The 118,940-nt window shown below is 46.4% G+C and overlaps 4 protein-coding genes across 5 annotated transcripts in view; all 4 read right to left on the reverse strand.

Annotated features, from left to right (window-relative positions):
* csmd3a (CUB and Sushi multiple domains 3a) overlaps positions 1 to 10,014 on the reverse strand; it is a 143,788-nt gene extending 133,774 nt beyond the window's left edge. The window contains exon 1 of the mRNA XM_035526376.1: positions 9,641 to 10,014. Coding sequence (XP_035382269.1) covers positions 9,641 to 9,818 — 178 coding nt within the window. The 5' untranslated portion in view covers positions 9,819 to 10,014. The remainder of the gene's footprint in view (positions 1 to 9,640) is intronic.
* Positions 10,015 to 33,447: 23,433 nt separating this feature from the next.
* On the reverse strand, positions 33,448 to 65,614 carry eif3ha (eukaryotic translation initiation factor 3, subunit H, a). Its single transcript, XM_035526658.1, has 8 exons — positions 65,512 to 65,614; positions 61,525 to 61,681; positions 43,016 to 43,183; positions 41,171 to 41,270; positions 40,154 to 40,303; positions 37,497 to 37,617; positions 34,690 to 34,822; positions 33,448 to 33,728 (listed from the first exon to the last, which is right to left on the reverse strand). Exons 1-8 carry the CDS (start codon positions 65,599 to 65,601, stop codon positions 33,631 to 33,633), a joined length of 1,017 nt encoding a protein of 338 aa, XP_035382551.1. The 5' UTR covers positions 65,602 to 65,614; the 3' UTR covers positions 33,448 to 33,630.
* A 763-nt stretch (positions 65,615 to 66,377) lies between these two features.
* rad21a (RAD21 cohesin complex component a) lies at positions 66,378 to 72,687 on the reverse strand. Of its 2 annotated transcripts, XM_035526588.1 has the most exons (15): positions 72,525 to 72,687; positions 71,950 to 72,013; positions 71,442 to 71,624; positions 71,166 to 71,295; positions 70,906 to 71,005; positions 70,689 to 70,795; positions 70,311 to 70,508; positions 70,019 to 70,144; positions 69,617 to 69,748; positions 69,105 to 69,328; positions 68,603 to 68,756; positions 68,153 to 68,298; positions 67,633 to 67,812; positions 67,289 to 67,372; positions 66,849 to 67,040 (listed from the first exon to the last, which is right to left on the reverse strand). In XM_035526588.1, exons 3-15 carry the CDS (start codon positions 71,583 to 71,585, stop codon positions 66,849 to 66,851), a joined length of 1,917 nt encoding a protein of 638 aa, XP_035382481.1. In that variant the 5' UTR covers positions 71,586 to 71,624; positions 71,950 to 72,013; positions 72,525 to 72,687. The 2 variants fall into 2 exon arrangements, with proteins under 2 accessions (XP_026868089.2, XP_035382481.1); XM_027012288.2 differs by lacking the exon at positions 71,950 to 72,013 and having other exon boundaries at positions 66,378 to 67,040.
* A 4,425-nt stretch (positions 72,688 to 77,112) lies between these two features.
* ext1a (exostosin glycosyltransferase 1a) lies at positions 77,113 to 111,928 on the reverse strand. Its single transcript, XM_027012284.2, has 11 exons — positions 109,749 to 111,928; positions 87,005 to 87,098; positions 86,467 to 86,574; positions 84,943 to 85,062; positions 83,470 to 83,602; positions 82,310 to 82,428; positions 81,899 to 81,994; positions 81,256 to 81,345; positions 80,976 to 81,136; positions 80,582 to 80,753; positions 77,113 to 80,088 (listed from the first exon to the last, which is right to left on the reverse strand). The coding sequence occupies exons 1-11, from the start codon at positions 110,693 to 110,695 to the stop codon at positions 79,903 to 79,905; spliced, it is 2,226 nt and encodes a 741-aa protein (XP_026868085.2). The 5' UTR covers positions 110,696 to 111,928; the 3' UTR covers positions 77,113 to 79,902.
* Positions 111,929 to 118,940: the final 7,012 nt, after the last annotated feature.

The following is a 118,940-nucleotide window of genomic DNA, read 5'->3' on the forward strand; positions in this document are numbered from 1 at the left end:
AGAGGGGCGTGGCACTGACCGACTCCAGATGCTCCGGGAATTGGACGCCCAAGAGGGCCCGTCCTCGGGTTTTCCTAGTATGGTGTTGAGACATGCGAGACATTGTGCTGACGTTATGTTGGATCCCCTCATAAAAATGAAGAAAGAGTATGTCTTAAAGTAATAGTAGCTAGATTAACTTTTTTAAAAGCGAATGTCATGGGACGCCTCTGTGTCAAAAATAACTGCACTTGATTGCACAGTGCATCATCTCCACATAATTACTGTATAATGCAAAATAACTGGAATTATTTCTACTGAGCATCTGCAGTTCTTGACAACAACATTGCCACTCCTAGAGGAACTTTGGCAGATTAGCAAACTTCAGACGGAGCCGCAATCTTTGTGGCGTCCGGAGCACCCCACATAAATGCGTTTTGGCTGGTCTGAGAGCCCGGCGCTGTTCAAGACGGCTGATCATACCACGTAGGTCCTCAGCTCGTTCCGTCCGGAGAGGAAATCCAGCACTGATTTCCCTGGAGCTGGCAGGAGAGTAAACCAGCGGGACTCCCAACACAAGCAAGCCTTGATCATATGGAGCAGGAAGCCCTTTGAAGTCGGACAAAGAAGGTCAAGCTATGAGCTTAGCGCTACTAAGGGAGGCTGAACAACAGGCGCAGCGCAGGTGCAAGCCCTTGTTTACTTTCCGTCTCAAGCCGAAGGGTCTGCTTCCATTCGGACGCATTACACTGAACTTCAAGACGCTCTTCAGTGCCTGCTAGAGAACCAGGGCATCTAGAAGGAACGGCTCAAAGGTTTTTTATGTTGTCTAAACCTATTTTAGACAACTCAAACCTCAAAAGGTTGCTTTGTGTTGAGCTTATCATTCAGAATGTATATATGATTCACATCTCATGAACTATTATTAATATTATTATTATTATTATTATCATTATTATTACAGTGCCAAATGCAAAGTAAGATTCTATTATATAACTCAAATATATCAAATGCATCATGCAAGTTTATTTGGAGATATATGCCTAACCAAAGTGGAAAGTCATATTTAAGTAAAGGCAACTACTGCCTTTGGCAAAAATAGTGATGACAGGATTTTGTTTTAACTTGTCAAACCTGAGTGTAATGGTTTTAAAAAGGCACAGTCTTGCAGGTTACCCAGCAAACACTGACAGTCTATTAACAATGACATTTATGAAAAGTCAAAAACACAATAGTTCTTAGTCAGGACAGGAGATAAGAGAGTGTGTTTTAATCATGAGAAGTCCCTGAGCCCTTTCTAGGAACATTAAAGCGCACACCTTAATGGAGCTAATCAAACATTATCACTACCAATTAACAGCATTCACTCCTGCTAGAGTACACTGTGATATTAATGTTGGATCTGGTTAATACTTTTTAAAAAGCCTTTATGATCATCGAAGGTCTGGCGTTAACCTTGTGAGATAAGCCACATACAAGAGCAGGAAGGTGTCAGTCCAGGAAGGTGAATGTTAGAGAAAAGCAGGGTTACATCTGAGGTGTGTCTTCTATGGCAATGCTGGCAGGCCGAGTCTTTACGAAACGGCCGTTGTCGAGTCACGAGCCACATCTGGGGATTATTTGAGATCGGTTCAGATATTGAAACTGCAGTAGTCAGTGAGATTATTTTCATTTATGCCAAATGAGAGTTTTAGCCTTTTAATGTGTGTGTAGTTAACGTGCTGTAAAACGTTTTCTCAAAGGTACCATTCTAACTGATGCATGTGCACTCGCGGAAGCAGTGGCTGGCTTAGGCTCCACTTAGGCGCCAGGGGCCGTTTGAAACTTTCCGAGCCGAGCCAATGGATAAACCCTCTGTAGCTGAGTATTCAATCAGACGCCTCACATAATGTTGATGGAGTCAGAAAACACTGATACATGGTAATACATACAGAATAAGCTATTTATAAAACCTATATAATATATTAGCAACACAAGAGCCTGCATGCTTTTACAGTGCATTCATCTTCCTCTCAGTGCTTGCATGCAGCAGTGCAGTGGATGGATCCCCATGCTGTAGCTCACTGCTTCAGGCTCCGAGCAACACACTCTTATTATTATTATTGTGATTCTCCCAGGCAGCATACCTCAACTTACATTTTTCATTCAGATCCATGTTTGCACAGTACAGTTAATATTTATTTTAGTGATTCAATTATGAAGGAATAACGAGTCGAGCTACTGTGTTCATCCCATCCCATCACTTACATTTAAATCCCCGTTCTGAATAATGCCACCCTGCCAAGCTAATTAGGCATTTTGTAATTAAAACTGTGCAATTATTCTTTAGTAAAGGAGAAAAAATAACTCAGAGACTGAAATTATAGTAGTTAGTCTAGTAGTTGAGATGTTTTGGTGCATCTCAAACGCAGAATCCAAAATGCAAAGAGAAAATAAATATACTGATTACCCCACCAATTTCATCAGCTGGGCTAATCATAAATATTAACCAAATGTTACTTGGGTGCAACCTTTCAAGCTAATTACCTCTGATGAGATTGGAGGGGTTTATGACAGACTGCCCTGTGAATAACACTTTCAACTACTTCACATGACTAATTGATCCACTAAGTGACTCTCACCCCGTTCCACACAGAGTCTGAGAACGATTCGGCGCAGCCCTCGAGAGTCCTGGCGCGCTCCTCGCTCTAATGACAAAACGCTTTGCTGAGGGGCCATTTTAGTTCCTCAGCAGTGAGCCCAAATGTCGCGAACACAGAAGGCCTTCCTTTAGAAGCTGTGCCTGCGCCGAGCAGGGTGCTTTGACGGGGAGGTCAACAGGAGACTCCAAAAGACAGAAAGAGGAGAGGCATATCCTGACATCCCTCGTCATACTTTCTCGGGCAGGGTCTCAAAACGGCCACGTCACTTACCCCGCATTGTGGTTAAAATAACGTATTTAGTACGGGGCCATGGCCTTTTCCTTTTAAATAAAGTGTAAAGTTTACTCTGAAAGGTCACCCGCACCATCACGCGGATTTTATTGCGCGCATGGGCTGCTGCTGAGCTGGTGCCATTGGGCGTGTAATCAACCTCCAGAGCTGCACGTAACACGACGCTCGTTAGCATCACAAAGGAACCGCCTGCCATTTATACAGGTGTGTGTGTGGCAGGCTCACGGTCCCGCCAAGGCTCAGGATGGACACGGACTCCTGCAGGTCGGGAGCAACGCACTCGAACCCTGCAGTTAGACGTGTAAATGTGAAGCCACGTATAGATGTATAGCACCAGCGCTTAGCTTCCTTCTGCTAGCAAGAGCCATTGTGTGTTGATGTGCTCCTCGCTGGCACATGAGGAGAGAGCTTACTGCAACATCTCTGATCTGTCTAAAACTAGACATTACCTTGGCCACAATCTAATTCAGTTGTAATTTGTACTTCCAATACATTTTGGTGCATTTTTCTGTTCTACATGCCATCCAGATTACAGACTCATCATGCTGTTTGAATCTATAATTGGACTGGGCCACCATTCTGGGCTCAGGCTAACAAATATTGGCTACTAAAATGTTGTTTTTGCCAATATCGGTGCTACAGCCAAATACTGCAAGCCCTGCCACTGCGTGTAGTTGAGTTCTCCTGTAACCCAGTGCCAGACAGGATTGAAGTAAAGGGCCTGATCCCAGCTCTGCCCTGCACAAGGAGAACAGTCTCCTGTCTCACTGGACATCAGAACTGGTGCACTGCAGCAGAGAATGGCACACGAGCACAAAGGGCCGGCCGGAGCCGAGCTCCAGGAAACACATAACATCTGCACTGCAAGCAGAGCGATTTCCCACCCTTCATTAACTCTCAATGAGTCACTGATTAGGAAGGCAGAGTAACAGAAAGTGATACCGTGTCCCTGTGATGTAACCTGTTCTTCATAGCGCGTGGCTGTCTGTCCATACAATGGAAGCATTTTATTTAGGGAAGGAGGAAGGAAGAAAAAGAGATTTACATTTACATGTACATTTACATTTTTGGCATTTAGCAGATGCTCTTCTCCACAGTGACTTACAAAAGTGCTGTTATCTACTCACAGAATGCATCCTAGCCAGTACAGTAGGTTAGAGTTCAAGATATTCAAGACTTCAAGAAACTAGTGCTTATTGTAGGGTATTGTTTATTGCACTTATGATGTTGACTAACAAACTCTAGTACTTATTGTTCATTGCACTTATCGCTGTGTGAAAGCTTATGTATTTTGTAGTTCTAGGCATCAGCACTGATCCCTGTATTTCTACAGTATTCTAGATCATTGGTATGTTGGACTCTAACCTACTGCACTGTACTAGGATATTCTATGAGTAAATGACAAAGCACTTTTGTAAGTCCCTCTGGATAAGAGCATCTGCTAAATGCTGTAAATGTAAATATAAATGTACTTGTAAGATATCATTGAACTAGAATACTGTTGAAATACAGGGATTGACACTGATGCCTAGAAGTGCAAAATAATTCTAAGCTCAGTCAAAGATAAGTGCCATAAACAATACCCTACAATAAGTACTAGAGTTTCAGTTACTCAACATAAATGTAGAATCAGTGATCATTTAAATATTCCACAAGTAGATGGGTCTTCAGTCTGTGTTTGAAGACTGTAAGGGACTCTGCTGTCCAGACAGCCAGAGGAGGCTCATTCCATCATCTGGGAACCAGAACAGAGAATAGTCTCCATGCTTGTCTTCCAAGAGACTTTGACATACTTGAGGTAGGGATCAGGCTTTGACCATCGACATCATGTATGGAGGGGCTGGTCCATTTTTGGCTTTGTAGGCGAAAATCAAGGTTTTAAATCTGATGTGTGCAGCTACTAGGAGCCAATGAAGGGAGCGCAGCAGCGGAATAAAGCGTGAACTTTGGAAGATTGAAGACCAGTCAAGCTGCTGCATTCTGGACATGTTGCAGAGGTCTGATGGCTCTTAAAGGAAGACAAGTAGCGAGTTATAGTATTCTAGCTTTGAAATGAAGAGACAGACAAATAGAGAGAGAGAGAGAGAGAGAGAGAGAGAGAGAGTGATAGAGTGAAAGAAAGAAAAGAGGAACAAAAGAGGAAGACTTCATAAACCTAAACTTCAGTGCCACTACTCATTTAATACAATTAGGGAATTGGGGGAAAGACAAGACTAATCATTATTGCTTAGCTGTGTCACTGGGAGCTGGGAAATCAGCGTTTCCCCACCGAGGTAATGAAAGCATCCACATTATTTATCCAGAGATGAGCCTTGGCTGATACAGCAGCTGAAGCGATGCAAAAAAACCAGGCCATCATTAAAAAACAACGCTCTGACCTCTGCGCCAGTAACATAGGGATGCCAATCGATGGAATTAAATTTGATGAAAGGTTATTTCACTGGCCTCTGCCTAGATTTTCAGGGAAGTGCACTTATTATTAAAAATGCATCAGGAGAGTCTTGAAGGCAGCCTGTGCATTCCTTGTTTGGCCAAGGACAATACCCCAGGATTTGAAATTACTTCAAAGTCACTGCCTCCACGCCTGTGGCCCACACTTCATCCCTGGGATGCACTTCAAAGAAAATGTTTTTATGCATTGATTGACTTTTTTAAATGTATAATAAAAGATGGCAGTGAGCAGAGCTGTCCTCTGTACATCACACTAATATGAGGAGCATAAAGTTTACAAAAATTGCTTTAGCATGAAAAGGAAATGCATTCAGTCATAATGACAAATATACATCAAAACACCATTAAAATCAAATCATTCCGTTTGCCTTTCAGAGAACCCATTTAAAAATGTGTCATCTTCCATCCAAATAAGTGCTGAATCACTACAAGATTATTTCCCCCAATATTAGGCAGAACACACAATCGAATATTTGTATTTTGTAAAATGAAGGCATGTTATCTAGCTTCTAACACAGTCTGATGTGATGCTACCCCAATAAAATGAACCACTTCTTCATAAACTAAGGTTCACCTTTAAGAAATTAGATAACCCTATTTGGGAGACATCTGTTAAGTATCACCTCATCACAGATCCTGTGCAAATTCTGCAAAAGGCCACAGTCAAGTGAAACCATATATTATCTGCCAGACACAATTTGTGCAAGACTACTGAAGGGAGAACTAGAAATCAGTAGCACCTCCTACATTTAATATGATGGAAAATTACTGAGAGGACTTCAAAATTAAAATAAAACTGTTTATAATAATTTTACTATGAGGGCTATAATTTGTGAGTCATTAGTTGAGGATCTTATCGTTGAACATAGATATTCATACATGGAATAACACAAATAAAAATGTGTTTACTCATTTTACTACTGTATGGACCATTTTGTAAAACACAGTTATTAAACAATAATCTGTACAAATTCAATATCATTTTTCTGTACAACTTCAATAAAATGTTATATTTATTTTTCTGGAAGGTTTGAAAATTACATATTTAAAGTACAAAATTCTATTAAGCAAGTCAAGCAATATTATAGCCCACAAGAAATCCATCATACTAACCAAAAAAACCAACCGTTTTCAATCCCTGACATTATGCCTGACTACTTAGTTACTTGCTCACTGTAAATACACTAAAGCTGAATCGCATCAGTGCTGAATTGGTCTAGCTACCTCCCAGACACTGTCTGATTAAGTTCTCCATTACTTCTGACATCCCTGCTGTTCATCAAGGACATTCTGCTATGAACCAGAGATCACGGCAACAAACAGACGAAGACCCTACCGCCGCATCCTGCAGCTCCCATCCACTCAGGAGAAGCTGTTCCGCCAGCGACCCCCGTACCAGCCAGGTGCTCTTGGTCTTGGCACGGCTGGATGAATCCCACTGCCCTCCTGGCTGTCCCACGGGCATGCGTGCCAGTGCCCACCTGCTTGGCGGCTTCCCCAAACCTCTCTCTCATGCGAATCCTCTGCTGATCCCACCACACACAGCAAAGGCTGTGCAGATAGCTCTAATCCCAGGGCCCCGCTTCTCGCTTCTCACGCAAACAGCATTCCAACCAAGTTGTCGCGGTTCAGATGAGCCCGAACAGGGAGCCCAGCGGCCCTCTGAGAGATAAGCGTGCTCAGGAAGAAAGATCTTTCTCTCGCCGGGTCCAGGTCCTTGTGCGGTGGGAGCTGATTATTTCTGGCGTAAACAGCACATACTTTGTCTTTCTTCCAGGACAATACATGCTGGGACCCAATACAGGGCTGCATCTAATACTGTCACAAAAGCACAGGACTTCTGAAAATCCAATTTAAAAACAGCTAGATGGGATGTAGAGATAGATGCGGCTTAATAACTCTCATTCCATGTGTGAAGCTGCTGCAATGATTATCAGCTTGATTTTACACAAGAAAAGCTCACTGCACCTGTTGTTTATTTTCAGCAGACTGAAGCCCCACATTGAACGTACCCTGTCTTTAAAGTGGATGCCTCAGTGTACAATTAAATTATACCAGCAGATATGGGTCTCTGTATCTGTTTATTTTTATAATATGATAAAATGGACTGTTAACTTGTTGTGAGCGTTGGTTTTCGTTATTTTGATTACACACTTCCGAACATGTCAAAGACAACCCACGCACTAGAGGATATTAATTATGATTCACACATATCAGTAGAAGTTCAAAAATGGATTTCTGAGCCAGAACTGGGCTCTTTTTCAAAGTGGACTTGTGAGCGTGAAACTGTATGTCCATACTGAAGTATTCCAAATATGTACACGTGAATGCTTTAGACACATGATGCACGGTTATCTACTGTCTACCTCAGTCTACCTCACGATCTTGTCTCCATGACTAAGAGCAAGGTCATATCATTTTGATGAATGTGCAGCGCCCACATTCTGAAAGCCAAAGAACATATGGAAAGTAGATGAATAGGCTTCTTCTCCCACTAAAAGAACGTCAGCATAAGCTCAGGAGAAAACCAGCTCCAGATCTTAGGAGGTTCTTCAAACATTACCAATGGGCAAGTGTCACTCCTGAGATTCTCTTTGATACAGCATAAATGGTGGACTAATGTTGGTGATGAAAGCGAGCAGTGTACATTATTCATAAACATTTATTTAGATTTCCTCAAATTTATGTTAAAATTATACTTTAAATGAATCTAGAGAGAAAACTGTCACGTGCAGCACTTGAAGGTAGCGTATCAGCTTCTAAGGGGTTAAATCAGACATGTAAACCAGCGGCGGTGTCCGCTTGTCACTTCACCTGAGTTCCTCATTGGAAACAGAGGCACGTTTATAGACGCTGAGCACAGTTCTGATGTTCTGGCAATGAGTGGCAAAATATGCAGATATGTCGATTATGTTACGATGCACTGCAAGGTTAAAGAGTGCATTACGCTAACGGGGTAATACACAAGGTCAATGTGTGTGTGTGTGTGTGTGTGTGTGTGTGTGTGTGTGTGTGTGTGTGTGTGTGTATGTATATATATATATATATATATATATATATATATATATATATATATAAAATTATGATATATTATCTATATATAAAAAAACAATGAATACAGAATGGGAAACATTTAAATGGTGTCATAAGCCTGAAAAGAAAGTACTGGGGAGAAACGTTAAAGAAGACAGGTGGACTACCGAATGCAAGTGTGAAGAAGACATCGCTGTGACAGCGCAAAAGGGCCCTGTGGACGGAGAGCGAGTGAAATCTCTGCGTCCATTAGTTCAAAAGCCCATATCCATTTATTTGCTCTTTTCCTTAAGATGAGATGCTGTCCGTGTTTGAAGCGCTGATGTGCACCGCACTGTCATATGAAGCGTCTGCGCCTGCGCGCGCAACAATTAGTTCTTCAAGCTGTGTGCTTTTAAAAGGGAAAAAACGCGTAATTTTTTAAAAATATGCAGGGAAAAGTGCTGCCGTCCTGACCGTCATTTAAAATGATCGACAATTGCCGATCCGAAACCGGCAAGTCTCGTTCTTTTTTCCGTTAAAAGACCGTTTCTTGCTTCTAACATGGCAGATTAATTGCGTATTTTGGAAATGAAGTCTACCAGCACCCTTGTGTGATAGACAGTAATCTAAAGTAATCAGTAATATATTGTAATGCAAACTTTAGAAAATGGACAGTACGCTTAACTTACACTTAGCAAACCTTTTTGTACAACCCTTTACAACAGTAGACAAAACGCACCAAACACATTACACAATTTAATCCACATGGAACTATTTGGCTTCTCAAAGGGAATATGGTTATTAACACAGTAAATCACTATCGAGGTCGCTGAAACATCGCGCAGCAGCTTATATCCTGAACACAAAGTGTTAATGCAGTAGTGCCCGAGCAATACCCCCAAATCAATGGTACCGAAGACAAACCAACGCTGTTTGTGTTTATTCCTTATAACAGGGTACCTAGTGACAGAAAGCACCCTAATAAATGACGCGTTGGCTCGCCAGGACCAAAGATCATCTTAATTTAGAGCTGTTAAGACATAAATGTGACCCTAGTTGATTTAAATTCTTGGCTATATCCCTCCAAACGCATGTTTATTAAGCACCCTCACTCAAAGACTGCATTGAGTGCCGAATCTTCCCTGCGAATTGGGCTCCTCAACTCCTCAGCGAAACCTTGCGTCCTCTGCAGCGCGTCCACGCACGAGCAGCACCGCACCTCCTTACGAAACGAGCGGAATCAGGAGACCTCGTCCACTTACCATGCACGCACGTGAACGCCAAGGAAAAGATTAGATTCCAAGCGAGAAATCCCGCTTTAATCCTCATTGTTTTAGCGTTATGGGAATTCGTCCGACCACATTTGATACATCCTCTGTTGGAAACGACTAAAAATCCGTTCCATACGGCGGCATATCCGTCACTAGAAACTGTTTTCATATTCTCAAGTGTCCTAAAGAAATGAATATTCCTCGCGCAAAGGGGCAGCGCGCGGCTGGGCGGCTAGCGAGCGGTCACTTCTCGGTATGAGGAACGTTACAGGGATTTTTAGGATAGTCCAGCAACCTTGACGAGGACTCAACCATCTCGCCGACAGGGGCACAAAGTAGACTCTGTACTCTTCTGGAGCCTCTTTACGCCGTTCGTCACTTTCTTCCCACTCGGTAGGCAAACCACCTGACAGCAATGACTGCCGTTTTAATGAATGTTTAACCAAATGCTCGGAAACAACAGCGAAGGGGTTTGATTTCCACCCATTAAAAAGGTTCCACTCATCCGAGCATGAACACAAGTTCCCGCAGCGCGCAACATATTTTCGTCCGTGAATCCGCCAAAAAAAACCCACGAGCTTCGAGCGTGCAGTGCGTGATATGTGCAACAACCATGCAACTTTTCATCGCTGCATTTTGAAGTATATTCTAGAAAGTCCACTTAAGATGGAAATCCAGTCCCACATTAAAAATGTACCAAGAACTGTGCGGTTTTAGAGGCAGTCTTCTGCCATCTATGGGTTATACTGCTCCCAGTTCAGCGCCCCCCCCCCCCCCCCCTCTCTCTCTCTCTCTCTCACACACACACACACACACACACACACACACACGCACACACGCAGACACGCGCGCGCGCGCGCAAACACACAGTTGCGCGTCACACGGTGACAGAATTCGGGAGGCGGATAAACCCAAATGGAAGTTGTGACGTGTAGATAGTCAATGTTCCGCGGAACATCAGAGAAATGGAGGAAAATCGTGTCATAACATACAGATTTTTAAAAAATAGTAAACATAAAAACTAGAGCGCGAACACAGCCAGAGTGCACGGAGGGCAATTAGGAGCTGTCCATGGTGCTGAATAAATCAAGCCGGAGACGCAAGCTACTGTTGTAGGTTTTTTAGATTGCAACGCGAGGGAATGGTAGGACATTGAGGCTAAACTGGAAGCTGGTGGAGCACTCAAGCATTCACTTCTCGCATTAGGCTAAGAAATTAATTACTGAATTAATACATGCATGTTCTAGTTTCCTGGTTTGTCATTTTAGGCTTGTTATTTCACTTGTTTCAGAGATCAGCATGTTAAGTTACCTGGAGTGTCACTAACATCATCAGCATGCAAACACCCACACCAAAACTGAGGAGAGAACTTTTATACACTGAAAACCAACTCACTGCTTTGACCCGCATGCCTTGTGGAGACTCTGTACAGCGCTGGGTTTCTAACCTATTGATCACTGTGATTCATCAGGGATCGTCACAGGTTAGTGGAACAAATAAGACCATCGGTAAGTGAAAAAAAAAATGCACCCAGTATGCAATATGCAAAATGGCCATCATGTTTGAAAACCTACGGAAGTCGCTCAAAACATGTACAGCTCAAAACATTTACAACATTTAGCAGACGCTTTTATCCAGAGGGACTTACAAAAATGCTGTGTCATTTACTCATAGAATACATCCAAGCTAGTACAGTAAATTAGAGTCCAAGACACCATTGAACTAGAATACTGTTGAAATACAGGGATCAATGCTGAGGGCTAGAAGTACAAAATACATAAGCAAACAAACCACCATAAACAAACAAACAAGAGAAAACACAAAATGCCATAATGTATGATTATAGCTTTTCGTTCATTTCATTAATCTGAGAAAAGCCTTCCTGAATACTCAAATTCTATCCATGGTCTGACCATGAGGTAATCAAAGGACGCAGCTCAAAGCGTTTCAGTAAGAGCCTCGCTGAGATTTCCCTCCCAGCACCAGTGTATTTCCCTTTCCATACACTTCCACTTCCATCACGGTACGACATGCAACTCTCCTTCATGTTGGTCTGTGCATGCCACTCATCCAAGCTGCCCTACCAGGGGCGCCATCACTTTGCCTTTTTGGCTAACTCTGCCTTCTTACTTGCCACCTGGAGAGCTGGGCTTGAGGAAGACAGTGTCCATGACTGAAGTTCATCAGCAGAGCCCGTTTGGCGGCCTTGGCGGCCACCCACATTCTGCCAGGTTAATAACCGACACTTTTGACTCCCCTGAGCCAACCATGGAGGTGCGAGTGCTGCATTTCATGCGTCCGGAAGCACTGATCCTCCTGCTCCCTGCTGCTCCAAGCCGCTCACAGCAGTCAATTTGCATCTCACTGCATCCCGTGCGTTTTCTTTAACAGTGATTATTAGTCAGCGATCAAACCTTTCAGAAGAAAACAGGTGCACACAACACCGAGAAGATTGTTTATGGTTGTATTTAGCCTCCTGCTAAGAAAACCCACTATTTATGGAGATTAGTAACAGGTAGGCTATACGAAACTTCACTTTCGCTACTAAACTTAATAGAACAAGTTAGCATGGCAGGCCTTCTGGTGATTGGCTGGCCCTGTTCCGGTTAATGTCCCGGATTCTGTGCATACTAGCTCAGCCCCAGGTCTCGTACTCTGGGTCTCACGTCACAGGGTGGTTCCAACATTTTTAAATCTCCACTTTGCTGATATGCAGGGCCTGTATGTGACAGCAATGCAGAGGAAAGGCACAGTGCTCTCCACGTTAATTCACCTAATAAATCACTCCAGCTTGGCTCACTGGAGGCTCAGCTGAAGGGACTGGCCTGATTGAGCACATGTTGACTTTACTGTGTCCATGCTGAAATTATTTATGGGAGACCAGGGGGTGGGGGGTGGGGTGGGGTTGATAGGACAGGTCCAATTAGCTTGGATAACTAGTCAAAACCACTGTGCTAAAAAGATTTTAGTTTAAGTGAAATTTTAACAGCTGTAAAGGTTATTGTGGATGTTATATGTGAACTTGAGACACTAGAGATTATATACAAAACAGGGAGATGCAAGAAGTTTGTCAAGAATGAAAAAACAACTTACTGAAAAAAAAAAGATTCTTTTACTTACAGAGAATATTTTTTTTCACCTCAGCCAAGTGACTGTCCATCTGCTTTCCTCATCCATCATCACTGGCTTCTTCCTCAAGAAGAACAACAGACCTTGCACACTCTCTGCTGTAGTATTCAATTAACAAACAGTACCAACAGTAGCCAAGTGGCTGTCTTTCCAAACATTGTATTTGGCACGTTGATTTTTATTACTCTTGAGAGAATGTCTTGGGCTGTTAAATATTTCCCACGGATTTTACAGCTAGCTTTTCACGGAGCTGGTTCAGGCAAAGTGATTAAGGACTGGAAACGGATGGAATCTTTATGATATTGTTGTCATAAGCATTTTTATTTCTCGCCAGCAAGCCAGACTCCTCTTAGTTCCTGTTAGCTCACTGACCCACCAGGCCTGGTTTCTTTCTCCCTTAGAACAGTGTAATGGCCGTGAACAGCATAACCCACAAGGCAAAGTTACAAGACTTTGCGTCATGGGTTAAAGCCAGAGCAAGTGATGTTATAATGTTCATTATAAGACATGGGTATAAAAACAGACATTAGGCAAAATTGCTTCGGTTCATCTAAATTGCATGTGATTGCGAGACATTTCAGCGTGAGGCCATATTGATTGTGGGGCTGATTGAATCCCCCCACTGAAAATGCTCTCGCCCACGTAGGGCTGTTCAAACACGGCTAGGCGGGTGGTGGAATCTTTTGGCTTTAATTAGCAAGTCTGAAACAAAGGTCTGATTTGTATGCAAGCACCACAAATATATTCCTTGGAGAGCGCAAGACAAACATACCTTCAGGAGCTTTGGCAAGGCAGTGCTTCTCTGCACAGACTGTCCTCTTTACATTCCATCAGTTTGTTCTAAAAGGTTCTCCTCACCTTCCAGTGCAAACCAAACTCGGAGCTCTTTGAACTAACCTGGACAGATCTCAAAGCAGCTGCGTCTTTGACAGGCGGCCAGCCTCCATGACAGGCTTCCATAATTACGGACCTCATTTAAAATCCTTTATTTCGAAACTGACCCAAACAGAGAGTAGTAGACTGTTAGAATTCCTCAAGCATTCCCCCTGCCCACACCACACACACGACACACACACACACACACACACCACAGTAGATTTCTGTCTCATTTAAAATGATTGTTCAAGTTGGTTTTTTTTTCCCCTGTAAAAAATTGTCTGCAAGTTCAGAGCAGAAAAATTACCCATATTAAATTACCACCTATAGTGTTCAACTGGTCTCTGGAGCACACAGTATGGCAACTCTACTCTCCAAAGTATATTGCATTTCATTTAAGACTGGTAATTTTTACTGGAGAAAATGAATTATTATGGAGTTTTGTGAAATCCCGTAGAATTAAAAAGTTTTAGTAGTTTTTTTAAAGCTCTCAGTGGTCTAATAACTCAGGGCAGGTTCGATTCCAAATCATGATTAAAACCATTAGTGCAGACTTACTGAATTTTCCAGAAGTGAAACATAAACGTGCAGATGGATCCTTTTGTTTCTCTGCAGTGTAAAAGGAATTCTCTCCTCCAGCTGTTCATTAAAGATCCTTATTTACTAGCTTTAAAAACAATTTAAGACATACCTCAGTAAACAGGCAATTTATTCGATTTTTCTAAGAATATTCAGTTGTTCTAGGAGTCGATATTGTCCGTTTTGTCTCCTTGCCTTTTTCCTGTTACTGGTTTCACTGATTTAATGAAAGCATGTTTGTATTTCTCTGTCTTATAAAGTCTTAGTCTATGGTTGCGTTTCAGAATAACACTTAACTGATACTATACTGGAAATTTAAAAAGCGATATATAAACTTAGAGTTTATCTTTACTTTTGGTAATAGTTGTATGCAACTGCATTCTTCTTTCATTGCCTAAAAGAAACCTTGCAATTGGCCATCTTTCATGCGTTCAGATGTGCAGACCAGAGACAGCTATTGTGCTGTGGGCAAACATTCCACAATGGTAGCAGCAGCAACAACAAACAACATCATCATCAGCCTCCAACCAAGGCACCAGAACCGTAGAGTGAAAACCCCCAGCAGGGGTGTTAGCAGGATCTCAGACTGCTCAGGCCCCTGTTCCAGAGCGTGGGGCGTCAGGCATCGTCTCTGCAGGGCCGCTGTGTTACTTCCCTGACTGAGCAGATGAAAGGGCTGGTAATTAGCTGTTGAACTGGAGCACGTACATTAAATCGGGGTAGACCCAGGACCCAGGTCTGCCAACTCTGCAGGACAGGGCTGATGGCCATAAGCCACAGTAGAGCGTGAAGTCCAGCCAAACCATCTCCCATCTCCACTGACTTAAGACAGGAGCAATGCATCATAGGATGAAGCCACATGCAAGTCTTAAAGCAGCATAATCCAGTTAGACGCTCGGAAAGCCTGTTTTCATTTTTTCTACACACTGCCATGGGGACGTCCCAATGGGATGTGGGGACTCCAATATGCACAGTCATTCTGGCTACATAAAGCATTAAGTCCTCTTTGAAGGCTACATGTACCGAGAAAGTTCAAATATAAAACTCAAGTGTAATTAACCCTCAGGCAATTATCCTATTACCAGTGTTTATAGGCACAATCACTGCAGTTTACAGTGACCAGTCATATGCTTGTCTATAATTTAACACAATTGTCTTTTCATTTTCAAATCAGCTTTGCCACAAACTACCCATTACTGCAGCACTAGAAGGGATACACTCATCAGGCGGATGTGCGAGTAAATTTATTGTTCTCTCCTAATGGGAGTCATTGACCAACCATTGTCACCGTAGCTCTTGCTGTTGGCCCTGTAGAGGAAGTCTTGACCCTAAGCTGTTCCTTATCGCATTCATTAAAATGTCAAGAAAATAAAAGGAACGATTCCGACTGTGACTGCAGTGTTGTATATATCCGTTTACTGGGACGTTCCTTCTTCAGCAGAGCTCGATATCAGGAGATTCTCCCAAGATCTTCATTTTTACCTTTCATTTTTACATTTAGCTATGCACACGCTGCCACAAAGCACAATCCAATCAATATTTCCAAAGTTTGCAAAGAGGCCGTTAACTATTGTGTGAAAAAAATATATAGATTTTGATAAACACACACACATCCAGGGTGAAAATAGTGTTTTGCAAAAAAGAAAACTTGTTTATGCAAAAGAAAACGTTGACCAAAAGACGGTATGAACCTCAGCCGGGATTTTGTTAGATGGTGCATATGTGTTCTGTGAACACTGGAATACTCAGACAAGACGCGGAGCATCCAGGGACGCTTCCGTTTACCTGTAGTTCAAGAAGAGAGTCCCAACACACACACAGATAACAATGACTCATCCAGACAAGTGCATGGGCCAGTGACCCCCCGAGCAGCTATCTGAGGAAAGTGGTGTGATGTTATGAAGACAAAGGGCACACCCTGCATCTGACCTTCTGCTGACACTAATTATGAGCCCAGCTTAAGTTGAGCGCATAGGTGTGCTCACCTGCTCTGATCACTCTTCCTGCAAGACAGTGCCAGCTGATAATGAGACTCGGAGGGCAACACAAGCTACACAATGGCTGATCCTAGGTCGTGTTTACCAGCAAGATATCCGGCTTTTAACCTATAGAAAACAAGTCACTGTCAAGTCACGGAAGACAAACAAGCTTGCGAAAAGCCTAAAGACACTGCCGACTGTAATTATATATCGGATAACATGTCAGATAGCTTGTACCAAACCATTAGTTTCACATAGTTTCCCAGTCCACTCACTTCACACTAGAGAGCACAACATCACAAGCTCTTCACAGGGGTCAACTGGCAGGCACCTCCTTTCATCAGTGCTTCACTGAAATAAGCCCACGACACCAGAAGGCTCAACAGCAAGGCCAAGAGTCCCGGCCCTGGCCCCTCCAAGCTAACATTTAAACCACATACAAAACCTCTTTAGATGTAAACCCACACTGTCCTCCCTGGTGACTAGCGCTTGTTCCCAGCCCAACTGACATGGTTAATGCGTGTTCAGTGCCACCGGTTCCGTGTGGGCTTTACGGACTACGCCAACAACAAACACTGAGTTCATGTCCCTGTGTTTACCCACGACACTGCTCCCATGCAGCCAGTCACTCCCTAACCCCTAAGAGCCACATTGGCCTCCCCAGCAACGAAGGTGCCGCTGGCACCGTTAATGTGTGCCCAGTGCCTCCAGTTCCATGTGGATTTTACCCACCATGCCACACAGCAGATTCATACTAGCCTCACTGGTGACTAAGGCCATACACAGGAACTATGCTTGATGCCGCCAGTATCATCTATGTGATTCTAGACATGAGAATGGGCCTGAAACTCAGAACACTTCAGCCATTCCACCATTATACCACGATTTTCTCAAGATTGTGCTCCTTTCGCCCATAACCAGACAGACCTTTTCAGCTGTTCCACATCATTCCTTCACAGCTACCCTCCACTTCCAGCCTCGAAAACTAAATTCCACAAGCAAGGATGTGGCAGACTGAGCTACAAATCCCCCAGCACCTATCTGTCCTGGGCTTATGCACGCCTGACGCCCACGTTTTCTCACCTCCGCTTCATCATCTGCGTCCGCACCTGGAATTGTTAACTCTGAAAATAAACGGATAGTTTATTTTATGGGGTACACCACATCCGGCCTCAGCACAGTAAAAGCAATGCACTGTGGGATCTGTAGTTTTCTTTTTACGCACATCCACTGCCAATTTCCAATCACATGCTTCAACTTCTCTACCCATATTTATAGCCTGTGCTCGCTCTCCAATACACTGGCCCTCTCGCACAAACCTGACTGCTGTAGTTGTATCAGTTCTATGCACTTCTTATTGAATAAACATGTTAATGAGATAAGCCCCCGATTATGTCTTCATGTACTTGTGACATACTAACCATATGAAATGTGCTTCAGCGTCCCAACTACTCCAAATGTACAACTTGCATCTTCACCTACCCATTCTCCGAGGTATTTACAGAGTTGGAAGGATGTCATAAGTCTCTCGATGCACAAATCTAACTTGACTCGCATCCTTTGCTCACAAAAGGTCACATGACCCAAGCTCTGCTCTTTCCACCAGTCACCTGACTGTTCTCCCTGCCTTTGTGACTGGCACAGTTTCAACACTGCATCTTAACACCCTAACAGCAAGAAAAAATAGAATTAGACTATCCACAAACAATCCTTGTGAATGAATTCTTCACCAATGTGAGTTAAACTCATATGGGCTCTAAGACGGGGCGGGCAGTCTTATCCACAAAGGACCATCTTGGCAGCAAGTTTTTGTTCCAACCAAGTAACAGTCAATATAGCTAATCAACAGTTTGAAGACTGAGAGTTTAAACAAGTGGAGTGAGGTGTGCTCCTCCTCAGTCAGGATGAAGGTTCTCACTTTGAGCCCTCCAGTTTAAATCAGTCCTGCTTTCCAATCTGTTTTCTAATCACTGGCGGTTAATTTAACTGTTTGTAAAAGTTGTAACAACACTTGTGAGAAAATCAGCAGTAAAATCAGCAGTACCCAGGCTTTGAGGACCAGGACTGAAGATTTCTTACTGGAAGTGCTGACTCAGCATCGAGGAAGCAGTGATGTATCATTTGTGAGTGTGTTGGGTCCCAAAGGTAGGACAGTTATTTGACTCTCAACTGTGTGCATCCTAGGATGTGTTTACTGTGAGGGTCCAATTCCATTGCTGCTAGCTGTGTTTATGTGCCATGGGGCACTGGGGTGGTAGCAGAGTGCACCAGGACAAGTATTTATTAAATGAAAATCAAAAATGTTGTTAATTAGAGGACAAAGTAGGACTTCGGTGAACAATTTATGCTAGAGGCATGCAAAAATTATAAGTCATAGTATAACTAACACTGGCTGATTGTGAAAACACTGGCAAGTCTCTGTTTTAGAGCTACATGTTGAGAGCTGAGTCACTGATTGGAACAGGCATTCACATCACTGCACTGTCCTGTGTGTGCATTTTTAGAAGCAAGGCTTGGAGTGACGTGTTAACCAGGACATAGGGTATGGGGTCCCTCAAGCCTTGGGCCACTGCTGGCCCCCATCACGCCAGTCGCCGTGCCTATCTCAGACAAGTGGGACCCATGACCTCGAATGCTCCTCAGTAATTGCAGGCTTGACCCCTGTGACTTATTCAATATCAGCCCCTACTGAGACTTATCAACTCCATAACAGTCAGAACCACTTGGTATTCTTCTGCAGAGCCATGTAAATAGACCTGCACACATAGACACAAACAAATTCATGCGCACACACTTTTGCACAAATACAGACACCGACACAAACTCCCCCCAAAATGAACCTAGCCATGTGCATGCCCACACACACAGAGGCCAGGAGGCCATACTGGAGAGCATTCACCTACTTAGCTTGTCAGTTCAGACATCTTAAAGGACCCTCTATAATGCATGCTTAAAGCAGGATAATTAAGGGGCAGTTGCCACGTTCCCCAGAGCTGTCAGCATTAACAGTCCATCAGTAACCTTGGCTGCTCTAATTTACCTGCGTACAGCTGCAAAAAAATAAAAATAATAAAAACGCCATTGCCCTGGAGGGCGGCCCTTCTCCCCACCACGGTGGCTGCTCCGCGGAGCTTAGCATGCAGCCGAAACAGTTGCATGCGCGGCACGTCCTGCATTTTCAGCCCGGGAGCGGAGGCTCACAGGCACAGTGAGGATGTAGGGACGCACAGAAGAAAGCCACCCTCAGCTGGAAATCTTGGAATATTGCAATGAGGAGCTCAGAGATCACTAGACATTGAATTAAATCTGTGGCAGAATATTAATGACTGGATTCCTGGGGCTACGCTGGAGTCCGTGTTGGCTGAAATGAATCACAGTCTGCCGTGCTGGGTTTAATTGAGGAGGCACTGGTTCACCGGTTGAGGGAAGAACGGCTCTTGTGCAGTACGATGCCCCAGTCTACATGTTCTGGTACTGGAAGGGTTCAGAAACCCTCCCAGCTTCAGAAGCCGCTACTGTGTATCCTCGGGATAGCAGATGTTGGGTCACCCCACAACAAAGGGAAGAGGGGAAGAAAAAGAAGAAAAGCTCGAGATGCTGTAGGAACTTGAAAGTGAGCAGGTCCCCTCGTTAGCCCCCATCAGACAGCGCGCGCCAGAGACCACAGGAATCCGACAGCCATGTCTGGAATTTTAGCCATGGCAGGATCACATTAGCCCCCTCCACGGAGAGCACTCTCATACACGATCACGCAGTCAGCTCACGGATTATGCCATGGCAGAGATGACCTCCACCTCCCCCTCCGTCGCACCGTCCACCCAACCTCCCTTTTTCGCTCCTCAGGCTGAGGAGGCCTCATCGCGAAAGCCAGCTCCCTGTCTTGTTTCTTACGGGATGAGCCCCGGCCCCTGCACGGATGCAGCCGAGCCTGATGCCCTGCGGAAAACGCGGACGACGCGTGGGTCGCCAGGGCCGCACGGAACAGCTCACAGGGGACTATAACAGGGGCAATGCAGGATAAATGCATAAGTTAGGCATTTAAAAATCAAGGGATATACATATTGGAGGACTAGTGTGTTGTTCAGCACTCCACGCCTACCCATGTAACTGTTTTTATAGTGCTTGGCCTATGCATTATTGACAACATACAGTCCTGAGCCTGTATATAAACCCAATGCTTACCCCAACAACCATAAGGAAATCTTTCTCTTTTCTCTAAAGGATTTGTCCTCATGGCGACAAAACAGGAACATTTGATCACTACAAAAGAGTGTACACACGTTTATGGCATTTAGCTGATGCTTTTATCCAAAGTGACTTACAGTTATGACTGAGTACAACTTGAGGGTTAAGGGCTTTGTTCAGGGGCCAAACAGCGGTGGGATTTGAACCAGCAACCTTCCAATTACAAGTCAAGTACCTTAACCACTGAGCTACCACAGTTTTGCTCTTCCAGTCCATATCAATAAACTATATCCTAAAAATTGCCATGTTTTTATTCAGATTTTACTGTATGGATGCAGCCTGTTCAATACGCGTTGGTAAAGGGGCCATAGCACAAAACACTGTGAAGAAATACACTGTGTGCTGTTGGCTAGAATTCAAAATTCAAACAAAGGCCTTGACAGAATATAGATCTTGGAAGAAAAAGACGACCAATCTCACAATCAATTTGCACTCAATCTTTAACACCTCAGACAAAGTGACTCCATCCTCTGTGCTCTGAATGAGCTGAAATGAAAGGTTCAGTTTGTTTGGGGCTAGACATGGAACATTCTGTATTCTGACATCCTAAGTTAACACACATACACCCACACTTCTCAATGAAAAGAGTCTTTCCAAAATCCAAATCTCTACGGAGGTCGAAGGCTTTGTTTGAACAGGCACACAAATCTGATTTCCTTTCGTCACCTTTAACATTTGGCTATAAGCTAGCCGAGCCTCTGAGAACCTGTTTTTATCTTCGATTTTGCTGGACGTCCACCAAGCAAATGGCAACACTGAACCAGACATTTCGAATTTTGACTTCATACATGGACTGGGGCGTTTCCTTTACTGACCAAATGTCTACAAATTGAATCATACCAGGTCATAAAAGAGCAAATCCAATTTGAGCATCCATGCTATGAAGTCTGAACCCCCTTCTCCTTAGAGCTCACCGAGTTCTACTATTTGGAGTAATGACAGTGCAACACAGGAGAAACCCACTGCGGGATGTGCCCTGCACAGACTCAGCTTCTGATACGCAATTTTCGGCATATTCCCCTTTAATTGCTGGCTGTTGGACGAAAGCTCCATGGAGGCGTGTGGCCAAATCATCCTCGAAGAGCATTCTCGAAGAGTCCTGCACGACTCCCCCTGTATTACTGGCTAGTGTCAGCTGTCTAGGGGTCCTACAGGGCTCTCCGACACTGCATGCGGGACTCGAATGATTGCAGGCATATCTCAGGTATAAGGGAGATTGGTTCTTCTGCTATTCACCCCATCTGTAATGCATTTCGAGCATGCAATTTGTCTGGCTTCACTTAATATTCCTTCTGTGCTTTGCCCCTCACCAGCTGGGAAGTCTGGAGGTTTTTTTTATTGTTTTTTTTTTTAACACAACTGGCAGAGATCAGCTGAGAGTGACCCCCACCGTGGTGTTGCCTTCAGTCCACTGCAGTGTGTTCATTGTCAGTTTACTTGCACTAGTTCTGAGCCATTGGTCTGATAATCCCTATTAGCGACCTAATTATTTCCGCCGCTATTGTCTCTGCTGCTAAAAGGGGAGGCTGAGAAACAAAGCCTTGGGTGTAGATACGTTTAACTCAAGATATTGTGGTTTATCAGTGCCCCTCACATGTTCACGCTTGAGCAAGCTCTCCCAGGATTTGATCCAGGCCACTGGCACCGAGACGCGCCATCTCCTGAACGCGTGTGCCGACGGCCTGGTGTTTGTCATTCACTGCTCGATGCAGTTTGCGTAAGCTCCGAAGATTCTGAGGAAAACAGCTGGACTGCAGCCAAAAGGAGCCAGAGTTCCAGAGTCATGCCGTCTGCTCCATGCTTGAAGGGCCCATATGGTTCGGTTATTTCTGATAACCTCTTTTTGCACAAAAGTGGCACCACAGAAATGTTGATGCAATCCAAGGTTAGGATACTATGTTATAATTGTGAACATACACACACAAACACACACAGAGCGAGAGAGAGACTACACTATGCTGTAGAAGCTAAGAAATTCTCTTGCTCTGAATTGTTTTAAAAAGCTGATACCACCATGAATCTCTAACGCTAGCAGCATTCAGGAATGGCAGACAGCATCATCAGATGCAACATGATCAGACAGCAACATCAGACACAGCAACATCAGACACATCAGACACAACATGATCAGACAGCATCATCAGACACAACATCATCAGACACAGCAACATCAGACACAACATCAGACAGCAACATCAGACAAAGCAACATGAGACAGCATCATCAGACACATGGTGGAGTTCACTTCCTTCACATGGCAATGGTGACATATAACGAAAGCTGCTAAATGTGTGTAAACGATAAATCATCTGTATGATTTAGGCCTGGAAATGACGATAAAAGAGTGGACAAGAACACTTTTATGAATACAGGGAGAAATGATACAAGGAGCACGCGAGACAGAATGCTCAAGGACAGCACGAGCCTCCAGCTAATTAGGCGCGAGGCAGTACAATAGCGCTGCACCCTGCGGCTTTACTGTAAGCGTTGCTTTCACGTTCACACATAATGCAGCCTTAGGGTTCATGCGTGAAGCGTGTTAAAGGAGCCTCGGTCACCCATAACGGTTAAATACGGTTAGATGGACCAGACGACATCTTTTTGTCTTGTATGTGCTAATAAAATGCAATGGATTCAATACGGAAAATATCAAACTCCTCACTCCAATTAAGACCTATGAAAGCATTTTAATCGCCTGTACTCCGAGACCCTGGACCAGGTTGCCATAGCGCCAGAGACACGGACATATCGGCCTCTAAGTGTGTTATTAGCGCCTTTAGCCAAGAAGGACTCATAAAAATGAACTCCTCGATAAGCCGCAATGCGTTGCCATGGGATTCGCCGCAGTCTTTAAGTATTTGTCTTGCTTGCACTTTCAAGGGCCTTACTTGAGCCTGTTTATCGCTAATAAGTCCCTCAATCTCCACGAACGCATCCGAGGACACTTGGTGAAAGAGCGCGCAAACCGTGACTAAACTCGTCAAACACGAGAACAGAAGCTCTCCATGGTAACCCATCTTAGCTACTACGACTAAAACGGCTTGTGAACTCAAAGACACCCATCAATGTAGGGAATTGTCTCCTCATAATGACGGTGTTAACGCAGACAGCAGGTAAACCAGGGTCCGCTCTGGCGCAAGAGCCTGTTTACACAGGACACTCAGTGCTGACCCTGCTGGGCATGCCCAGAGCTGTAGACAGGCGCGAGCGGAACGCTGTCGCCAGAACACCATGCACGCTTTAATGCGGCAAGGAACGCGCTTTCGCACGCTTTTCAGCGTCGCAATCCATTTCCGCTCGCTGCTGTGAACTGCTCACCTCGTTTCAGAGCAGCGGAATATCGTCGAAGCGCTACCCGCCAAGCACGAGCATACCCGGTTAATATGATTTTGGGGAAGGCAGCGACACTGAAATGCGGCGTCAACCGCTGGGGGAATGGCCACGTGCGTGCGCGCGTTTGTTTGTCTGCGGAGCCTCCGTTGCTCTGCCTGGATCTGATGCAGCACTTTGTCAATAGCGCAGTTCAAGAGAAACACTTGTTCTGCTTGTGCTTGCGCTGTAGCGTTTCGGTCTCGTGTGTACACATGTTTATGATTTATCCGCCAGATGAAATTCAGAGGAGCGACTCTAGGCTAAACAAACATGTTTGTACTAGACCTGGGCTGTGGAAGCATTTCCCCCCAAAAAGCACCCTCTAAGTAACCTAACGTGCAAATTATAAACAAATCCAGCAAAAATGTACCTAAACCATCTATGATTGCATAACGCAGAAATAGCAACACTTGACTATAGCGCACTGAGACAAACGACCATTTTACCGCGTACACACCATTTCATCTACAATTATTTATGGTACTGAGGTCCTTTATAATTATGTGACTTGCATTTGCACTTTTGGATTAACTGTCCGTTCTTCCACACTGTAACCCTAAAAGAATACATATGCAAGCAGCTACAGATTCATTTCAATGGTAACGTTGGTCGACAGTAAGGGATTATGAATAAAAATAAAGCGGCCATTCTGAACAATACAATGCGAGCTAAACCAGTGTCTTAATTTTCAAATCCATACAGAGCACGCTCACCCATCCGATATGATCTCATATTTCTCACGTGCTTCTTATAAGCGCTTAACTGCGCAAGACCTCCCCGTTTTACCACTCATTTAATTAGCTCAGTGATTCACGCAGTTTATCATTTTTAATCAAGCCCAATCTAAATGGATCGCGCACGGGATCTGTTTTACAGTGACTAATACCACAAAAAGGCTGCATTCCTCGGGAGACGGTAATTTCATACAGATAGACTGAGTGATAAATCGGTCCGATCTTCATGATGCGTGTATTAAAAGAGCAGGGAGGAAATATTGCTTCCGGTTGCTTTCCAATAGCTTTGAAGGAACCGCGCCACGATCTCAGCGGTGCCGAACGAGCGCTGGTGAGGTGGAACTCGCCAGTCTGGCCGCGAGATGCGCGGTGCTTGGGAATTTATCTGGGCGTCACATCTCGCTGCCATCGTCTTCCTAAACACGTGTGTGCGTCATGGAAAGGCCCCGAGGCAGGATGAAAGCGTCCTATCGCGCACACGCACGCACGCACGCAGACGCAAATCAAAGAGGAGCGCTTGGTTCGGCATACGAAGTAACGTCACTAGAAGAAAGGATGCTTCTGAGACGTGTTATGTTGGGCAAAATTAATTTAAACGGAAAATGAAGTACTCTTTAAATCACAAGCATCAGCTGGCAAAGGAGTAGATAGTTTCGACACAGGGGATACAGGGGATTAGGAGATTGTAATGCCATCAATGTTGCCAGTCTGTAACTGCTGCTCAAAAAACCAGACCCGTCATTCCGACAAGACCAAAAATGCGGCTCCGCACCATGTGGTCGCGCGGAAAATGGCCATAATAATGACAATAATTACAGCCATCTGCATTCCCGCTTTGGCCACCCAACTGCCGCGCAGATTATGCCTAGAGGCCAGCAGGTACCCAGAACCCCAGGCAGATGCTCAGTGTCGTGTCTGGGGAGCCATGAATGGATTGGCAAAACACCCTCTACATACACTTCTTGGACATTTTATTAATCTTGCTAGGTTGGACCCCTTTTTGCCTTTAGAATTGCCTTAATTAATCATGTCATGGATTCAACGGGGTGCTGGAAACATTCCTCAGAGATTCTGGTCCATATCGACACGATAGCGCGACACGGTTGCTGCAGATCTATTGGCTGCACATCCATGATGCGAATCTCCCGTTCCACCGCAACCCAGAGGCGCTCAAATGGATGGAGATCTGGTGACTGCTGAGGCCATTTGAGTACAGTGACCTCGTTGTCACATTCAAGAAACCAGTGTGAGATTTAAACTTTGACATGCGTGTTATCCTGCTGGACGTAGCCGTCAGAAAACAGGCACGCTGTGGTCATAAAGGGAAGGACGTGGTCAGCAATAATACTCAGGTAGGCTGTGATGTTTAAATGATGCTCAGTTGTTAAGGGACCCAAAGTGTGCCAAGAAAAAAAAACCCACACCACCTCCTCCACCTCCACCACCACCTCAAACCTTCAAGGTTTGACGTTATGTGCATTCACAGATACTCTTCTGTACACCTCAGTTGTAAGGAGTGGTTATTTGAGTTATTGTTGCCTTTCTACCACCTGGCTATTCTCATCCGACCTCTGGCATCAACAAGGCATTTTCACCCAGAGAACAGCCACTCCCTGGATATTTTCTTTTTTTTCTCCTGACCATTCTCTGTAAACCCTAGAGATGATTGTGCATGAAAGTTCCAGCAGATCAGCAGTTTCTGAAATACTCAGACTGGCTCGTCTAGCACCAACAACCAGGCCACAATCAAAGTCACTTAAATCAACTTCCTTCCCATTTTGATGTACGGCTTGACCTTCAGCAGGTCATCTAGACCATGTCTGCATGCCTGATTAGATCATGTCTGATTAGATATTTGTGTTAACAAGCAGTTGAACAGGTGTACCTAATATAGTGGCTTGTGAGTGTACTGTCAAAGTACTTCACCCACACGTGCTGCAGGGTGTGGACATTGTGCTTGGGGGGAGGGAGTCTACCCAGTGCTTTTATAGTTACGTAGTAAAAATATTACACATGCGAGTACAAATTGAAAAGCAAAAGATCTGTATAGTTCATTTTTCTTTTCAACTTAAGCAAAACCGATAGAAACATGGAAAGGCATTCTAAAGGCAGTGTTTCCCATCCTGGAACATCCCATCCCTGCCCAGTTACTGCCGGCTTGTAAGCACTGCTCTGATGTAACTCACAAATATGGACTATGGCTGTAGACGTGAACCAGGAGAGTTACAGTAGAAATCCAGATCAGAGAAGGGCCTAGTCCACCACACACAGGTCTGACATAAGCATGTTCACACCCATGCTGACTCCAGTGTCACTTCATAAATCAAACACTCCAAGACTACATTAAATTGGTGCTGCATTTCTTTTTATCATTTGATCATTCTTATCATTTTGCCTCCTCACTTGGGGCGATTGGGCAGGCCAAGTAGTGAAGCTATTTCCGTTGCTTAATGAGAAAATCCGAAACATTGCGCAAGGCACGAGTTCCCTCTCTTCAGTCCAAAATAGAAATTCATCCCCACAAAGTATTCTCACCGATCCAGGACCGACCACACCTCCTCTCCTAGGATAATCCAAGTTCATTTAGAGGAGGTTGTCTTTGTCCCAGATACACAATCTCAATTCTTCCGAGGATGAGATTCTTTTAAGACGAATTCCACCACTCAAAAGGAAACTGGATCGTTCATCAGCGAGACCTGCTAATCGTCGCGCTGCTATAAATGTGTGGGAGCAGGTAGACCAGCATGCACACAGGTGGCGGTGATGCAGGGCCAAGGTGGAAATGTCTACCGTCGCCGTGAGGTAATCGCGCCGTGCGTTATGGAGGTCTGACGGACCATCGCCGAGAGCGGCCTGCTGCTGCCAAAACTCAAAGCCGTTCACAATCTCACTTCCTTCGAACTCATGTCTCCGTCGATGTTGACCTTGAGGTGTACAAGATTTCTTACTGTAGATTTCTGATAGTAGGTCCCTACTTGGTTTACTTGCCTTGGTTTCTCTAGTATCAAGTGTTTTTTAACTACAATATTCACAATATTTTAACTACAGCATGCACAGTAGATTACATTGCATTTAATACACAATGTAACAAGTAGGACTTACATAAGAATATTAAGTGATTAAAACAAGGGTACAAAACGTTTTAGGATTGATCCAGTATTGGCAAATCTCTAAAACATTATTTGCATGTTTATGGTTATTGATCCAGAGATCCAAAGGCATGAAATAGGATTAAAGCAAAATGTCTGAAACGTTCAGAATAATGCACTGAAATCAAATCTGTCCCTGTTATCATTTTTGCTGTTTTATTGCTATAGCAACCAAAACATATTTCAGATAGAATTGTGTTGAATGTGGCAAAAACAACATGCAAAATAATGCCTTTGAACTTTGAGTCATGCTTAGTCATTATTAATATTCTTCAAACTGTAAACAGCTAGAAAATCACCCAGTAAGCCATGGAGGGATTAAGATGGGAAAAAGAGTATCTTTCTTTTCTCCCACATGAAAGCAGAAAATTAGCTGGGATCACACTATACCAGGAGCAGGGCACCACTCGCTCCTACTAACGCTGCTTTTCATGGAGGCATCAAATGAAACACCTCTGCAGACCTGACACCATCACACACACACACAGTGTGTTTAAGGAAGAATTAAAGACTACATATATAAATCAGATCACACAATTCTTAGATTTTCCTCAGACCAGATAATTTTTGCATAGACTGTGCTGGTAAGAGACCGATATCTGTATTCAGTGGGAACCAGACTCCACCCTAAAAGGCCCACATGGCTGACCTAAATGTGAGGACGAGCAGTAATAAACCACACTTTTTTGTGAGATGGTCCATCAATGTAATGGGTGAGCTAAATGAATAAAATAGCAGTGCGCGCTCTCATTGCAAAGGCTATTTGCTGCGGAGGTCGGCCGGCGGCTCGTGGATGCTGGGGCCTGGCGTGAGAATGCGAAAAGGGCAGGAGGCAGAGCTGTTGCAGTTTTAGCTGCTAGCCCACCCCGGCAGCGCAGCTGGGGGGGGGGGCGCAGAGGTCAGAGCAGCCAGCCACGGCGGGACTGGGATACAGACAGGAATCTGCGACTGCAGGGGAATGGGATTCCAGTCCAACAGTTTTCACAAAGAGTCACCTTGGCCACAGATGCGATGTGTCTGACCTATAGTGCCAATATAAATACAGGCTAAATCTGACCAGGAAAGATGTTTGCTTTTGTTTGTTTTTACACTATTTAGAAAACAGCAGTCCGAAACGGATTTGGAACACTTCCACACTGTAATGTGAATCTAAAGAGACATACTTTAGGACTCTCACGATGCAGAATTATTTGGGTGGGGGACATCAAATGCATCACAAACTGTTAAATTGGCTCATTTAAGCTTCAATTTACACTTAAGTTTTTATTTTCCTTTCGCTTCATGGTCTGCCAAACATTAGCACTATGTATGCATGTTCAAAATACAAGGCTATTTGATGTCCAAAGGAAGTTACTAAACCAGGCAGCATCTAAGTGGTCTTTATTGAGACCCCCTTGCGCTGCACCAAGGCAGACAGTTACCTGCACAGATGGGCTTTGGCAATGAGCTCATGCTGGCCCAGGTAGCCTTGGCTCTGGTGCTGAGCATCGCTTCAGCGTTCTCATTGGGTTGTTTCAGAATTTTCTAGAAAAGAACCTAATTACTGCTCACTTTGTATTGCCGAGACTGCGAGAGGAGGTACACACAGATTAATGTCAGATGATAAGTAGCATATTTAACACATAATTTAAGTCCTGCATGAACAAACACCCACACATAATGAACACTTTGGTACACATACTCATAGCTGCATTTAATAGGCTGTCATTTATATCTAATTATAAGTTTTAAAAAACATTTTTTTTGGCTTTAGTGTTGTGATGAAGTTGGGTCCACCTTAATTGGTCTCTTGCATGAGTGACCTGACTTTAACCAAAGAATAGATGGTTAAAATCAGGCCCACCACTGGCTGGAAATATTTCCCTGTCAGCTTCACACTGGTGGTAACATTAAAATGTGTAAAACCTCCAAACCAACACTACCAAGCCACGGCCACGTCAGCGTGTCTGTTGTGTGGGGAATGGTCCACCAGCCAAATACTATCCAGTCATCAGTGATCCTACGCGCAGGAACTGACCAGTGATGGGTGACGCATGGGCTCCTGCCACACACACGCACTGAACATTGCCCTGATGTCAGAATGGGTTGTTCATAATAGAGGTTATTTGAATCTGGCAAATTTGTGCACTGTTTATACGAGTTCAACGATGTTGCCAAAAATTGTCTGGATTACCTACTGTTTAAATTTCAAGGTAAAGATGCCTACATGGTTTTGCTGTAGAGTAGCTCAACTGTCTGCAGTGAGTGTAACATTTTATTTGAAATATAAATAGGTACAATATTTTGTACCACTTTTGAATTAAAATTTTTTCCATGTCTAGACACTGTCACATGCCTGGCATAGCAATGTACCGTAGGGTACAAACCACCCTACGCGCCAACTCCGACATTCAAACTCGACACACAGTACACAACACATGGCAAAGCAGTGCTCGCAGAAACAAGTCTCCTTAAATCACAACAGAAGCGAACATTCAGTCCTTTAGCAAATTAGACTTGGCTTGAGGTTTCCTGGTACACTCTGAACTAGGTATTACAATTCTGTCTAGATTTTGGAAGCAAGATAAAAACCTATTACATATGATTCCTTAAATCGGTGTACTTGATACAGTTTAGTTGGACCATTGGTTTGTAGATATACTTTGTGGTGGGTGATATTTTAGAGGGAATGGTAGCAGACATTTTCCTTACTGGCTGTTTGCCATGTCTACAGCAATGAGCAAGGTCATATCGGTGGGTAATGTGTGTTATTTGTCTAAGTAATAAGGTATCTCAAACTATTAAAGGACAGCTTTATCCAACAGTGCTTAGTATCCAAATACTTTAGTATCAGTTTCTGTTTAAAGTTAAAGACAAAGGCAAAAGCTCACCACTGAACTGTAAATTTGCTTTATTAGATGGTTAAAAGCACATACACCACACATCCATGAGCACACTCTAGCTGTAGTGGAACACTTGACAAAAATGCTAATATGACTGGAAGCAAGCAGCTAGCGCCATGCAAATCATCTGCTAAGGTAGCCTTCATTCAGCACAAAGCGTATGCTTTTTTCGGGCGGTGGGGGGGTGGTTGAGTATTTTCTAACACAGAGCTCGAGAGGTCTTAGTGAAGGCCACAGGGGGAACAAGTAATTTCTATTCTGAAAATTGAGTGAGAATTTATTCTCTCATCCCTGAGGTAAGCAATGTGAAAACTCTGACACTTTCATAGAATTTACTGGCCCCTCAGCCTTGAAAGTCTCAACTGCCAAGGTTAAACGCCACAGGATGCATTTGTCTAAGTCACCTGCATGCACAGGAACTCAGCCTGGGTCAACCACTGACATTCTGTCAGAGAGCGAGCAGGGCCTAACCTGTTTAGGCTGATTCTTCTTAACCCATGTAGGCCTGCTGTCTGACAGGGTCACCATGGTTACTTCATTTCTGATTGCTGCCTGACGGTGTGTCACCGTGGTTACTTTGTTTCCACTTGCTGCTTGACAGCGTGTCAGCAAGGTTACCGCGTCCCTGTATGCCGTCTAACGGCACGTCAGCGGTTGACCCAGGGCAGCGTCTGTACTGTCACAGACAGCCGGGTCCCGGTTTCACTTACATTATACCACTGGGCAATTTAACAGCACCAGTTGCTTTGAACACAGCGTGTTCCTGCTGTCGCGGTGGGTACATTGTCTGACCGCCCTGATGGGACAGCCTTTCTCCAAGTTATTTCTGGTGGTACTTGGCTTACGGTGCAGCACGGAATGCAAAATGGAGCCCGGGCTCCGACCAATCAAGCATCGGGGCATCTCGGCCGTCCGCTGGCGGCAGGCTCCGTTCCCGGTGCGTGAAACGTGAAGTATATCATAATTATCCGCTACCTCTTAGACCAGTCTACTGCAGAGGACTTTCGTGATGGAGAGCACCCCAGCACAGCACGAGAGAGCGATGCGTTCACATAGACGTGCATAAAGTCTCAAGCAGCCATCGTGACGGGCCACAAACACCTGTTCCAAACCGTCATAAATCGGGATGCAGTGATGACAGGTGATTGCGATAGACCCCAGGGACTGATTTATGCAGCATTGCTGGAAACAGGCCGCGGTTTTGACGGCTGGCTGTGTACTAAATGAGAACAAAGCCTTACATTCTGAACTGCAAGAAGACATAGAATTCCGAGGCTTTTACCTGTATATGTAGACGCCGCACCCTTACTGACTATATGCTTATCTCCAACCTTCGAAGAATCTCAGAAATCCTCTTTTCATCGTATCCACCACCTTACCTAAATCAATATTTTCTTCTGGTTTTAATGATTTAAAAGATAAGGCTACTTTTTATTCATTTATATCCATTTATTTATTGGGGGGCTTCGTATGGCACAGGAACAGTACTTCACCTCTTCTGCACTGCATTCAACAACTACTGTTGCCATGGTAATTTTAGCTAAGGAGTAAAAAAAAATTTTTTAAAAAGCCCTAAGCATTATGACTTAACAGCAAGATAACTGGTTTCATTTTATTAAGCCAGAGGATTTTCCATCACAGTTGACAACCTGATCTCCGATTTTAATCGGCGTAGCATATTTCAGTCGTGTGCAGTAACACAGACATTTTCTTGCCACAGAAACACAAACAGAGAGGACAAATTCAGAAAAAAAGACAAAAAAAAAACCAAAACAAAAAAACATCCTTTGCAAATGAGACTCACCACGACTTCGATGGCTAAATTAAATGTACAGAGTTCTCCCCAGGCTTAAGCCAACATGCCTACAGCTAGGAAGGAGTGAGACTCCAGAAGCATCCAGCCACAACAGCAATGGTACCTTAGACCCAAACTCTGACGAAGGCTTAGATGGGCCAGAAAAACACACATACAATTTTATTAAAATGTGACCGCTTCAGTTTTGCCACAAGGCAGGTGTTCACGCATCTGGTCTGTCCTGAGCTTCGCACCGAACCATAACACAAAAGTCCAGCCGACGCTCTACCGAAGTTCCCTTCTGTATGAAGTATCAGTAGACACAACACAGATCGGCAGTCGCCCAGGAGCAGGGGGCCATTACATGAACGCCACGTTTCGGCATCAAGTTGACCTCCAACCCCCCACCCCCCCCGCTTGCCCTTGCAAATCAGAGCTGACATAATTAGTTCTCCTTCCATTAGGGGGAGGACTGATGGGGTGAGTCACCATTTCACACCCAAGATGAAATTGTACATGAGGGCTCAGGTCCAGAAACGCTGGCAGCACGCTATACGGCAGCGTGAGTGATTAGGAGGACGCTGCCCCGCTGAAGACAATGGCCATAATTGTTTGTGATTAAAACTGATTGGACAGGTTCATTAAGAGGCGCTGATAAGGGTACTGTTCCTCTGTCACAGTGTGGGGGTGGGTCAGGCCTGTGAGGAGCTGCAGGCTTGTTAATGCGACTTTGGAGACTCTGGGACTCTGGTTATGGTTTAAAAAAACAACTTCCAGTCAGACGCTGATTCTTAAGTAGCAGGTTATGATGATTTAACAGGATGCACAGTTTAAACACTGCAAGTTTTGCGTAGCAGTTAAACGCATCAACAGAATGTTCCGTTGCTCGTTCCATGCGCTCGCTCATGTTTCAACCACATACACGAGAAAAAGATGCTGGAGGAAGATCAGAAAGATGAAACCGCACACCCGTTGCTTGGAGCTCCGAGGCCCACAGCAGATACACCTGAGCAGATGGAGATGCATCTCCAAATACAAAACAGTCCAGACACCAGGCAGCAATGAGACGCACACATTTTTATTACCGATGCACCAATTACAAACACCACATATGCAGACCTCCTTTGAGATCAATGTAAATGTGTTTTAATTTGCACTTGGGATATTAAAAAGCATCAGGTTTGGCAGTGTACACTCGTCGGGGTGGTTAAATTGAGATCGCTCTCTTCTGTGAACGCTCCTCAGCTGCTGGGGTGCTGTAGAGCCTGAGCCATGAAAAGCTTGCCAAGATTCTGAGAGGTGAATTCCTTCACGTTCTGACAGTAGTTGTTGATTTGTCCTTGTTAAGGCAAAGAAAACATGCATACATATGTAAATCGCAGGGTCGTTAAGTCAGTTCAGCAGCATCACTTTTGGAACATGTACAATTCCATGCATAACTGGAGGAAATTCAATCAAGACTATTGGAAATTTCCCAAGGAAAAGAACTGCACAAGGGGCCACACCAGGACTTAGTCAGCTGCCATCACAGCAGGAATCCCACAATGCTTACAGAGGCGCAAGCAGCACCTAAAGGAGGCCGTGAACTTTGAGACATGACCTCGGAATATTCATATAAGCTGCTGGCGATAAACATCCAACTCAACTAGATGTTTTCTTTAACGTGGAAGTCTACAGAGATATTTACAGCATACAAATCAGCCTTACGTGTGTGTGTGTGTGTGTAATATATATATATATATATTTGCAACCTTATGTAAGTGGTACATGTATCGCATTTTAATTTTCACTGTCTAAATATGCATTAGTCCACAGACAGATATTTTGGAGATTTTGCAACATGGGTCACAATGTCACATCTCCAGTTAACCCAAGGAGGCTTGTCAGGAGTCCCCTGATAAATGTATGCAGGCTAAAGTGCTCGGAAACAAAGGGAGAGAAGGTGAAGCTGACAAACTGGAGCCATACTACTGGAGGGGCGAGAAAGTGGGAACAGACAGAGGAATTCAGACGCCTAAAAACACCAGGTACCAAACTAGACTTTTGAGTATAAAACATGTAATGTACAAATTTCAACCAAATTCCAAGTCCATCACCTTATGTTGCGTATTGAATTTACTTAGACAGGATAAACAATTACATAACAAGCTACAAGTCCCTCTCCGGTAGTTTGTGGCAAGAAACTTGCCCCCTTTCCCGTTACCCTCCCGGAATCGTGGAGATGGGACAATCAATTTGACTACGGGTGAATAAAAGGAATTTAAGGAGAGCTGATTGGCTGAGATTGCTTCCTTGGGTACCTGCGATGAGGAGCGTGTCCATGCGCGGAGGCGGCGGCGGCGGCTTGAACATCTTGCTGATGTCTTCCTCGGGCAACGGTGGCTCGCCACGGCTCTGCCGCTGGGCGTTCTCCTGCTGCCGCCTCTGCAGATACTACAGAGAGCAAAAACCCGGGGGGTGGTGGAAGAAAAAGATGGGGGGAGAGAGAGAGAGAGAGAGTGTTAGAAGGAAAGAGGTGAAGATGGGAGGATGGGGGGGGGGGGTTTGGAGAAATCAATTAATTGTGAAAGACACCAGCAACATGGGAAGCCTTCTCAGCTGCGCTGTCTGCTCCAACAACTGTGATCACTGTGTGGGAGGGCGGAACAAAGAGAAGGAGCCGGAACAAACAAAACAAAGGGAAAGACAATGGGAAGAGAACTGGAACTGGAATACACACACACCGCACCTCCACTGATCTCGACGCGATGTGGGCTTAACACCAGCCAATAAAAGGCTTCTGCCTGCCCCACAGGGATAAAGTCTGTGGACCGGAATACAAAAAAAAAACCCCACCCAGGAACATTGTACACGTACATTTGAAGATCAATACGTTCAGTGATATTGGTTACTTTTTAAAGTTGTCAGGTATTGCCCACAAGGCTGCTACAGCATGTTCTGCCTCGCCTGCCTTCCAGGCTGTTTAATCATTACCTCCCCTTGCCAAGGCTCATGTTGCCTTGAATGTCATTAATCAGAGATGCTCAAAACTGAAAATGGCCGAGCGCTGTTCAGCCACGTCTTCTTCGGCCAAGTTTAGCAAGCAAGGCCGTGAGTGTGTTGGAATAAACGCCCACCAGGAAAGAAAAGGATATTTCATTCCCGGCTCCCGTTAAAGTGACTTACACCACTGCAGAGAAAATCGGTCATTTCCGTAAAAAACTGGGGGGTGGAGGTGGGGATGGGGGGTGTTATGATTTAAGACAGACGCAGCGTTGGTGTGGTTTGATCTTAAACGATGATCGATGTGGCATGTATCGCACGCCGGGTGGAGATAAGGGGTTGGTGTTAGGGAGGCGCCATGCATGAGGGCAAACGGGGGGTGAGGTGGGGGTGTGATTGATGTCAGACATAATTACACAGGACTTGACCGGGTTTGATGCAAGGGCCTTTGTGGTGAGATGGATGCAACCCACGTTTGTGGGTCCGTTTAAGCCCCGCCCCCCTGGACAAAACCACTTTGGCTACCACAGCTAATCGCTCAAAAAAAGGGTCGTTTCCTTGACGGCGTACTCTGGGAAATCAGGAGGACATTTCGCGGAGATGTGCTAGTGTGTCACGTGCCGCAATTAAGCAGCACGCAAACACTGCAATGTGGGGTTTCTTTGGCATGAGGCTTGTACGAATTCCCTACCCATATCCAGCTGCTCACAATAGAAGAACTGTAGCTACCGGGGCCCTTCAGCTATCCTTATACAAAGAGCGTCTTTTATACGGGTTTTATTTTGGCAGCACTGAATGATATAGGAGAGGTATGCAGTGAAGGTGAGGTTTTCTGATGTCTTAGAATTCCAGTGCCAGACGTATCGTGCTCTCTGTAGAATAGAACAAAAAAAAGTGTCATTCCATTGACATTTCAGCTGCTAAGCCAACTTTTCCAACCATATTCATGGTACGACATCTTTAACCTCCAGCCACTGAAAACCTGGCTTCTCTGAAATAGGATGCATCTGAGATTGCATTTCCTTTAAAAAGAAGAGAGATACCTGATCAAACAGGTGACTTGGCAGGAATGTGTTTCAGATCTTATTTCACCACTGCCACCAAGCCCCATGTGTCTACGCACTACTGATCTTTCCAAAGCGTCAGCACGGCGAAGCCTGTGGAAATGTCAAGGGCTTTTCTGGCTGCAATGTCAACACAAGGAGAAAACGTCGATTTTGAAGGAGAGAAATAAAACGCACCAAATTAACATGCCCTCATGAAACCCATGTGACCATCCACTGGTTGGCTTGATGTGGACTGATTAAGGCATGAATAATTCACTTTAAACGGACTACAAGAATAACGGCGTGAAGTGCAGAAAACCTGAACTTTTCTTGAACTGTATGACAGCGTTGAGTTAGCATGCTCACTATATGAGGTTTACCAAAGCAGGTCTGTTTGCTCCTTGCATTGTGTTTTACTCCTCAAGTGCAAGATCAGTTTAAAATCACCACGTAAACACTTTCTGTTAAAAGGACAGTGTTGGGAGAGAACTCCGAAGCATGTGCATGTGTCGCAGTTTTCTTCTGCAAAATTATTGTTGGGTTGAATCGCTTAAACGGCTTTCCTAAGGCAAGTTGGTGCACTCACCTTTGGGTAAATAAAGCTTGACACCTTACCCTGCACTTGGACAGTAGGAAAAATGACACGGCAGTTTGCTGAGAATGTACTGTGAATGTTATTGGGGCAGAGCATGACAATGTGAGGACAGGCAAATCGATAGTGTCATGGAGAGATACCGAGAGAAAGGGGGAGAATGGAGAGAGCGAGAGAGAGATTGTTCTTTGATTCCTGAGCTTCTCTGAACAAGGTTTAGCAAAAATGACACAGCAATTTTCAGGCAAAGCATTGTGCTGAAGTCATTCAGGGAGACAGATATCCTAGACGGAGAGAGACAGACAGACAAATCCCTGTACTTCTCCAGCAAAGCCCCTCCCCCCATTTTTGCTTTGTTAAACGATCCCCCACTTCCGCCCCCCCCCGTAGTCTCTCTTCCCCAGTTACCTGCCAAGCGATCACAAAGTGCAGCAGACAAAAAAGTGAAGCATGAAGTTCGCTGGCGTGAGCAAGGACGGGCAAATACCTGGTGCTTCTGCTGCTGCTGCTTGCTGAGGTTGCGGCAGTAGCTGTTGTACTTGACGATTTCTTGGCTCATTTCATCCACGCGGTCCATCAGCAGCTGCAGACTCTTCTCCAGATGGTTACTACGGTTGCAGATGGACACCCAGCTTAGTCAAAGCGAGCGAGCCTAAGAAACACAGTCCACTGAACAGCCGAGCACGTTCTCCCCACAGCAGCGTCCTCTTCAATTAAAAAAAAATAAAAATCCCACCAGACAAAATTAAGATTTATCTGATGTGAACTAGGGTCTTCTCTGTGGACCCAAGGGTCGGGGAAGAGCTCCAGTCGCGGTCTCAGGAGAGCGAGGACACCTCCCACACCTCCAGCCAAACCTCACCCGTCACACATTTCCCTCCACTGTGATCTAAAACTTTTACGAATAATTTACTAAGTAGGAGAAAGTAGCTTGCTGTTTAATTAACCATTTTTGAGATCACTGTATAATTACAGCCATCTTCAGCTGCTGACCACCCACGGTTCACTGAACTCTCCCTGGTAAACGCTTTCGAGCTCGGTGGTTGTGGACTGGCGTATATGCTCCCTGGGCCTCTTGGTATTTGCTTAGAGAGGAAAAGGGCATCACTGTGCACATTAAGAGAGAAATTACGCCCTGAATGCATTAGCATTCTCTGGCTGACATGAGGGAGGCTGTAAAAATCTACAAGTGTGACTATTAGACACACCAGGTCTTACAACGCTTTGAATTGCAGGTAGATTAGATAGGTTTATTGATTGAGAGATAGATAGAGTGTGTGTGTGTGAGATGTGTAAGTGCGCGAGTGTGTAAGAGAGGCACAGAGAGACCATAATTAGCTTAGCAATTTGTCCATTCTAGAAATGTGCAACTAGCTTGACAGCCCATGTGAGATAAACTGACTGTAGTTATATGCATAATTCAGACTCTTGTAAGTACATTTGTGTGTGCAGCTACAAACGTTGCTACTGTATCTGGTACAGTTGAGGTTCAAAAATGGAGGACATTGCTTTTCTTGTTACGCTGTTACGATTTATGTGCTTGCTTTAGGTCCTAGAGACCAGAACATGGATTTATAAAACTGGGTTGTGCTGCCTCTCTAGCGCTGCCCCAAATTGTGCGTGGACATGCATTATAAGAGATCATGGTTTTGTCAGGCTTTGGAGAGTGCATTGCTGAGATATACAACACCAGAGATGCTCCTTAAAGATCTATTCTTGGATCACACACATTCGGTCAGCAAACGCAGCCCCTAACCGTTGCCTGTGAGAACCGACTCTTTCATAACTGGCCTATGCTATCCGCTCGCTAATACCTTGGGAAATAAAGATCAACATTTAACAAACGTGGCAGGTCCAGAAGTGACTTTTTTAACAAGGTGCCATTTATCTATTAACATTAGCTGGGAAAAGTGTTTTCATCACTAGCGGTACAGGTCTCTAACCGCTGACCTTTGACCACTGCTTTGCCATCTCATTTACCACTCTGACAAAGTCATGAAATATTAGACTTTTTGCCGTTGCAGAGTAAGCGGTGTCTAATTAGATAGTTAATGAAACTAAAAAGGAAAGGAGAAGAAACCAAAACTAACATGCATGACAGCTAAACTAATTCAGCTTGCTTGGTATTTAGAAGCAAGCAATTAAAGACCGAAGGGGTAAAATGTTAGCGTACCTAGCCAATTAGCTATCTTATTGAAGTTTATTGTGTGTACTCTCAGTGTCTGTGAGCTCATGGTCAATAGTAGCTTGTACTTTGCTGTTACTGAAGACTGGTGAGCAGTGCTTTAAGAGACTGAGAATGGTGTGGCAGGCTTATACTGTGCAACTGCTCTGTCACGACTGGCTCTATATAAGTGAGCAGGAAAACTGAGCGACTTGTCTTCAGCACGTGTGCGCATTGGCGTGGTTTCTCCTCATTTCGCCCGGCTCCTGACCTTCTCACAGACTGTCTATCCAGTACCATCATCTGGAAAACGGAACGAGGATTAAAACGGGAAGACTCCATACTGGCACCGGCCCACGGACAGAGTCTCTTAAATAAACTGGGCAGTCCGATTCGCTTGTCAGGCTAAAAAGTAAGGAACTCTCTGCTCATACTTTACTCCAAGCTGCAGTTCCCATTACGTCTGACCGTGACAGTACCACTGGCATTCTTCCCCCTGACAAACACCTCAGCTCTCGTTACACTGGGGACTCTCACTATGACTGTGACTCATTCTGCTGGGGGCTGTACAAACAGGATAAAACAGGTACTAAATAACAACAACACTCATTTATCACTATTATTCAGTTGTAGTCCAGCTGGCTGCTCTGGGATTCCTGTTTGCCACCCCTGCTCGTGAATGTATGGTGGATTCTGCTGGACAGACTGAGTAGCTACGCGTGCTGCGCTCTGACCTGCTGGACAGACTGAGTAGCTACGCGTGCTGCGCTCTGACCTGCTGGACAGACTGAGTAGCTACGCGTGCTGCGCTCTGACCTGCTGGACAGACTGAGTAGCTACGCGTGCTGCGCTCTGACCTGCTGGACAGACTGAGTAGCTACGCGTGCTGCGCTCTGACCTGCTGGACAGACTGAGTAGCTACGCAAGCTGCGCTCTGACCTGCTGGACAGACTGAGTAGCTACGCGTGCTGCGCTCTGACCTGCTGGACAGACTGAGTAGCTCATGTTTGTCAGCCATAGTGCTCTTCTCCTCCAGCTCCCACATCAGCACGTTCATCAGATGGGAGTTCTTGATGACGATGGGCACCTCCTCGAACATGTGCTCATAGCCGATGTTCGCCTTCTTCAGCCTGTGAACGGGAAGAGACGCGAGAGTGTTTACCACTGGCCTACAATAAAGGTAAACACTCGCCAAATTACTCATTACACTCCGAAAATCAATAACCCTCTTCAGTTCTGAGACCTGCACGCACACGGAGTAGATGTAGGCCACCGAACGCAATGCGCAGATTCCAAATATGTTCAGTACAGGGCACCCAGACCCATAAAGACCAAGGTCATCAAAGTCCAGTGAAGTAGCTTTAATATTTCCGCGAGGATCCTTTTTTTTTTACCTGCAGCCTATTGTGTCAGTGCTTCAGCCATGCAACAGGAACAGCCGCTGTTGCTACGTGCCTGGATTTGCTCCGCCGTGTCCCCACCGTTCCTTTGCTGCAAGCTCATCCCATTACACTTGTGTCTCCTCGCAATTTAAAAGCAATTACCGGAAGGGCGAAGCTGGAAACTTTGTGCGGGGGTTAGTTTGGCCGGGACAGATGACTAACCCCACCGAGTCTACATCAGCACCATTCTGAGGTTTTTTTTTTTTTTGCTGTTGTTTTTTTACTCGCTCGCTGACGACCTGTGCGGCGGCGGCAGGGGGGGGGGGGGGGGGGGGGGGGGGGGGGGGAGTGGCTAGCTACGTGCCTTTTTATCCATCTCGCCAACAAAGTAAGCAGAACAGGACAGACTGAATGCCCCTGACAGGGGCAGATTTGGTCCTGCCTTCATGTTCCCTTTTGGGAGTGTGACTGTCAGTTACGGTTTCATGCATTGCCGTGTGGTTTAGGGAACACATATCCTGAGATGATCCCTTCAAACCTGTGTTCAGTCGTGCGTGTTTGTGTGTGAGAGAGTGAGAGCGTGCACGTACACAGGAGTGCGGGCGAGTTGCTTACCCCTCTGGGGAGAAGTCTTTCTCTTTACAAATCTCCATCAGTTTAGGTGTTAGCCTGTATGCCTTGAGGCACAGTGAGCCTTGCGCCGTCTTGAGGGGATCTACAAAAGAGAGACGTTATAGAGTGGCACTGTTGTCGTCTCCGCACACAGCCAGCCATTACGGCTCTCCGTCTCCTCAACTCCCACCCAAGGCAGCAAAGCATTATAAATATCGATGAATCTTCCTGAAGACCGTGCAGTAAATCAGCACAACGGTAAAGCCATCTTTTACAATTAGTATTAAAATCCTTTCTGCTTGCAGACATGCATCCCAATACTCACTCTGATCACTCCTGTTTTTGGACACAACAAAAAGTGCTTCCCAATAACAGGAACTAGAAGCAAAACTGAACGACGTGACATTCTGCACTGCCACGGTGACCAGCTGTCTAGGGAGTTCAAACGCCTGGATGACTAAGTGAATGTTATGAAAAGGTCTTAAATGTATCGCGTTTTGTTTGTGGACAGCAAGGAAATACGCTAACATGACAGAAAGGTCAAAAAAAGGAAACCACCGCAGAAACCACTGCCGTCTCGAACGTCCGCGCTCCTTCACGGAGGCGTTTAATTCATTTTTTGACAAACCAATCTCAAGCACGGGACCAGAAAGGTCACACGGCACGGGCCTCCTCTCGTCTCCTGAGAAGGCAGAGGCCACAGGGGCTGGCGGCGGTTTTAGTAATCGAGTTGTAACTGAATTAATGCGGTCAGCAGGAAGGCCTTAAACACTTCCGATGTCTTTATGGACCTGGGACTTCACAGCTGCTTCTTCGACGCCGCCTGGATTGGCCCTGCCTGTTCCCTTAAGCCACCCTCCCGACACGGGTCGGCAGCCAAAGGGAACAAAAACAAACAAACAAACAAAAAAAACGTATGCTGTGTTCCGAGAGGGGTGATGGATCGACACGCTATGAGCAGCTCGATGGAAGATGATGCAAAGAAAAGATGAAGTCAACCCTAACGAGTCGTTAGAAATCGGCCGACCACGATCATGGCCCGTTTTGCACGACCCCGTTTTATTTGGTCGCTTACACACACAATGGCATTCCCCAGTTTGTTTAACCAGGGAAACTAATAAAACAGGCCCAAAAAACCCACACTGCAACACCAGGCCAACCCCATGCATATGCAAGAGGACCTTGTGGTCTTTTCTCAAGTTCCTTGCTTGTGATTATGGGGCACGTCGGTGCCGGGTTTTTCGGAGGTTTTCTTCCAGGGCTCTTTAATATGGCAGCGTGCATTATTAATGCTTCATAAAAGAGGCTGCGATTATGGATGCGGAGGTGTAGCCGGGAGCCCGCAGCATGCTGCTCGGGTCGCCCCTCTGGAGGACCACGGGAGCAGCTGTGCCTGACCGCCAAAACGCCACATTCCTGCCTCTCGTTATACAACTGCCCTACTGAAAGGGCTAAATTAATTGTGCTGGAAATACAACATTTTTCCATACATCAAAAAACGTATCACAATTACATCAGTGCTATAACATTAATGGGATAATGTGGCCATCAAGAAACCAAAGCCAACAGCACCATTTAGCATTTCTGGCCAAGCTCTATTCTCTTTTACATAGCTACCATGCTACTCCACCAGATTTCAGTCATTTACCAAAATGGCTTGTGTAAAGACATCACTGAAGGCATACTGGGATCACTAATTATGGTCGGATTCCAGGTGAGGTAACTACCACTCCTGAGACGTTGCACGGGAATTTAGTCTGCAGGTGTTGCTGTGTGCACCTCTGCCTATAAATCCTGGGAGGCAGTACGCTTGCTCAGCAATGAGAGAGAGAGAGAGAAGCACCTTACCATAAATGAGCACCACGGACTCTTCGATGGCGTGCTGGTAGCTGAACTGGGAGTCCAGCAGAGCTCTGCTCACGAAAGAGCCGTAATACGTGGACTGGTACCAGCCAACGTGCAGGTGGTCAATGTTGACATGACGGAGGCTCCTCATCATCTCCATCTGGTACTGAACTGGAGAGGGGGGAGGGGGGGGGGAATGGGGTTAATTCATGTCCAATTACAGTTCTAGGAAAAACAGAGCTAGACATCTCCCGGACAATTTCTTGGTTTGGGGGGGGGGGGGGGGGGGTTAGGCTACATGTGAGAGCAGGAACCTGGCCTTCCTGACCCTAAACTAGTATCCACATGCCTCTAAATAACGAATGTTTCTCTCCCAAAAATCATAATCCAGATCATCAATCAACACGAAATATCATAAATGACGGTGAAACGGAGATCGAGTCAACGCCATCTCCTCACATTTTGGGAATTAACAGGAAACACCATCCTAAACTGCATATGTGGAATAATACGAGACTGTTATTACCAGTGTTCAGATCCAAGGTGAACAGAGACAGAGAGAGAGAGCGCACTGAGAACTAGCAAACGAGCAAGTGAACGAGAGAGACAGCAGGAGCGCATCAGAAAGAAACACGGAGCATGAGAGCGAAAGAAAGCGAGGGTGTATTTGTCATCGCTGCCAAACAAAAGGGTGAAGAGGACAGAGGCGTGAACTTTAACGACGCTTCACACACGAGGCGCGCATCATCTCGCTTCCCTGGTCGAGACGAGGGGCGCATGCTGAGGAAACGCCACGTTGGCAGAAAAGAAGGATAAATAACTGCATATGCCTCAAAACACACACACACACACACACACACACACAGCAGCTTTCTGTCAGGAGCGGCAGCAGACCGCTGTGGACGAGGCACTGTGGGAGAGGGGGCAGCATAAAGGGCAGCTGCCCCCCGTTGATTTTTTTGGAAGCGAATAGCTGGAATTTATAATGAGCAGCTTAACAGGCCGTGCTTGGATCTCTCCCAGAGGCCACGGAGGAGGAAGGATGGAAGGAGCGGAGCGGGAGGAGGACAGGGAGAGACGGAACATTCGTCACGCTCCTCTTCCACAGACGCCGACAGGCTGATGGGCTGTCAGGCGCCTGAGAAGGAGCCCGAGAGGATTCCATTTCCGCTGGATGAGAACTGGAACAGAGAGGGCCAGCGAGGGGAGGAAGAGACACAGGGACGACACGTCCTCCCGAAGACATGAGGAGAGGACGCAGGAGAGGACCAGAGTGGCGTCGGTCTTGCTCGCTGGGCGCATTAAACACGGCAAAACGGAAGCATAGGGACGACAAAGTCCAAAAAGATGAGCACTACGCACAAAAACGCGCTGGCCGGCGGGCTGTGCCTGGTGCCGACCGTGTCCGGGTCCGACTAGAAAACACTCCGAGGGCTTAAATGAGGTGGTAGAGCCGTGCCAGTCCCAGCGCGTCACCACATAGACAACAAAACCCCTGCAAAAATGGAAGACAGGCTGATGGGAGAGCGCGGGGCAGACCAGGCGCTGAAATTGGTCTGGGCTCGACGACGAGCCTGCCATGCGAGTATGCCAGGCATCCCCGCGGAGACGGAAATGTTTGACACACAGAGACGTGTGGCGCCTGCCGCGGCCACGGGGGAGCTCTCGCTGCACACACACACAGGAAACCAATGCCCATAAAGGCAAGAGCAATACCTGTGTCTCTGCACTGGGCTCACAATGCTGCATATCCATTGTGATAAGGGTGTGTAATAACACTCTTACAGTTTCTCACACTATGTTTAGGTGCTCTAGTCACCAGCTGAAGCTCTCCAGTAGGCAATAATATTCCAGTGAGAAAAGAACCACTTATAATCATAAAAAACAACTTCGCTGAGACATTTCTTTTCCCAGTTCGTGTCCCATTTTTTCATCTCTGTTCAATGACTGGTGGCTGGTCTTCACATCGTAACAATATAACGTTAATAATAGCAAATAAGAGTCCATCCACGTGGACGAAGCGGCGTGATTTTTTAATCAATATTGTTCGCTTTGGTGCAAAGAGAATTCACCCATCACCACATCTTAATGCTCCGACTCTGAATAGGAATGAGGCAGTGAGATGCAATTTACCATGGAACCCTTGGTTTTGTGCGAGCGGAGGGTGCGTGGGAGCGATATTTCAGATGCGCGATAGAAACAGGGTGAGTGATTTAAACTGCCAGGCCCCTGCTAGCACTGGAAGCCCTTAGCTTTCACCAAGAAAGCTATACTGACCAAGTAAACAAACCTAATGGTGTGGGGGAAAAAATTCCGATCTCCATGGTTGCATTAATTCCAAACGTCACGGAAGCACATTTGGTGACGTTCTTCCAGTTCTGGAATTTTCCCTGCTGGCGAGGCGCTCCCGAACCGAGCCAGCCGAGAACACACTGGCACACAGCATTAAAAAGTTACGTTAAAGGTGCTATTCATAAAATACAGTGGTGACTCTGCAAACCGATTTGCTAATTAGAAGAAAAACAGCTTAACAGCGGTTCTCCAAGCTTTGCGACTCATCCCGTGAAGCCGGTATAAACACAATGAGCTTTTAACAGAATAGTACATCAGGAAAGGCCAATGAAGCGTTTACATAATGTCAAGCTCCTAGTGCCTCATGCCAGCTTTCAGAGGTGATCGGTGCCTTGTGCATTTTGGGGTGAAGCACTACTTCTAGTCGATACGGGCCCAGGCCACAAATCAATCGGAGGCTAAACCGAGCTCAACAAGGGTCCCATGGAGACGCCCTCCACTGAGGTCCACCTTCTTTTGTGCATCGCGGAAGCCATGAAAAAGAAACAAGTCTGCTTCCTCTGACCATTTAACAAAGTCACTGCAAACTGCGCAAGCACACGGAACCCTGCGATACCCCTATAAGGGATGGGCGGTCTGACGATTTTATATTGTGATCAAAGTGAGTGACATTTGATGTATTCCTTGTAAAACTTGGCCAGTAATAATGTGGTTCCATGCTACGTTCCCAAACCAACAGAATAACTGTCTACCAGATGGAAGTGCTGATTGGCCAAAATTATACCACGCGTCTCTACGAAGGCGAATATCCTTCATGCCCGTCATATTTGAGAAACAATCCAGAAACGGTTATCGCTGACCGACATGTTACAGCAGTCTGAAAAACACGATAAAAACAGCATGCAATGGAGGGGTGACTGAGGTGGTCACATTCTCTCGAGCTGAGGATACAGTGTCATTCAGAGCTGTGAGCAACATGGGATTTACAGGCCATGAGATGCACGGCGTGAGCTGCGAAGTCACAGATATGTTTTTGAACACCACCATACCCCATTTGTACAGGGAATGCGGACAGAGGAGTGCGGCACTAATACAGAACGTCGAATTTCTTGCAACGAGTGACTTATGATCCAGTCGTACATCTGAGCCAAACCGGAATGGGAACATCCGTTTTATTGACACTGCAATCTAAAGAGTACGTGTCTTCAAACAAACTACTCACACACTGGGGAGTTAACTGGCCATGACCTGAAGGAAGCAATAGAGGACTAGGGTGTCGGTGAAGGCCACACAGCCTGCATGGAGAACAGACCGAGGTGCAAATATGCTGAAGGCCTTGCAACTCGGCAACTGGACTCACCCGCCATGACTTGGGCACAGGCTGCATCTAGCTGTAGATAAAGAACACAAACTAGCCTTAAGCTACATAGGGGGAAAAAATACTACTAAAAGTAGTAATAATATATGAATAGCAATTAGTAATAACAGCAGTAATAAGAGTAACTAATAATACACATTCCTAGGCAAAAAATCTGGACTCAAGCCAAACTTAAGGTTAAATGGTCCCAGCAACAAATCTTTGAAAAAACCCCAAATGTTACCATTTGCTCATTACTGCAGTGAACAGCTGGAGTCAAAAGGTGGAAACAAAGAAATTCACTTCTATAGTCTTCTAGTACACAAAGAAACAATGGGAAAAAAATCATTAATTAAAAAACTAATACCAAGTTACAAAAAAAGTACATGAGAACATGAGGGCCCACTGGCTGAAGTAGATCACCTGCGTTGGCTTTATGTTTATAAGACAAAATAATTGGTTTGTTTTTATATTAATGTATTTATATTTTTCTAATTATAAATCCAGTAACTCTCACTAAAAAGTCTAAGGGGGTGTGACTGCTTCCACCAGCGAAGCTGCATCAGCCCCAGGACACGCACTGGGTCCAGCCATGATAACTGTGCCTCACTATGGGGACCAGAGTCAATGACTGAAAGTGCTTCAACAGACATTATGCAGGTCTCGATGGGAAAGCAAGACATCTTGTGCCAACACGATACAAGGTATTGATGTTCTGGAGTCGGCGAAGGCCGCCCTCAGTCCACTGACAGATTTCACAAATATACTTGTTGGGTGGTGACTGTACGAGTGCTCTGTGTTTAATGCTGGTGTTTCATCTCCCTAAAATGAATATCTTTAGGTGTGGATGCTGAGGCCTCCGAGCGAAAGACGGTAAAACTGACCCGTCATCCTGGTACGTCGGTGAAAAATACAGCGACCCGACAACAGGGGACATGCTGGACATGACGTCCCTGCCTGACCCAAGGTTTAACCAGCACTATGGTGTTGAAGGGGAGACAAAGAAAGGAGAATGTCTCGAGCTGTCTGAGATGGGAGGGCTTCTGTCAGCACCCACAGCAATAGCACAACCAGCACAGAACCTGTGGGGCCAAAAAATAAATAAAAAATTCTCTCCACTCCTGAAAGAGTGAACTGAGGCAGAACAAATATCATACCCCCTCGTTACCTGAACTTGACAGGAAGTTGGATCGCTTGGAATAGAATCATTCCATGGGTTGGATGCCTGGCAAAAAAAAAAAAAAAAAAGTTCCTTTGTCTCCCAGCAACCGGTGCACCATTATAGAGTACTCAGCACTGGTGGCAATATTGTCACATGCCAAAGGGCTACTTTGAAACCCCATAAAGTGGGTCAATTGTGTTATTTATTGACTGCTGGCTGCATGTGTGTTTCAGATTTAAAATTAGGGATACTCCAATCAATCAGCTGCCAGTCAGTCATTATTAGCTGCTATTCATGCTAGATTGATTGGAGCCCTCTACAAAGGCCGGTCAGAAGAGCAGATTACATGCTGCAAAATGCGAGACATATTCCTCCGTCTGTGGCAAATGGCTTCCCTGCTCCAGCACCAGTCTACAAGGTGTCCAAAAAAAAAGACCAATTCACTATATGTAGGGTGTGGCTGGGATTAAATAGTATTAATATTTATTTAATAGCCATCAGACATTTGAGAATGAGTCACGTCAAAGAATAAGGCGTGTATGAAAAGCAAGCCAAGGCAAAGTCAGTAAAGCGAGTTAACACTTTAGCGATGTGGTCTTCCGTCACTCGGCTGTCAGGGAGACGTTTAAGTGGCAGGAATCCCACAGCAGTGAAGGGAAGTCGTCACAGGAAACAGCAGCCAAGATGACGGAATTCACTGCCCTTGAGCCACAGCTCCTGTCTGTAGCGGAAAACTAAAGGACGGCATATTGCCTACTTGGATCCACGCCGTCTTATTTCCGGGGGCATAAATGTTTCATATACGTATGCCTGCTACAGTTATACCAAACAGTGTAGTTTTACAACTAGTTCAAGTACATGTGTCCCATGTCCCTGTTTAGCGGCACTTTATTGATCAAATCTTCAAAACATAGGGTTCCAATACTGGGAAAGCCCGAGAGGAAAGGTAAACAAACAGTCCTTAGGGATGACGCCAAGAACATGGAAAAGGCCACGAAGGCTATGGATTGTGCCCAGCCGACCGTATCTGGCTCCCTCCAGCTGCAGGGAGGCTGATTAAGATGGCTGCCAAACATTGCTTATTAAACCACAGCCACAGCCTACAAAAATGGCGGCAGCACGATGTAGCTGCGAGGAGGAACATATACGCTAGTGTCTTCTCCAACTATCTGCTTACGCTGCCAACAGCCTCCGCCATTCCCAGGTACTGGGAGAAATCAATCAAAAAAAATGTGCTCACATCACTCGAAGAGCTGACGCAACAGACGAGCTCATCAATGGCATGGGCTGCTGATGGACGGTATAAGATCAGACCTTGTGACGGGAACAGTTCAGAGGACGGTACCACAAGCTGGTTCCTTGCATGCGGAATTACTGGACGAAGTTGTGGGACACGGGAGTGGCGACACCTGCAACCAAACTGCGTCGCGCAGGACTTTCTCCCTGTCAGAGCAACTCGTCATACAGAGAGGACGGTCGCTTGCTTCCTGGCAGAGCAATAAAAGTGGCTCCCCCGCACTCTCAGGAGCGGTACAAGTCTGCCTCAGCACACCACGCACAAGTGCAGATAGCGAGCGACTTTTCAGCACAGTGGCAACTGTTGTAGATGAGGAGAGGAACAGACTTCCAAAAACGCAGAGATGTCTAGATTTATTAAGAAAAACTTGCCGTCAATGCTTAAGAAGTAGGCTGAGCCAAAGAATGGCAGCCACGGCCGATGGTAAAAATGGGTCAATGTTGAGGAATGCGTTATTCTTTACAATTTAGCTATAGCCCTACTTTGTTGCCATTTTACATGATCTAAATTAGTAGTAGGCTGAAATTTAGAAATGCCCTGCATTTTCTTACATCCACTGGAATTAATTATTGCCTTATATAGACTATAATACTTTCTTATACTTTGAAACATGGTCCATAGTGTTGAGCACATTCATCTTTTATACCATAGAAAAGCAAAAATATTTGACAAACTTTAGCTTTTTAGGATTGGCTATTATATGGGTTTCAGTTTTTCATAATCTATATGACCTAAACAAGAGAGTGGGACGTGTTACATGTTTCTATATACACTGCCTGGCCAAAAAAGGTCACCACCTGGATTTAACTAAGCAAATAGGTAAGAGCATCCCATTGGATAATTACTGCATGGGTGATTATGTTTCATCTGACAACAAGTTATTTAACCATAACTGATGCCGTGAGTAGCTTCTCATTTGTTAAACAATCATGCCGAAAGATATCCTGTGGTCGTGGAAAAGATGTTCATGTGTTTCAGAAGGGTTAAATTGGCAGGCATCAAGCAAAGAAAACAAATCTAAGGAAATTGTTGAAACTACTAAAATCGGGTTAAGAACTGTCCAACGCATTATTAAAAAGTGGAAGGACAGTGGGGAAGCCATCTTCGAGGAAGGAAAGTGGTCAAAAAAAAATCTTGAATGATCATGATCGGCGATCACGTAAACGTGTGGTGAAATCAAATCATAGAAAAACAACAGTAGAACTCAGGGATATGTTTAATAGTGAAAGTAAGCGTATTTCCACACGCACAATGCGAAGGGAACTCAAGGGACTGGGACTAAACAGCTGCGTAGCCTTAAGAAAACCACTCGTCAGTGAGGCTAACCGGCAAAAACGGCTTCAATTTGCTAGAGAACATAAAGATTCAAGTCTGGAGCAATGGAAGAAGGTCATGTGGTTTGATGAGTCCAGATGTACCCCTGTTCTAGACTGATGGGCACACCAGGGTAAGAAGAGAGGTGGCAGAAGGGATGCACGCATCATGCCTAGTACCTACTGTACTAGCCTGTGGGGGCAGTGCTATGATATGGGGTTGCTGCAATTGGTCAGGTCTAGGTTCAGCAACGTTATGTGCCCAAAGAATGAGGTCAGCTGACTACCTGAATATACCCAACCATCAGGTTATTCCATCAATGGATTTTTTCTTCCCTGATGGCACGGGCATATTCCAAGATGACAATGCCAGGATTCATCTGGCTCAAATTGTGAAAGAGTGGTTCAGGGTGAAAGAGTGGTTCATTTTCACACATAGATTGGCCACCACAGAGTCCAGACTTAAATCCCATTGAGAATCTTTGGGATGTGCTGGAGAAGACGTTACGCAGTAGTCCAAATCTCCCATCATCAATACAAGATCTTGGGGAAAAACTAATGCAACTCTGGACAGAAATAAATGTTGTGACATTGCAGAAGCTTGTGGAAACGATGCCACAGCGAATGTGTGCCGTAATCAAAGCTAAAGGCAGTCCAACGAAAGAGTGAGACCTTTTTTTGGCCAGGCAGTGTATAATTTTAGGACTTATGTAATACAGTGAACATTTGTAGACTTAAGTAGAATAAAATATGTATTTGTAGTTCAGACTATAGAGTACTGTAAAGCATAAGTGCACAAGGAATTAATTTTACCGTACTGTTCAGAAATCACCTATCTTTTTCAAAACTGTATCCGATTACATAACCATTTTGCAATTATTCAACTGTATGCGAGTGCCATAAACAAACTTGCACTCTATAACTTCAACATTTATTTACCCGGTTTAGATAGAGTTGGTTAACATCATTGGCTGATATTAGCGAGTGGCTTTCATTTTAAAACAGGGTCCTTAGGAAGTAGAAATCAGGACGAGGACACAAAACAGCACCACACTGGTGTACGGCCTCAAAAATCCTGACTGGAGCATCCTCAGGGGAGGATTTGGCATTTCTGAGGCCCCAAGCAAAGTTGTGTCTGACATTCTTATTTTTTTTACTGCAAAATATAACAACATTTACCTACCTTGTAGAAGCTTCACCCATCTTACAGCAGTCACAACTGAACAGTTTTTCTTCTTTGGGCATCGCTAGGTGACAAGTGTTTCGCGTTCAAGAGCCCTGATTAGCTAGGTAGCATGTTATGGCATCTTTGGTGTTTAACAATAAAAGAAGGAATTTTTTTCCCCCATTTTTTCAGCCAACCACTTGGAGCCAACAGGGGGCCCCCTGGTCTCTGGGGCCCTATGCGTTTGTGTGGTGTGCATATTGGTAAAAACTACCACTGAGCATGCAAAAAAGTTCAACTCCGGTTATAAGGACCAATTTGTAACATCTTTAATGCAGAACTGCATTTTAAATGGTTCAAATAAATCCATAAGCTGGTTCAAGTCTAAATACATGAAACAGTACGTTTCATAATTGTAATGAAAATTTGCATAACTTTTCATGATGGATGGCTGGAAGAAGCATGTGCTTGCCTTCACCTCCCTGGTTTGATGGCATCGTGTGATGGGAGAGAATTAGTGAGCTAGTGGGTGGAATAGAAGAGGACCAACACTGTGAATAAACCTGCAGGGGGAGGAATCGTGTGATATGATCAATAACGTAAGGTAAGATAATGAGGTAAGATTGCCCAACTCATAATCCCCACCATAGGCCAATTTATCCATTTGATATTCCCGCAACGAGGGGGTTTGTACCAAACGAGCACACAAATCAGAGACTGCAGGCTCTTGCGTTCCAGCAACACTGAAGCTCAGGAATTTCCATTGAGCCGGCGCAATTTAAAGGCTTTTGCGAGCAACATGCAGCTGGGGCAGAAACCCAAGCCACCCCACATTACTTGCACTACGGAATGGTGCCCTGGGTAGAACATTCAGCTCATGATATACTGGACTCCACAGTCATGCCCCGAGCACAAAAAAAAAAAAAGAGTGGGAGGCAGGAAAGTCATTAAAACCTGGACGAGCGGTGACATTTGATTGGTCACTGAACACGCGTCAGAGTGCTTTTATTTTACTGAAACACTGCATCAGGGCTGCCCAGGAACTCTGCATGGAAGGACACAGGTAACAAGGGCTTGTGACAAATGATTCAGAGCAACCCCCCCCCCCCCCCCAACAATGTTACGCAATTTCTTGCCGCAAAGCCAAGCGTACGCTTGCGCTGGGCCGGGCGGGTAGGCTCCAGAGACGGGAGAGTGGATACTGGCACCCGGAGCTGCGTGCCATTACATGCTTGAGTTGTGAGGTCATTTGTGAAGGCTGTTTGACACATGATGGTAATCTTACATGGATTTGGGAGGGTGATGGATAGACAGTCATCGGCTGGCGTCATGATTCAGACGCACATCCCATTTCATCACACAACGACTTCCACACACAGATTAGCAGTCTCTCTCACACACACACACACACACACACAAACTGTGTGCAGTGCGAAATGTCAAATGTAAATGGCCATGGTTTTTCACCAGTAAAACACTGGTGTTAAGATTTACTGCTAAATGTCCAAGGTATATTCTTTGGTTTCTATTACTTGGCAACCCACTGCCATCACTCTCACTCACAGAGAGAGAGAGAGAGAGAGAGAGAGAGAGAGAAAAAATCATCCTTCCTGTTGTGAATATTCTAGTATAGCACCACGGGATGTAGCCCGACAAACGCTGATATTCTTGTCCATGGGCATAATGACAGACAGCGCCTCAAACCAAAGCTACTCAGCCACGCAGACCCGCCTGAGCCACAGCTCCAAATTACACATATTTCACGGCACCCAAAACACAATCAATATTAAACAACACCATCAAAGGCATGACACCCTGATTAGGCTCTGGTATAATTGTATTCATTCAGGTGGATCCGAAGTCAAATCTCTGTGGGAGGGGGGAATAACATCTCAAGCTTGACTTCCAGCAGAGCGTGCCAGGCAGAGAGGCGACCGCCATGCCAAAAGACAATGCCACGGTGTCGGACAATCCTGGTTATGAGAACCGAAATTACATTAACCATGCGCCCATCCCCACAGCCTCCAGAAACACAATCCTCTAATTTCAGCCAGACTGCGTGGCTTGCATGATTTCATCACTCCATGGGGCAGAAGCTCTCGTTCTACCGAATGATTGGTGGCAAAAATCATCTCCACTGACCGCTGCAGGTGTCTTAAAATCAGGCCTCCGTTCCCCACAGAACATAGCAGCTTCAGTTTGGCCATCCATTACGTTGCCTCCATCAGATCGATGGCTTTGCCTCCTTCAGACCCCCTGTCCTTCGCAGCCAGGCAACAGAAGCCATGCTTTCCCACCACAGGTAAGGTCCAATTAACCAGAAGCATGAAGATGCGCCAACACATTTTTTTATTTTATTTTTTTAACAATCAAGGCTGAAACGACCTCATTACCTCCAAGTCAGGGACTTCCAGTCCTGCCCCCAAAAGAACACTGAGGACAGACTCGATGGCTTTAATAAGCAACGATGATGAGGTAAAACCTGGAGCTGAGTGCACAAGATATGCAGGGTTTTACAGCGCCACAGGGCGAGCTGACACCAGGGTTAAACCGAACGCTGGAGGCTTTCAGCAGAACACAGAAGAGCTGCTCAATAGATTTTATTTGTTAATCGTTATTGCAATATTAGCAACTGCAGCACTGATATTGCCCAAGCCAACGAGGCCTCCGAGACACTCGTCTGGCTCTCGCCCGCCCCGACTCTACCATGCCACGCGAAACCCGCACCTCTGGACTAGGCCGGAAGGCTGAAATGTTGCCCGCTATGGTGAAAAGAAACTGAAAAGGCACTGGCAGTAGGTTACTCCTTACAGTGGACTTCATGTCTGTGTTGAAGTGAAAAGAGGCCATCGCTGCTTATGTAAACGATTCATTTGCATTTCCAGGAAACGTTGTATGAGTAATTCAGTGTAGACCATCAATAAATCTGCATCGCTGCATGAGGCAAGACTGCATTTACCCTGATAAACATCAACACGTGAAAACACTGAGCAGGGATCACAATAACAATCAGAACAAGACTAGGATTGATCATTAAATCCAATTCACGTTTCTTTGCCTGTGGCGTGCGTGGAATAATTCGCCTTAGTATGCCTGCTCCATTCACAACAGTACGCTGAACGAGATGAAGCACAGACATTCGCCACACCAAGGCGGAGGATACATAAAGTAGTCCACGTTTTACTCCATTTCAGTTGATTTCTATACACGGTCCATTAAGCCTGCCGAGCACTGCAAAAACATCCAGCGCATTCATTCCGGCGTACAGTTTTGGAAAAGCACGATAGAAGTAGTTCAATAGACCCATAGGAATTCTATGGCTAGTGGCATTCTAAAAAGAAGAAGCGCTCAGGCAGGACACCCGATCCAAGTGGCTTCCTTTGGGACAGGAAACCGTGTGGAGGCCCACCACCGGTAGACCTGAGAGCTTTTCCATATCGCCAGCTACTATTACAGAAACTATGCCGTGATACACAGTGGAACTGCCGGAAGGCAAATTTCAGCAACATCGATATCTGGAGTTTGATACGAAATTATAAACGATGGTCCTTTGCTGGGACGCGCTAGTTTGTAGTACATTCTGGTTTGCTGCATCTGCACTTGTGGGAGAGGTCGCCTTGATGACAGCCTGATAAACAAGGGTGGATCCTTGTTTAGGGTGGGGGGGCCTCGCAAAGAACGCGGTCGCTGAGAGCGGTGGCGGTGCGAGATATCCCCAAGCCGAGGGCTTCCCAGATGGGTCCGATCTGGGCCCGTTTGTGGTTTGGATGAAATCCGGGGACATTTGTTTGTTTTACAGGCAGCGCTGAGAATCGCGGCCCACCAGGGGAGGCGGGCTGATTACTGCCTGTTCCTGTTCCTGTCTCTCTCCGGACCACCAATGCTTTTGTTTACGGAGCTGAGGGGACATTATGGCTCAGCAGTGTTACCGTGGTCTTCCAACGTACTGCTAAAATTATGCCATCACTCTCAATATTTATTCTATAAAGAAATGCACTTAAAATGTACTGGAAGCTACATGGTCATACGACGTTGTAGCGGTTTAAATAGAAAACGCTATATTTTCAGGTCAGTCTGCACATCGTTCTGGTGATGTTAGCATATGATAGATAGAGAGATAGATAGAGAGAAGACATTAGTCATGCTGCTTCAGGAAATACAGAAAAAACAAAAGTTGAATGGAAGTTCTGTCCATCTCTGGGAGAACTCTCACACGGAACTTCCTGACCTGCAGACCATCTACTACAAGCGGTGCCAGACCAAGGCCAGGAGAATTGTGAAGGACCCCACCCATCCCAACAATAGACTCTTCTCTCTGTTGAGGTCAGGGAGGCGCTTTCGCTCCCTGAAGACCAAGAGAGAGAGGCTGAAGAGGAGCTTCTTCCCACAGGCCATTCGAGCCCTGAATCAGGGAAACTGATCAACTGTGGGGACCACCACCACCATGCAACATAACTGTATATCTGTACATCTGTATATATATATTTATATTCAATTACCTTGTTACACAACAACTGTAGATATGTTATTATACAAAATGGATCTGTACATTCTGGAGATTGTGTACATGTATACCCAACCATATACATTGTACATTGTGTATATAATCATAATATACATATATTGTACATACATTGTTAATATATTTTGTACATACATAGAATATATATTTAGCTTGCATATATATATATATTTCACATATAGAGAAAATCTATATTTCTCTATGCACCCCTGTTTTCTTTCCTCAGTTTGGACAGAGCACTCCCCACCATTTCACTGCGAATTATACTGTGTATGACTATGTATGTGACGAATAAACCAAACTTGAACTTGAGAAAGCCTGTATTACCACAGCCGACATAGCTCAGTAAATAACCTGAAAAGCAAGCCTCGTTAATCGCCTTCTCTAGAGAGAGAGAGAACAATCCCATAAACCACTGTCAGCAAGGGCTGTGCCATTAATGGAAGATCAATTGTTGTCACAACTTTGGCCACAATTAACACAAGGCATCAATTAACGCATGCAGCCATGTGCATTGCAGCATTCCGTGTACGGATAGATCATACCGGTGGTAACTACGCTAATCTGATCATCGTAATTAATAATTACCGCCACAGTATGCCGCACAATAAGAGCGTGCATTTTTCGTTAATTGCGCGAGCCTGCCTGCTGCAGGAGGGGTGTGAGGCTCCCTCATTGTGGATTCAGTAGTCTAGACATCAGTGTGAAAGCGGCACGCAGAATAAGACTAGGAAGGAGGTATGGGTAATCGCTCAAAAAGAGAGAGCGAGAGAGAGAGAGCGAGCAAGAGAGTGCGTGCGAAAGAGAGGACAGAATGAGACTCCCTCTAAAGAGAAGGAAATCTCACATGAACAGCAGAAGCAGTGCTGGAGCAACATAGACTCTGAGAGAGGAGGAGCAAGAGAGAAATTAAGGGTGAGCTAGCATGCTACACTGCATGAGCTATGTATTGACCATACGGGGCTGATTTTGTGGGTTGCTGACCCATTAGTGCTCATGATATTCTGCCTTACATGCCACAGTGTTGCGCGCCCCCTTCCCGGATTCCCATTCCATCTCTGCATCCACCCACCTCACAGTGGCAACGAAGGGTGTCAGGGACACAGGCTTCTCTTAACTAAGATTAATTGCAGCTAATATGCAGTGTGCCTGCTGGAACAAGGCGAACCACAGATCCCATTATGTAGCTGCTGCTAGCTGGGGGGCTCGGAGCCTTGGGGGGTGGGTCTGAGTGAGCCCGTTCGGCCGCTTGATGGCCGTATGAGAAGTGAGTGCCGGATAGGCTGTTCCCGCCACACATACATCAGTCAAGAGGAGGTGTGTGTGTGTGTGTGTGTGTGCGCGCGCGCGCGTCAACAGCAGTCCATCAGCTTTTTCCCCAGTTTTCTTTCCTCTCATGGCTGGTGAGGAAGGAAACAGACAGTAGAGAGGCAGGAGAGAGAGAGAAGAATTGTTCTCCCTGCCAACGCTGCCCCCAGCGCGCATCTGCAAATGGTGGATGATTCCATATTTCACACTCATTCGGGAGAGCGCACCCCTGGTGAATCTCTAATGACATGTAGGATTTTGAGTGCGGTGGCAGGAAAATTCAATAGGATTTATGGTGGCACAACACCAGAATGACAAAGACGTCACATGCGTGCGTGCGCGCCGCTGTCCGAGGCGAGGGGCTTCTGGGGGCAGGGTTACGTGGATGCCTGTGCCAAGGGCCTCCGGTGGCTACGCCTTCGCTCATCACCCGGTGCTGCGACCGTGAAGCCCCTCCTTCCGTTTTCATCCACTGCCTCGCCCTTCGACGGGTCCCGCTCACAACAACAGTCGGCGCTCAAACGCAGGTACGTCAAAGGATGACGGAGGCGGCGTGCGTGAGCCCGGCCCGGCTCAACAGCTCAGTCTCCCAGGACGAGGCATGAAGATCAAACAAGCTCCTTCTTTGCAGCGCGACCGTTTTCAGCATCGTCTCCTGTACTTCTAGCTGCTTCTAGGCAACATCACAACAGCTGCTGTCCTCCTGTCTGTTTATCCCCCCAAAACAGCTGATTTCTCAAGAAAAGCTGTAGGCTTTAATGAACGACTCACAATCAATTTGGAGAAACAGGAATGACTTTGCTAGGTGACAGAAGCCAAGGCTGTTCAGAAAGAAATCTCCTGCTTCATCGAAAAACAGAGCTCATAAAAAGGCCCGACAGATGCCAGATGAAAGGTACTGACGCGTTTGAGGCTACGCCTGGAGTTTTCAAGTACTCACGTTTACTCCAGTTTACTTCCAAGTACTCCGTGTTCAAACATAGTATTCGTGTCTTGATTTGGGAAGCCATTCTTCCGCTCCTAGAACAGACTTGGAGAGTGCACCGCTGCGCATTCCGAACGGAGAGGGCTTAAGCCCTTTAATTTTCACAGTTGTTTGTACATGAACACGCGAGCCGGCACGTAAGCCATTTCCATCTCTCCATAACGGCGAGCTGTTTGTTGGTTCTTTTTGAAGAGAAAAGCTACTGTACTTTCCAGGTGTGTCTAATTGCGGGGGAGCGGTTAGACAAAGTGGCAATCTGCCATCTCCTCACCAACAAACTCTCCCCCTTTAATACCATGGCTTCCAGAGAGACCCTATTTTCACCGTGCTCCAGTATACCCGAGTGGGCTAATCACAAAACTTAATTACCCCAGATCTACAGTGAGTACATCTGTCCCACATCTTCAAATGCATCAGTGATGAAGGCGTTCTGAATGCCTCGCTGTTCAACGCTGGCCTAGCTCAGGAGAAATGACTGGAAAAAGGGTAGCCTATGAGGGCCAACGCACCGGCACCTCTGCGGGGCACGGACCAACGGGCGGCACGCGAGGCCATGCGCATTTCACCAATGCTGGAAACACGGAGAAAGAAGCAATGGGGTTTGGTAGCGTTACAATCGCCGCACCACACCAAGCAAAAGTCCCGCGGTTTTCACTCGGCTGCCAATTTCCAGATTTTCTGCCTTGACCTTTCAGACCATCAGCTAAGACCTTCTGAAACCTGGGGTTACGTACTCATCCACAACTGGTGGCCGAGTCAGGACTCCTCCCAGAGTGTCCAGGGACCCCTTTCTCGGGCCTCCATGCTTCATTCCCGTAAGGAGCACTAGTAGCTGCAGTTGGTAGGCTTTTGTCTCATCACCCAGGACCTTTTGATTAATCACAGCATCAGCAGCGAGGAGAAGGATACAAGGCAATCTGCTAAAACCTTGGATAGGACGTATTCCGTGGAGGCATCGAGGGCCATTAATAAATCAAGGTTGTTAAATGCGAGAGACTGGCTAAGAGCCAGGGCCCAGGTGCAAGCCTGAGGCTGGATCCCTGCTCCCGTCAATCTGGCTTTACGAACTCCTTGCTGAGGGGTGTGGGAGGAGCCTGGCAGCCTGTGGGAGGAGCCTGGTGGCATGTGGGAGGATCCCAGCGGTGTGTGGGTCCTGACACTGTTCCCAGGTCACCGCTTACTCTCAATTACACATCTCTTGAATCCCAGCGACACTCTGGGTAATATCGACAACCCGCTACCCTCTAATGTCAGCTCTGTACTGGGCAATTAAAATGAGAAAGCCTTCAGCCCTGACTTGCATCTTAACCACACCTGGGAACGAGAGCATAAAGGAAGTTGGATTCACTGCGGATGGGGGAACAAGGGAGACACGGGAGAAGAGGGGGTGGGGGGTCTGCACCGTCACCCTAATCTCAGAGCACACTGCACACGGTTGGAAGCCTCCGTTCTCATAGGCTACGCCTAAGCAATAAGCTGCACTCACCAGGGAGACTCGCTCACATACCATTTTGCTCACCTGACACGCGATGACCCACGACCCACAACCCCAATCACTGAGCTAAGCTGCAGGCGCTCCCAGGAATCCTGATTCGGGGCGGGGGTCCACGACCGGGCTAACACGTTCACAGAAGCTCCGCGGCAGATTGCCCATTTAGCACGTCCATTGCGAGCTCTAGGACTGGGATGAGCTCCTCTGTAATAAATCCCAGATCAGGCTATAACGCCCCGCGCCTCCCGTCCTCCTGCTCAGCTCACCAACCCGCCTGCCTGGCCTCCATGTTGAGGCGCGGAGGGCGGAAACGAAGGCGCAACACTGCCACCTACTGAGAGCGGGAGAGAAAAACATCCGGCGGCAGGAGGACGGGAAAGGAAGAAACAGCAGGCGAGGGAGGCAACTCCCTTACGCCAGGCAGCACGGCACGCAGCACGGCGCAATACGGAGATCCCCACGTACCTTCGCACCTGCCAAGACGTATAGGAAGTGAAGAATGACAGCCGATCCGTGCGAGCTTCCTGGGAACGACGGGCCGTCTGTCACACTAGACAACTGGCTCAGCAGAAAGAAGTCAGCGAGACTGAGTTTAAGAATGACGGAGCTCAGAAAAAAAGTACACAGCCACACCGCAGCCTGGTAGGACTTCACAAAAAAAAAAAGCGGCACGACTTCAGAGAGAGCGTCAGATCTCGGCTTACAGTCAGCAGGGGAAGCGCGCAGAGCTGGAACACAACGGGACGCGGTTCTGCCAGTGGATGCACGCGCACGCCAGACGGCAGTTTTTAGGACGCTGGATATTGCTCCGTCGAACAGGCTGATGAATGGCGATGTCCTGTTAACAGAATCGCTTAATGAGCCCAAAGGGCACGCCGAGTCTTTAGGCACAGAGAACAGGAACGCTTACACTTTCCAATTGGAAAAATAGATTTTGAAGTACACGTCTGCATTCAGGCAGATATGGCCATGCACAGCAGCCAACGAGTGTATAAATTGCTCCACTGGTTTAAACAACAAAACAGGCCATTACTCCCAGATTTATCCCAGGAATGCTGCGAGCAAACACCCATCCCTGGACCCCCCGTCCCTGGCTTGGCCTCTCGCACGGGCCACACGCTTCGCTCTGCTGCTCGTTAGCGGGGCCGTCCTGCTTTGGGCCACCCGAGCGCTAACGAGAAGCCTGGATCAGTGAGGTCGCCCACTGCTGTCCGAAGGCCGAGGCCGGAGGGCCACTGCGGGCCACACGCCAGCCCGACAGAAGGCCGGGAGCTGATCACAGCAGCCACCGAAGAGGACCGGCGCCTCATGCTAATAATCCGCCCCGCTCGCCGCGGACGAGAGCCCGTCTGGGTTTGCTTGAACGGAAACCGCACCGCGTGCCGGGTCTGTTTCTATCCTGCACAATGATTCCAGCGATAATGGTTTCGTACGAGGCGTGCATATCCATGCTGGGAAAGCTTTGCTTGAAAACAAGACCCTGAGCTCTGGGAGACTTACCTGCTTCAACAAAAAGGTTAAAGGAGCAATTAACGTTGACATTTCGAGCTTTAACGAGGTGGCCCCGGCGCGAGCGCCGTGAGGACAGCATCGGGCCGGCAGCGGGGCTCCGCCCTTACCTTCGTCAAAGTCGGCGTCGTCCTCCGTGTGCTGGGGGAAGGGGAAGCAGTTGGTGATCTCCAGCCGGTCGTCCACCACCAGACCGAGCAGGACACCCTGCACCACCTCACTGCCCTGGCCCTCCTCCTGGTAGTGCTTGATGATCTTCAGCACCACCTGCGCACAAACACACACACACGTGAGAAGAGGGTATCGGCAGGTGTGCAGGTGCGCATGTGTTGGGCAACATCCCAGAAGCATTTAAAAAGAAAGGGTGTAGGATCAGAGAGGCAACACACTGAGAAAGTCAGCAAACGAGAATGCAAACGCTCAAGACAACGGTCTCGCCCGTTTTGTACACCGACTAACGGCCAAGATCCCACTGAAGCAGCGGTTCCGACGCGTGCTCCAACCTCGCAGGGTGGCACTTCGCTCTGTGCTTGGAGCTACATTTTATGTCTTCAGACACAGAGTAGCGTGGCTTCAGCTACGTTTTTATACGTCTCTCCTGACCCGAGCGGGGACGATATACGGAGAGAAATAAACCGCAAAGCAACTCGAGGTTTTTCGGATGACGAGACCAAAACAACAGAAGACATACGCTTTGAAGCCGAAACGCTACTCTTTTGCTGATACAGGGCTATATGGGGTCAATAAACTTTCTTAAAAGTTAGGCTTGCTGTTAAAAAGGCATCTTATTCACAGCATGACGCAGGTGACATGCTGATTAACCATGCTGATACGGGTTTAATATGCAGCACAGCCCTGGCGAATGCTACAAGCACACGCTGCCACGCACTTCAGCGTTCCCCAAGCCTGCGCTTAAGAGCGTTAGAGCTGTGATGAATGTGGATATTGGTGCCTCGCATTCCCACGGACACTCAATTCACAGCCTTCGGAAGGCCGGACGCTAATGGTTCCCCACAGTGGGGGCAACGGGGCCATTCCGTTGCACCAGGTGCACAAACAACCAAGCAAACAGTGATTAAAGACAAACAGGCCTGGCGCTGACGGGCAGATCACAGCGTGGCACGCAGCTGGAGCACAGCATCACCCAGTGTGAGAAGCCATTTCAATATGCCACTTTAAGCGCTTGATTTAGGGCCCGGAGCACGCGAGCTGAGGGGGTGGGGGGTGGGGGTGGGGGTGGACAGCCTCCCTGCCAGAACGGCCGCGCTTTCATGAAGGACAGTAGGTCACGACCGCGAGGTACAACAAAAAGCAGCACGGCCCAAGCCCCCGGGAGGAAAGGTCGCCTTCAACGCCCGCCGATTTCCCCCCACAACCCAGCCACGAACCTTAAGGTCAGAGGAGGGACGAGACAGAAGCCCAGTGCGCGTGGCCCACGGTCCCGCCGGGCTTATCGGCCCAGCAGAAGAACCACGCCGCGGGGACGCGGTAAGGGAACTCTGTCTGCCGGATCCTTTCAACCTCAGGTCAAGCGCCTGCTGTCCAGAATTAAATGGACGGCACAGCAGGGTCATGTGGGAGCGAATATCGCGCCTCAGGGCACCGCTGAGCACCACGGTCACCGTGGCCAACCAAAGTACCGGTCTGGGACCAGGTTACAAAACGTGCGCAAATGAAAGGAAGCTGAATTAAAGGAAATTAAAAGAGGAACCAATTTCCTATGGACGAGAAGCGACCGGTCATTTGCAAGCTGGCCTTTTTCTGCGCTCAGGACCGGTCTTCTGTGCTGGGTTGTGCCATTCCATTGTGCTGTTCAATTTTTTCAGTGCCTGTTTTCTGATCTTTTTCCCCCTTTCTTCCTGTGCCCCTTGTCTGGTCTTGTTTCAAATATTCGGGCGACTTGACAGACTGTCTTGTCCTCTTCTGCATACAATTTGTCTGTGTCAACAGCACACAGGACACACTTTCCATTTTCTCTCAATTTAGAAATAGCCAACTCCAAGCAGTTGCCATAGCCACTTGGTCCGCATATCAGACATTCGGCAGTAGCACCTGTATCTCTGTTACGACCGACTTTCAGAGTGTATATGGTTGTGGTGCATCTGGTCGGATGCTCACGCCACAATCAAAGAGGAGACAGGGACTCCCAGTTTTTTACTCATCTCTGCAACCACTAGGTTCGCTAGAATGAGGATGCCCGCTTTGTATCCACCTTGCTGAATTCCATCCATCTTGGCAACGTATCCAGCCGGAAAACGATGCCAGCTGGTCCTTTTCCCCCCCTAAACGATGCACATACACTGTCAGCAATTCACGCGATCAACATCTACCCATCGCAAGACAGACCTGGACACCGAGTTATACAATTTTACATGCACTATATAAGCTTCACAAGACTTGGGATAAAAATCCACAGGGGGGGTCGGGTTTCAAGGTCACACATGCACTCCATAATCACACCTCCAACCAAACGAGGGCGTGAACTATGTCTGACTTCTGCCTCGATCTCCTGCCATCTAGCTGGAGAACAGCAACGGGACACTTATTGATGGCACACTGGTGCCCGGGGCTCTGCTCCACCACGACCACTGCCAGTCTTGCCCGGACTCAGTTAATGAACCGAGGAAACACCGGCGGGTCCGTCGCAGAGGTGAGTGGCCCTCAATTTGTCCTCCACGACGCTTCATCGGTTGCTGGCACGAAGCGATTGGGCGTCAATACATTCGGGGACCCACGCTGTGTCAACAGCTAGGAGTGATGCAATGTGGAGAAACTGCTGCACCCCAAATAGAGACAGGGAAGTTATTTATTTACCTCATTCTCCAGATTCCCATTCAGTCCACGCTGCTAGTCTCCTTATATAGGCCACACAAAGTAAAGTAACGTTACGTGCCAAGTCGCCTAAGATACAAAATCCTGACACACAAAAAGGCCAGAATTCGATTATAAATAAAAGAATCTATGTTCTTCATGACACTATTCACCTTTTTAATAACAGATCCTCCTTAATGTAGCACAACATTTTAGATTTGGGATGCGGAACACGGAAAGTTGAAAGACGTTCTTAAGCATCGTGGATGTTTTAAAATGTACCCACCAACGGCTATTTGCATTAAGGCCAGAGTACTCCTGTACTCTGATGCAATTCTGCCCCCTCATGGCAAGTAGAGAACTGTAGGGAAGGCTTTTTAGAGGTGTCCTTTTACTGATACGTTTAATAAGCCAAGAATCCAGAGTTAAAGTCTCTAATTTGAGAACAAAACTTAATAGCATAAGGGTTACAACTAAAATTTCAGAAAGACATCTGGGCTAACTGCTAGAATCATAAGCCGACTGCAACAAGAAACATCCGCCAGGATTTTTACTAGTATACGAAAACGAGCTAGACTATTACAACATAACACACTACTAAAATAGACTTTTAGTGCACATTTCATCACACCAGTATTCTTTAACTGAGACTCTGAAGGACTCCAGCACTCGGTAGTTTAGTGCAGGGTGTCCAGTTCCAGTTTCACCCTTTTCCTGCTCAGAGACAGCAGAATCAACTCTTTAATGATGTGATTACAGCGTTTAATGGGTGTTTCTGAGCAGGGGATCCGGCGTGCTGGGTATGTTACGCCTCGGGTCCCGGTGTTACCCCGCCATACAACCCCCGTTTATACCAGCTACAAAGCGGCCAATAAACACAAAAGCGCTCGTGTTGGTTTGGTGATCCGACGGTCTCCGCGTTAATGAAACGATCAGTACTGATTTCTAGGAAGCGCATTTACACAGCAGCTAATGGACACAACCGACTCTGCCGTTACTCGAACCCGGCATGCGCCGACTACCAGTCCGCGTCCTTTACTCGCCGGAACACCGGTTATACTGGTTTATATTTACGCCGGTTATACTGGGTTTCAGACTTTCCCGTCACGGTGAAACCCGTAGCCAGCTAAGAAGAGCGAGCTCGTTAAACTAATATAAGCTAAGCTAAGATAAGCTAGGCTAAGCTAACGTTAGCCTGTACGCCTAGCGCCTGCGATGAGCTAAATAAAACGGTACCGTACGCTCTCCTGAGAAAACGGTGAGGGTGTCTGTCCGTCAGCACTCACCAGTCCATCTATCTGGATCCGTTTGACCTGGGAATCGAGCGAGCAAGGCGCCGGAGCCACGGGCTCCTTACGTGCGGCCATAGTTGCCATGAGGACAGGACATGTGTTTCCGGGATAAAGATACTACTTCCGGTAGTAATCAGCGGGCGTTTTTCAAAACATTGTAGACAAACGTGCTTTATTAAACGAGCGTGAGTTGTTAACATGTGGGCATGTCTACCTCCTTTGCCTTAATATAGAAGATGCAGTAGTACAAAATGGAAATACTTCCAACTGTTAAGCACGAATTAATTATTTAGAAACGTATGCATTTACCCCAAGAGATCACTGGGTATCTTGTCAAGGTATCTTGATTGTGAACTACAAAAAACCCAGGATTTAATTTTTTAAAAGTTAATACTTACAAGTTTAATTTGACATTTAGGATTCATTATCTTAAAAATCTGTTTGAGCCAACGCCATTTCATATGAAAGGAGTCACGCAGCGTAAGGGTTTCCCCTTTCTCGCTAGCTTTGAACATGCACTAATCTTTTGTACTTTACAGCAAAACATTCTGTGCATGAAACTCCTGGAGGGTTATTTTTGGTGTTTATTAAAAACAGCTTTTAATCATTAAAAAGAAAAATCCATCTTGACCACCATTAAGTGTGAGCTCACTCACTAAGGCAATGCATATCAGGTTAAAAGGGTAGAAAGGCAAGAACATGTTTCTAGTTCAAACTATTGTATAGCAAAGAGCTGGAGATGTGGGGCACTAAAAGCATGAAAAAATCTAAAGACTCAGGGGAGGGGAAAAAAAAAAAAAAAAGCATTAGCCTTGCTAAATGGGAGTCCACATTTAAGCACAAGTGCATAGAATTCCCAATATAGTTTAGTTTGAATAAACCTTTAATAACCACAGAGCAATCCTTAGACATGTCATTAAAAGGGATACAAAATGTTGAGCTTCTGCATTATTCAACACTTACACCAAAACTTCCAAAAATAAACCTGTCTCTCAAACATGACATTATCAAAAATGTAAAAATGTATACACCTATTCTACTAGTATTTGAGCTGTAAAACCTAAATCAGGTAAAAACCAAAGTGTTAAAACAGTTTCTGAAATATAGAAGACAGGCTGCAAAGTTTCATTGGTTTTGAAATAATGGGAATACAAGAGACCAACATGTAAGCCCCCTGCTATGTGGAGTTAAAACCTCGTCATGATCAATTCTTCTTACAATTGGTCCAAAAAACAAGCCAGATACACAATAACAATAAAAAAAAAAAAAAAAACTGACCAACATTAAAAAGTGTTAAATACAGCTACTACACAGATCAGAGTAACATGCACCTATACAATATGGAAGCGTGGCCCTGGCGTGGCGACGATGTCACTGTAGGGCTCGACCTGAGACAGGTCAACAGCTTGCTGTTTCTTCAGGACCAGGAAACTGTAGAACTTGGCAGCAGCCTGCTTCCTGTTGTTGTTCTTGCAAAGCTCCAGCAGGCTGATGGACTGGACTCCGGTCTTGGCCATCACACGCTGCAATGCAACACACACGCAAACAAACTCAGGCTCCAACCGTTTCCTTAAAAGTGGCTGTCCAAAACCGCAACAGTGTCAATGTAAAAGAGGAGGTATGGGGTCAGTTGGCAATTGCTCGTCCTTATTCCTTTTTGATGTTAATCAAATGACCATTCTTGGCTAGAGGGCTCACAAACATCTTGATTGTATAAAATGAAACGCATTTTGCCATCCCTGTGAAGTGGTGAGGTGAATCAGAAGCATACCTGAAGTCCATGCAGCATCTGCTGGGTTCTCTTGTTCCATCTCCTCTCCTCCTGGTCCTGGTCTCCGCCTTGGCCCTCAATCTCCTATGCATTTTATTAAACAATTACAAATGGTCACTAATTATGCTCTTAAAAACAGTGACGATGAATGAGGTGGCAAGAGAAATGGCATTTTTCTACTGCCTCGACACCATTACACCTACTGGAATATTTCCATTCAATGTGGCTTTTGAATCTGAACGTGGCTTCTTGTCTTGGTCCCAAAAAATATTATGCAAAAAAATCTAGTAATTTTGTTTTGTTCGGACTGTTTTTTTTTTGGTGCGAGGACCAAAGACCCGTACCTCCTCCTCCTCACTGTCCTCCTTATCCTTGCTTTTCTCCCCCAGCAGGTCAAGCTCTGGCGCAAGCCTGGAGAGGCTGGCGCTCTCCTCGGGGGGCAGCTCCACCTGGGGCACGTCCAGCTGTTGGGTCAGCCCCGTCTGCTCCACCGGCGGCAGGCTCTGATCCAGCATGGCCATTGACTGCAGAACCATCGCAGAAACATAAAAAAAAAAAAAAAAAAAAAAAACACCACGCAAAACACTAAGTAAATCAACAGTCTACATAATTGGGGCATTTCTAGAAAACAAAGAAACTAGCAAATAAATGAACAGACATTGCCAACACTGCACATGATGGCAGTAGCAGAGGTCTGAAAACTTTAAACTCTTTTTCATCTGACAGGCTGGTTGGAGCAGGAAAGGCACTGGTCTGAGGAGTGCCTGCAGGAATCAAGCTCACTGCTCACGACGGCGGCAGAAAAACACACTTTGTACAAAGACGACGGGTATGAGGAAAGGCAATCGCTGTGAACCCACTCACCGGCAAGGTGGGCTCGGGCTCCTGAGACTTGCGCTTGACGGGACGCTGCCTGGGGGGCGGAGGCATCAGGGTCTCGTCCAGAGTGGTCCGGCTGCCCTCGATAGAGGAGGCCTGCAGTACACTGGGCTCCTCCAGGATGGTCTGATCTGCAGGGCACCAACCACCACACATTTACCCGTTACACTTACAGCTGAGCTGCAATGTCTGAATTCTATTCACCAGCATACTGACAACAGCATTCTCTCAAGAACACCCAGAAAAACACCCCAACAGGCACGCAAGTGTATACTTCAAGTTTAAATGACTAAACACACATTCTTGGCTGGAACACAAGAATGCATTTTCAGACATCCATTGTGTTGACACCAACACTCCACTTGGAATGCTCGACCAGGACACTGCAACATCTCCCACTGACCACTGCAGGGCGACCCAGTGCAGGCCACTCACCGATGACGTCTCCGCGCAGGCACGGCTGCTCCTCACGGGGCACCTCGGGGTTCTCCAGCTCCCGGAGAAACTCCTCCAGGCTGTCGGCCTCGCCACCATGCCTCCTCTTCCTCAGCTCGTCCGGCACCAATGGCGTCAGGCAGCGCGTGAACATCTGCTCCCAACACACAATTAGTCGAGCCATAATTAAGCGTTCATAATTTAGGCTTCCGTGACACACAAACCTTAGCTTTCAACTTAATCTTCAGTATGTTATTCTGCCAGTGGGAATTCTCTGGTGTGAAATTTGATGGAGCACAACATACGGTCCACTCAACCCAGCAGGTTTTTTGGTTTTTTTTTAATACACACACTCAAACTAATATTTGTCAGATTCAGAGCCCAGGAGATGCCCATGGATGCTACTGGCTGTTTCGCGTGATGACTAATCATCTTCCACTGTAAACAAGTGCACCCTGCGCTGAGACCAGGCCGTGCAGAAAGGCCCCGACAGCAGCTGTACCTTAAGCAGGCGGCCGTTCCAGAGCGGCTGGGCTGGCAGGGAGAAGAGCTTCTCCACACCTCCCGTCTCCTTCCACATCATCAGCTTCTTGGTGGGCGGAGCCAGGTCCAGTGTGGTGACGATGTCCGAGTAGTCACTGAGCTGCGCACGGATGGTCTTGCTGTCGAGCTCCTTCAGGCTGTCCACAATCAATTTCCTCTTCCTCTTGGCCTTGGTCTCTTTCACTGAGAACATCATCAAAACCACAATTGCTCACCACTTTTCAATATGGCTCAGACTCAGTTTTTTCAAACCAATGCAGCTTGTTTTCTCTTCTTTAATAGCACTAAATGGTCAACATCTTTAACAAGACTATACATGGAGGAGCTGTGGCCATCTACTGTGGTCAGATGTTCAGTTTACAGCTTATGCCACTTTTTCAGTCAATATTATCTGAAACATTTCCTGTACTTCCTACTCAAACCCAGGTGGGACTTTTCCTCCCAAACCAGTTATGTGGTCTGTATTGTTACCAGTGATGTCGATGGGCTCCAGAGCAAAGGCCTCCTCTACGTTAGGCACCAGAGTAGTCTGCTCTGTCTGATCCGTGGTGTTAGGAAGAGGGTCTACCGGACCCAAGTCAGGGCTGTCCGGTGCTCCAGCGGCTGAAGAGCCAATGTCACAGCACAGCAAGAGATGGAAACGGACGATTAAAAATGGGGGTCAAAACAAGCAGACAAAAGGGCAGCAATCTGCACTCTACAGCAAAACTCAACAAGTTACCAACATAAATATATTTCAAATCAAAAAACACATACAAAGCAGAAGGAAGATTCAAATGAACTAACACCTATAACTATTCACTAAAAAACACATAGCAGCAAGATAATGACAGTTATAATAGCGTTAATGGTGCTGTAAACAAAGAAGCTTACGGGAGAGGTTATCAAAATCGTCATCATCGTCGTCTCCGTGTTCTGGGGGCATCATGACACTGTCCGTGATGGCTGGAGGATCATCAAATATTCCGCCACCACCATCACTGCTCAAGAGCTTATCCACTACAAGTAAACAAAATCACTGTGATTAAAATCTCTCTGATCCTATATACGGTCATTAAATTTCTAATGAAGCACAACCTAAACCCAGCTAAGCATATGCATCCAACTACTCAGTCAGAAACCACCCCCCCCCCAATCAGTCTATAAGCACCGACCCCATCCCTACCGAGTATTCCACCATCACTGTTCTCCAGGTTGTTCTCTCCAAAGTCATCATAGTCAAGATTGGTCGACTTGTCAGGAAGGTGGGCGGGGCCAGGCTCTGCCTCCAACAGAAGGTTCGAGGCAGAGGATCCGTGGATGATGTCCACCTCAAAAGCACTCTCCTCCCTCATAATACCTCGATCGTCCATGCCAAAGTCACCTGCAAACAACATACAAACTGCAGGTTACCAGTGTCCAACTAACACCCATCCACCTTTTCGACAATCCTATTTACATTTTAGTATAACTACAGCATAACGTCTAGCAACAATAAAGCAAGCAAGCTATAACATTTTTTTAAATGACCTTTGCATGTGATGCATTTAGAGCTTGAGTTTACCAAAGTCATTGTCAGCCATGATGCTGAGACTGCCCACTTCCTCTCTCATGGTGATCTCCTCCACACGGCTCTGGTTCAGCGTGAACTGCTGGGCTACATCTATGTCACTGGAACAGATCAAACTTGCATCACTTCACCTCTAAAAAACACTAACAGACAGCAAGTTATTCAGCGTAATAACCACAGCAAAAACCCATTGGGGAGAACCCGCACATACTCAAGATCAGGAAGGGGCTGATCAAAATCATGAAATTCTTCTGGCAAAGTGATGGCGTTGTAGGCAGCCTCGCGATTGTCTTCGGGCAGATCGACAACACCTGTGGCAGACAGGCAATTTTAGGACAAACGCAATGTCTCATTGGCACAGACGTCCAAACATCACATTTTAAATGATCGGTTAACCTAGACTACAACACGGTCAGACCATGCAAAATGATACAGGTCAACCACCAAAGCAACAACCACACTGGACCTTACCTGGTCGGAAAGCCATTTTGATCTTAATGAAAGCCTCGTTACAGTCAGCAAGCAGGTACTTGGCTTTCCTATGGTAGATCCTCACTACACCCAGGAGAAGATGTCCAGATGTACGTAGAGCCATTTTCACCTGGAAAAGAGGGGAAAAAATACAGTAAAATTAAAAAGCTGCACTTTATAGTTATATACTGGTAACAGGCCAAGCAGGAAGCTTCATCACACAGTTACAGCTCAGTGAACCGCTGAAAAAAGTCCTCGTTAGGCTGAAGAACACACCTTGGGGGAAATGATGCTCTCCACACTGCTCTCCAGGTTGCATTCAAAGACGTGAGCTTTGGTCAACTTCTTGTCCCAGTGGGCCGCCAGCCATATCTTGGCTAACGGCCCACGCTTGCTGAGGACAAAGTGGGCGTAAAACATTGGCCCTGTGATCGGTCAAGGCGTAGGGGTCAGCGACACCTGTCGGAAGAGACATACGTGAGGCCAAATGCCCATAGCAAATTACGGCTCGCACGGAAAACGTATTAGCTAAAGCAGTTACCTAGTTGCCTCTCAATCATAGCTAGCTAACGTTATCTACCGTTTCAACGTCTGGTCTCCAAAAAAAGCAAGACTAGCTCGCTAACTTGCTGCTAATAAACAATTTACTGGAGACAATATGCAGAGCTCACAACATCCACCATTACCGGTAACAATACTATCATAGCGTACTCGCTAACGATAAACAGTTGTTTGTATTGCTGAACAGCAACACCAAGAGACAGGAGACGCCTTAAATACTAACCTAGTTAGGAGAGGTTAGCTAGCGTTAGCTAGCTACAGGTCTTTCGCCAGAGATTGCTAGCGGACTATAAAAATAAAAAACAAGTGTCAAGGAGGACCACGTTTAGCCGTCAACCGTCAATTTGTTGTCTATAAATGATCTAAAATCTTAGCCAGATAGCTAATTGTGTTCCTCAACGCTGCTTTCCACGGCAAGTTGCTAAATTGGCTAACTAGTCGGGTGCATAGCCGATAGGCAATGGTTAGCAAAATTAGCAACCTAGTTATGTCCCAAAATAACTAAATCGTTACATTGCACGGTTTTTCAAACATGGCCAAGCAATTCGGAACCACATATAAATATGTAACCTATCTGTTCTCAAGCACAATGCGAAGCTATTTTGGACTAATAACAAGATAGCATAATCTAATCTTAAATTAACACTACCTAGCGGCTAAAAAACTCGCTAACTAGCTGATCTGGATAATGAAGTTATCCAACTGTTAGCTAACTAGCAAGCGGCTGTAATTATTTTTATAGTATTTTCCAACTGAGAGCCATTATTCGATTACTAATGCAAAACGAATTAAACTCACCATTCAACAGTAATTTTTTCGTATGGATACGGGGCGGTGTAAGTTCTTCCTTCACTGCTGAAGAGAAGTTACAAGCTGTTTCCCTCCTCAGTCGTCCCTCTCATTGAATCTAACAAAGATGGCGCCAGCTTTCTTCCTCCCGCTTGCGACGCTTTAAAATCAGCGGGATGTTTACAGTCAAAAATCGGGCGTGGGAGGAGCCTAGCCGCTGAGTGACAGGACGCCGCCGCCGTGGGAGGAACTTAGCCGTTGAATGACAGGACGCCGCCGCCGTGGGAGGGGCTTGGCCGTTGAGTGACAGGACGCCGCCGCCGAACGCCCTTGGCTTGTAAGGTCGCTGTTGAAAGAGGGCAGTATTGTTTTACAAATCAATCCCACCCTGGTTACACTATGCCTGTGTCTCTTATAGTAACACGCAGCGGAAAACGTTAGCGAGGGTTTCATATCGTGTTAAGTGCACGAGATCAGTATTTCTATAGTTGGTGTAGGTTAATTTAGTTTGCTAAGGTTATTCTGTTTGTTGCATTTCAGTTGGAGTCTGCTGATTTAGTACTAAAGGCTGAGACGTGGTGTCTTTTTTTATATTTCTTGGAAATCTCAAGTGCCTCGTTTCCTGCTATAGTTAAGCGCCACTGAATAGATTTCCCATCCATTTTGTGGAAAGTAGCTAAAGGTCAGGCCATGTCATTAATTCATCCTTACACTGGAAACGGTCCCCTAACAAATCTTTGCAAATCTGTGTTTTCAATATTTCATGAAATCCAACGAAGATATTAAACAGATGTTTTTCGTGCATTTCCTGAATCATTCCAGACAGTCAGTATCATGCTTGTTTGTACCTGCTGGAATGGGTTATTTTCAAATCAATACTGGCTGTTTCTTTGTATGTCAAGTAGTTTTGCAATAGCAGCATATTTGATCTCACCCCGTGCAGTACTATGGCAAGAGATGTTCTGAATATTTCATATCATACTTACAGAAACCTTGCAGAGCAGTTATAGTAATACACTTTGTAGAAAGTAATGGAATCAAATAATAGAAAATGTCAAATGTGTCACATGAAACTCTGATTTGTTTATCGCTATTAGCTTACCTTGGAGATGACTGTTTCTATCTTTGGAGTTTATATATTTCCTGGACACCACATGAATGAAATCAAATATCTATAGAGCTCAGTTTGCAGTATAGATAATTCAAACAAACATCAAGGTTCACTGAGACAGGATTTACTCTGGCTAGTCGGATGTTTTTTTGCAGTCGGTGGTGATCGTTGACATTTTGACTCACTGTTCCACAGGGAAACTAGGCTACACAGAATCACTGAATCCAGGCCTTTCAAATGAATCTCATTACTGTAAATATCTACAACCACAGGGTTACTCAGTTCATGACAGGGTTTCTGCACACTATAATAGATCTATTTACATTTATGGCATTTAGCTGACGCTTTTATCCCAAGCAACTTACGATCATGGTTGAATACAACGTTTTTTTGAGCATTTGAGAGTTAAGGGTCTTGCTCAGGGACCCAGCAGTGGTAACTTGGCAGTGGTGAGCTTGAACTGGCAACCTTCCGATGAGCTTGAACTGGCAACCTTCCGATTACAAGTCAAATACACTTAATGACACTTAGGTGTAGCCAGCAACTACCATTTTATTTCACACATCTTGGGAATGTAGTCAAGTCGCATGGTTTGTTTTGCTCAGTTGTGGTGTGCACTTAAATGTAATATGCTTATTATTAATCCTGTCATGTACTACCGTGCAAACTGAGATTGGAGAAGAAGTAAGCATTGCCACAGGTATGCCCAGTTTAATTATTTAGAGATGGTTAAGGTACTTGACTAGTAATCATAAGGTTGCCAGTTCAAGCTCCACCACTGCCACCTTGCCACTGGGCAAGGCCCTTCAACCTTAATTGGTCAAATTGTATTCAGTCATAACTGTAAGTTGCTTTGTGATGGAAGATGAAGTTCATTGATCTTCTGTCTTTGAGGCTTTTGAGTTTCGTTTTCAACTGCTTTTGTCAAAGTGTTTGACAGTAGCACAGCTGTGTGACTGGTCAGAATTGTTACTGCATTCAGTGTACTGGAAGTGTACTGTATTTAGAACGGGGCTGTGTCAACATTTACTTTACTGTACAAGACTACTGATCCAGCAGTTATATGTTTACATGTTTAATGTTAATCTTTACTTGTTTAAATACCCCCCCCCCCCCCCCCCCCCCCCCCCAATAAAAGAGTGTGAAACATAACATGTTCGATGAGGAAGCATTTGATAGATAAAATATTTTTGTACCGGTTGTAGTGCTCACTCTGAATAAACTCATACAATCCCGTATATGCATTAGCCTGTTCCATCTATTAAAAGTGCCACTTAAATTAACACAGTATAAATTTGTCCAGAGGAAAAAGTGAGACTCGGAGCAGCAGCAAAACTGCACACGAGCCCAAATGGCCTGTGTGTATTGAACGAGTCCTGATCGCAGACTTAACCTCTGGCCTTCCATCTCCGACCGTTCCCCAGTGTCGGGCGCACAGCAGTCCGATTAACCAACTCTGCTCCCTCCCACTCCAAGCAAAGAAGGCAGCATCCCTGTTCTTCAGAGCCCTCCGGGTACGTGGGCCAGTAATTGTTCTGGCTTCATGGGAGTTCCACAGCAGTTTGTGCAAATGCAAATTAAATATGTAGTCGGATTAGATCGGACCGCCGCAAATGCGAATACCAAACCGGAAAGTCGCAGAGCGGATTTTTCACTGACCACAGTCGACAGCTGCAACGGCTGTCTGGGCTAGACATGATTTGTGTTTGTTGCTAAATAATAAGACGGTGCTAGAAGCAGTTAATATACATCAGAGCTGGATTTTTGCAAAGTTGTTTTGTAATGATATCGGAGGCGCAGAGCATGGGGCTGGAGAAAAATATTACATCATAATCATACCCTGCGTGTCAACCTAGACGTAAATCTGATTTAGTCCTGAGATATTCTATTGCGTATATCACAGTACACAAAGCATTCCGGTTGGACTGTAATATTATCTGAGCCTAGTAAGGTTTACCATGTTCGATAACACGTGCTACTGCTGTCGGGAGCTGCAATCAGCACAGAACTATTTTGTGTGTTTGTGGTTTTTGCGACATACATAGACGGGAGTGCTTCAGTAAGAGTTGTTATATCATCTGTATAGATGGACAGATTTGGAGTTTGAACCTCTGATCCCTCCTCCCCTCACTGACAGTGATGCTAGTATTCACCCAAACTCCTCTCGAGTATCCATATTGCGACAACTTCGCCCCCCAAGCCCAAAGTCTGATGCCGTGTAGAAATAATTTTGGAGAGATGAACACGTTATTGCCACTTGAGTCAATCAGTCAATTAAAATGAGCTAAAGGAGGAACTGGGATCATTCGCATAACGTTTCTTTGCAGCATAGTGCCAAATGCCGTATCGGTGTTTACCTTTCGTAACCCAGTGTGGGACCTTTTATCGCTGCCTGCCGTAGTTCCTGGATTTCACAGCATACCAAACTAACTCACTCCAGGCTGACAAAGCTTTCACTCTCGTACAGTTGCTCCCCTGCATTTTAGCAGTTCATACTAATAAAATAATTCATAGAGTTCTAACTACATTAGCATTTCTAGGCCAAGTATTCCTTCATTACACTTGACTATTTGTAGCACATTGCCTGGTTTGTGTTTCGGGGATTTATTAAAGGTATTATAGTGCTACTCTTGTTTTTGACTAGGTTGTCCATAATGCCAGGTAGGCAGTTGCTACATCTATAGGCATCTAAATAAAGGCAAGGCATTATGTGAGAACAAATGTGGCTAAATTGGGCTAAAGACATTTAAATAACGTCTCCATGGACTTGATGTTTTATGGCTTCTGTAGAAAAACGTGTAGGCAATTTACAGTTAGCAAGACCCGCGAAATAAGCACCAGGTATTTTTATTCAAGGAGAAATGACTCACTCAGCTAATGCACTTAATCGCCGGATATGTAATAACGGCTGCTGAGGTGTCATGTCTCGCTGAGCCGCTCCCTTGTAAGATGCATTAGCATTTTTCCTTTAAGTGAATAAGTGAATAGAAACAGCGCGCGCTCTCCGATGCCCGGTTATTTATGCACGCTTAAACCCATCGCGAGGACTTGCGCTGGGGAATCGGGTCAAGGCAAGCACGCGGGGGTCACGCTTTGGCTTGGCCCGCTGCCACGAGGCGAAAATCGGCCACGCCGTCCGAGCGCCAGCGTTGGGGAAAGGAAAAGGTTCTGCACAGCGGCTGCGTCCCGGCTGTCGATGCGTCATCATTCAGCCACGGCCAAGATGGCGCAGACGGGTCACAGTAGACCACACATCACAGCTCACACATGGCAGACACAGGCCTGCATTATGCATTATTATTAGCTACTAGAAGAGTGCTCCTAGGCTCGCTGTACTGCAGACAGCCTAGAAGGCACACCCCCACCCCCACCCCTACCCCTACCCCTAGGCTCAATTCCAAATAACATAAGGACATGCATGTAAAAAAAAAAAAAAGTCATCAGATATCATTTATTTTTTTAAATAAAATCTCTTACAAAACTAAGTTACGCATTATTGTTCATAATTCTGTAAAATAAGGTCTTTATTTAAACTGGTGTCCGCACTGGACAGAAGAGTAGCGATACAATTAATCCACGTCTGATAAATACACAGAGAAGTATGGGCACGGAAGTGTTTACAGAATGAAACATCACTGAGGCAGTTTTCCTACAAGACCGGTAGGAATGTCAGAACTTTATCTGTAATAATAATAATAATAATAACAACAAAATAATAATAATAATAATAATCCAGTGTTAGACAAAATAAACTAAACGTTGGTTGTGTATTACTGGATAAGGAGTGCGTCTTACCAACACACTGCAGGAATGGGTGCTTGTTTTCCAATAAATGCAAATGAATAACAATTGTTTAAAGAAAGGCACATTTTTGTAATCAAGAGATTTTTTTAAAAAAAGAAGAAAAAAAAGATAGAAATACACATCAGGAGACAGTATGATAGGTTTTGAGAATCCGTGAGCTCAGTAATATTTAATCTTAAGAAAGAGAATAAAATGATTAATGACAGTGTTTTACTGTGGGAGAGGGGCTATGTGTAAAAAAATTCCATTAAACGATCTGTACTCTGTGCTTTGAACAATACCAAGATCAGATTGTAGCTTTTTTGCACCAGTTAATTTTCCTTGATTACAATGACAGATGTAAGCACTTAACTGGGTTTTCTGGCAGTAACTCCAGGCAAATCATGTATAGAAGGAGAAATGGCACCATATGGACATCAGAGGAAAGAAAAATGCTATTGCTAATGACACATTACCATGAAAAGAATTCAGAGCCAGTTTACAAAAAGTGCCTCGATTTGGACTCCGTTCCTGGTTATAACAACATGCCCACTGATTGGGAACAGCAGCTACAAGGGGACCTGCCTGCCAGTCAACTGTTAATAAGAAGCATTTGACTTGCTCTTTGTCTTCAGATCTGTTTGGGACTGACTGATGTGAACGTTAAGGACACATTTTGGTTGTGATCTTAGCTTCTACTCCCTTTATTTTCAGTTCAACAGAAGCGAGATTTCGTACAGAGATTTTTTTTTAGGAGTGAATGGTCTGGTAAGTGTGTGTATAGTGGTATTTTTGGCTTTAGGTTTAAGCTTTTATAAACAGTCACTTGCATACAATATCGCACCCATTCCTTAAAAAAACAAAACACACACACACACACACACACACACACACACACACACAACTGCTGAATTTTAGAGGACATTGTCAATATATATGATCAGTAGAGATACAAACAGCATTACACATGCCACTGCTGAACTAGATTTCATTTACAACAAACAAAAAACAAAACAAAAAAACAGGGCATGCCATAGAAACAATTATTTCCATGGGATTTACAAAACTTTAAAAACAAAATTAAATTCTCTCTCATTGATTTCTATTTCTATACACTTTGCACTCCACCATATTAGTTTTTTTGTCATTTGAGAGTGTAAAACAAGACTAGTGTTTAAAAACGTACTAAATCAATATGTGCAACGGTTTCAGTATTTTGATATGTTGAATAATCGTAGGACAAGGTCTTTTTTTTTTTTTTTAATTATTACTATATATATTTAAACATCAAAGAGTAATGTGTGTGGTAGTGTTTTAGTTTTTAAGGCCAAAAATATAGCCAGCGAATGTGATGAAGTCTAGAGATGTGTGAGCAGGAGGTGGTCAGCTCTGGAGTTCTCCTCACAGCATTCACACGCTTTACAGAATTAGGACCACGGCCTGTGAAACAAAACAGTTTGCTGAAATATACCAAAGGTTCAAGATGACAAGAGACAATGTGAGAAAAAAAAAAAGTTAGACAAACACACAAAAATATATATAAAAAAAAAAAAAAGAAAAAAAAAGAAAGATATACATCTCAAAAGCAAAAGACCTTTGGACAAATCGAGGAGAAACTATTTCTTATTGTTTACATTACCAGAACCCAAGCAGCATGACCCAAAGTGATTTTTCATTCACACAAACCCCCTCTGGAGTCCCAGATGACTGTTTTGTAAGGTCAGGCACTGTGAGATTGTATTCCTGTAGGAGAGGCTCACCCGTGCAGCCCCTCGGCAGGACACGGCAGTCCTGCGGCTTCGGGAAGGGAGCGCTGCTTGCCAGCGGAACTCCATGCGTGGAGGGCGGGTGACCCCCCCGTGGAGAACCGCACCCCAGGCATCTCCGGGTTGGATAGGGGGGCAAGACTCCAGTCTCTGAACTTCACCTTCCTCCACTGCACCAGGAGACTCGTTACCTGTTCTTCTCTTCTCACAAGAGACCCGTCTACCTGGTGCATGCTTGGCTCCCTGTCATGGTCACTGTTGCCATCGGCAAAGCATTACTGAAGGGGGTCAGTGGTGAAAGACTGGATAGGTTGCCCCACTGCACAAGCTATCATGACCCTGTTGTGCCAAATTTGTCCAACTGCCAAAAAAAAAACCAAAAAAAAAAAAAAAAAAAACCTACTCCCTGCAGTAGTGTAAAACTAACTCCTGTATACGTCCCCGCGCTTCGTTTAGGGCTAGGGACGTCCGGAACTTTTTAAAGCAGACGAATAACATTTCACTCCTCAGAAGAATCTCAATGCGTTATGCACCTTTTTTTTTTTGACAGTCAGGACTTCATTAAGCACAATGCACCCACCCACATTCTGAGCAGCTCTCCAGCCCAGCTACTTGCACCCTCCATGCTCGCCATGCACAGGCAGGGTGTGACGTCCCCTGTTCACCGTGACCCCACCGGGGCGCTCGACTGTCCCGTTTGCCCCAGTGAAGAGGAGGCTCATGTTTGTTAGAGTCGTTCGATGTCTCTGTATTTCTTGCGCAATATAGACACCTGGTCCTTGAACAGAACTGGGTCCAGTCTCATTTGGGAGTGGACCAAGGGCATGGTGCCAAACCAGCTGGCAAATTTGTTCATGCACGTCTGCCGCTGGGCGAAGTGGTCGGGATCAGCCCAGCGAGAGGCCCGCGACGTCTGCCGGGAAGAGGACGAGAACAGTCAAGAACATCATCATCGCAAAGCAAGCGTGTTTCCATACAAAAAGTGGCATCAAATTTCCCCATTTTAAAATTTTTGTTCCATATGATCGCGTAAATATTTTGTTTATGTAAAAGTAACAGATGGAAGACAGCTGAGACATCTCCAGATGTTAGTTACGCACATTTGGAAAGAGAACAAATAAGCCGAACTTCACATCACGTGTTGCGATGTGAGAAAGCAAACTTCAATCCAGGTGAGTTTTTCCATTTAGACTATGGTAATGAAATTTACAACTTATGAACAATTCAGTGATTCAGCTCAGAATGCATGCCTTGAGTATACGTGAACCTTTTAAATAACAAAATTTGAAGTTTACTTAAATTTTTTTTTATATACAATTAGATCCCAGTTATAGGAGGCTGTTTTACAAGACATGTACACACTTAGACCTGAACACCCTTACTGGAGCCCAAGTTAACTGTACTACCTGTCCCATCATGGTTTCCTTGTACTGTTTCTTCTGAGTGACCTTGATGGGAGGCAACTTGGTGACAGCAGACACTAGGAAGTTCATGAGGATGTCTTCACAGTTGGAAAGCTGGTCAACCATGCTCTTCAAACTGGCTGGCAGGTAATTGGTGTACAAGTAGTTGTAATATCTAATAGGAAGAAATTGTGTTTGTTTGTTTTAAATGCACACAGGTTTGAGTTACACATCAGGGACATAAAATAAGTATGGTCAAACAAGTTCATGGGTCTCATTTATAACAACAGGAAACCACAGAGGTTTTTAGGAGGACTGTATTTGAGGATTTCAAATGTAATGGACACAGAGTCCGATTGTATCCTAAAATGACCCCAGTGCTACTCAAATTTCCCACCTATGGTAGAAAGCAGCTCCAGTCAGCACCATTGAATAGTCATTGGTCCACTTGGATGTGTAGCCCCATCGCTCCTTGTTGATGTCCCAAAAGTGACTCCGTGCTGGATAGCCCACGATTCTTTCAGGGAAACTTTGCCAAACTATGAAAGCGAAATCCACCTGCAAGATAAAAATATGGGTGCTTGGCCGATCCAATCTGACCCTGAACTCGAGGAATGCAGACGAGTAAAGTCTCGATCCTCCCCCACTAGGCTGTCAGAAGAACGTGCTGCTCTCACCTCGGTGGTCGAGAGCACCGTGTCCTCGTCCAGGCTCAGCACGGCGTCCGTGACGATGCTGCCGTAGGGCAGGAAGCGGCTGCTCATCACCTGCACACACGACCACAAGCCCTTAGCACACATCCTCAGGCATGTTCACCTGCATCCTGTTTCTGTGCCACTTCACTGCTGTATGCTGGTGTGACCTTCTGAACATTCTATAGCTTAGCAGAAACAGAAAATCTGCATTTCCGATTTTGGGCTTCAGGGAAATGCAGCTGTGTTAATATGAGGTAATTACAGAGGAGGTGAGATCAGGTTCAGGCAAAATTACAAAAACTACTCTACCCCACTATTCAATATTTGTATTAAGGATAAGCTAAAGTGCACATCATTCTCTGTGATGAAAAAATGAATTATTTTGCCTCTATCTGATAAAAGGCTCTAAGAGAGTCAATACAATGTCCCAGAGCGTCACAATTGCTAAAAAGAGACCATTTGGTGTTAAGGTTTTTTTTTTGGTTATCCAAGTAGTTTGAATCTGTGTAAAATGTTTGTTTTAAAAGAACTACACATTTAAATGGCCAAGCCCATTATGATCATTCCAGCAACAAACTGGTATTAAGTAAAGAGGTGGAGGGGCTTCTTGGGACCTACATCTTACCTTGTTCTCCCCCTCGATCACTATGACTGATTGGGATGTAGCAGGCCAACGGTGCTTCACAGGAAGTGGCCTGTCACAGTTCCACAGGACCACAATCTAACAAACATACAGACAGAAGTGAGGACAGGTCTGAGCCAAGGGTCCAACACAAAAACCTCACGCAGCCATGACCGGAGGAGTATCACTTTAGCCATGTAATGATAATGGAGACAATCGTGGGATATGTGATGCCCATAACAGTAGGTTTAACTCCAACAGCACTGTTAAACCAGATGGAGCAGATTCCCCACCCATACACCCTATCCATACCTGTGCGCGGATGGAGCAGATTCCCCACCCATACACCCTACACCCTGTCCATACCTGCGCACAGATATAGCAGATCCACACCCACACACACCCTGTCCATACCTGTGCACAGTGCTGGGATTTGGCCACAGCTGCTAGCAGCTTCAGGATAGGCTGAGACTGGGAGACCAGGGGTGTTACGGCATGGATGACTGCAGTGAACTTGGGAAGCGTTCTGATACCTGTGGAACAGCATGATAAGCTTTCAAAAACTCTTTTTATTCCTCTCAAAGGCACAAAGGTCAAATTCGCCAAATTACATCTAGTTCCTTACACTGTTAGGCAGACAAAAGACGTGGTAATGCTTATTGAGCATCTCAATCCACATACAAAAGAAGAAATTCAGATCTTTCAAAACAAGATTTATGGATAATTCTTTCTGCAAAGAAAGTTATTTCAGTTTAGACTGACTCATCTGCCCTCTCTCATTAAAGGACAGGCCAAAAAATAAAAATAAAACAGCTCTCAGACAGATCCCCGTCACCATGGAGATAGGGGATTTCCCTTCATACATGCCAGTATCGTCTATGTAAGACCTACGTGATCTGAGAGCACTGTGGTTAATTAATGACCAGGCGAATGGTGTCCCTTTCCAGTAGTTACACAATCCTGTGATCATGCCGCACTCTTTAAAATAATCTTCACCGACTTGGAACGAGTTTAATTGGTTTTATGTGGCGGACTAATTTAGAGAGATCCTCAGTGACAATCATTGCACACACGGCACCGTTACGAGTTCGCTGTTCGGGACCGCAGCGTGTGTGCAGTGCTTTACCCGAATCATAACGGTGTTACGCGTTTGGTTCTGGCCCAAGTTACGTGCGTCTAGCTTTATTTCATCTGTCTTGCATCACTTGCTCTGTACCTGTCAGTGCTGGTTTGTTTTAGCAAGAAATACTAATACTGCTACCATTAAGTTTAATTTATATAGCGCCTCTCTCACACAGAGTGCAAATAAATCTATGATTAATTCATGTCACATGTAGATATTACAGGCCACGTTTATTAGCTATTGTTCTAGATGGCTTGATTTTTGTTTGCCTCTCGCTATACATATGCGTAACGCTGTAAGAATACACATGATAACACAGATGCGTAGAGATACTTCACCCAAGAACGTCAATACGGCTAACAGGAGACTCATGCTGGCAAGCGGCTGTTAGCGTCTGCGCGGCAGCGACTGTTCCCCGTGTGTGTGTGTACGCAGAGAGGCCGCCACTCACCGAGCGGGCCGAAGTAGAAGGGGAAGTGACCCAGGTAAGAGGAGTAATGCGGCAGGGTGAAGAGGCCCCCGGGCAGCCTGTTCCACATCAGACTGCTGCGGGCCAACTGCTGCAGCACCCGGTCATGGATTATCTGCAGGAGGAGGCGACACGGTCAGGCTCACCCAGTACTTCAGCCATTAACGCCAAGACTTGCATTTCCATTCATGCTAATGTTTGCATCTGCTGGAATGAAAACTATTAACTAGAGGCTAAAGTTCTCGTGTCTGTCCATTTTTCCATGCATAGGTTTGGGTCCTAGCCATTCTTTATTTTTAGTTTTTAACAGTATTTTGCAGATATTTATGCAACCTTTTCCCATGCACGTTACTTTTACCTTGTGAATATATGGCTAATTTCACCTCATGATCGATATACATTTGTGTGTTTTCTCCCAGTTCTGTACCCATTTTTTAGTGGTAGCCAATTCACACTTATCAGGTAAACGTTCCCCCATCACACGATAGCAACAGCTGTCGCGATCTTCCTCCGAGGCACATGCAGCCAAACGCCTCATCTTTTCGAGCTCATGCAATATCGGGCCTTCATAAGCGCGAGCTCCCAGACTGCCAGTCATGGGCGTGTTGCTGTAATTGACGGGGGAGAGGAAGGATCCTTCCATGCCTGAACGCACGACCAGTGCGCCTGTGGCATAGGCGGGGATCGAACTCGCAATATCCAGATGATGGTACAAACGCTTTTCTCTAGGGCCCCTTGGGAGCTTTATCGACGTGCGTCCTAATTTGAGAAGGCAAGCTAGGCACTGACAAAAACAGACAACTGGAGCAAAGAAGGCACTTCCTGAGAGCTGGAGAGCGTGTGCCCGTGGCAAAAATCGTAGTAAAATAAGAGGCGCTGTTGTCAGGCACCGACACCCAGCAAAAAGCAAGAATGCAGCACGGTGCATCTACGAGCACGTCCACCAAGCCTGCTTGCAACAGCATCTCTCGGGTTTCCAAAGCCTACGTTTGTGTTTAAGAAGTCAAATTGATCACGATGCGTGTGCACTGCGTCTCCTCGGACACCTGTTCCTGCTCTCTGCTCTAGGTCCTCGTGACAGGACCAGGAGCTGGTGTCCCCTTACCCACCTGCAGTGATCCAGAAGGTACCCGCACAACATCGGCGAAAGTTTCTCCTCCAGAGAAAGTTTTAGGGAACCAGAGCCGTGGAAAAGGCCTATTCCTGAAGGAGTAGCCAGTCTACGCGATTGTCCAGCCGGACGAGGCTGACCTATTCCAGAGGACGCGATGGCGCTCTCTGGTCTGGGAACCGAGACTGCAGGGGAATGAATGAGGGCCCGCGGTCTGGGCTACACTGCAGCAGAGACGGGTGTGGAGCCATTACCGGGCAAGGACCACGAAAGTTCAACGAGAGCACGTCTTAAACGTGCCGAATGAGGTCAGTCGACGGGGGAGGGGTGGGGGTTTACAGTACCTCCAGCGTGGTGAGCACGATCTTCTCCACCGAGGAGAAGTACGCCTCCCACAGGAACTGCGTCTGCTGGCGGAGGGACAGGATCTTGTCCTGGTGGATGGTGTGGACAGTGGACGGGATCTGGAGCAGGCAGGGCAGAGATCAGCCGTTAGACGAAAATTGCATTTGATTTTAGCCAACAAACATGCGGACAGAAAGGAGAATGGGCTTGATGCAAGACTCCGAAACACTCACCCAAGTATTAGCAGAAGAGTACCGTTCTAGCCATGTAATTTTAATGATGAACTTTGTCAGAGATGATTGTTGGAATTTATTTAAATCAACACCCAATATGCCATGAACTACAATACGTAATAAAATCATACCTGTAAATAAGCAGAAATATGCTCACTACCCACCCCACTAGAAATATTTATTAGAATCTGACTCTGCATGTGCACTTAGAGATGATAACTAGCGCAGGGCAACAGATGGGTTGTTACGCTGGCTGTCCTCCAAGTCTTCAGTCTAGATTTTTGGATGACAGGCCACGCTTTAAAAATAAATAAATAAATAAAAAAGGGCAATGACATTCACACGTGTAAATACTCCAACCGGATGCACTTACACCAGCGTAACACTCCCTTCGATGCCAATGACACTGCTGTGCTAAGTCACCTGCCAACCAAGCAATAGCGGGCCAGCAGTGGTCCTGTGATCACCCCTCCTTCACTGGTCGGTTTGTGAAGTGTGGCCGGTGGCCTAACGAAGTGTGTGTGGAGTTCAGTAACACACACGGCCCACATCCCTGCTGAGTAGAACTTCCCTGTTGTTGCTCGGGGTGAGCGGTATGAGCTTAACAGCAAACACTTTCAAAAGGTTTGATCCTGGCTGGAAAAGATCTGTCACCAGCCAATTTACTCCTCAGTACCACATCTGACAGTGCAGGGCCAGGTGAGAGAGCGCAAGAACAGCCAGGGGACCGTTAAACGCAGGAAGTGGCGAGTGTGCTCGGACAGACTGCCCCTGTTCGAGCCTCGCGATGACCTCTGGCCTTGAGACGCAAGCAGGACACTTTGGTTCTCTTTCAGCATTTCGCTTCCACCACTTACGCATATTCCCTTTCCGCAGCCTGCGCTTGCGGTGTGCAGTGCCACCAATGGGCTGACTGCGCAGGTTTATGTAAAAGCCAATCAGAATTGACACTGCAATTACAAGAGAATTCTTTTAGCTAACAAGTAGAGAATTCAATAAAAGTGACCGAGTATTTTTGGAACCTGGTCCAATTCCTTATTAAATTGTGTTTCCTGGATCTTCTGGCACACAGTGATATGTGGTGATTGTTAACTGTCTGAGACGGAGCTCTAAGTTCTGGTCCAACACGCATAAAACAGGTGCTTGAAGGTCTCTACCTAAAGCTGCCAGTGGTCTAAAGGTGAGCCACTAAGGTGCGAGTCAGTATGCAACAGCAGTCAGGTCCTGGTTTGGGCCTAGTGTGCGAGTGTGTGTGTGTGTGCGCGCGCGAGTGTGCGCGAGTGTGTGTACCTGCAGGAGAAGCCTCTCGTCCCCAATGACTGCAGCAGCGCTCCAGTCGATGACCTCAGAGAAGGGGAGCTCCCAGCCATTGCTGAGCACGACGGGAATGCAGGCAGCCTGCAAGTGCACAAGGCAGCGCGTCACAGCCCTGTCTCAGGTTCAACGCGTGCACTCATCTTAAAGCTTCACGTACAAGCATAGGAATATTACTATGTGTCCCCAGGTAAACGTTTCAGCCCGCGTTAGGAAGCTGGCATGCACTGTGGAAGAGTTCCCCCACGTGGGCTGCCTGCCAGTCTTGGAGTGTGCATGTGTTCTCTGGGAGGTTGGGAGTGGGAGTGTGTGTGTGTGTGTGTGTGTGCGCGTGCGCACACACGACATAGACCTGGAAGCGGGACCAGAATGCTGCAGTGAGGAGATTTTTGCTAATTAACACAACCCGAAGCTCACAACTAAACCCCAGGGATTTAACAGCAATGGAATCTGAGCCCGTGGGGATGTGTGCAGAGGCACCGAACTGAAGGCCCTCAGCCGGGCATGGACACACCTGCAGAGCCTCCAGGAAGCGGAAGGAGCCCAGTCGCCGTCCTCTGGGCACCAGACAAAAAGTGGAGTTGTGTAGCATTTCTTTATAGTCATACCTAGAGAGAGAGAGAGCGAGAGAGAGAGCGAGAGCGAGAGAGCGAGAGAGAGCGAGAGCGAGAGCAAAACAGACACACACACACACACACGGTAAGTAAGTGAACATACACCGCCACACACGGGATATGGGTGCTCCTTGGAAGTGTCCCAGCAGACCCAGCCTGAGCTCGATGACCGTACGGACTCCCGGCCAATCACACGGCAGCTCCAGCTCCTTCACTCCTCACTACACTAAGCTGCAATGAACAGCTTTTGGCTCTTGTAAACCACAACATGCATAATATGTGCGGTCCTTTGCGGTGATTCCCTATGCTCCGATTAGCCACAGAATACAGTGCAGTGCAGCTGTGAATAGACACTACAACAGGAGACGATATTACGCCAGACCTATAAGAGCTAATAAGTGGGGGGGGGGGGGTAGGGGGTAGCTGCACATCTAATTCAAGCTCACAAATTGCTTCAGTGAGTCACGTTTGACAGTGTGAACATTGCAGTATTGAATGCTAGACCTGGAGACGAGATGCAGCTGCCCCCAGAGACCTGGGGCCTGGGAGACGAGATGCAGCTGCCCCCAGAGACCTGGGGCCTGGGAGACGAGATGCAGCTGCCCCCAGAGACCTGGGGCCTGGGAGACGAGATGCAGCTGCCCCCAGAGACCTCACTACAGCTTCAGATTAATAGCATAGCTCCATATGGGTCCAGTGGAGGCTAGTTAAGGACAAAAGGCATTTTATGGTCCAACATACAAAATAAAAAACAAAACAAAACAAAACAAAACAAAACAAAACAGCACAGAATGCAGAAACAAGAGCAAACAAGATTGCAAGAGGCGAGGCATGGTGCCTTTAAAAGCCTTTGCACCCAAGCACAGGCAGTGAAGCTGCAAAGAGCTTTTCAAAATGCCAGCACACACTCCAATGCCATGACCCCAGCGACCCTGGCTCGTTCCTCTCCCTTAGGCAAGGGAGGCGGGTAAGAAAAAAGTGAGCGTGGGGTAAAGTTTCCGTCAGCGCATGGATTAAGAGGCTGTTTGAAATTCCTAATTTAACATTCCTTCCCTCTTCCAATGCTGGGACCTGTCTGCTGGATGTTCCCAGTACCACCCACAACTCCCCACTGCTGCCATCTCCCCCTCTCTCGAGTAAGTAAATGAGGGGAGCATTCCCCACATGATCCGAAGGACTTTCCTCATCCTCCCTTTGAGGTCAAGAGGTCAGGGATCGATGAAATAACTGCAGGGTCTGCCAGAAGCACTGAAGAGCTGTCCCTCTGTTCCTGCTTCAGGCTAGCAGATCTCACGCTGATTCAGAGTCAAAGTCACAGCTTCATAGCGCCCCTGCCCCCAAAACGCTCACGTCGACGCTCGCACACGCAAGCACTCGCACTGCAGCCAGTCTTCGGTTTTAGATGAAGAGTCTTTTTCTGTGCCTCTCAAACTACCTTCTGTCGCCAAGGTCAAATTCCACTTCCCCACAACATCTCCAAGAAAAGCTAACGCATCACAACTTGGCGCCTACTGCAGCCTCTAATAAAACCCCAGAACCGGGCACAAACTCTCCTGCGCCCCAAAACCGGGCATACGCTCAATGGCTACGGCACGTTGCCTGCGGGGCTCCGTCGGGATTTGACGGTCTGGGAACGTCCTCGGGACCATCTCAGCAGTGGGCACGTGGGGGGCAGAATGGAGGCAGAAGGGAGGAGTAACGGAGCACCCAAGCAACCCGAGAAAGGGCAAAAACAAGCAGAGAAGAGATCGCAAAAAAAAGCCCAAAGTCACTTTGTTTATACTTGGCATGGTTGCCATAGCAACAGTCAGGCGTTGGCAGTGCATCATGAATCAGATTATGGGAAATGATGGCTTGGCCACTGCTAGACTCACTGCTCTCTCACGCACAGGCAACCTGTTTGTAATGACTGCGTAATTAGAACAAAATGAAACCCACACTTATCTTCTCAACAGCACTAAGACACGTACACACTCCTGTGTAAGGGGTGTACACAGTAAGCCCATAAATCTCTCTCCCAAACAGAACAGGGATCTGCCAATCATCTCATCTTTTATGACAGTTCCAAACACAAATGGTGAATATGACACGGCCTCCTGCACCATTTCCCATCCCTGCTTAAGAAAAGCACCAACGTCTACGCTGGCCCAGGCTGCTTTGGCAGCCTACACGGCATTCTGAGAGATCTGGAAGGAAAGGCCACAAGCCAACAGCGCTAAAGCAACACAGCCTTGATTCCAGCTGGAGCCTGGGCACACAGGTAGCTGGCTTCCACCGCAAATGCACCCGTCACGGCACAGCACCTGGAAGCACGCTGCAACGCCATCAGGACTGGACTGACTTCGGAGAAGAAAAAAAAAAACATTTAAAAAAAAGGAACACGCCCTCCCATGATGCACCCCTGCCCATTAGCCCCTCTGGTTATATGGATGAGAACTCACCGCAGTGTCTGGCTCTTTAAGAAACTCAAAAAATGAAGTCTCACAAGCACATGCAAACCCATGCACACAACAAAGGAGAGAACTCCAGTGCAGTGGACACGCGGGTATGGACTGATGCGACCTAGTAAATGGCCGCACTTCCATAGATACCTTATTGATTATTCCAGGCACTGTACAGGTGTTGGGTGCACTCTGTTTTGCCACTTGCAGAGTTCAGAGAAAAAAAAAAAAAAAAAAAAAAAAAAAAAAAAAACCATTTCAGGACCACATGTTCACGATGTAGATGTTTGGCTATCCAATCCGAGTCCTGGCAGCAGTCACAATTACACTATCAAAGAAAGAGAAAAAACAAAACAAAAACACACCCAGAAAGAACTTTGCAAATATCCTGAGTCTTCCTGATTAGTCCAGGGCTCAGAGAGTGGAACTGTGTCAACTAAATATATTGTTAAAAATGGACCTTAAACACAGTACATCTTGAGAAAACAATCCAGTAAGTTGACGGAAACGAGGACGTGGGATCCATTAGTCTGGAGGTCTCCTGGCCCAGCTGTCTCCAGAACCACGTTTGTGGGTCATAAGCAGTTCAAGGGTGAAATCTGGCAATTAATCATCTACTGTGTTAAGCCATCATTAATCAGGATGTCCAGGCACAAGTTAAGTTCATCCGGAACAGAAATTGGATCTCTCCGCTGTGCGACGCTCAGGCCCCAAAACGGAGAAAATCCGTTCCGGGCCAAAAATCAATATTTGACCATTCAGCTGTGAACAGCACAGCTGAATTTCCTAATGCAAAGAGCTGTGTGTGAACCTCATTTCCATAAATAAGTTTCAATCCAGGAGATTCATAAATTCACTAACTGCATTGAAGATGATACAGCCAGAGTGTTTATAGCAGAGACAGTTCTGTTAAGTCACAAATGATTTATTACTACTCATTCTGGAGACTGCCATTTTAACGCTATTTGACACGATAGTGGTATTCTCACTGAACCACTTGAGCATATACTTTTGTCATAATTAACTGCTCATCTCTCACCAACATTGGCTGCAGGGTTCCCCAAGGATTCATATTAGGACTAGCTCTGTTCTAATTATATGCATCCTCTAGGCATTACTTTCAAAAAACATCACTTAATTGTTATGTGGATGATATGCAGCTTTACCTTCCCTGTCAAATGATTTGTGTGCATTGAGGTGCCTCACTGAATGACGTGGGAATACCAAGCCTTGGATGGCAAACTCAAGTAATACCAACATCGTTATTTTTGGTGACGGCAAAGCTAGTCTGAAAACTACCATTAACAGAGAATGTCAAACCATTTTTTTTTTTACCAAAACAAATACAAAACATCTCTGTTAAGAGCAATTTTTACCAACTAAGAAAAACAGTTAAAATCAAACCATTTCTCTGCAAGAAGTAATCCATGCTTTTAGAACGTCTTGGTTAGACTACCGTAATTAATAATCAAATGGGTGTATGGGTCCAATTACAGTTGGTACAAAATGCTGCATTTAATTTCCTCACTGGCACCAGATTAAAGTAGTGGTGATGTGGTGCATTTTATGTCCCTTCATTGTCTTTTACAGGGTGCAGGTTGAAGTCCTTCTGCTTTTACAGCCTACAGTGGATGAGCTCCATCTCATCCTCCTCGGTCCTCAGTCACTGCCGACGGTTCCTTCCCTTCTGCCCCTTCCATCAGAGTCTCAAACTTTCTTACGTAGTTTACGAACAACGTGGGCTCGTTTGCGCCATGTCTCGTGCTTTTCCTGAGGTCATTTGACTCCTGACCTTCCAAACCGCGTGCGGCACTTTGGTTGGCCTCTGCCACTTCCGATGAATAAAGTTTCACTTGCTTGACGTACAACTTCAAAACCTGTCGCTTGATCTGGTCTGCAGAAGGCCGACAATTTGAGAGAAACCGCAAATGGAAGTGGCTAAAGCTTGATTAAAAAGAAATGCAGATGTGCTGAAAGAATTGTGGTTCAGAGGTGAAACCCTCTGAAAGCGATAGGCGAACACCTGAACCAGGATAAGTGCTAAAAACGTTTAACAATTGCTCAAAAAAATGTAAACCTCCTGGGTTATAAACAGCGCTCTGCTGCCTTCACAAATGCCGATGTTTACAGAAGAGCTGCCATTTGGAACCCACTTCTAACCGAGACCCTACATTATAGAACACAGATTCTTGCTTTGAGCACAAAGCACAGACCTTGCAGTGGAGAGCAGCAAGATCATTGGCTGAGCAGATGCACAACACAGACGACGGCTTCTTTTCACAAGCTGGAAGCAGCTCCGCTGAATTTTTGCATTGTAACAACGTCCTAAGAGCTGAAGACAAAAACCAAGAGCCCACTTCTTACTGACGTCTCCATATTCGCTGCGTTTTGTCTGCTTTCTGAGAGTTTCTGAGAACGTGCGCTGCCTTTTCTTCCTCGCGCTTTCAGACGGAACGCACCGGAGTGTCGCGTCAGTGCAAGCGCCCTGCGAGGGTGAGGGAAGCACCCTGGCGAGAGCAGCAGGCCACGAGCGCTCCCATCTTAATTAGAAGCTCCGGCAGTGAGCCGAGCGTGGGAGAGAAGGAAGTGAGGACTCGATGACCCCTGCAGCTGGAGGATGAGTGTGTGCCCCGGGGGGGGGGGGGGGTTGTGGTTGAGAGGGCCAGGTCACCGGGACTGCCTAATGAGCTCAGTAGACCCGGCGGACCATCGAGCTTCGGTAATGGGCCACGGCTGTGCAGGGGCGGTTAGGGAACGCGGCATGGAGGGATTGATTATGCACCTGGAACGTCGGCCATTTCAGGACCATGTGGGCAAGCGTGGCCAAGCATTTCAATAAAGGTTTTGGCCTTCAGAATGTGTTTGAGAGAGAGAGAGAGAGAGAGAGAGAGAGAGAGGACAGTAGAAGACATGAGTTTCGAACAATGTCATGACCCATGCTGCCTCACACCATCTGGTTGCCTCAGACTCCCCAGCACAGTGGAAGGCTGACGCTTGCATGATCTCGTAGGTTGGAAGAGACCAGTGTGAGCTCAGGCATCACCAGCCTGTGCGCACGTGCCGCTTTCCCTGCTGCTTGTTCCGAGCTTTTTTGGGTCTCCGTTTTCCAGCAAAAACCAAAGAAAACCTTCATCGGAACAAATCACTGATGTCTGCAGGCTTGACATTTTATAGCCCACATCCAGGAACAACATGGAGAACGACGTGCGTTTGAGAGCTGAACAAGAAAAGCCGACCTGGTCCACACTGAATTCCGGAACCCTAGGAGACATGGCGTTTGCATATACGAGAGGCACGTCAGAATATTGCACTCATACGCCTTGCGGCATTCCCAAAAAAAACCCCTCTCTGGCTTTGTGCCTCTTTCTGTTTAAACAGCCTCATTCCACTTCAGCGTGCCGGGGGTGGGGGTGTTTCACAAAAATTTGCTCTTTCACATAGAGGGGCTAAGGTCTCTCCACAGGACGCACCTTTAGGGCAATCCTGCTACAAGTCACACCGTTTCCCCAAGGGTAACGGGAACAAAGAAGAGAATGCTAGAATGCTGCGGAGCCTTTTCCGACCAACAGACGAGCAGTCACCAATCAGACGGCCCCGCGTGCAAGCCAACAAGCATTTCTGAAGCTCCCCCAGGCCTGTTCCTGAGGCTGACACGGTCACAGTAGTATGTGATCTATACCAAGACTCAAGTGATCCTAAAAAGAACCCACTTTGAGTTCAACCGCAACATTCACTCAAACAAAGCGATAGGGTGTGTTATACCACAGCCTGCTCTTTGAGATGTCCTCACACTGAGCCTGACTGTGTGTGTGTGTGTGTTGCCAGTCGCTGGCAGACAGCTCCACGTTGCTAAGAACGTGAGACCGAGCCAAAGGAATGTCTGCCTCAAAGGGAGACACTGAAAGTGCGTGTCATCGGTGAGGCCGTGAGCCGGCAGCCACGCTCTCCCCCAGAGACACTACAGGGACAGCTTTACCTCTGAGGCCCCTACAGCCTGGAAACTGTAAAATCTGCTATTCAATTGAGTGGTTCAATGATTGTGTGCGCACGTGCGTGCGTGTTGTAGTAAAGTACACAGTTTCCAGGGAAACAGAACATTTCGCACATCTGGAAGGAAAGAAGGACCTCTGTCCAAAAGTTCTGTTTACAATTTATATTTTGAATACACCCCCTGCCATTCTATGTATACATCTATACACACACACACACACACACACTTTTTTAAAACTAATTTCCAACTGTCCACATCCAACGAAGCATTACAGTAGCTTCTAAAAACTAAATAAATGTAAGCACTAAAGAAGAGACGGCCTGGACGTGACAACCCAATGTTGGATCTCTGGAATTTTTATCAACCTGTTGAAAAGGTATTCATGTATACAGCGCTATTAAACTGCTCCAACAAAAGCCCACTGAAACAGCCCCACAAACCCCTACACTGCTGAAGGAGATGAAACCCTTTAATCTATCCTTGTCGTCATGCCACATGCCCAAACAATGGGGCAAAAGGAATTTCAGCAGGACGCCATCCCCCAACAGAGCTCTTTAGGATGCGTGGGCAGTCTGGCTCTAGAGTCCGACATTCCACACTTCTTGTTTAGCCGACAACCAGTCCTCTGGAAGCTCGGGTCATCATAATAGGAAAAAAAACACTGTTATCCAGCCTTCTTTTCCTGTTTAGTGTCCTGGCCATCATCATCCTCATCATCCAGTCACACCATTAATGGGTAAGGAGGGGTCATTTTTCCTGTGGAATATCTGACAACTGAATGCGGGAGGGTGATTGAGTGAAAACACGGGAAATGGAGGCAGTCTGGGATGTGACTACTTTTCAACTGCAAACTAAAAGGTTGGGGGGGGGGGGAAGAGAAACATGTACATTGCGTTTTTGAACGGACTCGCGCTGCAAAAACAACTTCTGCAAAATTCAAAGACAGTACACGAATATTCTTAAGCCAAGCAGTGGGTCATTCACACCAGCTGTCGAATGCCATTTTTACCTACACGCGCGCGCACACACAACCACACGTATCTGTTAAAACAAGAACCAGGGTGCCAAGTTGTGTGCTTAATTAGTTATTGCTCCAACAAATTAAAAGGAGCCATCAAAGAGCTCCAATGAAGAGGAATGGTCCCAGGTTCCTGACACGCTGAAGAGTTCAAAAGGAAGATTCATGAAACATTGAGAGGATCTCAGTACGGAGGCTCCCCCTGCCTCGCATTTGACCCTGGGTTCATTTATCTAATTGCTGAACAAAGGAGTCCCAGTTATCTCTCTTTCAGCACCCCCCATTCATCACTCATTCCTTTCTTTCATTTGTCTCCTTCTCTGCGGCAGTTTCAAGCCTGAAGATGGCAAAAATGTAACGCGTCCCCTCATGCATGTGCGAAGGGAAATACAGGAGGTCGGTTTGAAGGCAGGCATGAAATGAGGTGACGTGTCGTGTACACAGGGATCGCTTGCTAAAACCTCTGCGCACGTAAACAGGCAGAGAGAGAAAGATATCTATATCTATATATATATATCCTCTCATTATATCTATCTATCTATCTATCTATATATATAAAATGTGTGTGTGCGTGCGTGCGTGCGTATGAAGGTCACATTGTCGGGACCTCCTTAGTCAAACCTATGATCGCTACTCTGGCAAAACCTCAGTCCTTCTCCCCAAGTCAAAAGAAAAGCTTTATGACATCAATAGATGGGACAGGGAAGTCCTGTCCGTAAAAGAGGACGAATGGCTTGGAGAAGCCTAATCCAGAGTGCCTTGGCTGGGAGAAATCTCAGTAACTCTAGCTGTGCTTCCTGAAAGAGATACAGTACTCTGGACAGATAATTACATACTAGGAATTCGTCTGTTGCCGGGCCAGGACGGTTACAGGGAATGAGCCAATGTCAGCCGGGGAGACGTGGGAAAGGTGGGAGAGACGCGTTTCCATGGGCTTCTCCCACGGAACCGTGTGCCCCATGACGCAGTTCCTAATGCAAATTGTCTCATTTTTAAATGCATATTCAAATGATCAAGAATTTCCTACATGGGGAAATAAACATGCAATGCAGCCATCGCATGCTTCAAACAAATATTTCAGCCAAAACGTTCCTAAACGTTATTAAAGTTGCAAGTGGGACGGTGGGAGTTCCATGTGGAATTCCAGTTCTGAGTGGGATAGAAACCCGAGCCCAAGATGGGTGGAACTCCATACCCGGCAAATCTGGCATGTTCCTCTGCTCTTATGCAAGCCCTAAGGAATGCTGGGTCCAGACGGGGGGTGGGGGGGGGAAACAAACAAACAAACAAACAAACAAAAAAAAAAAAAAAAAAAAGTCTTCAGTGGACAAAAGCTGATTTGGTCAGAATTGTTTTGAGCACGCTCAGGCTACAGTGGTGGTTTTAGTCTCCAAACGCGTCCCTCGTAATAACTCATGACAAAGAAAACACGGATGACCGCACCACCACACAAGCTCGGACATGTGAATATCGATCAGTTCCCTCAGGTTGTTGTCTCTCTGGAACTCAGAGAGAGAGAGAGAGAGAGAGAGAGAGAGAAACCTGAGGATGGAGAAAGACCCCCTGAACAAAGGAACAGCTGGGCACCCAAGACCAGGTGTGCTGGGCCCAAAGAGCAGAGCAGCAGTCCAGGCTGGATCTGCCCGTCAACAACACAGTCAAACGAACCTGAACTAAAATACAGGAACTCCTTACTGTTCTGCAAGGACGCAAGCATGCAGGGTTACACCTGAGCGCTCGCGCGCGTGGCCGTGTAACTCCGCCCGGCCCCTGTTCGAGACAAAAGGTGCACTACATTAAGAAAGTAAAGTCCGAGGAATGCGGTCTGCAATCGCCCGGGGTCAGGGCGAGGGCGTCAACGAGGAAGGACAGGAACAATAAACTTCATACTGAGTGAGAAATGACCGTGCTGGCCAGCCAAGATAAACGCCCCAGGTACTCGAGACCCGGGGGGGGGGGGGAAATCTTCGTCCAGACATGTGAATTCCAGCAGAGAGGAGGGGGTGTTGCAGGCCAGCTCAAATGGAAAACCCAGGGGCCAAAGCCAGAGTTCCAGTGAAAAGGAGGTGGAGTTCTCCTGGGACTGGAAAATAAAGATCCGGCAAGACTTTAAATTGCTTTCGATTCCGTCCACGCCCCTAAATGCAATGCGAAATCCGAGACATCCAATTTCCAATTCTGCCCGTGCGGCGCCACATGTACAAAAAACCACCAGGGCCCCGGAGTCGAAATCAGCCGACGCAAGCCCGTGGAGCGAGCCTGGTTAACGCGTTCCCAGGCCAGCACCACGGGGCAGGTAATTAGGCGAGCAGCGGGGAAGGATGAAAGAACAGCTTCCCCGTCAAGCTCCTGGGTTACAAGATCACGTGTGTGTTCGGGGGGGGGGGTGTCAAAAGTTTGGCAGAGGCGGCGAGAGGAGAGCTGCATTTTTCGCCAGGCGCAGCCGGTTGGGCGGGAAAGGAAGCCTCGGGGTGCCTACAGCCTGCCGCCAGCTTGAGAGCACCCCACTCTGCTTACTCAGTTGCGTAAATTAGCATACCTTCACCCCAGTGCCTTTAAAATGTGCGGAACACTGAAGACCAAGGAGCAGGACGAGAAGGAAAGGAATATAAAGATTGAGCTGGAAATGACTCGGGGAACAGTGAGGGTTCCTCCCTGTTGTGACGCTATTAGAAACCAGACAGTCTACCACGTGACGGAGAGCAAGACAATCTATAAACAAAACCTGGAAGCATTATGATGACAAACTGCCCAATTATGGAACCTGAAGAGTGAAAAACAGCAGGATCTTATGTCTCATGTACTCTAATGTGCTCTTTTCGTTTGGAAAGATGCCGCCATGACCAAGACGCGGTACATGACAGAAGACAGAAGCACCGTGCTCTGGAACGGAGCTGATCACCAGCAAACGCATGGTCAAAGGTCAACACAAGTCCTTTCAAGAAGAACAAACACAAAACCACACATCCTTCCACAGATGAGCTGAGAACCTTTCCAGACCATCACGAATGCCAGAGACTTCATGACTGAAAAGCACAAGGGAAACCTGCACCCCCACACAGACGATACGGCAAGTCCCCTCATGCCGCAGTGACCTCGCAGCCGGCGTGAAGTGGGCCGCGGGCTGCTTTTAACTTAACCAGCCCACCCACGAGCCCCGCCGAGTGCAGGTAACCCGAACTGTGGACGTGGCAGCTCTGTGCTGAAGCAGTGGGAACACGAGAAGGCAGGAATGGGGCCCGTCTCCGGGTCTCGGCTTATGGAGCGGAGGATCCTAGTCGGAGGGGGTCAGCGCGAGAGCTAGAGAGATGGAGCGCCTGTCCGCTCTTCTGAAAGGTTTCGCCTTGCCACGAGTCAGGCCTGATGGAGCGCGAGGCACTGATGGAGAGGTTTAACACACTCCACCAACTCCAAAGCAGCTGAAGCAGATACAAGTGGGACCGCATGTAGGTTTGGTGCAGACATGTAGCTTCTCAAAGAGGAAATGTTTCTTAAAAATTACAAAAAAAATGACCAATAGAAAGTATAGAAACATTAGTATAATACTGCCCAGTAGATTAGGTTGGTGTCTTAATTTAAAAAATCTGAAACAGGCAGTGATTGTAGCAGTTACTGGCTATTTTGAGAGTCTTGAATAAACCCACTGTAGATGGAACCCCCCCAAAATGTTCCAATACCACACAACTATAAAGCCTTTAAAAACTACAAACCAGAAAGTGCAGTGACCATGAATATAGAGCAATTTATTAGAACTGGCAGAAATGGTGACATTCCAGCCTCGAGACCGCTTTACTGCTTGGCTTGTCCCTGGTGCAAATGCAAAACACAGAGGAAGGAAGTTATTTGCCCGTTATAAAAGTCACTCCTGCCTGAAATGAGCATATGGGGTTCCAACGTTGAATACATACATACGGCCCAAAATGCACGTCAGGAACAAACCACCGCACAAATGAACGCCGATTAGGTACGTGGGGATTCGTGTCTTTTTTGTAGGAAACTAGACTGAAGAATTAAAACGTATTAGTGTTTTATAATGGCATTCTAGAGCCTAATCAAGCAGCCTGACTGCTGCAGCCAGTAATCCCTGGGAGGCCGGTTCAGTGAGGCAGGGAGCATCCGGACTACGGGCCAGGATTTCCCAGCAGTTTTAGCTCTGCCTGACCCACCTGCCTGAGGCTTTTCGGGTCAGTTTTGCTGCACCGGTGATCCGACTGCGAACGCCCTGCCGTAAAACAAGGGAAAAAGAACAAGGAGGAGGATGGTGACCTGCTGCCGTGCGTTGACCGGTCCTGGGTGCGAGGAGGGCTCGCGGCATTCCGTGTGAAAAACGTCATCTGCTCTGCCCAGCCGACGGCTACAAATCCTTCGGTCTGGCATCCAGGCGCTGGAGGAGCTGGCTGATGGAATGAGGAGCGTGCACGTGTGCTGGCTTGTGTGCTGCTGGGAACTCTGGGACGAGGAGCTGCAGACATTCCATTAGGCATTAGGACAGGGGTTTTGGCAGGCGCTTCAAACTGCAGAAGTTACATAACACCGCAACATTAATGCATAATGCAATGTTCTAAGCAAAGGTCCATGCTTCAATTTTGTGCAACTGTATTTTATACAGACGCAACGCGCAAGAATTTAAATGTGTGGCCTGCAGATATTAACGGAAACGGCAGGGATTACGGCCCTGAGGATTTATAGTCGTATCTTATGACTGCAAATACGCGCGTGTGTTTATCTGTCGGCCATGTTCGGGGTTCTCCAGAGTCCTGACCTGTGCAGCTCTAGGTGACTAATAGTTTCCGAAGGATGGGGGAAGCACCTACTACGTGTTCCCAGAGATCCCCTCTCGAAAACAACCGTTCTCCATGATGAATGGCCAAAAGGAAGCCATATGCCACGCGCACAATTCCCAGGAAGCCAAAGCCGATTCCCCGGATGCTCCCACCGGCTGTGTGTAGGCACCGAGCGCACCCTTTGCCATCAGGAGTGTCAAACTCCAGCCTTTGGCGTTCGCCTCGCTTTCTTCAATCTATTTCAGGTTACCAGGCCAATTAGGGACCCCTTAGGTAGCTGAGACAGAGAAGTCAGTGTGTTGCAACTGTGCACTCATATGATGTCTTGCTGAAATAATGCCTCCATAGTTGCACCATCCCCGCCCAAACACTCCCCCTCATGGGCTTTGTGGAGAGCCGATTGGTGCTAGAGAAGTCTCGGATATTGGTGCGTGACCAGACCATGCACGAGCTGAGGATGGACGCAGCAACTCGAAAACTTAGGTTCTTTTCCCAGCAGAGGCCGACCGGTTTCAAGGTTTCTTCTTCATGATTCGGGATGCAGACGTACCCTGGGTGCCCTGGGGAAGCAATTTGGGTCCCCCTGAATAGGACCAGGTCCTCTTAAATGACAGCTGAACTGAAATGAAATGGAGTCGTGAAATATTGCGAGAAAACACGCGAGACAGAAAGCAAGGCAGGCTTCGCGGAGTGGGCCGCAGAGCATCGTGTGGGAGGGGTCTTTCGTCATAGAGCTCACAGCACAGGGAAAACGTACAGCCCTGATAAGAGCACTGCATTCAGTGACTTCTGCTGCATGGATAGTTCACAAATAAATGGAGAAAAATGGATCATAGCAGCAACAAAATACAAATATTTGGATAGGTTTGGTACTACGCACATTAAAGCACACAACTGCTCAGGAAGTTCTCTCCGCTCCGGCACACGCGAATTCACTCGAAGGGCTTGATTACATACTCGTGGCGGTAAATGCCGTGACCATCAGAAAGGGACACGCATCCAAACATGGCTAACGACGACTGAAGGCTACCGCAAAGCCGTAAGCGTGAACTCACGTCAAGCTCATGAACTGGCTTGCGGCGGCTTCCACGTCCTCTTAACCACATCAGCATTTCCGTGTGAATGCACAGCACTGCCACGTTCGACTTTATTTACGTGCTGTGGAAATGCGAACAGTGAGCTTCTTTGCGCAAGGCCGAGCAAATCCAACGGTGGTTCGACTGTGGAGACATAACACATGTAAGTGATGCGTTACTGTTGAGCTGTGGGTCTGAATCCGGCCTCGCCTTTAACACTGATCACTTAAACACTCATCAGCAATGGTCCCCTTAATAACCAAGATCACCAACCGTCCGCTTTATCCACACGTGCACGCACATCTTGGCTTAAACATTAAGAGTCAAAAACATTCCAGATCTCTCAAACTGAACCAAACAACCCTCATCACGTTTTTTCATGGAGTTTTGAAGACGTCTGGCCCCGATCATCAACCATCGTTCCATCCCTCATGCAGCATCAGAAGGGTGCAATTGCTGTGGAAACAATTGCTGTGGCAACAGTCATCCGATTTTTTTTTTCCCCCTTTCTTTCAATTTTTTTGGACCATTCTGCTCACAATGACTGTATTTTCGGAGATCCAGGCTGCTTATGCAGGCTGTTCCCCTCCACACGGCTCATCACTGGAAGCAAATGCGCTTGTTAAGCTAAAGGCATACAAATGGAGCCATAGTCTCTCGAAATCCAGATGGTCGGACACATCTGTAGCACTGGCAATAAAAGTTTGTTTTACTGTGGCACTACAGCCATTTCAAAAGGGAAAGGCTAACTAATGAGTTTGCACAGAAAAAACTGCAATGGTGTCTTTACTTGAAGTCAATACAAGTATAAAATTTAATTTAAACTGTTTAGCAGCTGTACAGAAACACAAATAAATATTAGACATCGATTTAATGCAATAAATAAATAAATAAATCTGTGGAACTTGGATGTGAGTGGACCTCAAGGCGGTTATAGGGGAAAGTCCAGACATCGTCAGCATAGATGAAACACGGAATGGGAAACATCTGGAAGGTTTTTAGTTACACATGTCGACTAACGCTACCTTTCCAAAGAGCCAGAGAACACAGCACGAACCAAAGCTGAAGCCCAGCGAAGGGAAGCTGAAAAAGTGCGCTGCATCTCAGGCCCAACCAGGTGAAAGGGCTTTTACCACACCCACATTTCCATTCACAGCTGCCTGGATTACAGCCAGAGACAGCCATTTCAGTTTCGGTTGTTTCTTTTGACTTTCCATTGGTTAAAGCTGTGGCAGTAGACACATGTCAGACTGTTGAAGGCTGCTCCCTTCGTGGAATTATTTTTACCGGTTCTGTAGCTCGGGACACGCTATGACAATTCCCACACCAGAACCAGAACCACATGCACTCATGGGTTGAGGAATCCAGAGCTGACAGGTCCTGTTTCCAGTAAAGAGACGGGGGAGCGTGCTGTATCTTATGTGACTCGATATGATTCTAGCAGCCAACCCACGCAGCAAAGAACAAAGAAAACAGGCTGTCAATCTCAAAGCGGCAGCTTTTAAAAGCAGTCCGCCACACGGCACTACCTTGGCCAAGTCTGCGCTTTTCCCTGATGAGCTCACTCACGGGCAGCGGCCGTGCTGTGGCCTCTACCGAGAGGAGACGCCCCGTCAAAGCCCGTCGACAAGCTGCCAGGGAGCAGAGGAGAGGCGGTCGGCGCCAGCCAGAGGGGCATCGCATGGCGGTCGTAAACCCGCGAACCCCTAGCGGCTTTCCAATTAAGAAGCACTGCTGGGGAACGGGGCAGGACCAAGCGCACACACGTCCGTGTGACGCGCATGCCGGATGACATCACACCCCGTGGAATGTGATGCTTTTTTTAGCGTGCTTTTGATCTCCGTGATGCAAGGCTCTCCATCATCCCACACACACACACACGCGCACACACACGCGCACACACACACGCAGGAGAGTGATGGGGGTGGGTGTGTGGGTGGACGAGAGAACAAGAGACTGGCAGGAAAAGCAACGTCAACGCGACGCGAGTGTAGATTTGAAACACCTTTTGCAGACTCGACAATGGATCACAAAATTCAGTGTTGGATACAGCAGCAGGGAATCAATCATCCCAGTGGAGAGGCACTGCAGGGAGAGGGGAGGCACCTTAGGGAGGTGCTTCAGTAGAGGGGAGGTGCTTCAGTAGAGGGGAGGTGCTTCAACAGCCTCCACAATGGGAGCAAAATCTGGTCCCATTTCGTAGCTGAAAACTGCCCAGTGCAAGTTCTGGTCTTTGGTGCAATCACTACTGAAAACCTTCCTCAAAAGTCCTTGGTGATTGTAAAAACATTCCGTAAATAAAATATGAAGCCTTGCACCCACACATTAAATATAATGAAGATGATACTGTAAAGTACAGGGGTCAAACTCAGGACCTGGAAGGATGCAGAACAATACACACACACACACACACACACACACACACACACACACACACACACACACACACACACACACACACACAAAATCAACTTGGAGGGCTTGGTAATCAGATGGTGATTTGACAGGGCAGTGGCCCTCTTCGCAGGGATGGCCTTAATAAGAAAACAAGCAATTACAGAAAGCTACTGGCGTTCATTTACTCTTAGCCGTACTAGCAAGTCTTTGGTAAAGTTCTCCTTTCTGCTCATATTAAAGTGATCCTGCACTGACTGACATGAACCTACTGAGCATGTGGCACACAGAAGTGCAGAAATGGAGACAGTTTGCACGCTACAAACTTAGCAAATGACTTTTTAAGCCATTTTTAGCTGTCACCTTAGCAATACTGACAGATAGCTTCAGGTTTGATGGTTATGCAATTTTTTTCTGCTGAAGATGCCGTTATATGATGTGATGATGTTTTTTGTTGGTACTTTGTGTGTGTGTGTGAGAGAGAGAGAATGCACACAGGCACTCACCTTGACTGCCCTCACACGACCCGCCCCATTCTTTGAGCCGGCTCAGACCCTTCTCAGAACGGCCTGAGCGCGCAGTGTCTACTGTACGTTGCGCTCGACTTCACCTCGCCTCACTCTGATGCCCGCAGACAGGCTTGTCTACACGAACTCAGCGGCCGCAAGCCGGGTCCAAACACGCCGCCGCAAACTCGGGATAGTTTATACATGCTCCGCTGGAGGACTGAGGGAGAACCCCCAACGCGAGCAAGATCAAGACAAGCTCCAGGAAACGCTACTGCAGTCGTCCGTGGCGGTGTGGCGCGGCGCGGCCCGACTCGAGCCCCTAGATGTGGCTCCCTTTCCCCTCTTCCTTCCTGTGGTTCAAGGGACCGCTAGGGAAGGCCTTGCAGGAAGGGAAGCAAAAAGCTGCAGCACAACCTCCGACGAGCTGGTTAAGTGTTCCTGCCGCACGGAGGGCCGCACTGGCGAGGGTTGGTCTCGCCCAGGTTGGCAGGGTCCTTCGCAGTGACATCGCAGCACGAGGGCAGACGAGAATGGAGCAGGTCTCCACTTCTGTGCTCCGATTCGTCAAGGTCGTGTGGGGGAAATCTCAGTTGGGACAGGAAGTGGAATGAATGGTCACCGATACTCAATCCTGGCCCCTGGAACCAAGCCCGGCCCAGGGTTTCATAATCACTGGGTAATTATTTATACTGACTGGCCACTGTGTCATTGCACCTGACCTGAAGGTGAAAGGTCTGCACGAACCTTTCAGAGACACAGAGATACAAAAGGCACCTCAGTACATATCTGCTAATCTTTGCAACCCAACCCTAACTAATCAGAATTTCATATTTAATTTGATTCATGACAAATTAAGAATCACCAACATACTTTTATTGCTGCAGTAACGAGGGCATTTAGCTAAATATGCGTTACACCAATTTAGATCGGACACGCTGCTTCACGAAACGGGCATAACCGTGACTGTGAAGTACCTAAAACCATAATGATTGCCACTGTGATGCAGACATTCACTGCCCTCAGTCATTTACTCTGGCAGTAATGTTTTCCCCTCAAGGAGCAAATGTTGCTCGTGGTGAAGTGAAGAAATCTGAATGTTCGTGCTTGGTGCACGACAACAGGTCAACACAGCAATTTGTGCCAAATGAGGCCCTGTGCCGAGTTGGGGTACATGTCCCTGGACTTTGATCCAAATGTTATTGAAACGCAAACTGGTGGCAAAAGCATACAGCATCACGCCAGTCGTACGGAACCACCATACATCCCACGTGCGAGCCACCAACGGTACATCGACTCAAAACCATACCGAAAAACTGCTCTTATACGTACGTGCGCCGTCTGGGGGTTTCCGAACCCGACGGCTCCCACGTGTGCTCAGCCTTCAAATAGAGCCGACGTCGTCCACGTCTCCGTCTCTGCGCCGGGCGGAGAAGCGAGGAGGAGGGGCCGGGGGGGGGACTCCGATGTGTCGGAGTCATTTCGCACCACCTCACAGATAAATCTTGCCTCATATCTAGGCCGATTTAAAGCTATTCACATTCACCCTTCATTACAGGGAAAAGATATGATGATTTCTATCTTATTTACCCCCCCCCCCCCACCCCTTCAAGTCTTTCATCAAAGGAGCTCAGGTAGCAGTGACTGGGATTTGGTAAAGCGCCTTATGCCCTGTACACACAACCTGCCACTGGGTGAGGGGAGAAGAGGACACTGACCTGGGAACAGTGGGTTATTGCTTGAGCCTCACTGTCTCATTAAATCTGCTGCTGTGCATAATTACAGCAGCCCTCCAGTCTGCCATTAAGGGGTATGAAGCAAAAAAACAAAACAAAAAAAACCTTCCTTTACAACCCAAGAGCGCTCAAGGTGACCGTTAGCATGTCAGCACGTTCAGAAGGTAAACCCAAACTCGCACGGGACCTGGAGAAACCAGAGAGGAAACGTGAGCAAACAAACAAGGTTCAGTTCGCTGTGCTTTCTGCTCGGGGAACGTGGGAGAAATCCACCTGTGACATTCAAATAAATTTTTAAGCAGCACTTGGGGGGCAGTGTTCTGCTGCCAGATAAAATGTGTACAGCCCTGCTTATTGAGGGCAGAGAAAAAAAAAAAAAAAAAAAAAAAAAATCTTCGACTGTTTTACATAAAAACAAAACATTGCTTTCAGCAGTTCTTTCAAATTATTAGTGAATACAACAGAGGTGATCCGAGGCGATCGCCGTTTCGGATCTTTACGTCATCAGGGGCGGCACTCACCAGTTCACGCGTCCCCAGTGCATTCTGCGCCTGAACCCAGACAATCACGGCTTCCTTGTTGTGAGGAACAGAGGGCGATGGATTTGCCCCCATAGTGGTCATTGGAGAGGGAGACCTGGAGCGATTACTTCAAGTGTTACGCCCACGACTGGACCAGTGTGGAGCGTAGCCAACGCTCTGCAAATTAGTGATCTCCACCACGGCTAATAAAACTACTGTTTGGTCAGTGGTAAGGAGCGCAATAAGGAACTCAATTAAGAGAAGACAAGCAACAGGCTCCCTAGCTGGAAAATAGCCACCAACACTCCGCCACGCTCCAGGTTCTTGAAGTCATCTACAACAGGTAAGGCAGGGCCTCGCGGTCCTAATTAAACATCATCCTGTTCAAAAGGGAGCAGTTTAAGGTGATTAGGCTGAGTTAATAGGGCAGTGGCACCACAGATCCAGCATTACATAACCCGGTAAGCCATCTCGGGCTGTCACCACGCATGCTCTTGAGAAGCAGGCCCTAGGCAACACTCAAGGGAACACAGAGGAGATATGTGGCAGTTCACCACCGGGAGGAGATGCCAAAAAGGGGCACTGCTCACATACCGGGTACAGGAAGTTTAATCTTTTAGGGAGGTGTTCTCAAGCAGCTCTGGGCCTTGTTTAAAATAAATCCAGTCGTAGCAAGTAAAATGGTGTCCGCTGGAAAGTATTTAGCCTGAAGAATGAAACGGAGTTAAATGATTCTTGATGAATACCCATATATGGTCACGGATGGCGGAGTTAAAGAGGCTCAAAGAAATTCAGGCTCCATGCTAGGGACTGCGGCGGGTCCGCGGGGACAAAGCCCATAAAAAAAGAAAGAAATCAAAACACATCAATAAAGCGCATGCACACGGCCAGATTTAAAGTCATGTACCGCAAACGCCAAGTCCATAGACAGAAATGCATGTAAACGCACAAGCCCTCGTGCAGATCGGAATTTAATGCCCTACAAACCGATCATCCCTACACCATTTGTTACCCATTTCCTAAGCAGCGCAACCACAGAACTCAGGATTCGGGGAAACCCGTAAATGAACCGACATCGACTGCCTCGAGGGCTCGGTCACAACTACAGCTCTTCCACTCAGCTCTCATCATGGAAGGCTTAACACCAATATCGTCTTGCTCTTCGGTTCTAAGAATACATATTTGGCTCTCTGAGTGGACCGTCTCTATGCCCCCAATGATCAGAGCCCAAGATAACTTTGTGTCTCTATAGTGGCGGGGGGGGGGGGGGGGGGGGTGCCGCAAATCTGGCCACAGGGGGTCTGCCAAGCGCCTGCTTATCCGTGTGACTTGGATTCCAAATCAGTGAACCACTGGAAGTTCTTGCTCTGAAGGGAAACCTGTGCACTCAGAGGGAAAGACTGCAATTCTAATCCTTCTTTCCACAGTCAATTACTTAATTTTCAAAGTGGTACTGCCAGTGGCGGCAGCTGGAAGAAACGTGAAATGACGGAGATGATTTGGCACACGCATGAATAAAACATGAACGACTTGAAACTTTCAAGAGTGCGTGTGTGTGTGTGTGTGGGGAGGCAAAAAACATGAGTAAAATGCAGCCGATCAATTATTCATCACCACAGCCAACAGAGCTGCACATTCACGTAAACGTCCATGTTTGACGAAATTCAGCATCCGTCCTTGTGCGCGAGTGCATGTGTGTGTGGGGGGGAAGCATGATGGTCCATGGCTAGCGAGGAAATGAAAAAAGAATGAGCTGCCTACACTGCTAAAAATGCGGCATACATCTTTTATTGTCATGGTGCAGTACGCCAGAAAACCTTGTCGGGGCAGAAAAAGTCAGTCATTCATTCGCTACTAGCACGCTAACCGAGGCGCACGGTACGAATGACTTCACGAGGCTGCACACGGTTCAGCTGTGTCGATGGGGAGTTCAGTTCCCGCATCCCAGCTGCGGACGTTCATCTGTGCACGGACCTCATCAGCAAAGACGTATATGGACAAACGTGCATAAAAATCTTATATTGTACTCACGCACATACGCACGCCCACACACAATAGAAGGGCTACATGCATCTGAGAACCCTGGATATGATGTGGCCTGCGTTAGACTGGCCTGCATTGCTTTGGCCAATGTCATTTAGATTCATTGGATCACAGAATGCTATGATTTAACAAAACATGCCAAAACACTCATCCGGAACAAGGGAGATTGGTCAGGCTGCAAACAGCGCACAAAAACAGGTTTGTTTTTTTTTTAAGGAGCATGCTGGAGGGCTCATTTACATGTTGTGGCCCTCTGCAATATTAGTATTGCAAAGCCCAATATTGCGATAATGAATAACAAACGATTTATTGTACGAGCCAATTCAAGTCCAAGTGTTATTCAGTGCTCGGTGCAGCTTTAATGAGCCAAGTCGGGATTTCTTATCTCACTGCTGGAGTCGAGACAGAATAAATTTTATTCTGAATGATGATGCAAGCAACTATGACTAATTCCAAGTAATTATAATATCCACAATATGTCAGCCCAGTTCTGCATAACTGCAAGGGGAGAAAAAGTAATTGAAAAAGCCTTACCAGTAAAGACAAAAGCCTTTTTATGAGTGCATGCAAAAGCTTGTGCGTCATGCAACGCATGCTTAAAAGCCCACAAAGCCACGCATGCCCGCAGGGCCTCAGATCACACGGGTCACCGCTGAGCCGCAGAACTCACTTGCGCACAAATACCTAACCGTAACCACGATTAGCACAAAGCTAAACATAGCAAAACTAAAAAGTGTTCAGAATTTGGGCCTTAGTTCCAGAGCCTAAGGAGAACGCGTGGGGAACAGGAAAGAGGGAGTTAGTTTTAAATCCAAACAGCTGCAGCACGTTATCCGCCACAGCTGTGCTCTGATGCTGTTATATCGTGTCACTGTGGTGAGTGGCATGCGAACATCCCAGCAGGTCACCCACGACAGCCCGCCGACAGGAGAGAGGGCCAGAGGTCACGCCGGCAGGGGGGCGAGAGGTCACGCCTGTCGCAGTCGTTCTGCGGTGCCAGAGAGGAGCTTGGGAAAATGGCTGTGCAAATTCTTCCCACAGCCCTACCCCCACCCGGGGCGTTATTGCCGCTAATCCAACTGAGTGCCCCGAGACGGCACAGCAGGGGGTCTGTGTGGGGGTGTGCAGGCCTCTGAGCTCTGGGAGCCAGACGGCTGTATAAGCTGGGGGGGGGGGGGGAGTAAGAAATGGTGGGGTGGGAGCAGCTGGTCAGTGCCAAGAGGACATAAGCTCCTCTTCGCTTCGAGCGCGAGAGCGGAGCTAGATAACCGGGCAAACTGATTCTAATTAAATGCTTTAATGACCATTACTGTGAGACACCATCCAAGACCTCAGCTTGCACACTGCCATACACAACAAAATGAAATCGGAGTTTGTCCACGGTGACTCCCTTCTCTCCCAGTCTGACTAATGCAGGGCAGGATTTGTAAGTCATGCGAGGCCTGGCTGAAAAGGGAACCCTGGTAAAATTTGGAATGACTCCACTTAGGACTAAGTTTTTACATCCATGTTAGAACTACAGCTGATACTGGAGAGCTGCTTTGTCCACAAGTAAAAGTAACATGTGCATTAATACAGCAGTCTTACAACAGCCATCCTCATGTTCCTAGAAAAGCCCTTATTAAGAGGGCACAGCCATAGACCAGATGCAAACGATCATTCCGACTTTTATAAAAAATTATTTTATGTTTGGTTAACTGGTCTGTAATAAAATGTGTGTCTATAATTAGACAATCCATTTCACCTGAAGACCTAGCGTAACAGGGTACAAGAGCAGCTATGAGCCTGCCAACGAGGGGCTACACATGGCCTGTGTGTGTGGGAGGGGGGTGTTCATGTTCACTTTTGTAAAACTACTACTAAAAAGCAACAGGTTTAGTTACGACATGAAAGAAAAAGGTGAGTGTTCCCTGTGCATCCATTGTGGGGCAGATTATATTTTTCAACTGATATAACTTGCTGTAAATCTCCTCGTTTCTGTGCACCTATGCATCAGAAGATACAACACACTGACTCACTTATTAAGCTCTTCACAGCAAGAGTGCCAACAGGCCTTTTCACTTCCTAATCACCAGTTACATAATAAAAGGCCCTGAAGCCAAGACTCACTGAAAGACAGCTAAATGCGACTTGCCTGTCGTATTCCGCGTTGTCTCTGTCACAGCGAGCATCCTTATGCTTCTGCCAGTCTTTGCCGTGCTTGCAAGTGGTGAGAAGAACTACATCCTCCGAGTTGTGAACGTGGTACAGAGCGTTGCGCGTGTCAGACCCAATCCCCGTCAGGTAGCGCTTACCCTTAAATACCAACGTGTATTTCCTAAACGGGGGGATGGAGTTGTATTTTAAATAGCCCCTCTCCCCTCCGGTCCTCGGGTGGTCTTTGGAGAACAAAGGAATGGACACGTCAAAATTGGGTCTGAAGTTCTCCGTGCTAGTGCTCGCTTTTGCCAGCATGGCCTGACCGATGTCGAAACCCAGATCTTCCGTGTAGTCCGGCCATGTCCCCGAGTACAGGTTGAAGATGAGGTGATTCCGGCCGTTATTCCACAGGCTTAAGTTCTGGATCTTTGTTTTCAAGTTGTGCACGTACTGAGGTGACAACTTGTCCCGGTCCAGGGTGTCCAGGTTCAGGACAAATAGGCAGGCCTGTCCTGGGTCAGATGTGTAGAACCTGGAGCCCTCAATTGACGACAAAATGTTTTGGTAACTTTCTGAGATTTTTTCACCCTTTTGTTGAGGGTACACGTAAACTTTGAAGCTGTCCTTTCCGCACAAAGAAAAATCAAAACACGAGTCCATTCGGCAACGTTTGCCCTTGTAAACACCGGAGTTGACGTCCCTCTTTTGCCTTGGCCAAGTGTGAGCACTGTAATCCTCAGTCTCCGTCTGATCCCACGGAATGAAAGGTTGTAAAGGCTCGGTAAAGTGCGGCCAGTGGGAATTAGGACGATGTCCACTTCGGTCATCGCGTCGGTTTGGGTTCCTCTTGGAAGCTGGAACTTGCACCCCGCTTAAGTACAGCAGCAGAACAAGACATGCGCCGGCGGAGAACAGAATTAAATACCGTTTTTTGGCCTGCATGTGTCCTTCGATCCAGGTCGAGGTGTTCACGAATAAATCCAACGCGCCGGGAACTTTTACTCTCACCAACTCCAGTCGGAAAGCACCGCCATCTTCCACCAGCCTGCAGGGGGTTTATGCTCGCGTCTTCCGCCGTCTTCTGGGTCCGTTCCCAAGTCCCGAGCATGTGGGCGACTTTTCTTTAACATCTACAGCTGCCGCGTCCAATGTGTGGCTTCTGCTTCAAAACGGAACGAGTCACTCGAATGGACTTCAACCCAATCCCCGCGTCCTTCTACACACTCCCTTCTCGCTACTGTTATCTCCACGTCCACCATAAAATAAAAGACGGGCTAAGAAAACACTGCACGTTTGATGAGCCGGGCTGTAGCGCTTCTAGGAGCAGAACCGAGGTAGAAGCAAGGCAGAACCGGTGTTCCCTCCAGCTAGGTGAGAAACTGGAAGCTGCACCGTCAAACACGTCCGAGGAGGGCAGCGAGCCTGTTTCTCACGTCCAAGCAACGACGTCGGGTCGCTTTATACCGTTGTACCTCTATGGACGATAGCGACGGCATCGGCAAGGATACAAACACGCCAAGCGGAGCAAATCCCTGCGTTTCCACACATTTTTTGTGTCCTTCGGTTCTACAGCACGAATGCTACTCGGTTGCCTTGATGAACGCGTGGCTTTAGCAGCATGAAAAACAGCTCGCAGTCCAAGCCACTGTGGCGCTGCGTCCTTTTACCGTCTGGGAAGCGTTCCAGAAGCCATAATCCCCGAACTCCAGCGCTGCGCGCTTGGGATTGTTACAGTGTAGCATCCCAATCCAGCACGACAGCTGCTGACGTCACGTCCTTCCATAATCCACGGACAGCGCCGATTGGTCTGCCGTCATATCCGGGGAGAGGCTGGCGCGTCCGCTGCGCCCATTCACGGCCAGGGTCGACGCGCGGCGGTCTTAAAGCCGCGACACGCCGCGACATGCCGGGGCTTCATAATTAACACTGATTTACGCCGGCTTTGTGCGGCTAGAGCTCGAACCCTTGTGCGAGATGACTCATTGCTCAGACGTAATGCTAAAGAGTGGGGCCCTGCAAGAAACTGCAAATCTAAGCATGCGCTTACATGCCACTAAACCTAATTCATGGTCACCTATAGAGTAATTCCCCCAAGATGCATTTACTTTGTTGCAAAATGTGAATTGTTAAGGTTAAGGGCGGTACGACTGGGAAACGTAAGAAAGCTGCGGCGACGCAGTGACCCGGTTGTCTGCGCTTAGGCTGTAAGGCTATGTTGCAATTTTGTCTGTGAATATATTACCTGTAAAGCCCAAATACTGTACTCTTTATTTTATAGCTTTGCAAAAGACTTTATTTTATGATGAATTGTCTACAAAATGACAATCTTTTTATCTGATCTGAAAGAATCAGAATTTTATAAGGATCATAACAACGGCAAGATATATTTAGACAGATAGGACATCCCAGATGTTACTTATGCTGTAACAAAATGTGGCCTGGATAATGAACTTGCTGAATAGATGGATGCTGCCTTTGCGTTTAACGTTTTGCTCTGCAGAAAGATATATATATATATATATATATATATATATATATAGAGAGAGAGAGAGAGAGAGAGAGAGAGAGAGAGAGAGAGAGAGAGAGAGAGAGAGAGAGAGAGAGAGAGAGAGAGAGAGATTAGTGCACACGAGCATAATAATTCTCTCCAGCAGGCTGACACAGACCTGTCTTCTGTGGAGGTTTTTTGTGCAGCTGCTGGGAGCACAGAGAGCAGATCTGACTGTGGGCCACGGGATTTGACACAGGTAGGGGAAGGTGGAGAAAGGTGCAGGTATTCGAAGGCACGTTCCTCCGAAGCTGCGGAGCTGGCAGCCACGAGTTCGTGCGCGCGATTGTCAGGGAGTGTCGTCTTCCGTACTGTTCCCCATGAGCACGTCACGGAGGAATGCGTCTTAAGAGTACGCGGAATTTCAGTCTGAAAAAGAAAACATTTAAAGTTGAAACCAGTTCACACAGATTAAAAGTTGCTTTTCATTTTGTGCTAGTTACGAAAAAGGTCGTCTGTGCTTTTCTGAAAGCTTCATTTCTTTGTGGCAGCTTTACTGTTAATGTGACTTTCACTTACCCCATTATGTGATTCCGTCAGTCATGTAAATCCATTCAGATGTAATACCACAGGGCATCAGGAGAAGGATTTGGTGCTATTTAATTTCTTTGCTTTGTAAAATCTCCAAACCTTCAGGCTTTTTGATATAGTAAGCCCCTAGCTGCCATCTTAAGATACCAAATTCAATGGCCTGTTTAAATGGTTGAGATCACTGATGGTTTAATGGAAGAGATGGAATCAATCCATGGCAGTTAGAAGGAGAATACAAGAGCAGAAAGCATCAGCCACACGCTATCTGTGCTGTGTAGCGGACGTATCTACCCCTGGTGCAGGTAAGCTAAGGGGTAACCTCCTATGGCGCAGCGCTTTGTATTACTCCTGACAAATGCTCCCGTGCTCCTGGAGGTGGATGTGCCACGGACGTAAAGTTTTACGTCAGAAAAGGTAGCGATGACACTCTGCAGGCTGAAGGTGTTTTTTTATGAGTTATCACAACGAGAGAACAGCAACATCACCGATAAAACGCATTTTCAGCACAATGTCGCTTTTAGAATCGGAATTCATGTGGAGCCTGAATAACACGGCTCATCTGTAGCGATCCCTACTCTGGAATTGACGTCCCCCCCACCCGGGTTCGCCTGACCGAGGCTACGGCGAGAGAGACCGCTTTGTTTTCTTTGAAACGGCTAATAGGATAGCGGTGACACTAAGTGAATGGCAATGAGGAAGCCAGCATGTGGATGTCATTAGGGTGGAGAGCAGGCTTCCAACAGTTCTCCTTCATCTTCAATTAAGGCTGAAGCTTCCCTTTGGGACAAAGTGGCTGATGGAGGGTCATTTAAATCCCCCCAACAGCCAGAACAGTTTTCACAGGTCATTAAAGCATCTTTACTTGGACTGGAATTATTTTTATGTGTGCAGTGGGATGATGGGCCTGGTTTTTATGTGAAGTCGTGCTTTGCAGTTATCTTGTGCTTAGCCTCCAGGCCGGTTCCTCTTAAAATGCAAATAAAGTCAACAAACAACAGTTTAATAGTAGGATGGTTAATGCTTTCAGGAACTTGAATGACATCCAAGTTACATGCATACACCAGCAACTCTCGCTGTACTCCAGATTACGGTCATGGAATTGAGAAATTGATCCTCCACTATAATTAAGCACTTCATGACATTTATGTCATGTAGCAGTTGGAGCAGTTTCTTCCACTTAATCCCCCCTGGGGAATGTATTAAAGATGTGATAATGCTTTGAGTATTTCTGTTTTTGTGGGTGTGTTTTCTAACACCTGGGACAGAAGAAAGGTGTGCCAACTATCTCAAACACGCCATAATGTTTCTGCTGGACTCTCTGTGGTAGAGCACTGGGAGGTGAAGAAGAGAAGCATGTTTCCACTACTCTCAGTCTTTCTAATTTTCACAGCAGGTCGATTCTAATTCAGCATGTCAAAGATGAAATTCCTCTCTGATGTACAGCAAGTGCACACACACACACACACACACACACACACACACACAGACACACACACACACCACTCCAACCTTAAAAATTCAGCCTGTATTCACCTAGCTGTGAAGGGTGTTTGTTCATTGAAAACACAACAGCTATGACAACAACAGAGATGTCATATGTTTGTAGTAAAACAATTTTAAAAGCAAATGAAACATGCATATAGAAGCAGCCACTGTTGAGTTGCCATAATTTTGTGCTTGTCTTCCCGTTAATGATGAGTTAAAACGAACTTTTAATAAAAACTTAATCAAGATATGCAGTAGCATACATTTACACATTGTGCATTCTAAAAGTGCCCTCTAGAAATAAACGCATGAACATTTAGACAGATTACTTTAAAATCACCAGTTGTTTGTTTGTGATTGATATAGGCCATTTTTGTGCGTTCAGATTTCAGACAGTCCCACGCAGTATTGAAATGCTCTAGGCACTATGCATCAATGCAACCATAAAATCAGTGGTCATCATTATCTAACCAATGTTCCATTACAATGAACACATTAACTTTTTAAGCATTGTTATTGCTGCATTGCAGCCCAGTATCTCTGCAGTGGGGACAGGGTGCCTACTGTATTTCTGCAGTAGGGACAGGGTGTCTCCTGTATTTCTGCAGTAGGAACAGGCTGTCTCCTGTATCTCTGCAGTAGGGACAGGCTGTCTCCTGTATCTCTGCAGTGGGGACAGGCTGTCTCTTGTATCTCTGCAGTGGGAACAGGGTGTCTCCTGTATTTCAGCAGTAGGTACAGGCTGTCTCCTGTATCTCTGCAGTAGGGACAGGCTGTCTCCTGTATCTCTGCAATGGGGACAGGGTGTCTCCTGTATCTCTGCAATGGGGACAGGGTGTCTCCTGTATCTCTGCAGTGGGGACAGGCTGTCTCCTGTATCTCAGCAGTAGGGACAGGCTGTCTCCTGTATCTCTGCAGTGGGGACAGGGTGTCTCCTGTATTTCAGCAGTAGGTACAGGCTGTCTCCTGTATCTCTGCAGTGGGGACAGGGTGTCTCTTGTATCTCTGCAGTAGGGACAGGGTGTCTCCTGTATTTCTGCAGTAGGTACAGGCTGTCTCCTGTATCTCTGCAGTGGGGACAGGGTGTCTCCTGTATCTCTGCAGTGGGGACAGGGTGTCTCCTGTATCGCTGCAGTGGGGACAGGGTGTCTCCTGTATCTCTGCAGTGGGGACAGGGTGTCTCCTGTATCTCTGCAGTGGGGACAGGGTGTCTCCTGTATCTCTGCAGTGGGGACAGAGTGTCTCCTGTATTTCTGCAGTGGGTACAGGCTGTCTCCTGTATTTCTGCAGTAGGTACAGGCTGTCTCCTGTATTTCTGCAGTGGGGACAGGCTGTCTCCTGTATGTCTGCAGTGGGGACAGGGTGTCTCCTGTATGTCTGCAGTGGGGACAGGGTGTCTCCTGTATGTCTGCAGTGGGGACAGGCTGTCTCCTGTATGTCTGCAGTGGGGACAGGGTGTCTCCTGTATGTCTGCAGTAGGGACAGGGTGTCTCCTGTGTCTCTGCAGTAAGGACATGGCGTTTCCTGTATCTCTGCACTACGGACAGGGCGTGTGCTCTGTGTAACCGCTGGAAGCTGCCTCTCGGCCGTGAAATCAGAGTCTTGCAGAAAGAACAGGCTGCTACTTGTAGCAACTCCAGTGACATGACTGATGAGAGAACAGATAGGACAGGTCTGGTGTCTGTGAGATCTGTCAGGCCCCAGTAAAATCCCCGGCATGCTAGCGAGCTGTGACGAAAGCAGCGTACTGGAGAACAGGAAGCGTCTCTTGCGTTTATGACATCTGCGTGGCGTGCACTCATGCTTAGCTGAAGCAGGGAGGAGGCGGGGGCTGTGCAAAGCGTCTTATGTTCTGTGTGTTAAAAGTGCAGCGTCTTCATGCTGTGTTGCTGTGCTTGGATTTAAAAGTTCCCAATAGCCACCCAATACAGTCCACCTCTCAGATCTACAATATATATGTCCACTGACAATACCACGAAGAACATAAAGAGCATCCTATACATCACATGGAGGCATTCTTCTTCTCCAGTCCACGTGACACTGGGCGTGCACAGAGACTTCCATGAGCAGGGAGGACAAAAAAGGCTAAATTTCTGGAAATGAGCCAATAGGGCACTGAGGACTGGGTAGATCACTGGAGGCAAAGCAAAAAACAAAAACAAAAATATGGTGACAAATAATGACGTAAGATTTTCTGCCGTGCTGCACTGAGAGTCATAGAAGTGTATATGTGACACCCAGACTGAAGCAGAAGAACAATGAGGCGTTCCACAATGGCCCAAGCTGCTGGTAGCAGCTAACCTGTAGGACAGAGATGTAGTCAGGCTGGCTTTCTAATACCCTGCCATCCCTGAAGACCAGGGACACCATTTATATGCAAATACATCTGACACTTTCAGTGAGTTCCAATAATAAAGACAGCTGCTTGATCAAGACTAATTTCAGATCAGAGCCACAGGGCCCACAGCACCTCCTTTCAGTATCATTTCATCTGACACTCCTCTAATTGCTTGGCTCTCTCACAGTATTAGCCTTTTAAGCTCTCCTTTCCAAAGGTGTTTTCACCAGAAGCTACTGGAAATTCAACCTGTATTCCAACAATATAAAACGATTACATGAGTATAGACAGTGTGTCTGTATGCCATTAGAAATATCTGTCCACGTTAGTGAAATATTCAAGATTGTGTGTTGCTGTCAAACATTTTTCAGTCTTATGCATATGATATTATTCATTTTAAAATGAATTAAATAAATAGATAGATAGAAAGACACGCGTGTGACTGTGTCCCACTGCATTATTAATGATTATAGATTGCTATCTAACTAATCAAGAGAGACTGACCTGCCAGGACTCCAAGCTCTCAGTGTAAAACCCAATTAACATAAACCTTGCAAGATATCTATAGTAATTAAATATGCTTATTCCTTAAATAAAGAGTAAACAAATCATTCATAACCTTATTCATTTAAATTCTTGATATCACTAATCTACAAGCAAAGATTTTTTAAGCCATTTATTTATTACACATGTATATTAAGTCATGTGGGAAATAAATTTTTGATTGCCCCATTTGTGAAGTTGTGGGTTATTATTAAACTATAAATATATTTCTTTTAGCTCCTGAACCCAAAGGACATTAAACCATCATTGTTCATATTGGGTTGGATGTTTGGCTCGAAGTAACTGCTAGTCGTTGTATGTGCTGGAGTGTTGTGTTGGTGCATAAAAATAAAATTATTTTGGCACTGCACTCTGGAATAAGGCTCTTATCACCAAGTTCTGCCAAAATGATGATGTAACATAAAAGATTCCACTTTCGGATTAGTGTGTACCCCTTTGGTGCCAGGTAGGACTATTCAAAGAACTTGTTTTAAGACTTTTTAAAATCTGCAATTTTTCCAACATTTCAAACATGCAAATGCATGAAACACACATACACACACACTTTGCACATTTAGTTTAGACAGATCATTCAGTACTGGTTTTACTGGATTTAGTTTGTGATCAATGTTTCCACATTCATCATCCCAGGTCAAGATGCACACCCTGCCAGACAGGTACAGTGGAACAGTAGCCGAGAGCAGTTTCCTATCTGTGCCATAAACTCTCTTTAATCGCCTGGGCAAGTTTGGATCGATTCGGCGCAATCAGAGGGCTTGGGGCTTTAATGACTTAGCCTTTGGAAAGCGATTCAACTCCTTTTTAATAGAGGTCAGACAAAGTGTGCAGTCTTCTGCAGACAAGCAGTGAAACCTCTTACCTTTGGTTACATGTCAGTGAGCCACAGAACGGGGGGCTGACGTGTCTGTGCGCAGGTCAGACATAAAGGGCAACTCTTTTCATCCTTTATCAGAGTTGGAGGATTCTTTGTTACAGGCATGTTTAGGCCAAAGTAGCTGAGACAAACGCGAGCTGCTGCAGCCGACTGAGCCGTCATTTTCGTACGTTCATGTTATCGTGTGGTTTTTTTTACGGCGAGAAAGAGTGCCACTGAGATGGGAATGCTGATAAACACGTCCAGGTGGGAATGGAGGTCTAATTTATCTGTGCTCCTCTGCAATACCCTCTCGAGAGCGTCCCTGAGCAAACTTTGAGTGTTGGGAAGTAGAACCTCGGAGGTGGACATGTAATAAATTCCAGGAGTTCCCAGGAGACCCATGAAGGTTACACATAAGCACAAGGGGTCAAAGGACCCATGCCTTGGGAATTTCCCCATGGACACTTAGGCACATGGTCACCATGTATTTCAGCCAAATGTAAGGTACTGAGAATTTATGGTATAGTAGTTTTTCTGTTTGCTGTAATGGCTAATGCATCTGTAATGAAAAGTTTTCTGCCTAATCATATTGCACTAATTTTTCATTCACAGATCATTTGCAGCACGTGTACGGTCATCAAAGCCTCATCCCCTCAGGACAAGCTCATGAGAACCAGGAATATACACGTTAATTGCTCATGTGATCGGTAGACATTAGCTAACATATTTTGCACTCTACCTCAAAATTTAAGCAATCTTTTGGTGGGGGAAATGAATACATAAACAAAGAGTGGCCTTCTACTACAGCACTAGGGTTCAGACTGGCCAAAACGTCTTTGTGAGGCTAAAACCATCTTTGCAGCTG

The sequence above is a fragment of the Electrophorus electricus genome, chromosome 5 (genome assembly GCF_013358815.1).
Source record: "Electrophorus electricus isolate fEleEle1 chromosome 5, fEleEle1.pri, whole genome shotgun sequence".
Lineage (NCBI taxonomy): Eukaryota > Metazoa > Chordata > Actinopteri > Gymnotiformes > Gymnotidae > Electrophorus > Electrophorus electricus.

Bases quoted from the DNA above. Each gene is read 5' to 3' on its own strand.
- eif3ha (XM_035526658.1), bottom strand. From the start codon at position 65,601: ATGGCAACTATGGCCGCACGTAAGGAGCCCGTGGCTCCGGCGCCTTGC. The intron at 40,304-41,170 runs GTAAGCAACTCG...TCCCGTTCACAG, and splicing joins AAAGACTTCTCCCCAGAGGG to GCTGAAGAAGGCGAACATCG. The intron at 34,823-37,496 runs GTATTTGCCCGT...TGCTCTCTGTAG, and splicing joins AGCAGCAGCAGAAGCACCAG to TATCTGCAGAGGCGGCAGCA.
- rad21a (XM_027012288.2), bottom strand. From the start codon at position 71,585: ATGTTTTACGCCCACTTTGTCCTCAGCAAGCGTGGGCCGTTAGCCAAG. The intron at 71,296-71,441 runs GTGTGTTCTTCA...CCTCTTTTCCAG, and splicing joins AGAGCATCATTTCCCCCAAG to GTGAAAATGGCTCTACGTAC. The intron at 69,749-70,018 runs GTAAGCTTCTTT...TTGGCTCTTCAG, and splicing joins CGATTTTGATAACCTCTCCC to CCGCTGGAGCACCGGACAGC.
- ext1a (XM_027012284.2), bottom strand. From the start codon at position 110,695: ATGCAGGCCAAAAAACGGTATTTAATTCTGTTCTCCGCCGGCGCATGT. The intron at 82,429-83,469 runs GTGAGTGGCGGC...GCTGTTCCACAG, and splicing joins CTTCTACTTCGGCCCGCTCG to GTATCAGAACGCTTCCCAAG. The intron at 81,995-82,309 runs GTATGGACAGGG...TATGTTTGTTAG, and splicing joins AATCCCAGCACTGTGCACAG to ATTGTGGTCCTGTGGAACTG.